Consider the following 144179-nt stretch of genomic DNA (forward strand, 5'->3'; position numbering starts at 1 on the left):
CTCTTATAAGGCTTTGTTCCCCTCAAGGTTTTTTTTCTTAACAGTTTTGACTAGGGCTGGGCGATCGTGATATTGTTATGCGCATAGGGCTGTGCGATATATATCGTGAGATTGTTATGCGCATCTCGTCAGTAAAGCCGGTTCCTTGATTAGTAGTAAATCACCATCACCTGCTTTCAGATGGAGCGGCATTTAGGGCTGAGGAGATAATTAAGTGATTAATTTAGTGATGATTGAGCATTATTGAAGACACCTGATGTTAACAAGCAGAATCACTGAAGAAGAAAATCAGAAATTGTAAGTTACCATTAAGGTGATGGGTGTTTGCTTTAGTTGGGCTCTAGACCATCATATGTTGACTTTAATATTTGCTGTTGTCTGTCTGCTGTTATTGATTTATAACAGTTAAATGAACAAAGTAAAATGTTTTGTGTTATAGTGTGTTGGTTATGTTTTGACATAATCATGCTGTGATCTGAAAAAGGAAACGTATTGAGATAGTTTGGTTTAACTTGTTAGCAGCAGCTTAGTGATTCTTCAGCCTGTATTTTACTTATAATTCAGAATATTTAATAAACATTGTTTTGATCAAAAGACATTCAAATAAATTAATTTAAAACACAGACATCAATAATCAGCCTGTGAATCTCAACAATGGTGACAATAATAAAGCATGTTGCAGTGGCTGCCACCAATCACAACTATTAATGGCTCCCATCATGCATTGCGGTATGAATAAATTATGATCTGAATTGTCTATGTAATTTACTTTTCCTAATTGAATATTCTGCTCATCACCATTGTTGAGATGCATAGACTGAATCTTGACATCTGTGTGTGCCTAAAAGAACGTTATTTTTTTTTAAACAACTTTCAAGAAATCCTTTATATTATATCAAAAATTCTGGGCATTTATGCAGATTCATTAACCAACAACATAAATCGAAGTCAGAAAGAAGGATTTTAATGAGTTCAATGATCAAGTTCAAATGATGATTGTCATAATATAAACAACACCATCAGATCACTTTTTTCTTTGTTCAACTGGTGGTTATAATTCAGAAACAACAGACAAACAAAATCTAAAGTTAATAATATATGGGTCAAGAGTCCAAAGCAGCCATTGATCGTCATAACGGTAACTTACAATTTGTGATTTTCTCCTTCAGTGATTCTGCTTGTTAACATCAGGTGTCTTCAATAATGTTCAATCATCACTAAATTAATCACTTAATTATATCATTAACTTAAACACTCTTGAGTGTGGACTTGATTGGTGGCAGCCACTGCAACATGCTTTATTATTGTCACCATTGTTGAGATTCACAGGCTGATTATTGATGTCTGTGTTTCTAAATAAATTCATTTGAAAGTGTTTTGATCAGACTAATATTTATTAAATATTTTGAATTATAAGAAAAATACTGATAATCATATGCTGTAGAATCACAAAGCTGCTGCTAACAAGTTAATCAAAGTTATCTCAATAAGTTTCATTTATCAGATCACAGCATGATTATGTCAAAATATAACCAACACTTTCAGACCACACTTTTCTTTGTTCATTTGACTGTTATAAATAAATAATAGCAGAAAAAACAAAATTTAAAGTGAATGTATAAGGATCAAGAGCCCAACTAAAGCAAACAATGATCGCCATAACGGTGGCTTAAAATTTGTGATTTTCTCCTTCAGTGATTCTGCTTGTTAACATCAGGTGTCTTCAATAATGCTCAATCATCAGTGACTTGCTGTGTATGTGACGGATGTTAATATTCATGAGTGAATATTCACTGAGAATACATGTATTTCACCAATAATCCTTCCTGTCAATTTTAGTTTATTTACTTTATATTACTGTGTCCAAGAAAAGGCTATAATTTGGTTTTTGACATCATTAGTATTCATTTGGTTAAAGAGTTTTGCGATTTTTCTTTTTTGTTGACGTCGTGACGTCATTGCCGCTCACCTCGTGCTGCGTCCTCAGTCTGCTTTGAGCGCGCTGAGGAGAGGTAAGCAATTAGAGGTGCTCCTCTTATATAGGAGTATAAAAGTTATCCTAAATGTGATTAAGGTTATAATATGCTGTAATATTATTGTTAAGACTGTTATAAGTGTTGTAGGAAGTGTTTTATGAATGGATGGATAGGATTTGATAGTTTTATTACTGAGAACAGCAATTTGAGTATGTGTGTGCGTAAATAGAACGTGGTGATTGAGTATGTGTGTGCGTCAATAGAACGCGGTGAATTTTACTGATTCATTTACTGGTATTTGATTTGTGCAGGTGATTGAATCACAGAGTGAACACATTGTTGCTGTATTTTGTTTAATCCATCCAGGTATGATTTATTTCTGTTAAATTTCCTAATGTATTCATTTTGTATCAGTTTGTTTCTTTACTAATTTGTGATTGACTTAAAAATAGCTGCAGGAGAATGTAATGTATGTTTGGTGTAAATGCTTGTGACAATTAATTTTGCCATTGTATGTAACATGTTTCACACACAGTATTTTTGATGTCATTATCATTGTGATGTGTGCTGAGGAGAGGTGATTGAATCACAGAGTGAACACATTGTTGCTGTATTTTGTTTAATCCATCCAGACTCCTTTGAGCATGCTGAGGAGAGTACCATCTACTTCCTCGATGAAAATAAATTCTCCATGAGCAGCAGTTCCAGTGTCCGGTGTCTTCTCTGAATAAACCAACACAACGCAGATCATAACAGTGGGCAGATTTAGGCCGGTTACATGTAGTAAATGCCGCTCCATCTGAAAGCAGGTGATGGCGATTTACTACTAATCAAGGAACCGGCTTTACTGACGAGATGCGCATAACAATCTCACGATATATATCGCCCAGCCCTAGTTTTGACTGGTCTACAACAATGTTAACTCTGCAGCCTGTCTGACCTGTCTGGCTTGAAATCAGATACAAGGAAATGGATAAGGAAATACTAACCTGCAAAAACACTGCAACTGGTTCCTCTACATTTCATTCCAGTTACACATACTTTAAAATATTCACATAACCTTTCTCTTTGTCTTTTAAAATATATATGTTAACTGATCATTGCATATAGTCTATAAACTAGGGCTGGGCGATATATCGCACGATATTGTTATGCGTATCTCATCAGTAAAGCCGGTTCCTTGATTAGTAGTAAATCGCCATCACCTGCTTTCAGATGGAGCGGCATTTACTACACAGCAAAAACTCCAGTGTTAAAGTAACACTCAAGAGTGTTAAAGTTAATGAGATAATTAAGTGATTAATTTAGTGATGCTTGAGCATTATTGAAGACACCTGATGTTAACAAGCAGAATCACTGAAGGAGAAAATCACAAATTGTAAGCCACCGTTATGGTGATGGGTGTTTGCTTTAGTTGGGCTCTTGACCCTTATACATTCACTTTAAATTATGTTTGTCTGCTGTTATTGAAATAACAGTTAAATGAACAAAGAAAAGTGTGATCTGATAGTGTTGGTTATATTTTGACATAATCATGCTGTGATCTGAAAAATGAAACTTATTGAGATAGTTTGTTTACCTTGTTAGCAGCAGCTTTGTGATTCTACAGTATATGATTTTCAGTATATTTCTTATAACCCATAATATTTAATAAACATTGTTCTGATCGAAATACTTTCAAATAATTTTTTTTTTAGAAACACAGACATAAATAATCAGTCTGTGAATCTCAACAATGGTGCCAATAATAAAGCATGTTGCAGTGGCTGCCACCAATCACAACTCATTAATGGCTCCCATCATGCATTGCGGTATGAATAAATTATGATCTGAATTGCCTAGGTAATTTACTTTTCGTAATTGAATAGTCTGCTCGTCACCATTGTTGAGATGCATATACTGAATTTTGATGTATGTGTGTGCCTAAAAGAAAGATTTTTTTTTTTTTAACAACTTTTAAGAAATCCTTTATATTACATCTAAAATTCTGGATATTTATGCAGAATCACAGTTATTCCGTAATCAACAACATCAATTTAAGGCAGAAATAAGCAAATAAGGAGTTCAGTGATCAAACTCAAATGATGATTGTCATAACCAACACCATCAGATCACTTTATTCTTTGTTCATCTGGCAGTTATAACTCAGATACAAGAGCCTAACAAAATCTAAAATACTCAAAAAAGCTGTGTACAAAGAGCCGTAGTTAACTGACAAGCTGAGCCATATCGCATTAATTATCGCTGGCGATACGTCCGCGATATTGATGCGATATGGCTCAGCTTGTCAGTTAACTACGGCTCTTTGTAGTAAATGCCGCTCCATCTGAAAGCAGGTGATGGTGATTTACTACTAATCAAGGAACCGGCTTTACTGACTAACAATATCGTGCGATATATCGCCCAGCCCTATACTATAAACTATATAGAAAATGATAATAAACATTGAAGACTAACTTCTACATCTACATGCGAGAGATTAAATCAGCTGAAAGACATCAACTCAAAAATATCAAACCCACTCAAATGCTTTCACATTTTTATACCTTATAAACAGAAGCACATTTGGCAGGAAACTTCTATTTGCAGCTCGTATCTGTCATGATGATAAAAAGCCGGAATAAAATCACAAATAACTGTCATGATCTTATTTCCTGAAACCATCCAACTCTTAATGGAATACAGATTCACAAATGCTATTTTAGTGTATTTTATATAACATCATACTTTCATTTTCTTTACTCTTTTATACTATTTTCACTTTTGGCTTATTCTATTAATGCCAGTTGTCTGTCAAGTCTGTCATGTAATACCCCAATATGGCGGGATATGTGTTAAAAAGAATTTGTATTGTGTTTATCATAAATGTTGTTATAATGTATGTTGTTGTAATGTATCACTCTGCACAGTAATAATCAGCAATGGCCATCAGAACACATTCAGAACACGTTCTATATCTCTATCATGGTCAATTGAGTAATGTATATTTTGAAGAATGAAAAACTAAAGTTGACATTGTATAGTTAGAAGGAGAAATTGGACCCATTAGATGATCCTAGTTTCTCTCAAGTTGTTGTTGCTGTTTTTGTTCTTGTTCTCATTCTTAATCTTATTCTTATTCTTATTCTTATTCTTATTCTTATTTTTATTATTCAGTATTTTCCAAATAATATTTTCTTTGTTTGATTGTTTCTTGCCACAGTTACCTTTGGCTGCTCACTGGGGCCATAAAGACAAATTACGTTTGGCATGACTCTCAGTCAGATTTTTTTATTAAACTCCCAGCTAGAAATATTTTGTTCTAAAAACGTTCTGAGAACATTACCATGAAGTTCTAATAATGTTTTCAGCGGGTAGTTTTATTTTGGTTCCCAGAATGTTCTCCTAAAACGTACACAGCAAAAACTCCAGTGATAAAAGTTCATGAGATAATTAAGTAATTAATTGAGCAATGAGTGACCATTATTGAAGACACCTGATGTTAACAAGCAGTATCACTGAAGGAGAAAATCACTCTTGTATAGTATATGTCACCATTATGGTGATCAGTGTTTGCTTTAGTTGGGCTCTTGACCCTTACATTTTATTTTTTTTTACTTTAGATTTAGTTTGGCTGTTGTAACTGAATTATAACTCCCAGATGAACAAAGAGAAAATATGGTCAGATGATGTTGGTTATGTTTTAGGATAATCATCATTTGACCAGATCACAAAACTCTTTTAGAGCCTAACCTCTGGCTTAGATTTATAACGTTGATTACATCATCACAGTGATTCTACAACATAAGAACCATAATTTTCTATATATTCCAAAGGTTTTCTTAAAAGTTGTTTTGAAAAAAATTACAAGTTGTGTAGGCACACACAGACATCAAGAATGAGTGTATGAATCTCAACAATGGTGACAAACTAAATATTTAATTAGGAAAAGGAAATTACTAAGACAATTCAGATCATAATTTATTCATATTAGCAATGCATGATGGGAGCCATAAATGAGTTTTGATTGGTGGCACCCAGAATGCACTGCAACATGCTTTATTATTGTCACCATTGTTGAGATTCACAGACTGAATATTGATGTCTGTGTGTCTAAATAAAAGAATATATAAACAGAACTTTTGAGAAATATTTTTTATTCTTAAGAAAATGTTACAACTTGTATGCTATAATATACCAGACTACTGCAATAAACAAGGCAAACTTAACTCTCTGAACTTTACTCTGCTGTTGTAAATCACTTTGGATAAAAGCGTCTGTTAAAGGTCATAGGGTAAATGAGTTTAGTGTCTCAGGTCAAAACATAACCAACATTACCTGATCATCTTTTAACTTCGTTTATCCATTAGTTATAACTTAGTTACAACAGCCAAACAAAATCTAAAGTTAGTAGTTTAAGGGTCAAGAGCACAACTAAAGCAAACACACATCACCGTAATGGTAACTTAAAATTAGTATTTTTTATTTCAACAACATTCCCATCCTCAATATGTTACAGTTAAAACGTTATATCTTAGTTTACATTTAACCTTATAGAAACATTATTTGGAATGAGAAAACATCCTTAAAACATTCTTTGAACATTACATTCAAATGTTTTCTTTTAAACATTAACCAAACTTGTAGGGAAAGTTAGCCAACGTTCTGAGAATATTCCTTAACAAGCTGTTACATATACCATAGACCTTTCTGTAAAGCTGCACTGAAACAATGTTTCTACTTGAAAAAAGTGAAAAGTAATATACAGTTAAATATGACTTGTTTCATTTTGAATTCAATAATTGAAAACAAACTGATAAAGTTAAACTTAATGATAATTAAAGTCAAACCTGAGTGTGGAAGTCTTGGCGTGTGTGTCACCTGTCCTTCCCCTGAATTCAAAGATAGCAAATGAAAGTTCTCTGTTGGCCTTTATATAGCCACCTGTAAAAGGTGTCTGTGTTCCATGAAATCACATGACATATCAAAAGTGAAAGTATTTGTTCTTTTTTGAGATTGTACCATAGGTTTAATTCACTGATAATTTAATAATATTGTTCATTTGCATTCGGAAATGGATCTCATGCAAAATATTCACATCATTTGGCCCTTACCCTCAATCCAATATTGATTAAACTGGATATTGTGTAGTGCTCAAAACATGAACTGTTATGGAGTTTTGATTCTGAGACTGGTTGATTAATGTTGCAATCACTGTGGCATATCCGCTTAGAGTGAAATAAAGATGCAGAAGCCTTTTCTTAAACATTTTTGCTTCACTATTTGGTCTGACCACTTCCCAAGTGGTCTGAAACTGCTGCATGTCCAGCCAAGACAAATTCTGTCACTATACTGACACCACATGCACCCAGCGACACAGCCATTAACCCATTGTTTTCACTGAGAAAACTTTATAATCAAACCTTCAAATAGTGTAATCAATATTGGATTGAGGGTAAGGGCCAAATTATGTGAATATTTTGCATGAGATCCATTTCCGAATGCAAATGAACAATATTATTAAATTATCAGTGAATTAAACCTATGGTACAATCTCAAAAAAGAACAAATACTTTCACTTTTGATATGTCATGTGATTTCATGGAATACAGACACCTTTTACAGGTGGCTATATAAAGGCCAAAAGAGAACTTTCATTTGCTATCTTTGAATACAGGGGAAGGACAGGTGACACACACGCCAAGACTTCCACACTCAGGTTTGACTTTATTTATCAAAAAGATTAACTTTATCAGTTTGTTTTCAATTATTGAATTCAAGATGAAACAAGTCATATTTAACTGTTTCAGAGCAGATTTACAGAAAGGTCTATGGTATATGTATAGTTTAATAAAAAAAAATCTGTCTGAGAGTCATGCCAAACGTAATTTGTCTTTATGGCCCCAGTGAGCAGCCAAAGGTAACTGTGGCAAGAAACAATCAAACAAAGAAAATATTATTTGGAAAATACTGAAGAATAAGAATAAGAATAAGAATAAGAATAAGAATAAGAATGAGAAGAAGAACAAGACCAAAAACAGCAACAACAACAACTTGAGAGAAACTAGGATCATCTAATGGGTCCAATTTCTCCTTCTAACTATACAATATCAACTTTAGTTTTTCATTCTTCAAAATATACATTACTCAATTGACCATGATAGAGATATGGAACGTGTTCTGAATGTGTTCTGATGGCCATTGCTGATTATTACTGTGCAGAGTGATACATTACAACAACATACATTATAACAACATTTATGATAAACACAATACAAATTCTTTTTAACACATATCCCGCCATATTGGGGTATTACATGACAGACTTGACAGACAACTGGCATTAATAGAATAAGCCAAAAGTGAAAATAGTATAAAAGAGTATAGAAAATGAAAGTATGATGTTATATAAACTACACTAAAATAGCATTTGTGAATCTGTAGTCCATTAAGAGTTGGATGGTTTCAGGAAATAAGATCATGACAGTTATTTGTGAATTTATTCCGGCTTTTTATCATCATGACAGATACGAGCTGCAAATAGAAGTTTCCTGCCAAATGTGCTTCTGTTTATAAGGTATAAAAATGTGAAAGCATTTGAGTGGGTTTGATATTGTTGAGTTGATGTCTTTCAGCTGATTTAATCTCTCGCATGTAGATGTAGAAGTTAGTCTTCAATTTGTATTATCATTTTCTATATACGTTAGTTTATAGACTATATGCAATAATCAGTTAACATATATATTTTAAAAGACAAAGAGAAAGGTTATGTGAATATTTAAAAGTATGTGTAACTGGAATGAAATGTAGAGGAACCAGTTTCAGTGTTTTTGCAGGTTAGTATTTCCTTATCCATTTCCTTGTATCTGATTTCAAGCCAGACAGGTCAGACAGGTTGCAGAGTTAACATTGTTGTAGACCAGCCTTTCTCAAACTTTTTTCAGTCATGGCACCTTTCAAAAGTGCATAAAATCTCAAGGCACCCCAGTGTAAAATATAATTTAAAAACACTGCATAACCCAAATGTAAATGCAAATTATATATATATACACTGTAAAAAATTTACTGTAGAATTTACAGCAACTTACTGGCAATTTTGGTTGCCAGTAAGCCTGTAAATTTTACAAGAGTCCTGTAAAACATCAATTACAATTTAACAGTAAAAATACAGCACTAACAAATTGCTGTAAAATTTACAGCAACTTACTGCAATTGTGGTTGCCAGTAAGCCTGTAAATTTTACAAGAGTACTGTAAATCATAAACTACAATTATACTGTAAAATTATACAGCACACCTGTAAAAGCAGCAAAACAAGAACAGGTGTGAATTTACAGTTCTTTAATGTAATCTTTACAGTATGTTACTGTTATTAATAATGTACTGAATTAAAACCTGAGATAACTCACTCCATTTGAGAAAATTGATTGGTCAATTGCCATTAAATATTTACTAGAAACATCAATTTAACTAAATCCTACTAGTGATCATCATCACACATGAATGAGTTGAAAAACTTAAAAACATCATCAATGCATCAGCAACTACACAGTCACTGCCTTTAAATAAAGCAACATGCAGCATAACATCTGTGTTTTTCTGCTCATCCTGGACTGAAGCACAGGCTCTACTCTTCAGCACAATGGTGACACACAAAACTCAACAGAAACCCTTTAAATCCCAACAGATCATTAAACCACTAGCATATCTCCACTATAGCATTATGTGCAAAAACACATAAAATCACACAAAGCAAATCACAGAATTGTACTTTTTTGTTTAGTAAATATGACTGTGAGATTTTACTGTAAACAACTGACTTAAGCCACAGCTTTAGATGAAATCACCTGAAGAGTGATAATCATAATCAGACTTAATGAGAAATAACTGAGGTTTAGATGTTGATGATGTATTGACAATATTTCATTTGAAGTTACCATGATCGTGATTAGTGCTTTCTTTAGTTGGGCTCTTGACTCTTTATTTCTTTAACATTAGTCTTTCTTTTGCTGCTATAACCATATCTTTAAAAGACAAGCTTGTTATAGCAATAAAAGCAAAGTAAAATATGCAGTGGTGTTGATGGTTGAGAATTGATGCTGGGGTATCAATGTCTAGTGAAAGATATGCTGATGTTGACCAGAGTCTATTCTCAAATTATGAAAAATTGATTGTAATAGTCATATGATGCTACAACATGTCATGAGAGCAGATAATTTGTGTTTTACATATTTACGAATCACAAAACTTCTCAATTTACAGGAACACACATATATCAAGAATCAGCATATGAACCTCAACAATGGTGACAAACAAAATATTCAGAAACAGAAACTCTGAACATCACAAATCAAGCTACTAAAAAGTCATATCAAAAACAACAACAAAAATAAAAGCACATGGTAAAAATAAAAGAAATTAATACATTTCAGCTACATAATTTATGCATGCCGCAATGCATTCTGGGAATTATGTACTATGGTGGTACCTAGGGCTGGGCGATTTAAATCGCGATATTGTTATGCGCATCTCATCAGTAAAGCCGGTTCCTTGATTAGTAGTAAATCGCCATCACCTGCTTTCAGATGGAGCAACATTTACTACAAAGAGCCGTAGTTAACTGACAAGCTGAGCCAAATCGCATCAATATCGCGGACGTATCGCCAGCGATATTTAATGCGATATGGCTCAGCTTGTCAGTTAACTACGGCTCTTTGTACACAGCAAAACCTCTAGTGTTAAATTAACACTCCTGGTAGTGTATGAGTCCACACTCAAGAGTGTTTAAGTTAATGAGATAACTAAGTGATTAATTTATTGATGATTGAGCATTATTGAAGACACCTGATGTTAACAAGTAGAATCGCTGAAGGAGAAAATCGCAAATTGTAAGTTACCGTTATTGTGATGGGTAGTTGCTTTAGTTGGGCTCTGACCCTTTTATGTGTACTTTAGATTTTCTTTGGCGGTTGTATCTGAATTAAAACGACCAGTTGAACAAAGAATAAAAAGTGATCTGATGGTGATGGTTATATTATGACAATCATCATTTGAACTAAATCGCTGAACTCATTAAAATCCTTCTCTCTGCCTTTGATTTATGTTGTTGGTTACAGCATAACTGTGAATCTGAATAAATGGCCAGAATTTTTGTTATAATATTAAAGATTTCTTAAAAGTTGTTTAAAAAATCATTCTTTTAGGCACACACAGATGTCAAAATTCAGTCTATGCATCTCAACAATGGTGAGGAGCAGAATATTCAATTAGGAAAATTAAATTACATAGACAATTCAGATCATAATTTATTCATACCGCAATGCATGATGGGAGCCATTAATGAGTTGTGATTGGTGGCAGCCACTGCAACATGCTTTATTATTGTCACCATTGTTGAGATTCACAGGCTGATTATTGATGTCTGTGTTTTAAATGATTATGTTTGAACGTCTTTTTGATCAGAACAATGTTTATTTAATATTTTGAATATAAGTAAAGTCCTGATAATCATAGGCTGAAGAATCACTAAACTGCTGCTAACAAGTTAAACCAATCTATCTTAATATGTTTCATTTTTCAGATCACAGCATGATTATGTCAAAACATAACCAACACTAAAAGATAACATTTTACTTTGTTCATTTAACTGTTATAAACCAATAACAGCAGACAAACAACAGTAAATATTAAAGTAAACATATAATGGTCTAGAGCCCAACTAAAGCAAACACCCATCACCTTAATGGTAACTTACAATTTGTGATTTTCTCCTTCAGTGATTCTGCTTGTTAACATCAGGTGTCTTCAATAATGATCAATCATCACTAAATGAATCACTTAATTATCTCCTCAGCCCTAAATGCCGCTCCATCTGAAAGCAGGTGATGGTGATTTACTACTAATCAAGGAACCGGCTTTACTGATGAGATGCGCATAACAATATCGCGATTTAAATCGCCCAGCCCTAGTGGTACCCAGCATACATTGCAACATGAAGCTTTTCATTTGAATGTCACCATTGTTGAGATTCATACGCCGATTGTTGATGTCTGTGTGTGAGAAGATAACACAGCATTTTAAAACTTTCTATGCATTATATTTTTAAATCTGTTCAAATTATAATAATGCCGTGGGATGTCATATGTGTATTCTTAACCAATCATTTGAAATGACCCACATGATTGCTTGAGAATAGATTAAAGTGTAAATGAAATGAAGTACAGTCTTATAAGCTCTACTGATGACATCATCAATACAGAGCCATTTACACCAGAGCACTTTTCTCTCTGCTTTTTTGCTCTAACTGTTGTGCCTCACAAACACACAGCAAAAGCAGCCAGAGATAAACCTAATGTTCAAATGTCAAGGGCAAGAGCCCAGCTAAAGCCAACACTGATCACCATCATGGTAACAATAAAAAAAAACATCAACATCTAAACCTCCGTTAATTCTCAAAAAGACCTTCTGATTATGACAGAAATAAAGTCAGTCTGGGTTGCGTTTCCCGAAAGCATCGTTGGCCAACTATGGTCGCAAGTTCCGTCGTTACCAATAGAGTTCAATGGACATTGCGATGAACTTGCGACCTAGTTGGCCAACGATGCTTTCGGGAAACGCACCCCTGGTTAGTAATAAGTGAAGCTGGTAATGCTGTTTGTGGAGTTGTTTAATCCTCCTCTGCTGAGATCTTCACAGATTGAATGTCTTATTTTCTCTTCAGTTGATTTCATCTAAAGCTGTGGCTTAAGTCATTTGTTTACAGTAAAATCTCAGTGTCAAATTTACTAAACAAAAAAGTACAATTCTGTGATTTGCTTTGTGTGATTTGATGTGTTTTTGCACATAATGCTATAGTGGAGATATGCTAGTGTTTTATTGATCTGTTGGGATTTAAAGGGTTTCTGTTGAGTTTTGTGTGTCACCATTGTGCTGAAGAGTAGAGCCTGAGCTTCAGTCCAGGATGAGCAGAGAAACACAGATGTTATGCTGCATGTTGCTTTATTTAAAGGCAGTGACTGTGTAGTTGCTGATGCATTGATGACGTTTTTAAGTTTTTCAACTCATTCATGTGTGATGATGATCACTAGTAGGATTTAGTTAAATTGATGTTTCTAGTAAATATTTAATTGCAATTGACCAATCAATTTTCTCAAATGAAGTGAGTTATCTCAGGTTTTAATTCAGTACATTGTTAATAACAGTAACATACTGTAAAGATTACATTAAAGAACTGTAAATTCACACCTGTTCTTGTTTTGCTGCTTTTACAGGTGTGCTGTATAATTTTACAGTATAATTGTAGTTTATGATTTACAGTACTCTTGTAAAATTTACAGGCTTACTGGCAACCACAATTGCCAGTAAGTTGCTGTAAATTTTACAGCAATTTGTTAGTGCTGTATTTTTACTGTTAAATTGTAGTTGATGTTTTACAGGACTCTTGTAAAATTTACAGGCTTACTGGCAACCAAAATTGCCAGTAAGTTGCTGTAAATTCTACAGTAAATTTTTTACAGTGTATATATATATATATATATATATATATATATATATATATATATATATATATTTATCTAAAATGAATTTACAATTTTATTAATCCGTTCATATGTTTAACCCTTTCACACGTAAATTTAAAATATTCTGGCTGACCCCCCAGCGTGAGTTTTTCAAGGTGACCGTTATTTAGAATGTGTCACTTTATGGTTTCCATGGTGATGCGTCATTGCTTGTCACGTGACACACCGCAGCAACAACAGAGCTGAATGAATGATGATCTGCTTTTATGTCATTTTTCCTTTTTTATTCAAAATATTCACAAATTTGTTAGATATGGCATGAAATATCTGATATTCCGATTGTCAAATATATGCAAGTGGAAGTGTTTTGTTTTTTGAACACCATCATTTTTAATTTATCCACTTCTCCCGAAATACATAAAAGTAAGTGGCAGGTGAACTGGGAGAAGAATAGAGTAAACTTTAAAGTTACTTACACAATGTGTATCTGATATGAATAAAACGAATTATAATGGAAAGGATTATTATTGCCTCTTCCTTTGACATCAGTGTGTATTTTACAAACTCTTAATGTATTGTTTTTTTAGTACTTATATGTCTGAAACCTAAAACAAATATTATGTGGATGAAAACACTGAAAAGTTGTGATATATAACAGCTGAGCGCGCCTGTCTCTGGCTCAGCGCCAGCCAACGCGCGAAAGCACATTTGAATTTAGCAGTTGATCAGGTCATGCATAGATATCATATATAAACGCTAGATGTCTTATGGCGCAGTCACTTCCGGCATCATCGTTCGGCCATCTTGTCACAGTGCTCTGTGCATTAAGGTGAATGATCAGCACGCACACAAATCCTCTTATCTCGCTGAAATCTTGACGGATTTACAAACGGTTTGGTTTCTTACAAACGTTATTAACGTGGCTATAATTCCGAATGCTTGAACATGTATGTTATAATTTTTCATATGTATGCAGTGTATGTATGCAGTGTCATAACTACATCTCTGACGTTTATAACAAACCAAACCGTTTGAAAATCGGTAGAAAAATGAGCAAGTTATGGTTATTTAAAAGTACATGCACCATTGAAGTAGTGAGCGAGTACACTGTGGCAAGATGGCCGCCACGTGCGGACGTCGACCTCCATTGGCCAGCAGTGCGCACGAGACATCTAGCCTTTGATATCTATGACGTCATGCACTGACCGTTCTAATCACACCAGTGCTCCAGGGACCAGCCTAGACTGATCACACCGGTGTGATCGTACGTGCGAAAGGGTTAAAAAGAAGAAGAATGTATTTAAGTAAATTCAAATATATTTATATATGAAATGTCAGATTTTTTTTTTTTTTGCCTTTTATGGCGGCACCCCTGACACAGTCAGGGGGCACCCCAGTGTGCCGCGGCACCCACTTTGAGAAAGGCTGTTGTAGTCAAAACTGTTAAGAAAAAAAACCTTGAGGGGAACAAAGCCTTATAAGAGCACTTGCAGAGTTTCTAATAGCTACGGCACAGCCCATTAAACCCATTCCCAGATTTTCCAGATTCCCAGATCCCAACATTTTGACGTCCCAGATCCGGCCCACATCTGGCATACATGGAAAGATGATCTGGCCCACATGCAGCGTGGAATGACAGCCCTTGGGTGTCTCACTCCTGTTTGCCAGATCTGGGCCACAAGCAGGCCATAGCAATGCCACATGTCAGCCAAGAGCAAAGAAATAAACCACACTGTAAACCCTAACACTCAAAATCATTAATTGGTTTGAGTAGGACAAACTTAAATTAAACTAATTAGGCTAGTTCAGTCCAATTAACTTGTATGAGTATTTAGCACTTTCTTTTTCTTTCAAGTTCACAGAACTGATATATTTTAAGTAAACTGAACTGTTTCATTGTTTTGAGTTTTATGAAATTATTTATTTTAATTTAGACAAACTTAAGTTTAACTGAAACGGCTGGGATGTCTATTTCCCAGCATGCTTTGCTGATGGCACTCGAAAGGGAGAGTAAATGCTAAAATTAAGTGTAATATAATGTGTGTTTTTTTGTGTGTGTGTGTGTGTAAGATAAATGTTAAGTGTGAGATTTAGTAGTGATTAATGTTTTGTCATGCTAATTTAGAAGAATTTCTGTTAATGTTGGCTTTACACTGCACAAAATAAAATCTTTAAAAAAATCGTCAATGACTGTCAGCTACAGCTAACAAACAAAAAACGTAAAGCTAAAGTAAAATATCCTTATTTAAATGAAGTGCAAAAAACTTGTACAGAAATTTTCCTTAAATGTTTTACAGAAAAACACTGTTCTTTTATGGTTATTTGCTGAATTATTACAATCAAACACTTTCACTGTATATAAAAATGTTAACTAAATGCATGATTTGTTGTGACTACATGTCACTGCATCAGCAACTACACAGTTACTGTCAGTTAAATAAAGCAACATGCAGCATATCATCAGTGTTTCTTTGCTCATCCTGGACTGAAGCTCAGGCTCTACTCTTCAACACAATGGTGACCCACGAAACACACCATACAGAAACACTTTAAACCCCATCAGAACATTAAACACTAACATATCTCGCAGGATCTCAGCATCTTCACTTATTACAATCCCGACTTTATTTCTTTCACACTAACATTCTTATTGAGAATTAACAGAGGTTTAGAAGTTGAAGCTTTATTGAAAATAATAAAGTTTGATGTCACCATGATGGAGATCAGTGTTTGCTTTAGTTGGGCTCTTGACCTTTTAGTGATTAACTTAAGTTTTTCTCTGTTTGTTTTAACTGTGTGTCTTTAATGCATATTTGTTATGGTAGGACTTCAAGAGAAACTCAGATCAGATGATGTTGATCATGTAGTGTCCTGCTTCATTGGTACCACCAGAAGTGTTATATCTGATTAAGTTGATAAATATTAGTTGTTGATTTTGTATGATACAACTGCTATAGAAGATCCTGCAGTGATGTGATAGTCAGATTTTATGAAGTCATTATACATAAATGTTTTGACAGGACAGTAGACTCACTCAGACATCAAGAATCAGCGTATGAATCACAACAATGGTGACAATGAAAAAAAAATCTGATCAACTCTGAACAGAAAAACTAACATCAAACAATTAAGGCCAAAGTTCCCACTAAAATAATGTGTACATCATGGACATGATGTCTGACTGATGTCTGAATATGATCAACATTTTGTGGTGACTTTACCCATGTAATATTTACTTTTCTTTCCAGTGAACCAAACTGTGCAACTCTGATTCATCAATCAGCAGCATGAGTAAGAAAAAAAAAAGTTTATAATAAGACTTATGTTGCACTATTTTGATTAATTTGACAGCAGTTCCGTGTTTTTTATTCTAGATCCCAATCAGAGCATTGTGTTATTTGGAAAATCTTCAGCATTCCATTTTGGACATGACAACATTCTTCTAGGAGAAAAACAAAAAGTAGAAATATCCAAGATTGTTCCTTTACAGAGGAAGATATCAGAACATCATGTCTCAGTAATCAACATGATTGACTTACATGAGACTGACTCTGTGTATCATCTCATTGATAAACTAGTGAATGAAAATGAAATCCATGCCTTCATCTTTGTTGTGCGACTGGGCCAGTTAACAGATGCTGACAAGATGTGTCTTGAATGGCTTCAGAGAGTGTTTGGAGACAAAGTTCTTCAGTTTGTGATGATTCTCTGCACCTACGAGAGCGAAGAAGAGTGTGACACCATAAAAGATGATCTGAAGAAAAACCCTGTTCTGGAGAAGCTGCTGGAGAAATGTGGAAGAAGATTTCACTCCTGCAACAAGATGATGAACAACCAATCAGAGATGGGCGAGCTGATAAAGAAAATTAAGCTTCTGTTTAATAAGAATAAACAGCAGCGCTACACTGGAGGGAATAATGGGACACAAAAGAGTAAATGTGAAGATGGTGAGAAAAAATATATTCTTAACTATAAAAAGCTAATCTTTTCATATTTTTATTTTTGTTTTTATTACACTTTGTTCCATGCGGCAAAATCCCCAGTGTTAAATCAACACTGCTCAGAGCACAAATGGTCCCACTCTACAGAGTGTTAAAGTAACGCTGAAGCAGTGTTAAAGTAAAAAAAATAATCAAGTGATTAAAGGGGATGGTTTAGAAGCCCCCAGCAGCCTTTTTTCCCTTGGTTGAACATTATTAAATTTAGAGCTTGTTTAGATATATCAGTCGGATGGCTTAGTGCAGGCTAACTAATTACCCCACTAATAATGCCCAGAATGGTACCAAACTTATACAGATAGGTTCTGTACTCATAAAGCGAGGCATTGGAAAGTTTGTAAGAACATCAGGAGTTCATTTAAATGTGACCCATCATAAAACTAGTCATAAGTCGCACGGGTATATTTGTGGCAATAGCCAACAATACATTGTATGGGTCAAAATTATTGATTTTTATTTTATGCTAAAAATCATTAGGATATTAAGTAAAGATCAAGTTCCATGAAGATATTTTGTACATTTCCTTCCGTAAATATATAAAACATATATTTTTGTGAGTGAATGCAGCACAATTGTGAACATAAATGGACAAATTTAAAGGCACCGATTGTTTTGCACCCTCAGATTCCAGATCTTCAAATTGTATCTCAGCGAATATTCTCCTATCCTAACAAACAATACATCAATGGAAAGCTAATTTATTCAACCTTCAGATTATGTATAAATTTCAGTTTAAAAAAATTGACCCATGTGACTAGTTTTGTGGTCCAGGGTGACAAATTACTAGCCTGACATCGTCGTACTCAGATTCTAGTCAGAATGTGAGTCTGATACTGCTCCATTTGGGCTGTGATTATGGGGTGTGTTTCAACCGAACCAGGAAAGAAAAAGCCTCTGCACTCAATTGGATAGAACTACAACCAATCAGAGCAACGGAGTAAGTGACGTATGTTCTTCATCCATCTATCCTATCGACAAATGCCTTGGTCGCAGATCTCTGTTCCTCTTTTCAAATTAATGCGCTGCCGATTTCTTCTATACAGACGCGATGGCGGAATCTACACATGATGTTTCATAAAGCTCGGGAGAAGCACGTTCAAATGATCAATCCAATCAACTTATCATCAAACTATTACCATGTCTACCCTATCAGCATGACAGGAAGCACATATATATTAGGGCTGGGCGATATATCGCATGACATTGTTAGGCGCATCTCGTCAGTAAAGCCGGTTCCTTGATTAGTAGTAAATCACCTTCACCTGCTTTCAGATGGAGCGGCATTTACTACACAGCAAAAACTCCAGTGTTAAATTAACACTCCTGGGAGTGTATATGAGTCCACACTCAAGAGTGTGAAGTGTTAAAATATGAGTGTTAAATGAACACTCAAGAGTGTTAAAGTTAATGAGATAATTAAGTGATTAATTTAGTGATGATTGAACATTATTGAAGACACCTGATGTTAACAAGCAGAATCACTGAAGGAGAAAATCACAAATTGTAAGCCACCGTTATGGCGATCAGTGTTTGCTTTAGTTGGGCTCTTGATCCTTATACATTCACTTTAAATTAAAGTTTGTCTGCTATTATTGATTTATAACAGTCAAATGAACAAAGAAAAGTGTGATATGATAGTGTTGGTTATGTTTTGACGTAATCATGCTGTGATCTGAAAAATGAAACTTATTGAGATAGTTTGGTTTAACTTGTTAGCAGCATGATTATCAGTACTTTACTTATAATTCAAAATATTTAATAAACATTGTTCTGATCAAAAGACGTTCAGATAAATATATTTAAAACACAGACATCAATAATCAGCCTGTGAATCTCAACAATGGTGACAATAATGAAGCATGTTGCAGTGGCTGCCACCAATCACAACTCATTAATGGCTCCCATCATGCATTGTGGTATGAATAAATTATGATCTGAATTGTCTATGTAATTTACTTTTCCTAATTGAATATTCTGCTCGTCACCATTGTTGAGATGCATAGACTGAATCTTGACATCTGTGTGTGCCTAAAATAATGATTTTTTTTTTAAAAACAACTTTTAAGAAATCCTTTATATTATATAAAAAATTCTGGGCATTTATGCAGATTCACAGTTATGTGCCAGTTCAAGTTCAAATGATGAATGTCATAATATAACCAACACCATCAGATCACTTTTTTTCTTTGTTCAACTGGCAGTTATAACTCAGATACAGCAGCCAAACAAAATCTAAAGTTAATAATATAAGGGTCTAGAGTCCAACTAAAGCAAACAATGATCGCCATAACGGTGGCTTACATTTTGAGATTTTCTCCTTCAGTGATTCTGCTTGTTAACATCAGGTGTCTTCAATAATGTTCAATCATCACTAAATTAATCACTTAATTATCTCATTAACTTCAACACGTGGACTCATATACACTCCCAGGAGTGTTAATTTAACACTGGAGTTGTTGCTGTGTACAAAGAGCCGTAGTTACCTGACAAGCTGAGCCATATCGCATTAATTATCGCTGGCGATACGTCCGCGATATTGATGCGATATGGCTCAGCTTGTCAGTTAACTACGGCTCTTTGTAGTAAATGCCGCTCCATCTGAAAGCAGGTGATGGTGATTTACTACTAATCAAGGAACCGGCTTTACTGATGAGATGCGCATAACAATATCGTGCGATATATCGCCCAGCCCTAGTGTGGACTCATATACACTCCCAGCCCCAGGAGTGTTAATTTAACACCGCTCCATCTGAACGCAGGTGAAGGCGATTTACTACTAATCAAGGAACCGGCTTTACTGACGAGATGCGCATAACAATATCGTGCGATATATCGCCCAGCCCGATTATGTAACTGTTGATCATCTGTCCATCCTCGTATAAAGCCCGCCCTGACAATTTGATTGGTCCGAACAGCTTTGGTTCGGGCATAATTGTTCCACAACGGATCCAGACTGAACTTCCCGACCTAAAATGTTGTGGGCGGGGCTAAGTTCGGCTGGCATCCAGGCTAACAAATAACACTTGCCTGATGGTTTTCAACACTTCGGAAAAAAATAATAATTTGCATTACACTACACTACATTAAATGATGACTGACCCTTAGTGACACCTGATGACAGAGGTGTAAAGTCCAGGTTCAGAAAGTAAAAGTCCTCCTCAGTATTTTGTTCCAATCACCTGGATTTAATAATTCAGACAGGAGAGAGAACTAATTAGTGAAATCAGCTGACTGAGTTCATGAGTGCAATAAACATATGGCAGGACTTTTACTCATGGGCCCCTGGATTTCCCTGAAATCAGCCAGTGATCTCGGAAAACGCAAGCGTTGGATCAGACTTCAAATGAAGACAAACACTCATTTTATAATTGTATTTGCAGCATATTCAGTTGTGTTTTACCATAATAAAATGCTGAAGCACTAGAGCTATAAATAAAGATATAATATATTGAGTGGAGTCAAAACAAATCCCAACCTCATATCACAAACTCTTACTTCACCCCCTGTAATAATGACTTCAAAATACATAAGTAGAATTAGCTGCCATCAAATAGAATAAAAAATCCAAATGGCTGAAGAAACATTTTTGCAAATTCATTGTTTTTCATGTTTCAGGAGATAAAGTTACAAGCAATGCAGGAGGAAGCAAGCACGTCAAACCAACAGAGACAGAAGGAAAACACAAGGTCAGAGCTGAGTTGTTTTATTATTACCTTTATTTAACCAGAAAGAAAACTCATTGAGATTAAAAATCTCTTTTCCAAGAGTGTCCTGGCCAAGACAGGCAGCAGCACAATTAACAAAGTTGCAGACATAAAACAAATACATCAACATTTAACATATAACGTATAACAAATAAACCTGGTAAAAAAAATAGTGAATTACAAGGTCATGAAAGCAGTCCGAATTGTGTGCACATGTTCGCTGTTTAGTATTTGCTGCTTTTTGATATGACATCCTCCAGTTTTTCCAACTGGTTTCATCGCAAAAATGTAATTTTTAAGTCCTGAGGTATTTGTGATTATGATTTTCTCATGTCTGAAAGTCAATGTAGTGGCGATGCGAAAAAAAAAAAAAAAAAAAAAAAAATGAAACAAGCTGTCCAATCCAATCCATTTTTGGATTTTTCAATAAATCATTTGGCAAATTTAATCTAACCGATTTCTATTTTTTTCACTAAGGGCTGTACCGTTATGTGGGTGTAGTTTTAGGGAATTGTTGGTTTCGGACTGCTTTTACCCAATGGACATTGAGGAGTAGTTTAAAGGGATAACACGGGGGAAGGCAACCATTTTGACACAAAGAGCCATCATTTCTCTTGTGAATAACTGTAAAATACAGATAAAGGAATATTCCAGGATCAGTATCGCTTAACCTCCATCGACAGCATTTGTGGCATGATGTTTATTAGCACATAGAAATATTTTTTGTGTTTTTATGAAATTAGTGGCATTATGTTTGACATCTGCTTTAAAATCCTGCATACACTCAGAGGTGTAAAGTCCAGGTTCAGAAAGTAACCCACATAGCAACACTGTTTCGGCCCAGATCCGGCCCACATCTGGCATTTGTGGAATGCGGATCTTGCCCACATGCAGCGTGGAATGATGGCACTTGAGTGGACCGCTCCTGTTTACCAGATCTGGGCCACAAGCAGGCCATAGCAATGCCACGTCAGCCAAGAGCAAAGAAATAAACAAGAACTGGACCTTATCTGAGCCACAAAGTCTGTGTATATTAAATATGGAGTCATCTCAGCCTTAATAAGTTAACAAGCAGAATCACTGAAGGAAAGAAGAGAACAGAAAAAGAGATGAGCAGAAACACAAGAACTACACAGCAAAAACTCCAGTGTTAAATTAACACTCCTGGGAGTGTATATGAGTCCACACTCAAAAGTGTAAAGTGTTAAAATATGAGTGTTAAATTAACACTCAAGAGTGTTAAAGTTAATGAGATAATTAAGTGATTAGTTTAGTGATGATTGAGCATTATTGAAGACACCTGATGTTAACAAGCAGAATCACTGAAGGAGGAAATCACTAATTGTAAGTTACCATTAAGGTGATAGGTGTTTGCTTTAGTTGGACTCTTGACTCTTATATGTTTACTTTAAATTTAGCTTGTCTGCTGTTATTGATTTATAACAGTCAGATGAACAAAGAGACAATGTGATCTGATGGTGTTGGTTATGCTTTGACATAATCATGTTGTGATCCGTAAAACAAAACTTATTGAGATGGTTTACCTTGTTAATTACAGCAGCTCTGTGATTCTACAGCACATGATTTTCAGTATTTTTCATATAATCCAAAAATATTTAATAATCATTGTTCTGATCAAAAGACTTTCAAATGAATTTATTTAGAAACACAGACATCAATAATCAGCCTGTGAATCTCAACAATGGTGACAATAATAAAGCATGTTGCAGTGTCTGCCACCAATCACAACTCATTAATGGCTCCCATCATGCATTGCGGTATGAATAAATTATGATCTGAATTGTCTATGTAATTTACTTTTCCTAATTGAATATTCTGCTCGTCACCATTGTTGAGATGCATAGACTGAATCTTGACGTTTGTGTGTGCCTAAAAGAAAGATTTTTTTTTTTTCAAAACAACTTTTAAACAATCCTTTGTATTATCTAAAATTCTGGATATTTATGCAGATTCACAGTTATGCTGTAATCAACAACATAAATCTAAGTCAGAAATAAGGATCTTAATGAGTTCAGTGATCAAGTTCAAATGATGATTGTCATAATATAACCAACACCATCAGATCACTTTTTTTCTTTGTTCATCGGGCAGTTATAAGATACAACAGCCAAACAAAATTTAAAGTAAATGTATAAGGGTCAAGAGCCCGACTAAAGCAAACACTGATCACCATAATGGTAACTTACAATTAGTGATTTCCTCCTTCAGTGATTCGGCTTGTTAACATCAGGTGTCTTCAATAATGATCAATCATCACTAAACTAATCACTTAATTATCTCATTAACGTTAACACTCTTGAGTGTTAATTTAACACTCATATTTTAACACTTCACACTCTTGAGTGTGGACTCATATACACTCCCAGGAGTGTTAATTTAACACTGGAGTTTTTGCTGTGTACAACTGACTTCAGCCACAGCCTCAGATGAAATCAACTGAAGAGAAAAGAAGACATTAAATCTGTGAAGATCTCAGCAGAGGAGGATTAAACAACTCCACAAACAGCATTGCCAGCTTCACTTATTACTAACCAGATTGACTTTATTTCTGCCATTCTTCTACAGAAGTTACTGGTGAGAATTAACAGAGGATTAGATGTTGATGTTTTATTGGTAAAAAAAACCCAATACCACCATTGTGGAGATCAGTGTTTGCTTTAGTTGGGCTGTTGACCCTTCACTTCTTATGCTAGATTTTCTTTACAACAATAATGTTGTAAAGCAGAAAAATGGAAAGCTGTTAGCTATTTTATTTTAAATTATGACATAGTCATAGTACCCTGGCCTGATGACATCTAAAGTCACTAAAAAGTATTTTATCATCAATGCATTTGAGGATTTTGCATAACCAAACCTGTGAAACTACATCATGGGAAAATGTTTTTTAACACCAATAATTTGTGTAATTATAAAACTGTGTAGTGCCTAAAATATTTTGATCGGCAGTTTTAAGCAAACACACAGACATTGAGAATCAGAATACAAATCTCAACAATCGTGACAATAAACAAAAAGTTTCATGCTGCAATGTTGCTGGGTATATCCATATTACAAAAATCCCAGCATGCACTGCAGTATGGATAATTTTTGTCACCACTGTTGAGGATTGTATAAGTGTTGATGTCTAAGTGCTCATTTATACCGTTGACAATTGTTTAATAAAAAAATGTACTCGGTTACTAACGTAACCTCGGTTCTCTCTAGAGAGGGAACGAGTACTAAGTAATATCTTACGCTACGGGGAAATATCTTTTCCATGAGATATTGAAGCCAAAAAATTATCCTTAATTTTGTAATAATGTAAAATGCGTTGCAGCAGCATGCAGACATAGGCAAGACAACTCGTGTGCCCATTGGCTGCTTTGCGGCAACTGCAGCAGCCTATCGAGAAAGGCCCCGTTTCGCGCACATTGCGTCACGTCCCGCCAAAACTCACATGGCCTGGACCTATAAATATAGCTTGATAGGCTGATTTCACTGGTTTTTCATCGCCGAAGCGAACCAGAGCGTGTTGCATGCACGGCAAGATACGCAGTACTCGTTCCCTCTCTAGAGAGAACCGAGGTTACGTTAGTAACCGAGTACGTTCTCTTATGAGAGGTTATCTCGTACTGCGTAATATCTTACGCTATGGGGAACACAATGTAAAACGCCGTGTGTGCTGAGATCCAATACCAAAGTCCCAGGGGCAAGTACCCAGGGCTCATATAGTACGTGGTGATCGGGGACTCACAGAGAGTCCAGGAAAAAGGGGCTAGAATAGCATATTTCCTATAATGAATAGCATCCTATAGGGAGCCATTATATTGACAGTGTTCCACACAGCCAGGGTGAAAACTCGGCCTGGACTGATGAATATTGTAGGTCTTACCTACTGCCTAGGGCTGGGCGATATATCGCACGATATTGTTATGCGCATCTCATCAGTAAAGCCGGTTCCTTGATTAGTAGTAAATCACCATCACCTGCTTTCAGATGGAGCGGCATTTACTACAAAGAGCCGTAGTTAACTGACAAGCTGAGCCATATCGCATTAATATCGCGGAAGTATCGCCAGCGATAATTAATGCGATATGGCTCAGCTTGTCAGTTAACTACGGCTCTTTGTACACAGCAAAAACTCCAGTGTTAATTTAACACTCCTGGGAGAGTATATGAGTCCACACTCAAGAGTGTTGAAGTTAATGAGATAATTAAGTGATTCATTTAGTGATGATTGAACATTATTGAAGACACCTGATGTTAACAAGCAGAATCACTGAAGGAGAAAATCTCAAATTGTAAGCCACCGTTATGGCGATCAATGTTTGCTTTAGTTGGGCTCTTGACCCTTATGTTATTAACTTTAGATTTTGTTTGGCTGCTGTATCTGAATTATAACTGCCAGATGAACAAAGAAAAAAGTGATCTGATGGTGTTGGTTATATTATAACATTCATCATTTGAACTTGATCACTGAACTCATTAAGACCCTTCTTTCTGACTTCGATTTATGTTGTGGGTTACAGCATAACTGTGAATCTGCATAAATTCCCAGAATTTTTGATATACTATAAAGGATTTCTTAAAAGTTGTTTTTAAAAAAATCATTCTTTTAGGCACACACAGATGTCAAGATTCAGTCTATGCATCTCAACAATGGTGACGAGCAGAATATTCAATTAGGAAAAGTAAATTACTTAGACAATTCAGATCATAATTTATTCATACCGCAATGCATGATGGGAGCCATTAATGAGTTGTGATTGGTGGCAGCCACTGCAACATGCTTTATTATTGTCACCATTTTTGAGATTCACAGGCTGATCATTGATGTCTGTGTTTTAGATTAAGTTATCTGAACGTCTTTTGATCAGAACAATGTTTATTAAATATTTTGAATTATAAGTAAAGTACTGATGATCATAGGCTGAAGAATCACAAAGCTGCTGCTAACAAGTTAAACCAAACTATCTCAATAAGTTTCCTTTTTCAGATCACAGCATGATTATGTCAAAACACAACCAATGCTATTAGATCACAGTTTACTTTGTTCATCTGTCTGTTATAAATCAATAACTGCAGACAAACAACAGTAAAAATTTAATAATTTAACACCGCTCCATCTGAAAGCAGGTGATTTACTACTAATCAAGGGAACCGGCTTTACTGATGAGATGCGCCTAACAATATCGTGCGATATATCGCCCAGCCCTACTACTACCCACAGAGTCACATGATCGGTCGGGGAGCATTACTCCAGCAGTTTAAGTATTCTGTGCCGATAGCATCGGGGCAGACAGTACCTATCTAGACCGAAAGCAGCTTAGCCTGCAGAGCGGGAACCTCTAGGTTATAAAACCTTATAAATGTAGACGGGGAGGCCCAGCCTGCCGCCATACAGATATCTTGTAGGGCAATCCCACTAGACCAAGCCCACGAAGAGGCCATGCCTCTCGTGGAGTGCGCTCTGACACCTAACGGGCACTGCAGGCCCTTAGAAGCGTAACCCAGCGCTATAGTATCAACTATCCATCTGGATAGGCTCTGTTTTGACACGGCTAGTCCCTTAGAACGTCCGTTGAACAAGACAAAGAGCTGCTCTGTCTGTCTGAAGACAGCTGAGCGGGACACATAAGCCCTTAATGCCCTGACCGGGCAAAGGAAGCTTGCGTCCGTTTCCTCGTTAGAGACTGGCAGGGCTGACAGGGAAATAACCTGAGCCCTAAACGGTGTGTTGAGGGATTTAGGAACATACCCGTGCCTCGGTTTGAGTATGACTTTCGAGTCATTAGGCCCAAACTCCATACACGTCGCACTCACTGAGAGCGCCTGTAAGTCCCCCATGCGCTTTATTGAAGCGAGAGCCAGAAGAAACACTGTCTTGAGAAATAAGTGTTTGACATTGATTGAATGTATTGGCTCGAATGGGGCACCTTTCATGGCCTCCAAATCGTGGAAAGGTCCCACATGGGAACTGAGGGAGGTCTGGGAGGATTTAGCCTCTTAGCTCCTCTGAGGAAGCGAATGACCAGATAGTTCTTTCCAAGTGACTAGCCAAGCGTCGGTTTAGTAAACGCTGCTATGGCTGCCATGTAAACCTTGAGCGTGGATGGGGTTCTGCCCTTATCCAGTAGCTCTTGCAGGAAGGAAAGAACCTCCGTCACCCCACAATTTGGAGGTGATATGCCGTGGGCTGTACACCAGCTAGAGAACACAGCCCAGCCAGCACAGCCATGTGGGGCCCAAATGGGTTTGACCTGGGCTATCTAACTGGGACCCAGCAAGTTTTGTCCTCAGTTTCTATGTAGGCCCCACATGGGTTTGCCCAGATGAAATGAACACTGCTTAGTGTGCACACTACAGGCTGTTAAATGTAACACTTAATCCGTGTTGGAGGTAATGAGATAATTAAGTGATTGAATAATGATTGTGCATTACTGATGAACACCTGCTGTTAACAAGCAGAATCACTGAAGGAAAGAGAAACACAAGAACTATTTCCAGCCACAGCCTTGGATGAAATCAACTGAAGATAAAATACATCAAATCTCTCAAGATCTGATTAAACAACTCCACAAACAGCATTACCAGCTTCACTTATTACTAACCAGACTGACTTTATTTCTGTCAGACGTCTACAGAAGTTCTTATTAATAATTAACAGAGGTTAAGATGTTGATTATTTATTTGAAAGTAATAGTTTGGTTTGATGTTACCATTATGGCGATCAGTGCATAGGCGCCGATACCGTGGGTGCTCCGGGGCTCGAGCACCCACGGAAAATACCGAGCACCCACGGAAAATACCGAGCACCCACGTGTGCCAAACTGCCAGTTACATTCATTTAAAATTAAACATTGCAGTTGGTGCTATGTGAAGCGTCTGTCACACTGTGATTGGTTATGTCGCACGTTCCCCCTGAAGAATTAACCGCAATGGTGAGTCAACAAATATATTTTTTACTGTGTGGACTTGTGTGACCGAGTCCTGCACGGGTTCAGATGACCCACAAATTTTGCTCAAACGGGTGCGGGTTGGGTCGGACACGGGGGAAACACGGGTCTAAACACGGGTCTAAACACGGGCTTAAAACAATCACGTGCAAACGTAAAACATATATATGCACATTTTTAGGAACACATCTACAAAAATATGCCTGTATTTCAAGTTAATAAAATAATTTAAAATCCACATCAGTTTATTTGTGGCCACGTGACACACCCTCCCAGGAGTCTCTATACCTACTTTCACTTTTAAAAAGTCATCATAACCGCGCGCGCAATCTGCTTGCAGTCGTCGAGATGGATGCTGAGTAGGTGAAGAAAAGAATAGCTAGTGGAGATGGTAAAGTTGTCGACAAAACTGAAGAAAACAATGTTGTGAAAGGCTTGCTGCATGCATTTTCGGATAGCCGCAAATGTGGAACTTCATCGCTGAGGAAGCACGCAGATAACTGTTACTGTGGTAACAAACCAAGCCGTTCTATCGAACAGTATTTGTCAAATTTAACACTGTTCAGTACGTGTGGTGTGCAGGGCGTGTTTGAACCCAACATTGTCAGATGTAGGCTAGACGAAATTGCGTGGCAGATATAGTATTGTAGCCGCGTCTGTTCGACTGGTAAAATGTTATAAGGCTACTCAGTTTTGTGGTCATTTTAGCCATGTTCTTCATGTACCGGATGAAGTTGTCATTGTGTTAATGGTTGTGTGATAACTTCTGTATGATCTGCCAATAAACAATAACATTTTTGTAAGTGTGTCTATAATGTGATAGTATAAACTGATTTTATTTCGGGTCGGGTCGGGTGCGGATTTAAATTAGTGCTGCTGTCGGTAAACGGGTCGGATGCAGTTTTAAGAACTGCGGGTTTACAAAATCGGACCCGTGCAGGACTCTGTTGTGTGACATTGATTCTTAATTTCCCACGAAGCTGATCGCGGTTACGTGTCAGTTAAACTTTTCATCTCCAATCCTGTCTGTATTTGTGAGAAGTGGCGCTGTCCTGAGTTGAAAGATAGCCTACTTTACGGCTTTATTATCAAGTAAATAGGTGTGCGTGTTCGTATCGGCCGCTGTCCATTTCCTAAGGTTCTGAAATGCAAACATTTTTTGACAACTTTTTTTTTTTTTTTTTTTTTAAAGGGCGTGCGCCCATGAGCACCCACGGAGGAAAACATAAATCGGCGCCTATGGATCAGTGTGTGCTTTAGTCGGGCTCTTGACTTTTTAGCATTAGTTTTTCTCAGGCAGCTGGGTCTGTTTGTTATGGCGAGAACAGCAAGAGAAAATATAATAAGATGATGAAAGCTGATTGATGATAAGAATAGAGTCATCATCATTTAGTGGCTTAACTCACTGATATTATGTGTGAGGTTTATACGGGTAGTATGTTAATTATTTTGTTTTATTGTTGTGATTCTACAGCAAGATATCCAGCACAGTTTAATCAGAACAGTTTAATCAGAACATCAAATGATTTTTAAAACACAATTTACATATTTTTGGCTCCTGTGAGTTTTACTCACACACAGACACAAGAATCAGCATATGAATCTCAACAATGGTGACACGCTTTTCATGCTGCAATGCATTCTGGGAGCCATGGATAAGTTTCGTATGACGCATTCAGAATGCATTGCAGCATGAAGCATGCAACCATTGTTGAGATTCATATGCTGATTCTTGATGTCTGTGTGTGAGTAGAATTTGCTGGAGTCCAACATGTGTAAATGGTGTTTTAAAAAAAAAACATTTGATGTTCTGATTAAACTGTGCTGGATCTCCTGCTGTAGAATCACTACGATAAAATAAAAAGAGTAGCATATCACCACACACCACACACATAATATCAGTGAATTAAGCCACTACATGATGATGATTATATTCTTATCATCAATCAGCTTAGATCATCTGATTGCATTTTTTCTTGCTGTTCTCGCCATAACACACAGACACAGCTGCCTGAGAAAAACTAATGTTAAAAAGTCAAGAGCTCGACTAAAGCACACACTGATCGCCATAATGGTAACATCAAACCAAACTATTACTTTCAAATAAATAATCAACATCTTAACCTCTGTTAATTCTTAATAAGAACTTCTATAGACATCTGACAGAAATAAAGTCAATCTGGTTAGTAATCAGTGAAGCTGGTAATGCTGTTTGTGGAGTTGTTTAATCAGATCTTGAGAGATTTAATGTATTTTATCTTCAGTTGATTTCATCCAAGGCTGTGGCTGGAAGTAGTTATTGTGTTTCTCTTTCCTTCAATGATTCTGCTTGTTAACAGCAGGTGTTCATCAATAATGCACAATCATTATTCAATCACATAATTATCTGTAAAGTGTTACATTAAACAGCCTGTAGTGTGCACACTAAGCAGTGTTCATTTCATCTGGGCAAACCCATGTGGGGCCTACATGGAAACTCTGGACAAAACTTGCTGGGTCCCAGTTAGATAGCACAGGTCAAACCCATTTGGGCCCCACATGGCTGTGCTGGCTGGGAGACCACTTTGAGGAGTAGAGCCGTCTCGTAGAGGGGGCCCTTGCCTGCGTGATCGTGTTCAACACTCCCACTGGGAGGTTAGCGGGTACCCATTGATGGTCCATGCATGTAGGGACCATAGCTCTGGGTGAGGATGCCAGATCGAGCCCTTGGCCTGAGAGAGAAGGTCCTTCCTCACTGGTATTGGCCAAGGGGCAGTGCTTATCAGCTGCATCAGTACTGGGAACCAAGCCTGGTTCTTCCAGAACGGAGCCACCAGTAGCAGTAAGCTTCCGTTTTCCCTGATTCACTCTATCACCTGAGGCAGGAGCGTGACTGGGGGAAAAGCATAGAGCGGGCAGCGGGGCCAGACATGGGCCAGCGCATCCCTGCTCTTGGAGAAAAACTCCGGACAGTGAGCGTTTTCTTGAGACGCAAACAGGTCTATTTCCGCTCTGCCGAAAGTTTTCCACAGCAGTTGGACTGTCTGTGGGTGTAGGGACCATTCTCCTGCCGGGACATTGTTTCTGGACAGTCTGTCTGGTCCCAAATTCAGATGGCCCGGCACGTGCGCTGCTCTGAGCGAGCGGAGATTGTGCTGAGCCCAAACCAGGAGGCGTTCCGTCAGCCTGTAAAGGTTTCGGGATCTGATACCTCCCTGGCAATTTATATAGGACACCACCGACGTGTTGTCCGAACGGACTAAGACATGGTGTCCTTTTATTTGGGGACAAAAACGCCTCAGCGCGTTGTCGACTGCCAACATTTCCAGACAGTTTATGTGTAGGAGCTTTTCCCGTTCCGACCACTGGCCGAAGAACGGTCTGCCCTCGAGCAGCGCTCCCCATCCCGAGGTGAAGGCGTCCGTGGACACCACCTTCACACTTGAGGGAGTCCCCAGGCTTACACCTGACCGGTACCGATCGGTCACTTTCCAAGATTTCAGGGCTGAGACGCATTCCTGAGTGATCTTGAGGCGAAAAAGAACAGAGGCCCACGCTCGCCGAGGTACTCGCGCTTTCAGCCAGAACTGCAGCGGGCGCATGCGAAGCAGACCCAGCTTGAGCACTGATGAAGCTGAGGCCATGAGACCCAGCATTTTCTGAAACCTCCGGGACTATAGTGCCGCGGCGGAAGGATTTCGTCATGCACTGGATGTCTAGTCTGCGCTGCGGCGATAGCCGTGCTGTCATAGACAACGAGTCCAGTTCCAAGCCCAGAAAAGAGATTCTCTGACTGGGAGATAGCGAACTTTTCACCCAATTGACTTTGAGACCTAAATTCTCGAGATGTTCGAGTAATATGGTCCTGTGTTCTATGAGCTCTGATTGTGATCGAGCCAGAATCAGCCAATCGTCCAGGTAGTTCAAAATCTGCATGCCCCGGAGTTTCAGGGGTGCGAGCGCTGCGTCCATGCACATCGTGAATGTACGGGGTGCTAGGGACAAGCCGAACGGCAGGACTGTGTATTGATAAGCCTGGCCCTCGAAGGCGAATCTCAAAAAACGCCTGTGACATGATGCTATTTGTATTTGGAAATACGCGTCCTTCAGATCTATTGACATAAACCAGTCCCCTTGGCGAATTTGCGTGAGGATTTTCCTGGTTGTGAGCATTCTGAACCGGCGTTTTGAAAGCGCTTTGTTCAGCTGTCTTAGATCTAGAATGGGTCTGAGACCCCCGTCTTTTTTCGGTACCAGAAAATATCTGCTGTACAGACCCCTTCGCTCTGAGCTTGAGATAAAGGCTCTATGGCCCCTTTGCTCAATAGTTTCGCTATTTCGGCTCGAAGTAGATGTGCTACTTCGTTTTTCACCGTAGTTTCGGTTCGCGCCGCATAACGGCGGGGACGTAGAGCGAACTGTAGTGAATAGCCTCTTTTTATGATGTTCAGCACCCATTCTGATACCCCGGGAAGCTTTGCCCACGCACTTGCATGAATAGCTAGGGGTTGAATGAAATTCGGGCTCTGGTCGCTACATGGTGGCGGCCGGGGAGCTCTGGTGTGCTGAAACACAAACATCACGCTTGCAGCGTTCAAGGCGGAGGGCGTGTTGAACACAGCTGGCAGCCTGCCCGCGCTCAACTCTCTGACAGCGGGTTGCTGCGAGAGAGCGAGCGGGGGGAACCCCGTAGGTTTTGCTATGTTTATGAGTGAATGTGGGCGCGGGACAGCGGGCACATTTACTGCACTGAAAACACCGTCGGTGTAACCTGACTGCGTGTGTGTTGGTTTCCTTTTTACAGAAACTGTGGGACATGCAGCGTGTAGTGTTTGTGGGCACTGGCATGAGACGATTTTATGTGTGCGGGCCCTGGGGTGTGGGGCCGTCACGGGGCCTTTCTCGATAGGCTGCTGCAGTTGCCGCAGAGCAGCTAATGGGCACGCGAGCTGTCTTGCCTGTCTGCATGTCTGCATGCTGCTGCAACGCAGCAGAGATTTCCCCATAGCATAAGATATTAAGCAGTACGAGAGAACCTCTCGTAAGAGAACTATAATTTTTGTTCTTTTGTCCTTTTCTTCAGCAATGTCCAAGTGTTTATCATGAAATATTATTGCAAACACTTAAAAGAAGCTTGGTTTAGAAAAACTAATGGGTCACATGCCCAACTAAAGCAAATACTGACCACCATAATGGTGGCATAATTTTTTGTGGATCACTAACACATCAATATGAACTCTCAGCAATAAATGATGTAGACTTGTGACAGAAATAAAGTAATAAGTTAGTAATAAGTGAAGCTGGTAATGCTGTTTGTGGAGTTGTTTAATCCTCCTCTGCTAAGATCTTCACAAATTGAATGTCTTCTTTTCTCTTCAATTGTTTTTATCTAAGGCTGTGGCTAAAGTCAGTTGTAGTTCTTGTGTTTCTCTTTCCTCCAGTGATTCTGCTTGTTAACAGCAGGTGTTCATCACTAATGTTCAATCATCACTTAATTAATCACTTAATTATTTCATTAACTTATCGCGGCCCAGAGTTGAGGACCCCTGGTCTAGAACATTTCCGGTGGAGAAGATCTGTAATGTATTGAGGAGCTTGGCCATTTAACCCCTTAAACACGTACCACAATACCTTGAACTTGACACGGTATTCGACCGGCAACCAGTGAAGCGAAGCAAGGCGAAATATGTTCCCTCTTTCGAGTACCAGTAAGAAGCCTGGCGGCAGCGTTTTGTACCATTTGTAGACGGGATAAGGAAGACTTAGCCACCCCAAGGTACAGCGAGTTACAATAATCCAGCCTGGATGAAATAAAGGCATGAATCACTGTCTCCAAATCATTTACTGTTAAAAATGCTTTTAATTTCGCAATAGATCTCAAGTGATAAAAGCTACTCTTCACTACTGAGTTAATTTGTTTGTCAAATTTAAGGCCATTATCAAAAATCACTCCCAAATTTTTGTTATAAGCATGAGAATTCCCACTTAAAGGACCCAGTTGTTTTTTAATCTGTATATTAGCAGATGGTGATCCAAAAACTACCATTTCGGTTTTAGAGTCATTCAATGTTAAAAAAATTAGCTGCCAGCCAGCCTCTTACCTCCTCAAGACAGTTCAACAAAGACTTTATGTCATAATTATCCCCATTTTTCAAAGGGAGATACACCTGTGTATCATCCGCATAAAAGTGATATGGAATATTGTGCTTCTGAAAAATCGAGCCTAAAGGGAGCAAATACAGCAAAAACAACAGCAGGCCGAAAATAGACCCCTGAGGAACACCACAAGAATGCTTATGCTTAAGCATATGCTTTCAGAGTTTCAGGTCAAATGATTGTGAAATAATAATTATGTTTAAACATAACCAATACCATCAGATAACCTTTTCTCTTTGTTCATCTGGCTGTTATAACTCAAGAAACAACAACCAAACAAAATATAAAGTTATTGATTTAGGGTCAAGAGCCCAACTAAAACAAACACGTATCACCATAATGGTGACTTAAAATTATGGTTTACTTCTTTCAGTGATTCTGCTTGTTAACATCAGGTGTCTTCAATGTTGGCAATAAAAAAAAAAAAGAGTTCTTAATTCATCTTTGACGTCTGTCTGTCATTTAGATATTTTTGTTTAAAAAAATTGTTGTAAATTTTACTCATTTTAAATGGTTAACTTTTAAGGAATTAATTTGATTAATTATTACTCAATTCTAATTTGTTCAATTTAATTAATAATATTGCTTGTAATCTGTTGTCACAATTTTATTGAGTAAATATAGCGTATTCATTTTTACAGTGTTGTTTATGAGTAGCTTCTGTGATGGACAAAGTGAGATTAAACGAGTCAATAATTTGAAGAAATTCCTTAACCAAAGGATGAGAGGGACAAACACACATGTATATTAAAATCGCCTAAAATTAATAATTTGTCAAAATATGGTACCATAGAACATAACAAATATTATAATATATTATAATAGGGAGGTTGATAAATAAAGGCACAGAGAAGGGTATTCTATGTACTTATCTTAAGTACTTGAACTTCAAAACTGCTAAAATTATCCACTGGTAATTAGTTCGTCTCGAGTTTGGGTTCGGGTCCGAGTCTTTCGTTCTTCCTGTCAGTGCCATAGAGCAGTGGTTCCCAAACCTGTCCTGAAGGACCCCCAACACTGCATGTTTTCTTTGTCTCCCTAATCAAACACACCTGATTCAACTCATCAGCTCATTAACCCATGTGATAATGAGCTGATGAGTTGAAACTGGTGTGTTTGATTAGGGAGACAAAGAAAACGTGCAGTGTTGGGGGTCCTTCAGGACAGGTTTGGGAACCACTGCCATAGAGGCTACACTGTTAGACCTTACCAGGTTTTTTTACAGTAAAATACTGGCAACACTGTTAATATACTGTTAATTGTACAGTTCTTTACTGTAATCTACAGTATGTTACTGTAAAAATGTACTAAATTAAAACTTAAGTTAACTAATTTCACTTGCAGAAACCAACTGCCTTAAATTGACCAACTTTCATTTAAATGTATTAACTAAAATGTATAATGCATAAATAATGTGAGCAAAGAATTACTGTGAACTTCTTTCATTTGAGACCACTAAAAAACTATTGCACATAAAAGATTTCCACTGGACCAGCAACTACACAGTCACTGTCTGTTAAATAAAGCAACATGCAGCAACTCATCAATATTTCTAGATCTTCTCCTGGACTGAAGCACAGGCTCTACTCTTCAGCACAATGGTGACACAAAAAATAATTTGTACAGTAAACTACTGGCAACAGTTTATTACTGTTAAAATACATTTTGTGGGTGTGTCTTTTTATATTACACTGTTAACCCTTTCAACCCCACAGGAAAATCCACACTACAAAGAGTAAAAGTATTTTAAAATTTAAAGTAAATATATAAGGGTCAAGAGCCCAACTAAAGCAAACAATGATCGCCATAACGGTGGCTTACAATTTGTGATTTTCTCCTTCAGTGATTCTGCTTGTTACCATCAGGTGTCTTCAATAATGATCAATCATCACTAAATTAATCACTTAATTATCTCATTAACTTCAACACTCTTGAGTGTTCATATACACTCCTAGGAGTGTTAATTTAACACTGGAGTTTTTGCTGTGTACAAAGAGCCGTAGTTAACTGACAAGCTGAGCCATATCGCATTAATTATCGCTGGCGATACGTCCGCGATATTGATGCGATATGGCTCAGCTTGTCAGTTAACTACGGCTCTTTGTAGTAAATGCCGCTCCATCTGAAAGCAGGTGATGGCGATTTACTACTAATCAAGGAACCGGCTTTACTGATGAGATGCGCATAACAATATCGTGCGATATATCGCCCAGCCCTAGTCCACACTCAGAGTGTTATAAGTAACAATGAAGCAGTGTTAAATTTAATGAGATAATTAAGTGATTAATTGAGTGATGATTGAGCATTATTGAAGACACCTGATGTTAACAAGCAGAATCACTGAAGGAGAAAACCCGTAACTGGTTTGTTACCATTATGGTGATCAGTGATTGCTTTAGTTGGGCTGTTGACCCTCAAATCATTAACTTTAGATTTTGTTTGGCTGCTGTACCTGAATTATAACAGCCAGATAAACAAAGAGAAAAAGGTTTAATTATACTTAATTATATCAGCAATGTCCTACTACATAACAAAAGTTATAAATAGCAGAAGTTTTATAACAAAAGTCTGTTAGCTGGGTCTAGCTTTGTAGAGCGAAAGCACTGGCAGTACATACATTTTCATTGTAATTAATTTGTAAAAATACTGATTCCTCTTCTTTCTTTTTTTTCTCTGAAGACAGAAGAATCTCTGCAGACAGAAGAACTCTCAAAGAGAGAGGAATCTCTGAAGACAGAAGAATCTCTGAAGACAAAGGAATCTCTGAAGACAGAAGAATCTCTGAAGGCAGAAGAACCTCCAAAGACAAAGGCATATTTGAAGTCAGAAGAACTCTCAAAGACAGAGGAATCTCTGAAGACAGAAGAACCTCCAAAGACAGAGGAATCTCTGAAGACAGAAGAATCTCCAAAGACAAAGGAATCTCTGAAGACAGAAGAATCTCTGAACACAGAAGAACTTTCAAACACAAAGGAATCTTTGAAGACAGAAGAATCTCTGAAGACAGAAGAACTTTCAAACACAAATGAATATTTGAAGACAGAAGAATATCTGAAGGCAGAAGAACCTCCAAAGACAAATGAATATTTGAAGTCAGAAGAACTCTCAAAGACAGAGGAATATCTGAAGACAGAAGAACCTCCAAAGACAGAGGAATCTCTGAAGACAGAAGAATCTCCAATGACAAAGGAATCTCTGAAGACAGAAGAACTTTCACACACAAAGGAATTTTTGAAGATAGAAGAATCTCTGAAGACAGAAGAACTCTCAAAGACAGAGGAATCTCTGAAGACAGAAGAATCTCCAAAGACAAAGGAATCTCTGAAGACAGAAGAATCTCTGAAGACAGAAGAACTTTCAAAGACAGAGGAATCTCTGAAGACAGAAAAACCTCCAAAGACAGAAGAACTTTCAAAGACAGAGGAATCTCTGAAGACAGAAGAACTTTCAAAGACAGAGGAATCTCTGAAGACAGAAAAACCTCCAAAGACAGAAGAACTTTCAAAGACAGAGGAATCTCTGAAGACAGAAGAACCTCCAAAGACAGATGAATATCTGAAGACAGAAAAATCTCTGAAGACAGAAGAACTTTCAAAAACAGAGGGATCTCTGAAGACAGGAGAACCTCCAAAGACAGAGAAATCTCTGAAGACAGAAGAATCTCTGAAGACAGAAGAACTCTCAAAGACAGAGGAATATCTGAAGACAGAAGAACCTCCAAAGACAGAGGAATCGCTGAAAACAGAAGAACTTTCAAAGTCAAAGGAATCTCTGAAGACTGACGAAACTCTGAAGACAGAAGAACCTCAAAAGACAAAGGAATCTCTGAAGACAGAAGAATATCTAAAGACAGAAGAACCTCCAAAGACAAAGGAATCTCTGAAGACAGAAGAATATCTGAAGACAGAAGAACCTCCAAAGACAAAGGAATCTCTGAAGACAAAAGAACTTTCAAAGACAGAGGAATCTCTGAAAACAGAAGAATCTCTTAAGACAGAAGAATCTCTGAAGACAGAGGAATCTCTGAAGACAGAGGAATCTCTGAAGACAGAAGAATTTTCAAAGACAGAGGAATCTCTGAAGACAAAAGAATTTTCAAAGACAGAGGGATTTCTGAAGACAGATGAATCTCTGAAGACAGGCGAACTTCCAACGACAGAGGAATCTTTGAAGACAGAAAAACCTCCAAAGACAGAAGAACTTTCAAAGACAGAGGAATCTCTGAAGACAGAAGAACCTCCAAAGACAGATGAATATCTGAAGACAGAAAAATCTCTGAAGACAGAAGAACTTTCAAAAACAGAGGGATCTCTGAAGACAGGAGAACCTCCAAAGACAGAGGAATCTCTGAAGACAGAAGAATCTCTGAAGACAGAAGAACTCTCAAAGACAGAGGAATATCTGAAGACAGAAGAACCTCCAAAGACAGAGGAATCGCTGAAAACAGAAGAACTTTCAAAGTCAAAGGAATCTCTGAAGACTGACGAAACTCTGAAGACAGAAGAACCTCAAAAGACAAAGGAATCTCTGAAGACAGAAGAATATCTAAAGACAGAAGAACCTCCAAAGACAAAGGAATCTCTGAAGACAGAAGAATATCTGAAGACAGAAGAACCTCCAAAGACAAAGGAATCTCTGAAGACAAAAGAACTTTCAAAGACAGAGGAATCTCTGAAAACAGAAGAATCTCTGAAAACAGAAGAATCTCTGAAGACAGAGGAATCTCTGAAGACAGAGGGATCTCTGAAGACAGGAGAACCTCCAAAGACAGAGAAATCTCTGAAGACAGAAGAATCTCTGAAGACAGAAGAACTCTCAAAGACAGAGGAATATCTGAAGACAGAAGAACCTCCAAAGACAGAGGAATCGCTGAAAACAGAAGAACTTTCAAAGTCAAAGGAATCTCTGAAGACTGACGAAACTCTGAAGACAGAAGAACCTCAAAAGACAAAGGAATCTCTGAAGACAGAAGAATATCTAAAGACAGAAGAACCTCCAAAGACAAAGGAATCTCTGAAGACAGAAGAATATCTGAAGACAGAAGAACCTCCAAAGACAAAGGAATCTCTGAAGACAAAAGAACTTTCAAAGACAGAGGAATCTCTGAAAACAGAAGAATCTCTTAAGACAGAAGAATCTCTGAAGACAGAGGAATCTCTGAAGACAGAGGAATCTCTGAAGACAGAAGAATTTTCAAAGACAGAGGAATCTCTGAAGACAAAAGAATTTTCAAAGACAGAGGGATTTCTGAAGACAGATGAATCTCTGAAGACAGGCGAACTTCCAACGACAGAGGAATCTTTGAAGACAGAAAAACCTCCAAAGACAGAAGAACTTTCAAAGACAGAGGAATCTCTGAAGACAGAAGAACCTCCAAAGACAGATGAATATCTGAAGACAGAAAAATCTCTGAAGACAGAAGAACTTTCAAAAACAGAGGGATCTCTGAAGACAGGAGAACCTCCAAAGACAGAGGAATCTCTGAAGACAGAAGAATCTCTGAAGACAGAAGAACTCTCAAAGACAGAGGAATATCTGAAGACAGAAGAACCTCCAAAGACAGAGGAATCGCTGAAAACAGAAGAACTTTCAAAGTCAAAGGAATCTCTGAAGACTGACGAAACTCTGAAGACAGAAGAACCTCAAAAGACAAAGGAATCTCTGAAGACAGAAGAATATCTAAAGACAGAAGAACCTCCAAAGACAAAGGAATCTCTGAAGACAGAAGAATATCTGAAGACAGAAGAACCTCCAAAGACAAAGGAATCTCTGAAGACAAAAGAACTTTCAAAGACAGAGGAATCTCTGAAAACAGAAGAATCTCTGAAAACAGAAGAATCTCTGAAGACAGAGGAATCTCTGAAGACAGAGGAATCTCTGAAGACAGAAGAATTTTCAAAGACAGAGGAATCTCTGAAGACAAAAGAATTTTCAAAGACAGAGGGATTCCTGAAGACAGATGAATCTCTGAAGACAGGCGAACTTCCAACGACAGAGGAATCTTTGCAGAATTCCTTAATGCAAGGTAAAAACAATATTTTACATAATTTAAGTATACACCCTGAGAGCAGACCAACATCGAATCAACATTGAAACAATAACAAATCAATCTTGCTTTATGTACAACAGGATCTTAAATATATAGAATAAATCTTACTTTATTTCTATGCTATGAATCATTTCGCTTTGACATCTTTTAAGCAGAAACTATGCAGAGCTGAAATTAACATTAGCCTGGTTCTACCAGACTCTCGTACATTTCATTTGTACAGAGAGTCTGGCCTCTCTCCATTGAGAAACGTTTACTTCCTTGTAGGCGGGTTCTCTGTTAAAGTTCAAAACTATTGGATCTGCCCAGAGTCACTCAGGATCTGCCATAGCCAATCGCTAACGTGTGGTCGTAACGTAATGTCATGCGCCGAAATCGGCCGGAAACAACAAGTCCGAATGATCAGAGGATTATGTTTAGAATAAGATGTCTGTCTTTTATAAAGTTTATAAAGCGACGAGAATACTTTTTGTGCGCAAAAACAAACAAAAATAACGACTTTATTCCACTATTCATTTCCTTCTCTCTGTGCCTCGAGTCTTTTCACGTAGTTTGATAGAGCAGCGCGTCTGTGTTGTACGTCACACTATTGGCCGACGCCAGTCATGTGTGTGATCACATCAACGTCATCGTTCTCAGCCACTCCCTCTGTTCGCTGATTGGTCCTACAAAAAATTGATTTCTGGAAACCTAAGAATATACAGCAGTCCCAGACGTAGTACTGAAGGAAAATTAAATTAAGCGGAAGTGCGTAGGAGGGCGCAGCCAGGCTAAATTAACATGGCACTGAACCACAAATTCATTAACTCCAAAATCATTGATTTAACAACTCAGAAACAAACAGCATTGCCTTGTTTCATTATTACCTTTAACCAGTTTAATTTTATTTCTGTGAGACAAGTACAAAACTTCTTACTGAGAATTAACAGAAGTTTAGATGTTGATGTTTTATTGTTTCATTATTTTACAGCGCAATTTTTTTACAGTGGCAAGATCAGATATTACAGTGCATATTTACAGATATGTCCAGAAATACTATGGAATTACTTTTGTGCCAATAATAATGAATGTAACTTTTCAAGAAACTAATGAAAATATCAATTAAAACTGAATAAAATATCTTTGAAACTGAAAAAGAATAAATCGCAGGCACATTTTTTGACTTCATTTTTAAAACACTGCATGTTTTGCTAACTATTTCTCATATTTGTATCGCTGATCTGAACTTACAAATGCACTTCCAGAGTTTTCATTTACGCTTCTTAAGTTTTCGTTTAAGCTTCTAAAGTTTCGTTCGCCGTTCTGACACATTTCTCTCGTGGGGGCGGGGCTAGTAGCAGTGTGTTCTCATTGGCTACTGAGTTTTTGATTGACAGCTTCTTCACCTGAAAGTGAAGACGTAAGTGGTGTGTTTATGTGTGGATGTGAGCGTCTGTAATCGCAGCTTTCTATTTCATTTTTGTGATATTAAGTTATGTTTGTTTTTTTATTTAAAAAAAAATGTTTGTCGACAGAAGCTTTTAGGAGCACAAGAGATCTATTCAGTCTATTCATGTGTAATTGTACATTAAAGTACTGTATATAATACTTAAAATATTGTATAGTGTCCAATGTTTTCGGAGAATATTTGTTTATTCCTGATGATTCTTTTGCATGTTAGGCTCTGATTAGGTTCAGCTGTTACAATTTAAAGAAAATACTAGCAAACGTGTGTGATATATTCAGCCGTCAAGAAAGTTTCACTTCAACCAGGTAATCAAGGTTGGCAACTATGGCCATCATACTACTCATTGTTAGCATGATATACATTTACACCATCAAAATTAATGATCACTTAAATAAGAGGAATTTAAACAATATGAAAATTACAGTCGTGGCCTGCTGTCAGATACAGACCTCAAAGGGCTTTTCATTACATATGTCACACAAAGAATGTTCTTGTTGCCATTTTTTATTTTACATTTATAATTGTATTTAGTTATTTCATTTAATTAATACTATCTTCTAACATTTAAAATTGTAAATATATTTTAACAATCATCAACCGTTTCAATTGTGAATGTAATTGAAATTTCAAATGTAATTGAAAATATGAATTAAAATAAATTTACATTATTTATTGTCACTAAAGCATATACACAAGTATCAGAGTGAAGGTCTTGGATGCAATTATGTTGTGACAGGAAAGACCAGAATCCACAAAACATTATTTGCATAATATATGCACAGTATTCTCATGATATACATTACTATACAAAATGCACAATTACAAATACAGAATACACTGAAAAAAATGTGGAGTGACATTTACTTAAAAAAAGCTAGGCAACTTTTTCCACACAGAAAGTGCTTGTAATCTTTACTCGGGCTATTTCAATTAGTAATTAATTGTAAAAGTAATTAAATTGAACACATTATAATTGAGTAATAATTAATCAAATTAATTCCTTAAAGTTAACCATTTAAAATGAGTACAATTTACAAAATATATTTTATTGCCAACATTGAAGACACCTGGTGTTAACAAGCAGAATCACCAGAGGTGTCAAAAGTATTCACATTCATTACTCAGGTAGAAGTATAGATACTAGGGTTTAAAAAGACTTCTGTAGAAGTTGAAGTATCAACTCAAGCTTTTTATTCAAGTAAAAGTATAAAAGTACTTGTTTCAAAACTACTTAAAGTATAAAAGTAATGTAAGGAAAAAAATGCAATTAATGCTCTCTCTCTCTCTCTCTCTCTCTCAATATTTGATGCGATTTGCCCCGATTTCTCCCTTGCTTACCGCATCTAGGTTTCCTTCAGAGGAGTTTTGGCGCTTCGCACAACCAAATGTGACTACAGCCTCTCACAAGTTAGAAATACACCACAACGCCAATCAGTTTAGCGCTGTGTATTCAGGAGGCGGGACTCAGATCTAAACCGTTTGTGCAATTGGCCCATTTTTTTTTTAACGACGACAAGCCGGAATGAAAACAAGCCGAAATTAAATAGGAGTAATGAGGCTATTTTTAAAATGTAAGGAGGAGAAAGTACAGATAATTGCGTGAAAATGTAAGGAGTAGAAGTAAAAAGTCGTCTGAAAAATAATTACTCCAGTAAAGTATAGATACCCAAAATTTCTACTTAAGTAAGGTAACGAAGTATTTGTACTTCGTTACTTGACACCTCTGAGAATCACTGAAGGAGAAAACCATAATTAAAGTCACCATTGTGGAGATCAGTGTGTGTTTTAGTTGGGCTCTTGACCCTTAAATTATTAACTTTAAGATTTGTTTGGCTGTTGTACCTGAGTTATAACAGCCAGATGAACAAATAGAAAAGGTGATTTGATGGTGTTGTGTTTTAACATAATCATTATTTCACAAGAATTAGACCTGAATCACTGAACTCATATAGAGTTCAATTTAGTTAGATTAACTATATTAATTATAGCAGCACTGGCCTTGTACGGCAGAATATTTGTAACTTTTACAATGTAAACAAAAATAATTTCCAAAAAGTTTCTCTTATACAAAAAAAGAGACACACAGACATCAATAATCAGCCTGTGAATCTCAACAATGGTGACATTTATAAAGCATGTTGCAGTGCATTCTGGGTTCCACCAATCAAAACTCATTCATGGCTCCTGTCATGCATTGCTGCATGAATAAATAATGAGCTTATGATCAGAGGTGATCTGTTTGTCACCATTGCTGAGATTCATACGCAAAATCTTGATGTGTGTGTGTGTGTGCCTTAAAAAAGTGTATATATATATATATGTATTTTATTATTGATTTGATCATTTGGATTGCATTGAACAGGCTAAAAATATTATGCTGCTATAATTAATATAGTTCATAGGGGTGGGCGATTAGGGTTGCAAAGGGGTGGAAAATTTCCGGAAAGTTTCCGGTAAATTTCCATGGGAAGTTAAGCTGGGGAATTTTGGAAATATTCATTACCACGGCAACCGCTTGCGCGTCCACTCTGAAAGTAACTGTACACATAAGAGACGGATAGATACGTTATTTAAGGTTATTTCTATTCGTTTAAATATTGATATATGAACTTGTTGTCAAGTAAGCCCCGTTGCGAGCATGTGCGTCTCTCTAAACTTTCAGTGTGCTGCACTGCTCTAGTTGACTTCTGCGCCTTCCCCCTGGAAATATCACGTTAATTTTGAAAACGTAAGGATCCTCTTGGTCTTTCTTCATGTTTCTTTGACAAATATCAGTGTCTCAGTCTCACGCACGCTGCACGTGAGTTAACCACGCCTACTTATTTACATGTTGCGGTATACACGGAATAAAAAAATCTGTCAGGTTGACATTTTCTTCTGCGGTAACGATATATACCGTCATACCACCCAGCCCTACTTATGTGGTAAATAAAGTTATGCTAGCTTATTTAGCATCTAACTTATCAGCTTGCTATCTACTAGATGAATACATTTGTATGTGATATTTGCAATTTAAACATTGAATAAATATATTTCCCCATAATATCATCAAAACTTACTTCACTTTGTTTAGTCCACAGGCTCAAATGTGTGCCTTCAATAGTCTTGTGCTTTGGGCTTCTGTACATGTGATGGAGGCATGCACAGTGCCAGTAGGGGGTGTGGTCTCAATAGCCATGCAGTAAGCAGTGTGCTATGTGCATGTGATTGAGGAATGGCATGGATATTCAAGTGTATTTGAATGGCATCTGTTTGTTTTAGTCAAGATTATGCTAAAATATACTTTCCTCAACTATATTTAAGTTCCCTATAAGAGCCAACCTTCAACTTTGAAAATTCCCAGTTTATTCCCGTTTATTCCCATAAATTCCTGTTAATTCCCTTAAATTCCCATTAATTCCCATGGAAAGTTTCCATCTTTGAAAATTCCCAGAATTTTGCAACCTTATGGGCGATACTGCAAATTTCGGTATCGATCCGATACCAAGTAAATACAGGGCCAGTATCGCCGATATCGATACCGATACCAATACTTTTTCATTTTAAAAGCATGCACTTGAACTTGTATGCACTTTCCTGTGCGAGAGCAGTGTGTCATGATGTGACAGTGTGTGTCATGTGTGTCATGATATGAGGTGAATGCATCATTAATATGCTAAATCTGAACGTTTTCATGACTACTAAATATTTTGTGATTTGTGCTCTCAACTCGCCTGCAATTATTATTAGTCAGTGACTTTTACAAAACTACCCTAATTATAGTAAAAGTACTATTGTACACTAGCCTACTGTTCAAAAGTTTGGGGTCTGTAAGATTTTTAATTCTCTTCTGCATTTATTTGATCAAAAATACAGTAAAAACTGTAATATTACAATTTAACATAGGCTATCTGTTTTCTATGTCATAGTAAACTGTAATTTATTCAAGTGATCAAAGCTGAATTTCCGGCATCATTACTCCAGTTATGATGATAATTCATTTTAATATGCTGATTTGCTGCTCAGGAAACATTTCTTATTATTATCATCAACGTTGAAAACAGTTTCATATTTTTTTGTGGAAATCATGATACATTTTATGCAGAATTATTTGATGAACAAAGTTGAAAGAACAGCATATATGAAGTAGATTTTTAACAGTGAAAAACCCTTGACTGTCACTTTTGATCAATTTAATGCATCGATCCTTGTTGAATAAAAATATTAATTTCATTAAAAAAATCTTACTGACGTCAACATTTTGAACCGTTATATACACTTTTGCTTTGTTTATTGCAAAATAACTCCCGATTGTTTCTCTGTCATCTAAGCATTGTAAGCAAGGCTTCGTTTCCCAAACGCACTGGGCCTGTGAGCTCAGCGAAGCACCAGCATCCAACGCTCTCTGTGATTGATTGGTTTCGTCTTGTATCCAGATAGGAGAAAAAGTTCTATCATACACAATTATCTGCTAACATTCGCTTATTTTTCCACTTAGAAGCTTATTTTACGCACTGAATTGCGTGCTAAATTAATAAAAATTACTGGTAAAAAAAACACACATTTGGATCAATATTTTTATGTGAGGATCAATCCTTTTCGATACACGTCAGTATCGATACTTCAGTATCGATACTTCAGGATCGATCCGCCCACCTCTAATAGTTCACCTAACTCAAAAATTGGACTCTATATGAGTTCAGTGATTCAGGTCAAATGATTGTGAAATAATGATTATGTTAAAACACAACCAACACCATCAGATCATCTTTTCTATTTGTTCATCTGGATGTTATAACTCATGTACAGCAGCCAAACAAAACTTAAAGTTATTAATTTAAGGGTCAAGAGCCCAACTAAAGCACACACTGATCTCCACAATGGTGACTTTAATTATTGTTTTCTTCTTCAGTGATTCTGCTTGTTAACACCAGGTGTCTTCAATGTTGGCAATAAAATATATTTTGTAAATTGTACTCATTTTAAATGGTTAACTTTTAAGGAATTAATTTGATTAATTATTACTCAATTATAATTTGTTCAATTTAATTACTTTTACAATTAATTACTAATTGAAATAGCCCGAGTAAAGATTACAAGCACTTTCTGTGTGGAAAAAGTTGCCTAGCTTTTTTTAAGTAAATGTCACTCCACATTTTTTTCAGTGTACATACTTAAAATTCATATACATTTTAAATGATGCAATGATTCTTTGAACAGTTTCTGTTGCAATACAAGTAACAAAGCAGTGACTGGATACAAGTAGTACAAGGATAGTCCACCCAAAACATGAGAATTCTCTCAACATTTACTCTCCTTCATGCCATCCCAGATGTATATGACTTTCTTCCTCACATAAACAGACAAAGATTTTTAAGGAAATAATCCATCTCTGTGAGTCCATAATACAAGTGAATTGTAACCCATGTACGTAAGACAGTTGGTCGGAAGTGATTTTTAACAGTTAAAACAGTTTACATTATTAGTATTTCTTTTATCTAGCCTATTGTTTGACTTCAGAAGGCATTGATTCATCCACTGAGGTCTCATGGATTACCGTCACGCTCACTGTGTGTGGTTTTTAAAGCGTCTTTAGGACTCGCAGAGATGGATTACTTTCCTTACAATCTTAATTTGTTTTATCTGTAGAAAGAAAGTAAAATGCATCTGGGACAGCATGAGGCTGAGTAAAATAAGAGAGAATTTTATTTTTGGGTGAACTATCCCCTTAACATTCATATGTAATCCAAGATCAGCATAGACTAATAAGAATAAAGTGCAACCTCTTGTGTACTTGTGTACTTGTGTACTTGTGAACTGTGTTTGTTTTAATCTAGAGGACATTTAAATATTTGCTAGTTTATATTAAAATAAAATAAATCAGGTGTCTGAAGATCAAGATCCCATTCATTCAAAAGGTGATGTGTTTGAACAAACTAAGATTATTGTCTGATAGGGACAGTGGATCTCTGGTACTATCACTCCATCCTCTGTGTCAGCATCAGAATTTTATTTATGGAAAAGTTGCCCCACTCCCTGGAAAATGAGAGAGGAAATGTATTATAATCTAACAACACAAACTGCTTAGAACTCCCAGTAACAAGTTGCAGACTTCAAATATTTATTCAAAACAAATTATATAAATGTTTTAAGGGATTTTACAGTACTAAACATTTACCTCGGAGTCATGCAGTATTTATCATCTGTAATACGGTTGTGTAGCCAGTAGATGGCTGTATAGCCCTATACAGTCATGGTCAAAATTGATGGCACCCCTGATAAATATGATAAAAAATGGCTGTAAAAAATAAATCTGCATTGTTTATCCTTTTGATCTTGACTAGGAACATGAAATTGTCCAGCTATGACTTCTTGTTTCACAGGAGTTTAAATATGAGGAAACACAAAGGCCAAATTCCCTTAATCATCCATCACAATGTGTAAAACCAAAGAATATAGTTCTGATGTGCAGCAAAAGATTGTTGAGTATCACAAAAATAGAAAGTGGCTGTAAGAAAATATCTAAAGAATTTAAAATCCCCATTTTGACCATCAGGGCAATAATTAAGAAGTTATAATCAACTAAAGATGTTACGAATCTGCCAGGAAGAGGACGTGTGTCTATATTATCTTAATGCATGGTGAGGAGGAAAGTTTGAGTGGCCAAAGACTCTTCAAGGATCACAGATGGAGAATTGCAGAGATTAGTTGAGTCTTGGGGGTCAGAAAGCCTAAAAAAAAAAATCAAACAACCCCTACATCACCACATGTTGTTTGGGAGGGTTTCAAGAAAAATCTCCAGCATATTCAGTGGTCAGACATGACTGGATCTTCAAAGGGGGCCGGATTCTGTGGTCAGATAAAAAAAAAAAAAAAAGGGCTTTTTGGCAGCAAACCCAGCAGATGTGTTTGGTGCAAACAGGGATGAAGAGTACACAGTAAATTCCCCAATGTTAAATTAACACTGCTTAGAGCACATATGGTCCCACTCTACATGGTGTTAAAGTAACACTGAAGCAGTGTTAAAGTTAATGAGACAATTAAGTGATCAATTGAGTGATGATTGAGCATTAGTGATGAACACCTGTTGTTGTTAACAAGCAGAATCACTGAAGGAGAAAATCTCAAATTGTAAGCCACCGTTATGGTGATGGGTGTTTGCTTTAGTTGGGCTCTTGACCCTTAAATTATTAACTTTAATTTTTGTTTGGCTGCTGTATCTGACTTACAACTGCCAGATGAACAAAGAAAAAAAAGTGATCTGATGGTGTTGGTTATGTTATGACAATCATTATTTGAACTTTTTGTTTTTGACTTATGTTGTTGATTATAGCATAACTGTGATTCTGCATAAATATCCAGAACTTTAGATAATAATATAAAGTATTTCTACTTCTTTCTACTCTATTTCTTTTATTTCTTTTTTTCTATTTTTTTTTTATCTTTCTTTTAGGCACACACAGACATAAAGATTCAGTCTATGCATCTCAACAATGGTGACAATTGGGAAAAGGAAATTACATAGACAATTCAGATCATAATTTATTCATACCGCAATGCATGATGGGAGCCATTAATGAGTTGTGATTGGTGGCAGTCACTGCAACATGCTTTATTATTGTCACCATTGTTGAGATTCACAGGCTGATTATTGATGTCTGTGTTTCTAAATAAATACATGTGAAAGTGTTTTGATCAGAACAATGTTTATTAAACATATTGGATTATAAGAAAATTGCTGATAATCATATGCTGTAGAATCACAGAGCTGCTGCTAACAAGTTAAACCAAACTATGCCAATAAGTTTCATTTTTCAGATCACTGCATGATTATGTCAAAACATAACCAACACTATCAGATCACACTTTTTCTTTGTTCATTTGACTGTTATAAATCAATAACAGCAGACAAACAACAGTAAATATTAAAGTAAACATATGATGGTCTAGAGCCCAACTAAAGCAAACACTCATCACCTTAATTTTTTATCATATATATCAGGGGTGCCATCAATTTTGACCATGACTGTATATAAACATATATCCATTTGGACATATATTTATTATTAAAGACTATTAAAGATTAAAAAAAAAAATCTCAGAAATGTTCATTTGAAGTGCAATTTTTTGCATTATTATTAGTCAAATATGGACACAGAAAAATAATTTTGTTTCTCATACTAGGTACATATAATAGCTTTATCAGTCATCTTTATCACACAAAAGTAATCAGAATAAATATTGCGACCAGGGCGACTCTTCAAAATAATTGAGTGTTTACATATTATGAACAGAGACGTGGTCTGTGGTCAAGTCGTGTCTCTCCCCAGCAGGCACAGGATATAGACTACAACGTCGGTCAGACGTTGGATTTTGGTTGAAAATGAAAATCGGGTTGACGTCTAAACCCAACGTTTGTTTAACGTCAAGCTCCAACATTGGGCAATCGTTGAATTTTGGTTGGAATAAACCAGACAAAAAGGTGAAATGCATGGCCGTACACTTATTACCAGCTTCACTTAAAACTAACCAGATTTACTTTATTTAATTTTCGTTTTAATGAAATCATATTTTGTATTTTAAAGTCACCATGATGGTGGTTAGCATTTGCTTTAGTTGTGCTCTTGACCCTTGTCTCTTTAAAATGAAAATATCTCTGGCTGCTATAATTGAGTGTTTATAAAGCACAATTGTTGTAGCAAAAAAAGCCATGAGATCAGGTGGTGTTGGCTGATTACGATGATGATATCATCATGTAATTGCCTGAATCCCTGATCTTATTCAGTGTCTAATGCCGTGATTATATAGGACTTGAGGTTTTATTCATAATAGAAGTAATTTGATTCTACAGCATATCAAGCAATGTTGTAAATGAAATATTTGGTTATTAAAAACTATTTAGTGCACAAAAACCTTTCATCTACGGCAGTACTTAGATGCACACAGACATCAAGAAACAGCATATGAATCTCAACAATGGTGACAATCAAACAAAATGTCCAGATAATCAGATCAACTCTGAGCATAAAACAAGCTACAAAAAATCCAGCTGCATAATTTATTAATGCCGCAATGCATGCTGGGAGATAAGGGTGAGTTTTGATTGGTGGTACCCAGCATGCACTGCAGCATAAAGCATTTAATTGATTGTCACCATTGTTGAGAGTCATACACTGATTCTTGATGGCTAAGTAATAATGTAGAGAAAAAGTTTAATGCACTAAATGTTTTTAAAATCCTCTATATTATTTGATAAACAACATTGCTCTCATGCTGTAAAATTAAACGGCTTTGATTATAAAACATTAAAAGTAAACAGTCCTTTATAATCAAAACATTAGACACTGAATAAGATCAGGAATTCATCAATATCACCTGATTTCAATTTCTCTAAACTTTTTTGCCACAACAATTGTGCTTTAAAAACACACAATTATAGCAGTCAGAGAAAATGTTATACTAAGAAGTCAAGGGTCAAGAGTCCAACTAAAGCAAACGCTAAACACCATCATGGTGACTTTAAAATACAACTTGATTTCATTCAAATGAACATTAAATAAAGTCAGTCTGGTTAGTAATAAGTGAAGCTGGTAATGCTGTTTGTGGAGTTGTTTACTCCTCCTCTGCTGAGATCTTCACAGATTTAATGTGCTACCATGCATGTCACATTTTTTTGCGGTGCTTATTCCAACCAAAATTCAACATCTGTCTGACGCTGGAGCTTGACGCCAAACAAACGTTGGGTTTAGACGTCAACCTGACTTTCATTTTCAACCAAAATATGACGTCTGACTGACGTTGGATTAGTTGGAGTCCAACGTCTTCCTGACGTCACATTGACGTACTGTGCCTGCTGGGTCCTCTTTCAAAAACTCTGCATTGCAAATTAACCTCCTGAGACCTGAGAGTTTGCCTGGTGTGCATTTTATAATTGTTCTTGCTATTTGGGATAAGTAGGACCTAATAAGTATAATAACTAAAATTTGTTTTTGTACAGGAAGTAGTTTTTGCAGAAAATTATGTCCTCATGTGAGGACAGTGGGTCTATGATTTACCATATGATGTCCTCATATGAGGACATAGTACTAGCAATCAAAAAACAAACTTAAATGGTTGTAATTCAAGAATGCTTTGGAATATAGACATATGGTTGGTCTCATTTTTAAGAAGACATTTGCCAGATTATTGTAGAAGTGAAATAAATTATGAAAGTGAAACAGAAAAAAAGTTATATAAGTTTGAGTTCATGAAAATATAGAATGTAAAAATATAATTATTTATATTTTATATAAAATATATATATTATAAAATATATTTTACTCTAAAACTGCTAGAAAATTAAAGTCAAACATCTAAACAAGTTGTGTTCCAAATTTTAGGTTGATATCTCAAAAAATGAGCTTTCAGTAAGATTTTATTTGGGCGCAGTACCAAACTTTTTCACTAGATGGACAGCCAGCTTCCTTACTGACCATATAAGGGCGTCTCCATTTTCATATGTTTTGAGTGATCTGAACCATGTCTTTCCATAATTTCATACAATTTATGAAGTATACATCCTATTCAGAAATAGTATTGGTGTTTTGGCAGTATTTGATTTGATTTCAACCTCTAATAAACATAAAAAGAGCACATATGTGCGTTATAGCTCGCTGCCGCAGAATCCATAATATTTTTCTTTATATTCTAAACATTTTCAGACCTTTTTTTCTCATAACATTTAATCGGTGTTATCTTTTGAACTCTTGGCATGAAAACAAACTGAGGTTTCTACCAATCTTTCATGATTTTTCATGTTTATTTCTATTTCAAAACAAAGGCCTAAACACGCCTAATGCATATGAAATATTATTGTTGCAAATTGATAAATTACTGCTTTTCTGTAATTTATTAAAAAAAAACAGCCTCCAAATATGAAAACTAAAGATTGTAAGCTTTCAAATGATATATAGTTTGTCAATATTGCTCTAGGTTTTTACTAAGATATTATTGTTCTAAATATATATGGGCAATATATACCTGTGGGACGGTGACAGTTAAGGGGATAACGTAATATAGTCCCAATGTCCTCAAACGAGTGCTTCACATTTACTGATGTCCTAGAGTGCTACTATTACTAAAATATGTCAAATTTTAATCCCCATATGATGATAGAGACAGTATTGTACATAAATACATTTGTTTCATTCATATAATTTGAATAGATTTTTTACCTGGGTCATTTTTCTTTCGGGAACTGGTGTCGAAGATTTAGGGTTAGGGTTAGGGTCATTTTCTTCTCACTGACATTGGTGTAATGTTGTGATATCACCACAAGATGGTGTGGGCAGTGTCCCTAAATGTGTCCAACATGTCTAAGATTTACAAATTTGACTATCATTGTGTCAAGAGGCAAAAATGTAATGTCCTCATATGAGGTCGCAGGGACTCAGGAGTTAATCAGCAGTTGAGAAATTCAGGTTTAAATAACTTTATTGGCATGGTAAAAAAAAAGGCTTTATATTGCCAAAATTGAATCAGGCAGTGATGGACAGCGCTCTGGTCCTATGGCATCGGTCATTGACTGATACAGTACTTTTTGTACTGTAGGCTAACAGTACAGATACTGTACAGCACTGTAGCCCAATGTTATTTGTGGTGGCTTAGGGGAAATACTAGCCCCGCCCCCACGAGAGAAATGTGTCAGAACGGCGAACGAAACTTTAGAAGCTTAAACGAAAACTTCAGAAGCGTAAATGAAAACTCTGGAAGCGCATTTGTAAGTTCAGATCAGCGAAAGAAATATGAGAAATAGTTAGCAAAACATGCAGTGTATTAAAAACGAAGTCAAAAAATTTGCCAGCGATTTATTCTTTTTCAGTTTCAAAGATATTTTATTCAGTTTCAATTTATACACTGCTCAAAAAAATAAAGGGAACACTTTTTAATCAGAGAATAGCATCAAGTCAGTTAAACTCCTGGGATATTGATCTGGTCAGTTAAGTAACAGAGGGGGTTGGTAATCAGTTTCAGCTGCTTTAGTGTTAATGAAATTAACAGCGGGTGCACTAGATGGGCAACAGTGAGACAACCCCCAAAACAGGAATGGTTTTACAGTTGGAGGCCAGTGACATTTTTTCCCTACACAGCAAAAACTCCAGTGTTAAATTAACACTCCTGGGAGTACATATGAGACCACACTTGTAGAGTGTAAAGTGTTAAAATATGAGTGTTAAATTAACACTCAAGAGTGTTAAAGTTAATGAGATAATTAAGTGATTAATTTAGTGATGATTGATCATTATTGAAGACACCTGATGTTAACAAGCAGAATCACTGAAGGAGAAAATCACAAATTGTAAGCCACCATTATGGCGATGATTGTTTGCTTTAGTTGGGCTCTTGACCATTATATTATTAACTTTAGATTTTGTTTGGTTGTTGTATCTGAGTTCTAACTGCCAGATGAACAAAGAAAAAAAGTGATCTGATGGTGTTGGTTATATATTGACAATCATCATTTGAACTTGATCACTGAACTCATATTTCTGACTTAGATTTATGTTGTTGGTTACAGCATAACTGTGATTCTGCATAAATATCCAGAATTTTAGATATAATACAAAGGACTTCTTAAAAGTTGTTTTGAAAAAAAAAAGAATCTTTCTTTTAGGCACACAAAGACAACAAAATTCAGTCTATGCATCTCAACAATGGTGACGAGCAGAATATTCAATTAGGAAAAGTAAATTACATAGACAATTCAGATCATAATTTATTCATACCGCAATGCATGATGGGAGCCATTAATAAGTTGTGATTGGTGGCAGCCACTGCAACATGCTTTATTATTGTCACCATTGTTGAGATTCACAGGCTGATCATTGATGTCTGTGTTTCTAAATAAATTAATTAATTTGAAAGTCTTTTGATCAGAACAATTGATTACATGGATTACATGAAAAATACTGAAAATCATATGCTGTAGAATCACAGAGCTGCTGTAATTAACAAATCCAAACTATCTCAATAAGTTTAGTTTTTCAGATCACAACATGATTGTCAAAACATAACCAACACCATCAGATCACATTTTTTCTTTGTTCATCTGACTGTTATAAATCAATAACAGCAGACAAGCAAAATTTAAAGTAAACATGTAAAGGTCAAGAGCCCAACTAAAGCAAACAATATTCACCATAACGGTGGCTTACAATTTGAGATTTTCTCCTTCAGTGATTCTGCTTGTTAACATCAGGTGTCTTCAATAATGATCAATCATCACTAAATTAATCACTTAATTATCTCATTAACTTTAACACTCTTGAGTGTTAATTTAACACTCATATTTTAACACTTTACACTCTACAAGTGTGGTCTCATATGAACTCCCAGGAGTGTTAATTTAACACTGGAGTTTTTGGTGTGTACTCATCTTTTTGGACTGTTTTTCACCAGTTTTGCATTTGGCTAGGGTCAGTGTCACTACTGGTAGCATGAGGCGATACCTGGACCCTACAGAGGTTGCGCAGGCAGTCCAGCTCCTTCAGGATGGCTCATCAATACGTGCCATTGCCAGAAGGTTTGCTGTGTCTCCCAGCACAGTCTCAAGAGCATGGAGGAGATTCCAGGAAGACAGACAGCTACTCTAGGAGAGCTGGACAGGGCCGTAGAAGGTCCTTAACCCATCAGCAGGACCGGTATCTGCTCCTTTGTGCGAGGATGAACATGATGAGCACTGCCAGAGCCCTACAAAATGACCTCCAGCAGGCCACTGGTGTGAATGTCTCTGACCAAACAATCAGAAACAGACTTCATGAGGGTGGCCTGAGGGCCCGACGTCCTCTAGTGGGCCCTGTGCTCACTGCCCAGCACCAGGGAGCTCGATTGGCATTTCCCATTGAACACCAGAATTGGCAGGTCCGCCACTGGTGCCCTGTGGTTTTCACAAATGAGAGCAGGTTCACCCTGAGCACGTGACAGACAGGAAAGGGTCTGGAGAAGCCGTGGAGAATGTTATGCTGCCTGTAACATCGTTCAGCATGACCGGTTTGGTGGTGGGTCAGTGATGGTCTGGGGAGGCATATCCATGGAGGGACGCACAGACCTCTGCAGGCTAGACAATGGCACCCTGACTGCCATTAGGTATCGGGATGAAATCCTTGGATCCATTGTCAGACCCTATGCTGGTGCAGTGGGTCCTGGGTTCCTCCTGGTGTACAACAATGCCCGGCCTTATGTGGCGAGAGCATGCAGGCAGTTCCTGGAGGATGAAGGAATGATACCATTGAAGGGCCACCACGCTCACCTGACCTACATCCAATAGAACACCTCTGGGACATTGTGTTTCGGTCCATCTGACATCACCTGGTTGCACCTCAGACTGTCCAGGAGCTCAGTGATGCGCTGGTCCAGATCTGGGAGGAAATACCCCAGGACACCATCCGTCGTCTCATTAGGAGCATGCCCCGACGTTGTCAGGCATGCATACAAGCACGTGGGGGCCATACAAACTACTGAGTACCATTTTGAGTTGCTGCAATGAAATTTCAGCAAAATTGACAAGCCTGCTGCATCATTTTTTCACTTAGATTTCCAGGGTGTCTTTGAATTCAATCCTCTGTCCCAGATAGCAACATTGTTTCGGCCCGGATCCGGCCCACATCTGGCACTTGTGGAATGCGGATCTGGCCCACATGCGGCGTGGAATGACGGCACTTGGGCGGACCGCTCCTGTTTGCCAGATCTGGGCCACAAGCAGGCCATAGCAATGCCACATGTCAGCCAAGAGCAAAAAAATAAACCAGAACTGGACCTTATCTGAGCCACAAAATCTGTGTATATTAAATATGGAGTCATTTCAGCCTGTTAACAAGCAGAATCACTGAAGGAAAGAAGACAATAAAGAGATGAGCAGAAACAAAATAACTACAACTGACTTCAGACACAGCCTCAGATGAAATCAACTGAAGAGAAAAGAAGACATTAAATCTGTGAAGATCTCAGCAGAGGAGGATTAAACAACTCCACAAACAGCATTACCAGCTTCACTATTACTAACCAGACTGACTTTATTTCTGTCAGACGTCTGAAGTTTGTATTGAGAATTAACAGAGTTTTAACTGTAATGTGTTTCTTTTTTAAGTCACCATAACAGTGATTCATGTTTCCTTTAGTTGGGCTCTTAACTCTTAGTATATCTTATGTCTTTTTTTGGCTGCTGTGACAGTGTGTTTGTCAAACACATTTGCAGCAGCAAAGAACGCTAAAGTGAAACGAGATCAGGTGATGATGGTTACCTGTTGATGGTTTTAGTAATCATCATGAAATAACCTTTAATCACTGATGTTTTTTGGACTCTAACAATTGTGTTGATCCATTAATATTTTCACATCACAAACCCTGTGTTACTGTAGCATGAGATCTAGCAATATTATAACAATCAGTTAGAAGACTTTATCAAACATGAGTACGAAAAAGTCAGTTTAATATGACACACACAGACATCAACAATCAGCGTATAAATCACAACAATGGTGACAATCAAATGTACTTTGCTGCAATGCATGCTGGGTACCAGCATAGTACAAAACTCCCAGCATGCATTGCAACATGAATAAATTATGCATCTGAATTGTCCTATAATTTTGTTTGATTCTAAATATTTGCTTTTATTTTTCGCTGTTGTTTTTGTTATGAATTATTAGCTTTTCAGTGATGTTCTGAATTAATCTGTTTATCTAAATATTTGTGATTGTCACCATTGTTGTGATTTATACGCTGATTGTTGATGTCTGTGTGTGTCATATTAAACCGACTATTTCGTGCTTGATAAAGTCTTCTAACTTATTGTTATTATATTGCTGGATCTCATGCGGCAGTAACACAGGGTTTGTGATGTAACAATATTACTGGATCAACACAATTGTTAGATTACAAAGACATCAGTGAAACAGGTTAATTCATGATGACTATAAAATCATCACCAGGTAAACATCATCACCTGATCTCATTTTACTTTAGCTTTCTTTGCTGCTGCAAATGTGTTTGACAAACACACTGTCATAGCAGCCAAAAAGATAATAGGTATAATAAGAGTTAAGAGCTCAACTAATGGAAACATAAATCACTGTTATGGTGACTTAAAAAAGAAACACATTAGAGTTAAACCTCTGTTAATTCTCAATAAAAACTTCTGTAGACGTCTGACAGAAATAAAGTCAGTCTGGTTAGTAATAAGTGAAGCTGGTAATGCTGTTTGTGGAGTTGTTTAATTCTCCTCTGCTGAGATCTTCACAGATTTAATGTCTTCTGTTCTCTTCAGTTGATTTCATCTAAGGCTGTGGCTGAAGTCAGTTGTAGTTCTTGTTTCTGCTCGTCTCTTTTTCTGTTCTCTTCTTTCCTTCAGTGATTCTGCTTGTTAACAGGCTTATTAAGGCTGAGATGACTCCATATTTAATATACACAGACTTTGTGGCTCAGATAAGGTCCAGTTCTGGTTTATTTCTTTGCTCGTGGCTGACATGTGGCATTGCTATGGCCTGCTTGTGACCCAGATCTGGCAAACAGGAGCGGTCCGCCCAAGTGCCGTCATTCCACGCCGCATGTGGGCCAGATCCGCATTCCACAAGTGCCAGATGTGGGCCGGATCCGGGCCGAAACAATGTTGCTATCTGGGGTAGGTTGATCATTTTCATTTCCATCAAACGATGTGGCATCCTTTCGTTCATAACACATTACCCAGTCCATATTAGTATAGATATCCAGCATGATATTTTTCCCCATTGAGATCTGATGCGTTTTCAAAGTGTTCCTTTAATTTTTTTGAGCAGTGTATTTTCATTAGTTTCTTGAAAAGTTACGTTCATTATTATTGGCACAAAAGTATTTCCATATAATACAAGCGCCCAGGTTATACGCTTAAGTTTTCACTTAGTATTATAATGCACAGCCAGCACAAAAGTACAAAAATACTTATAGTTAGTAGAATGTCTAAAGTGGACCATCAAAATAAAGTGTTACCCAGATTTACCTTATTAACACAGTTACAGCAGCCAGAGAAAAGTTAATGTTGAAAAGCCAGGTCAAGTGACCAAATACAGCAAACACTGATCACAATAATGGTGACTTTAAACTAAATATTTTCTATAAGACATAATGCAAATGGACAGAAATAAAGTCAAACTGGTTTGTAATAATTGAAGATGGCATTGATTTTTTTTTGGATTTGTTTAATCAACTGGTTTGGAGGTTTTTTTTTTTTTTTTGTCATGTTGATTTTAGCCCTTCAGGCCTCTGATTGAAAGAAGTCAATAGGACTGATTTTACTTTATTACCCACTTTGTGGAAAATTGTCTCTTCACCACACAATACATCACAGACAATATACAAATATAAATAAGACATACAACTCTATTTTAATATATATATGTATATACTATAAAATCCCTGGTGTTAAATGTAACACCGCACAGTGTTTATATGGGAACCACCCGCAAGGTGTTAAAAGTAACACTGAAGCAGTGTTAGAGTTAATGAGATAATTAAGTCAGTGGTTCTCAATCTCTCCTGCAGGGACCCCCTGACAGGCCATGTTTCTGTTTTAACCCTGAAATGGCACACCTGATTCAATTAATTAAAGGCTTAATGTGTAGTTGACTAATTGATTAACCCTCTGGGGACTAAGCCCTTTTTGGTCCGTTTTCTCTATTTTTACATTTGGGCTTATAATATAACCCATATGTAATGGAGATGGAACACCATGTGTTTGGTATCTATGGATTCAGAAGACCCTAAGCTAACATAAGAATGCATGTAATGTGTTTATAAAGCAAGTATGAGTAAAAAATTACAATATACTAGAGAATTTCAAAAACGAAAAGTTTATTTTAGTCATTTATTACTGAAAATCACACCTCACAACAACAGTGAACAGTTTTTGAACAAAATATATATTTTTCAAACCCTTTGCTTGACATAAATTTGTAATTGTTCAATCAAAAGTGTAAAGAACAACGGGTAACACTTTACTTGAAGGGATGTGCATAAGACTGACATGACACCTTCATAATCATGACATGGCAGATGTCATAAATATGAAGGAGCTCTTATGCATGTTTATGGCAAATGTCATTAAGTGTCATTCGCTCAATTATGACATTTTTAATGCAAATATGACATTGTTTGAGATGTCTTTGTTATGACAACTTGACATAAACCAATACATCATAACCTGTCAGTGTCTTTGTCATGACAACTTGACATTACCAAGACAACATAAATTGTCATAAATATGTCATAAACATGACATAGCAGATGAATTATCAAACTTAAGAAACCACTTAGCTTTATGGGTTAACATTTCATTAAACTGTTAGGTGGTTGGTTTTGACATTGGCTGTCATGAGGCCATTATAACTGTGTCATGAATGTTTTTCTTGACCTCAACTACAGTGCACTCTCAGAAAATAAAGTACATAATTGTACCTTTAGGGGTACAATGGCTTGTCACTGGGGCTGTACCCTCAAGGGTACAAAATTGTACCCTTGGCATAGGGTACATATTTGTACCCTTGTGATTTGTACCTTAAGAGACCAGTCTTGTACCTGTGGTGACATTTTTGTACCTTTATTTAACAGTACAAAAATGGACCCTTCAAAAATGGTACAAAATTGGCTTTGACAGGGTACAATCGTTGACTATAATGAGATATATATTACACACGCAGGAGTAAAATAAAAATGTATTAAATACTTTTCATTTTCACATTCTCCAACATTTCATTTTAAACTTAATGTCTAGCTGTGACATACAAATTATTATCATCTGAGTAAGTGTCATTTGGCTGAAAGTCCATTTCATGTCCTTTCATCTCGACGCCGGTTACTTCTATGCCTGCTTCTGATATTTTCTGAAGGACCTCCTCGGTTGAAAGCCCTGTAAGAACTAGGGCTGGGCGATTTAAATCGCGATATTGTTATGCGCATCTCGTCAGTAAAGCCGGTTCCTTGATTAGTAGTAAATCACCATCACCTGCTTTCAGATGGAGCGGCATTTACTACAAAGAGCCGTAGTTAACTGACAAGCTGAGCCAAATCACATCAATATCGCGGACGTATCGCCAGCGATTTTTAATGCGATATGGCTCAGCTTGTCAGTTAACTACGGCTCTTTGTACACAACAAAACCTCCAGTGTTAAATTAACACCCCTGGGAGTGTATGAGTCCACACTCAAGAGTGTTTAAGTTAATGAGATAACTAAGTGATTAATTTAGTGATGATTGAGCATTATTGAAGACACCTGATGTTAACAAGTAGAATCGCTGAAGGAGAAAATCGCAAATTGTACGTTACCATTATTGTGATGGGTAGTTGCTTTAGTTGGGCTCTGAGCCTTTCATGTGTTCGCTACTTTAGATTTTGTTTGACGGTTGTATCTGAGTTAAAACTGCCAGTTGAACAAAGAATAAAAAGTGATCTGTGTTGGATATATTATCACAATCATTATTTGAACTTGATCACTGAGCTCATTAAGATCCTTTTTTCTGAATTCGATTTATGTTGTTGGTTACAGCATAACTGTGAATCTAAATAAATGGCCAGAATTTTTTATATAATATAAAGGATTTCTTAAAAGTTTTTTTTTTTTAAATTGTTCTTTTAGGCACACACAGATGTCAAGATTCAGTCTATGCATCTCAACAATGGTGAGGAGCAGAATATTCAATGAGGAAAAGTAAATTACATAGACAATTCAGATCATAATTTATTCATACCGCAATGCATGATGGGAGCCATTAATGAGTTGTGATTGGTGGCAGCCACTGCAACATGCTTTATTATTGTCACCATTGTTGAGATTCACAGGCTGATTATTGATGTTTGTGTTTTAAATAAATATGTCTGAACATCTTTTTGATCAGATCAATGTTTATTAAATATTTTGAATTATAAGTAAAGTACTGATAATCATAGGCTGAAGAATCACTAAACTGCTGCTAACAAGTTAAACCAAACTATCTTAATATGTGTCATTTTTCAGATCACAGTATGATTATGTCAAAACATAACCAACACTATAAGATAACATTTTACTTTGTTCATTTAACTGTTATAAATCAATAACAGCAGACAAACAGCAGTAACTATTAAAGGAAACAGATAATGGTCTAGAGCCCAACTAAAGCAAACACCCATCACCTTAATGGTAACTTACAATTTGTGATTTTCTCCTTCAGTGATTCTGCTTGTTAACATCAGGTGTCTTCAATAATGCTCAATCATCACTAAATTAATCACTTAATTATCTCCTCAGCCCTAAATGCCGCTTCATCTGAAAGCAGGTGATGGTGATTTACTACTAATCAAGGAACCGGCTTTACTGACGAGCTGCGCATATCAATATCGCGATTTAAATCGCCCAGCCCTAGTAAGAACCATGAGTAACCATGACTTCTTCTCCACCGATGGCCAAAAGAAAGAAAGGCCACCAACTGGACGTTCTTTTAAATTGAGATTCAAGCAGCCAATCAGGGCTGGCTCTACATACACTCTCAGAAAATAAAGTACATAATTGTACCTTTAGGGGTACAATGGCTTGTCACTGGGGCTGTACTCTCAAGGGTACAATATTGTACCTTAACCTTTAAAAGAAACGGTACATATATGTAACTTTTAATGCTTTTTTGATCCTCAAAAAGTTACATATATATACCTTGAGGTCCAACAGCAAACACTCCAGTGTTAATTGAACTCTCCTATATGACTCCAGACTCAAATATACTGAAGAGTGTTAAAGTTAATGATATAATTAAGTGATTCATTGAGTGATGATTGAGCATTATTGAAGACACCTGATGTTAACAAGCAGAATCACTGAAGGAGAAAATATATATTTTAAGACACCGTTATGGTGATCAGTGTTTGCTTTAGTTGGGCGCTTGACCCTTAAATCATTAACTTTAGATTTTGTTTGGCTGTTGTATCTGAGTTATAACTGCCAGATGAACAAAGAGAAAAGTTGATCAGGTGGTGTTAATTATGTTTTGACATAATCATATTTTGACCTGAATTACTGAACTCATTTAAAGTCTAATCTTAGACTTAATTCTTTATTATGGCATAACTGTGATTATACAGCAAAAGACTTTCAGCATTTTCAATATAATCTAAATATTCGTAAAAGTTGTTCTGATCAAAAGACTTTGAAAAGTCCTTTATGTAGACACACTGACATCAATAATCAGCCTGTGAATCTCAACAATGGTGACAATAATAAAGCATGTTGCAGTGGCTGCCACCAATCACAACTCATTCATGGCTCCCATCATGCATGAATGAATAAATTATGATCTGAATTGTCTATGTTATTTCCTTTCCCTAATTGAATATTCTTTTTGTCACCATTGTTGAGATTCATAGACTGAATCTTGATGTCTGTGTGTGCCTAAAAGAAAGATTTGTTTTATCAGAACAACTTTTCAGAAATCCTTTAGATTATTTCAAAACTTCTGGATTGTATGCTATAGTATCACAGTGATGCTGTGATCAACAATAAACATTTAAGTCTGAGATTAGACTTTTAATGAGTTCAGTGATTCAGGCAATTTATGATTATGTCAAAACATAAACAACACCACCTGATCAACTTTTCTCTTTGTTCATCAAAGAGTTATAACTCAGATACAACAGCCAAGCAAAATCTAATGGTAACAGTTTAAGGGTCAAGAGCCCAACTCAAACAAACACTGATCACCATAATGGTGTCTTAAAAAATTATATTTTCTCCTTCAGTGATTCTGCTTGTTAACATCAGGTGTCTTCAATAATGGTCAATCATCACTCAATTAATCACTTAATTAGATCATTAACTTTAACAATCTTGATTGTTAATTTAACATTCATATTTTAACACTTTAACACTCTTGAGTGTGGAGCCAAATAAACTCCCAGGAGAGTTCATTTAACACTGGAGTTTTTGCTGTGTTTAATATGTATCAGTATTTAATATCAGTAAATTGACTTACACATTTTTTATTTCCTTTATTTCAAGGCTACTCAAATATAGTGATAAGTTAAAATATACCTTAAATGATTAAGGTATCATTAAAACCTTAAAAAAACCTTTAAAAAAATTAAAAAATAAAATAAAAAATTACTTAGCAGAGGCTGTCTTTTGATATTGTACCTTAACCTTTAAAAGAAACGGTATATATTTGTACCTTTTAATGCTTGGGGACATATGTGTACCTTTTTGACCATCAAAAAGGTACATGTACCTTGGGGGACAGAAATGGACTCCTGCTGTACCCCTATTTCTGACAGTGTGGTACAAATTTAATTTGTCATTAAAATGTTATAATGGCTTCATGACAGCCAATGTCAAAACCAGCCACATGACAGTTTAATGAAATGTTAACCCCTAAAGCCTAAGTGGTTTCTTAAGTTTGATAATTAATCTGCTACGTCATGTTTATGACATATTTATGACAGGTTGTGTTGTCTTAGTAATGTCAAGTTGCCATAACAAAGAAATCTCACACAATGTCATATTTGCATTAAAAATGTCATAATTGAGCGAATGACACTTAACATGCATGTTGACATAAACATGCATAAAACCTCCTTCATATTCATGACATGTGTCATGTCATGATTATGACGGTGTCATGTCAGTCTTATGAACACCCCTTCAAGTAAAGTGTTACCGAACAATGAAATAATGAACTTTATATACAAACAGTCCCAGGCGTTTTGTCAGCTTCGGATTTCTCCTCGTCACTTTCCAGTAATTGTTCCAGAGCTTCTTCTGAGGTAAATCTTTTACTGCTTGCCATCATAAAAGTGCTAAAACAATAAAATAATAATGCTATAATTGCTAATATGCTATATATATATATATATATATATATATATATATATATACATATATATATATATATATATATATATTAGGGATGGGCGATATATCGCACGATATTGTTATGCGCATCTCGTCAGTAAAGCCGGTTCCCTTGATTAGTAGTAAATCGCCATCACCTGCTTTCAGATGGAGCGGTGTTAAATTAACACTCCTGGGGCTGGGAGTGTATATGAGTCCACACTCAAGAGTGTTAAAGTTAATGAGATAATTAAGTGATTAAGTAAGTGACTATTGAGCATTATTGAAAATACCTGATGTTAACAAGCAGAATCACTGAAGGAGAAAATCTCAAATTGTAAGTTACCATTAAGGTGATGGGTGTTTGCTTTAGTTGGGCTCTAGACCATTATATGTTTACTTTAATTTTTACTGTTGTTTGTCTGCTGTTATTGATTTATAACAGTTAAATGAACAAAGTAAAATGTGATCTGATAGTGTAGGTTATGTTTTGACATAATCATGCTGTGATCTGAAAAAGGAAACTTATTGAGATAGTTTAATTTAACTTGTTAGCAGCAATTTTGTGATTCTTCAGCATATGATTATCAGTACTTTACTTATAATTCGAAATATTTAATAAGCATTGTTCTGATCAATAGATATTCAAATTACTTAATTTAAAACACAGACATTAATAATCAGCCTGTGAATCTCAACAATGGTGACAATAATAAAGCATGTTGCAGTGGCTGCCACCAATCACAACTCATTAATGGCTCCCATCATGCATTGCGGTATGAATAAAAAATGATCTGAATTGTCTATGTAATTTACTTTTCCTAATTGAATATTCTGCTCCTCACCATTGTTGAGATGCATAGACTGAATCTTGACGTCTGTGTGTGCCTAAAAGAATGATTTTTTTTAAAAAAACAACTTTTAAGAAATCCTTTATATTATATCAAAAATTCTGGGCATTTATGCAGATTCACAGTTATGCTTTAACCAACAACATAAATCGAAGTCAGAAAGAAGGATCTTAATAAGTTTAGTGATCAAGTTCAAATGATGAATGTTATAATATAACCAACATCATCAGACAACTCTTTTCTTTGTTCAACTGGCAGTTACAATTCAGATACAACATCCAAACAAAATCTAAAGTAAACATATAATGGTCAAGAGCCCAACTAAAGCAAACACCCATCACCACAATGGTAACTTACAATTTGTGATTTTCTCCTTCAGTGATTCTGCTTGTTAACATCAGGTGTCTTCAATAATGTTCAATCATCACTAAATTAATCACTTATTTATCTCATTAACTTAAACACTCTTGAGTGTGGACTCATACACTCCCAGGAGTGTTAATTTAACACGGGAGTTTTTGCTGTGTACAAAGAGCCGTAGTTAACTGACAAGCTGAGCCATATCGCATTAATTATTGCTGCCGATACGTCCGCGATATTAATGCGATATGGCTCAGCTTGTCAGTTAACTACGGCTCTTTGTAGTAAATGCCGCTCCATCTGAAAGCAGGTGATGGTGATTTACTACTAATCAAGGAACCGGCTTTACTGATGAGATGCGCATAACAATATCGTGCGATATATCGCCCATCCCTAATAAATTCAAAGCTTATGTACTGGATGTGATCAGGGAATCAGACATATACTGGTATTGACCCTTGACTTTGTAACATTTTCTCTCTTGCTGCTGTAACTGTGGTTATAAACCACATTTATTATAGCATGAAAATACGGAGTTTGGTCAGTTGTTTTAGACTGTTGAGATCATGCTTTTATCACTCTAGAAACAGCTGATCTCATCCTGTGTATAAGATTTGTATTCATGTGCATTTTGATTAAACTGTGAATAAAAAAAAAAAATCATACATTGCATAAAAATAAAGTTGAACTCCTACATATCGCAAACACACACAGAGATCAACAATCAGCACATCTCACAATGGTGAGAATCAAAAGTTTCATGTCGCAATGCATGCTGGGTTCAAGGATTTATTTATTTATTATTATTATTGCCACCATTGTTTAGATTCATGTGCTGATTTTTTATATATGTTTCTACAAGACATTGTAGTTCTGTTTTTTGTTGTGCTTTTTTTTTTTTTTTTTTACTTGTCATTGTAAATAATTATTGCAGTTTGAAGCTTCACAGTGTTGGCAGTGTAACACTTTTGATACAGGATTCAACTTGACGTGAGATTGGAGATCTATAACTCTTAGTTAACTATTAGTGAATTATATGATGATTTAGTCATCATCAGTACAATCAACAACATTTACAATCTGTATGTAAAAGCTTGACTTGCAAAAACACAGCTCATGCAGCCAAAGAGAAGCTAATGGCGCTTTTCCACTGCATGGTACGGTACGGCTCGGCTCGGCTCGGTACGGCACGCTTTGGCGCTTTTCCACTGCATGGTATGGTACGGCTCGGTTCGGTACGGCTCACTTATGGTGCATTTCCACTGCATGGTACGGTACGGTACGGCTCGCTTCGGCTCGCTTTAAATGGTACCACCTCTGTTGAGGTTCCAAGCGTACCGTACCGATACTAAAATGTGACGTGAAAACACTGAAGATCACTGATTGGTCAGACAGAATCATCTCTACCAGCGTCATTGTATTTACGACACAAGACACTTAAACCCGCTAGATTTAAATAGCCAGTAGACAACAGCCAACGCTGTAGCACCTGTTTTAAAAGTATTTGCTTCAAAAAAAAGAGTATAAACTTCAAAAAAAAAAAGAGAAAATGGCTGAATCGTGGTCAGTGGACGAGGTGCAGACGTTCCTCTCGTTGGTTGCCGAGGAGTGGATGGGGAAACACGGAATGAAAAATCCGCATTTAATATGATGTCATGATAGTAGAGACGGCAACTATAACGATCAGACTTTGAAGCGTTACTAACTGCAGTGGAAAAGCAACCGAGCTAAAGCGAGTCGTACCACGCAGTGGAAAAGCGAAGCGAGCTGAACCGTTCCGCGCCGAGTCAAACCGTACCATGCAGTGGAAAAGCGCCATAATGTTAAGCACTTAAGGGCCAGGAGACCAACTAAAACAAACTCTGATCTCCACAATGGTGACTTCAAACCAAACATTTTCAATTAAACATCGCAATAACAACTTCTGTAGATGTACGACAGAAATAAAGTCATACTGCAGTACGTGTAGTAATGTGTAATGGCAACAACACTGTTGCCCGTAGTTTACTGTAAAATGTACTTTTAGTGGGTAACTGTTGTGCTGAAGAGTAGAGCCTGTGCTTCAGTCCAGGAGAAGAACTGTAAATATCGGTCATATTCTGCATGTTGTTTTATTTAACAGGTGGTGCTTGTGTAGTTGAAAAAAGTTCACAAAAATAATTTGCTCAAATTATTAGTGCATTATAACTTTTTGTAACTAAAGCTTTAAAATGCAGTTGGTCAATTTAAGGGATTCTGTTTCTGCAAATGAAATTAGTTGAGTCGAGTTTTAATTTAGTGTATGTTTTCTTTACAGCAACATACTGTGCAATTAACAGTAAATTATTGGCAACAGTGTTGCCAATATTTTACTGTAAAAAAGCCTGGCAAAGTCTAACAGTGTATTTAAGCCTTGTAAAGCTTTTACAAAGGAGATTTAAAGGCTCAATTATGTTATAAACAAAAAAGGAAACAAACACAACACAGTAGCCGCGTTTCCACTGTCGGGCCTGGGCCGGGCCAGGGCTTTAAACGGGCCGTGCCGGGCTAATAGCCTCGGGCCAATACACTGTAAAAAATGAATCATGAGTCTTGTAATTTTCATTAAAAAAATTGAGGTGATCATTAAAAATATTATGTATATTTTATTAAGAAAATTGTGGTTAGGGTTTTATTGAAAATATTGAGAAAATTTCACTAATAACACCAAGAGATACATTTTCCTATTTTTTTTAAGGAAACATACACAATTTTAAGGCTTGAATTGAGGAACTGATAAACCTCATAAAATTAAGGAAAAGGGGCTACCTATTTATTTTAAGAGAATTAGCTCATTTATGCGGTTTTATTTAGAGACGCCATTGTTTGTTCCCAGCATGCTTTGCACATGGCTGGAAATGGAGAGTAAATCTTGAAATTAAGTGTTATTTCATGTGTTTTTGAGTAAAGGGAAACATCTGTTAATGTTTAATGTTCATGTTTGACATTTGAAAGAGTTTCTATTATGTTAAAGTTTTGATCGTTACCATTGTGCAGAAGAGTAGGGCTTATGGTTAGGTTGTGAATAACTGCATTTATTTAATATTATAAAACATATTGTTATATACATGTAGCAATAACTCTGCTAATGATAGTGCAGTAACAAGTTTGATTCTGTGCTGTTCTAGCAGTATGCGGTCTTTTTATAAAACAATATATCTCAAAGTTAAATATAAACAGGTCATATCCATTCACTTAACTTCACACAATTTTGAGAATAAAAAATACTTCAAATAAAAAAGCACATTTTCACTAAAAAATTGTGTGTCATAGACTAAATAAATTAGGGCATTTTACATGATTTATTCAGGTAGATTCCATGAATGAAATCAAGCTTTAACTACTCAAAAATATTATGTGTAATATTGTTACCATAATTTTTTTAAGTAAATAGCAGTAACATTTTTTACAGTGTAGCACCGGGCATGCGTTTCCACTGTCGGGCCAGAAGCTCCACAGCGCTTCACTAAAACACGCCCGTAACACGCCTCTCTGGGACAACGTCACACTAACCCATCATTTCACCAACAAATGGAAGTTTTATAAGAAAACTAATCAGAAATCACTGGAAACAGCGTTGAAAACAAACACGATAAAAGTGGCCGTTTGCTAGCTTTTTTTGTTTGTTTGTTTAGCAGCTACTTGAATATTTAAAACCCAAGCATCGATGTTTTACCACAGGTTTACAATAAAAAGTGATACATTGATCATAATGAATTAATTTATGTAAAAATTGCACATTAGTCACTCAGAAATAAATTACCGTTAGTTCTATTTCACAAAAGAAAGAGGACACACTTACTTTTTCAGTCGCGTTACAGGACATATTTACATCACATTTAGAAAAAATGATAATTTCTACAAATATATTATGCCATACGACCTGAGGAGCTTTAGCACTCTCTCGACTCCCATACAGATATTTTCAGTCAGAGAAACAGAGGAAGCTCCCGAAAAAAAAGTTACTTTATTTTTTGATAGTCCGGTTTAAAGAGACGAGACGTAGGCTATGACAGATAAAATAAAAACATGACTGTGATAGCCTTTAAGATTGGTCTGATTTTTTTCAAGCGTTCGCTATGTTGTTTTTTTTTGCTATGCGTATCTTCAAGCGTTTACTATGTTTACTATGGTAACGGCTAACGCGCATAGTCTTTTGCATCACAAACAGAAGGCATTCAAACATGAACGCGATTTAAATTATTTTATTTTTATTTTTAAGTCTTAAATGCTGACATAATCATCCGGCGCTGCCGTCTCCCAACGGTAAACTCCTCCTCTGTTGGTAACCACTCCTCTAGCCCGAGCTGGCCCGCTTTGGCACAAGGTATTCGACGGGCCAGAAATCCTGGCCGTTGGCCCCGAGTAAGCCCCGATCAAGCCCCGGAAGTGACAGTGGAAACGCGACTGGCCCTGGCACGCACTAGCACGGCCCGGCCCTGGCCCGACAGTGGAAACGCGGCTAGTGATACAGAACATATAAATATTTCACAGTGTAAAAAAATAAAACTGTAGATTTGATATAAAATGAGAAATAAACTTCTGCAATATCATAAAAGTAGAAAAGGAACCAAATACACAGCAAAATCCCAAAAAAAAAAATCCAAAAAAAAAAAATTTATATGGCTCAGTGTTTATATAATCCAAGGAACACTTGGTAATTTATTTCAAACTCATCGGGGATATCAGCCGATTCACGATATCACTTTGTTTGACAGACATAGATAGAGAGTCGCCCTTGAAAAGTGGTGGGTGTGGTTTAAGTAATCACTGCTGTAAGGTCAGTTGTGTAGTGTTTACTCTAGAACATAAGTTTCCCAATCTGACTGTTTTGTAATTTTTGCAAATTCATTGTTTCTCATGTTTCAGGAGATAAAGTTACAAGCAATGCAGGAGGAAGCAAGCACGTCAAACCAACAGAGACAGAAGGAAAACACAAGGTCAGAGCTGAGTTGTGTGCACATTTTCACTGTTTAGTCTTTGCTGCTTCTTGATATGACATCCTCCAGTTTTTCCAACTGATTGTTTTGCAAAGCTGATTGAATGTTTAAGTCATGAGCTATTTGTGATTATGTTTTGCTCATGTCTGAAAGCTGATGTAGTGGCGATGCAAAGAAAAGAAAAAAATATAAAACAATTTAACCAAGCTTTCACAATTATTAAAATATGATATAGTGATCTTAATAATCTAACTTTTTGTAAGCTAATAATAACCTAATTCGAGAAAATTTAAGTATGAGGCAAGTAGTACACAGCATAAATTGCCATGACAACCCACACTGCAGCCCGACAGATCGACGACACACGATACTTGTCCGGGTTTTTTCCCGGTGAAAGCTCTCACTGATCTTCATGGTCTCCCAGGAGCAAAGAAATAAACCAGAACTGGACCTTATCGTAGCCAAAAAATCTGTGTATATTAAATATGGAGTAATCTCAGCCACAGCCTCAGATGAAATCAACTGAAGAGAAAAGAAGACATTCAATCTGTGAAGATCTCAGCAGAGGAGGATTAAACAACTCCACAAACAGCATTACCAGCTTCACTTATTACTAACCAGGCTGACTTTATTTCTGTCAGACGTCTACAGAAGTTTTTATTGAGAATTAACAGAGGTTTAACTCTAATGTGTTCCATTTGAAGTCACCATAACAGTGATTAGTGTTTCCATTAGTTGGGCTCTTAAAGGGATACTCCTCTTTTTTCAGAAATATGCTCATTTTACAACTCCCCCAGAGTTAAACAGTTGAATTTTACCGTTTTAGAATCCATTCAGCCGAATTCCGGATCTGACGGTACCACTTTTAGCATAGCTTAGCATAGATCATTGATTCTGACGAGTCCAGTAGCATTTCTTTCAAAATGACCAAAGAGTTTCAATATTTTTCCTATTTAAAACTTGACTCTTCTGTAGTTAAACCGTGTACTAAGATCGACGGAAAATGAAAAGTTGCGATTTTCTAAGCCTATATGGCTAGGAACTACTCTCATTCCGGCGTAATAATCAAGGAACTGTGCGGCTGTACCATGAGTCCAGCAGGCGTAATGATATGACGCAGTGCCTGAAAAAAGTCCCCGGCTCGGTAACTTCTTCCATCGTGACCGGAACTAAGTTTGTCTAACCTATTAGATCTATTTTCAGGCGCTGCGTCATATCATTACGCCTGCTGCACTCATGGTGCAGCCGCACAGTTCTTTGATTATTACGCCGGAATGAGAGTAGTTCCTAGCCATATAGGCTTAGAAAATCGCAACTTTTCATTTTCTGTCGATCTTAGTACACGGTTTAACTACAGAAGAGTCAAGTTTTAAATAGGAAAAATATTGAAACTCTTTGGTCATTTTGAGAGAAATGCTACTGGACTCATCAGAATCAATGATCTATGCTAAGCTATGCTAAAAGTGGTACCGTCAGACCCGGAGTTCGGCTGAATGGATTCTAAAACGGTAAAACTCAACTGTTTAACTCTGGGGGAGTTGTAAAATGAGCATATTTCCGAAAAAAGTGGAGTATCCCTTTAACTCTTCTTTTATGCTTTGTCTTTTTTGGCTGCTATGACAGTGTGTTTGTCAAACTCATTTACAGTGACAAAGAAAGCTATATCATTTTATTGATTTATAATCATCAGGAAACAATTATGTTGTTCTACTAATATATTCACATCACAAAACCTGTGTTACTGTAGCATGAGATCCAGAAATATTATAACAAGAAGTTAGAAGACTTTATCAAACATGAAAACGAAAATTCAGTTTATGATGACACACACAGACATCAACAATCAGCGTATGAATCTCAAAAATGTTGACAATCAAAAGTACCTTGCTGCAATGCATGCATTGGGTACCAGCATATACAAAACTCCCAGCATGCATGGCAACATAAATAAATTATGCATCTGAATTGTCCTGTAATTTTTTTTTATTCTAAATATCTGCTTTTATTTTTTGCTGTTGTTATTGTCATGAATTAGTAGCTTTTCAGTGATGTTCTGAATTGATCTGTTTATTTAAATATTTGTGATTGTCACCATTGTTGAGATTCATACGCTGATTGTTGATATCTGTGTGTGTCAACATATGCCATTGCTTTTTTCTTACATGTTTTTTTTTTAAAGATTTAAACTGATTGTTATATTGTTTGATCTCATGCTGCAATAGCACAGGGTTTGTGATGTGAATATATTAGTGGAACAACATAATTGTTAGATTATAAAAAAAACTAAGTGAATCAGTTTATTTCATGATGATTATAAATCCATCCACAGGAAACCATCATCACCTGATCTCATTTCACTTTAGCTTTTTTGCTGCTGCAAATGTGTTTGACAAACACACTGTCATAGCGGCCAAAAAAGACAAAATATATAATAAGAGTTAACCCTTTAGGCGCCAGAGGTTTTTTCCTAAAACTTTAGATTTTGACATCTTAATTTCAAAAGGCTATATCTTAAAAGTGATAGACTTTCTGTAAAGTAGAGAAATATTAAGGATGACCTAAAATTTATGTAGGGATTTTTCCATCTAATTTGCATATTATGACGTCATATGATGGCAGCCATCTTTGATTATAGAATTTTCATGAAAAGTCACGTTTAAATGATAAAATGCAGCACTTATTTCCCCCCAAATGTCCCTCACCTTCTGTATGCTATATTGCATAATACTGAATGTTCAGGTAAATAATAAGTAGTAAACAAACTGTGTAAATCATTCTAATAAATGGCAGAAACAAACCAAATGCATGTAGCGGTAGGCTGGCCTTTTGCTGTAGAGATTTTCCATTTACTACATACAGTAGGCACTCTGATTCCATGTATGGGGCACATATATATTATTCATATGACACACAAACACAAGTAGACAAGACCTGTTTAGTTCAAAAGCTCACTCGGCAAGGCACAGATCATGAGTGAGATGACGAGACAAGACGAGAGACAGACGAGACAAGACGAGAGACAATGTTAGGTTTTTTTTGTTGTTGTGTGTGTGTTTTTTGGTGATGGTTTTTTTTTTTTTTTTTTTTGAGCTGACAAAGACACATATCACAAGGACATGAACACACAAAAAAGAACACATATTGTACACTACTAAATGGTCAGGGAAATAGATAGTAAATCAACAGTGTAAATCATTCCTAATAAATGACAAAAAAAATAATTTATGTAGCAGGCCTTTTGCTGTACAGATAATGACTCCCTATCCATCCAGGTGAAATTTCTTGTAGTGTTTCATGGTGTGGTACCTCTCATTGCAAGGGACAACACAAAGACCCACCCCACACTGCCTACACATGTATTTTGTCTGACAGCGGCCTTTAGGGCGGGTCCGATCAGAACAAACTACAAAATCTGGGTAACCATCAGCCTGGCAGATAAAGTGGTGCTCAGTGAGTCTCTGTGGCAAGTCTCCCAGTGAGGACAACTTTCGGCCTTTGTTGCTCTCTTTCCTGGAGAAGCCTTCCAGTAAAGCAGTGATGACATCCTGTACGAAGACTTTCAGGGGCTTGTGAGGAGCAGCAGTGCAGCGGCAGTAAATGATGTGGGCATTCACCATGCTTACACTGAGAATTGCATTGAAAATCCTGTTGTACCATTTCCTTGACCTATGGGGAAAGAGGTAGGTCTTCATTCTCTGGTCTGCTGTGTCGACACCCCCCATGAACGAATTGTAGTCATCAACACAAACAGGCCTATTTATCTCCCTATAGCCACTATCAGTGTGTTTGGTCCTGATGTGCTTTCTGACACATGTGTTGGAATGCAGTGTAGAGAACATTGTGAGGTGCTTTGTATCATGCCACGCACAAGCTAGCATTTTCCCCTTCCCAGGGGCGGATCTAGAAAAATATTTATGGGGTGGCGAGAGGGGGGCAGGAATTTTTGAAGGGTGGCAACATATGGCAGACGTATACTGAATTTAATCACAGTTAAATTGGCCATAACTTGTAATTCATTGCTGCCAATAGGTATGGGTATCGTTAAGGTTTTAACGGTAGGCCTATTACTACTCTTACCGATACTCAGTGGCGCAACCACCTGTTGAACCACCATGAATTCCCTGTTGAGTGTACCTCTGTCCCCTCTAGGGGGGTTCGGGGGCATGCTCCCCCGTAAGAAAATTTTGTGCTTTTTAATGTTGAATTCATCAATCTGGTGCACTTTGAGAGTTCAAAATTAAAAGCTCCAACCCATATTCAGTGTGCAAATTAAACAAAGAAAAATTCAAACCTTTTTTTAGTAACAGTAACAGTCTAGATTACACTACTAGCCTACATAATAATAGTTATAATATTAATCCCATGATAGTAATCGCCATATATTGCAAAACAAATGCACTGAAAAATAAAGGAAACTTTCATAATTAGTTTTGTACTAATTTCTATACTTCACATTAAAGATGTGATTGGGCAAGCCCAGTGTCAATCAATAAAAGAACCAATGGGCCGCTGATCTACGTGTTTAATTAATAATGTCAAAAAAACCTAACGCTGACTTTTTTTTTGGCCAATGCATAACAACGGCACAAACCCAGCGTCGCCAATTAAGCAAAACAAAACAAAACGAATGGGCCACAGATGTACGAGTTTTATGGGCCTTTAAAAAAAAAAAACGTCTATTAGATGTATCGGCCCAAAAAGCACGCGACCCACCGGGAATCTAGCCTACATGCGTGGACGTCACACTTTAAATCCTACCTGTTGCCTTTGACCACCCACTTATTTAGAACACAATTAATATTGCTTTATATTTTGAAATGTAAAATAAATATATATAGCAAAAGAAAAAGCAATGCTTTAACAAAACAAATAAAACATGCATGTTATGCAGAAGGGTGCAGGGTTTTCTGTTTTATATTCAGAAGACATAGGACACCAAAAACAAAGTACAAACATATGGTCAAACAAAAAAAGTATACAATTAAACAAATATACAAATTATATACCCAGTGCTTTAATTTCAGTAATGTCTACTGACATTACTGTTCAGGAGTAATATGGGCTAAAAAGACATCTAATAAAGTCAGATTTAAAATAGCACTGCATTCATAGATAGATTAAAGTTATAAAAGCCAAAATTATTCATTCAAGAGCTGCGACTGATTTTCTCTTTGCCTTTTGTTGTTTGATTCACATTAATGGAGCAATCGTCCGCAGGTTTATTAGACTGCTGCCTCTTTAAGACCAAATGCAGATCTAATCATTATTACGCATCATATTTTCTCCCAACTATTAACGCCCATTTAAGACATAAACTGTATTTAAGTGAATAAACTGTTTAAGTGAATCTCCAAGACAGCCATTTTGACATATTTGATCGTTTAGATGTGCACACGAAGCCCAAAATATACGTTACTTCTCGTTGCGCTGTGTTTTGGAGCGCGCGCCGCATTTGGAACAGCGTCTATTGCGTCAATTTTGGTACTTTTAATAGCCTTTTATTATCAAACGCGTCCCGCAGTTTGGCAACAGTATAGACTACATTTTACAACAATCACCGATCATGCAAATTGTGATGTTATGTTTGGGTTTTAGGGAGATGACAGCGCACCGCTGTGAAGGGAAGGAAGTTGCGCTAGACAGAATGCAGCTATACCACAAATATATTATTTTTTATAATCATTGGAAGCCAAAATCTAAATCTAAAATAAAATTTGTTTAATATCACAGAAAGTGTAACCATTTAAATGTTTAGTTCTGTCCTCAATAACAAATATAAAATCAGACAGATCACAAATGCACACACCAGTTAGGCTATGTTTAGACTAATCCTATTGTATTTGTTATTTCCCCAGTTGTAACCTGGTTTCATTGCTGTGATATCTGAGAGGAAATGAAATTAATAGGACTGCTTAGCTAATCAAATGATCGATCTCCTAACTGACACGGTGTGTTGTAACGTAACGGCGACCATCAGTAAACACAAACAATATTTTATATATTTTTATTATTATTATCTTACAAATCACGAGGGAGCGATTTGACCGCTGATTTTGGCTAACGTAATAGACTCGCTGTTTTTGCTGATGCTGAATCGTCTTTAGCATACAATACATTCAATACAAAAGTAACTTTAAGTTAAACGTGTGTTTAAACTACACCTGGGGAAACTCACTTCACCTTCAGAGGCTCTGGTGCAGCTCAGTCTCTCCAGTCGGGTTGCAGGGCCACCGCACCGCAGCAGACTCGCTGTGTGTGAGCCAGACTGAGCGAACGCCGCTCTGCACGTTTGAATCAGGGACGTTAAGTATTTTCTACTCAAGTGATGATGCGTTTAGGGGCGCCCAGGAAACAAAGGTTTTTACCGTAAATGCCGTCTTATTTTCAGCCGGCCTGGCTGACATCAATGGGGTGGCAGCTGGGGTGGCAAGACCTTTACTAGGGGTGGCAGCTGCCACCCCGTGCCACCCCAGTAGATCCGCCCCTGCCCCTTCCTCATGAAGACTGGGTCATCTCCCTTGCTCAACGGTAACTGTTCACGGGTGAGGCCCTTTGGCATCCTCTTACTCTTACTGCTGACAGTCCTACACAAATCCCAAATCATTGCTTGCCAGCTCATCTGCTATGGCTGGCGAGGTGTCATAACTGTCCATGTACACCTCATGCCCTTTCTCTATGTACCATCAGCTCACAGACAATAAGGTGTGTAGCACCAAAATCACTTGTATTAGGCCTACTTTGTCCAGTGGACTTTGTACATGGACCACTGTACTGCCGTGCAAAGGCAAAAGACCGTAACTTCGTTTTTGGTTGAAAATTTGTTATTTATATTTTTGGCACATTCAAGTCCTCCTTTATCATGTGGATGAGTATCTTGAATCAATTCCGTTGTTTTTCCGAGAAAATAATGAATTGCCTTAACAGTAACTTCCAAAAGCCCATGAGAAACAAAGGCAGAACACCGTAACATCAGTTACCGCTCTTTGGCTTTGTTTTGGAACGCTCAAATTGAGTTACGGTGCTCTGCCTTTGTTTAGCCACGTGTCAATATGAAGTTACTGTGCCGGTGTTCTATCACATATTGCTACCTATCAGATTGTACGGTGTTCTGCCTTTGTTTTAATGTCCACTAAAATTTAAATTATGGTGTAGCCTGTGCACTTTGTACAGCTGCCATCAGTCCCTCTAACTTCTGATGTCCTCAGAGCTTTGTCCTGCACAAATGCGGTCAGAATATTTAGTATGGTCTGAAACCACTCCATCGACAAACGTGCGATATCGATCGCGAAGGATTATGCAGAGTTGACAGAAAAATGTTACACATGCTGTAGCAGATGAATACAACCAAGAACTAAAGCCCCGCCTCACCCAGTTCGGGTACTGGACCTGGTTGAAACACTCATGCATCTAGCTGGAAGAGTGCCAAAACTTCAGCACCGCCCTAAACACGGTCAAGCCAACGCTGGACTAATATATCTATGGAGGTATTTTGTCATGTCAAATGTATTAATAATGCCATCAGAATGCAACCAAAGCCCAGGATAGCAATAAGTAGATGGCTATAAATAATTGTAAATCATACAAAATAAATGCCATGATCACTAGATTTTATACAGGTGTTACTATAATGATTTTGTTAATGGTGATCAGCAACCAAATATTGATAATGTGGAAGTTACTGCCTTTTGCCTTGGGATGACTTCTCACTTTTTGCTGACAATACAAAGGAAGAGTACAGTAACTTTAAAATAGGGGTCAAAAGTCAAGTTTGAGCTCAAGATTTTTTTATGTATATAATTTTCATTACTAAAACATCTATTTGCCAGATTTCCAGTGTCCTACTTATAATTAATTTGGCGGGACAACTAAAAATCTTTAAAGTAATTTTTCTCAGTTCCACACTCTAGCGACTTAAGGTCTTTTGCCTTTGTAGGGCAGTGTAGCACATAGCCTGACTTGGCTTCACTCAGAACAAATACTTTGTAGCCATGTTTGTCTGGTTCGTTTGGGTTGTACATTTTTAGGGTTGATTCCCCTTTGAACGCAATAGTCATTTCATCCAGTGACAGCTGCTTAGATGGACCATACACTGCTGAAAACCGGGGGATGACCAAATTGATGATTGGGTGGATTGTGAACAGCCTGTCATACCCTGGCTGACCCCTGTCAAAACACTCCTCATTATTGGTGAAGTGAAGGAAAGACAAAATAATCTCAAATCTATTCCTGGACATCACCTTGCCAAATCCAGGTGTTGCTGGTGGCCAATATTCACCACAATAATCCTCCAACTCTGACTTCTCTACCAGACTCACACTCAAATGCAGAGAAAATAAGGCTTTCATTTCACTGACAGTCAGACCATTGATGAAATCTGGAATGTGGTTGATGGGATGCTAAAAACTGATGGACATAGCGATTTGTCTCATTTACAAGTAAATTCCAAAAATCATCAGAGAGAAAGAGTGATAGAAAATCTAGGGGCGAATTGGCACTGGAGAGTTCTCTATCCTCCAAATATCCAATTGGCTGATCAAAGGGCGTGATCCAACTTTGGTATTCCTCCTCATTGGCCAAGTACTCAAAGCCAGCATTCCCATCAGCTTGCGATAGACTTAGACTATGCATAATAGCCACTCTGACCCGTGTCACACCGCCTCTGCTCCTGCTACAAGCAGCACGGTCAGATCCGCCTCGCGTGCGCACCGAGTGGAGATAATTGCACAGAAGACAAAGAAGCTATAAGGCTTGCGTGGTAAAAAGCTCCCGCCTCATTCCCCACACCACTAACACGCCTGCTAACTTCGCGATGAACACTCCGACCCCGGGAAACATTGTTCCCACCACTGACATTGGGCAAAGGATTCACCGTTTGTGCTTGGTGTAGGGCTAAACTTTCACTTTCAGAATCACTGTCATCTTCTGAAGGCAGATATTCCCCTTCAGAATCAGGGTCCGCGAATAGAAGACCCAACACTTCATTTCGGGTAAGCTTTTTTGATTCCATTAGATCAGCGGTTCCCAAACTTTTTTTCCGGCGCACCCCCTACTATGTCCCAACCGGGTTGGCGCACCCCCAATCCCCACTTCAAAAAAATAACGCAACAAAGCTTTGTTTTATCGCCATATAAAGACTCATGTTTAATCATGCGCAAATAACCAGAACACGCATGACAATAACAACATCAACAAAGTTTCAATATAATGCAACAAAGCTATGCACAAGCTTCCACTTTTAAGAGGACCAGTGACAGACAGAGGCTCAGTAACAGAAAGCACGGTTATTTTCAGCCGCGTAATTTAGTTTTATTTAAAAACGAAATATTTTGTAACATTACACGTGACATGTTTTAAGGTCACTTTTGATCACTTTAATGCATCTTACTGAAAAAAAATTCTGACTATAACCAACACATTTTTGAACGGCAGTGTACATTCAGTTGGTCATTATTGCAATATAAACACTATCAGACTGATCAACAAGGTATATCTTCATTTACCAGTCGAAGAAGGAGCAACTTTCTGCTATTATGTTTACTCCGTGCACTGTCAAGGGCTTCATCATATTTGTCGTGGTACCGGTCTTTGCAGCAATTATTTTACCGCACATAGCCTGCATCGAGCCTGGAGAAATGTAGCCACACTTTTGATCGACTTTTCCACATCTTTATGGTATTGTGTGTGTGTGTGCTCGCGTCTCATATGAGTATGTGCGCGGAGAGTTTGTGTGTGTGCTCGGGTCACATTGAGAATGTGTATGTGCGCGAGTTTGTGTGTGTGTGCTCGCGTTTCATATAAGTATGTGCGTGGAGAGTTCCACGCGTCTCATGTGTGTGGAGTTTGCTTGTAGGCCTATGTGCGTGAGCGACTTTAGGTGTGTCGTTGTGCATTTCATATGTATTTGTTTTATCAAAAACGAATAAATTATAGTTTTTTTTATTTAAAAACAAGGAAAAGGAATTTACAAAGGAAATATTTACTGTTCATGTTTTTTTATTGTGTGGAAAAATCCCACTTAAAAAAACAGACCGCCATTACATTTTTCCTCTCGCTCACCCCCTGGTGGTAGCTCGCGTACCCCTGGGGGTGCGCACACCACACTTTGGGAATCCCTGCATTAGATAATGATAATAATAATCTAATGCGAATACTCACTGACGTTGACTATATTGCTCTGATAAAATGGCTCACTCGCACACTAACTCTGCTTTTGTTCGCACTGATTCAATGCACTCTAGCTCGAAGATTATGTTTTTTTGAGTCGGGGATGAGGTATGACATATCTGCCATCTAGCCATCTATCAAAAACAGCTGTTTTATTCAGTGCTTAGAGGGTTAAGAGCCCTCTAATGGAACTAATGGAAACACTAATCACTGTTATGGTGACTTCAAATGAAACACAGAGTTAAACCAGAGTTGTATAGTCCAGGGGTCAGAAAGTATATGTCCTGCCATATGTTTATTCCACCCATGAACTCAGTCAGCTGATTTCACTACTTAGTTCTCTCTCCTGTCTGAATTAGCAAATTCAGGTGATTAGAACAAAATACTGAGGAGGACTTTTACTTTCTGAACCTGGACTTTACACCTCTGAAGAGAACAGAAAAAGAGACGAGCAGAAACACAAGAACTACAACTGACTTCAGCCACAGCCTTAGATGAAATCAACTGAAGAGAAAAGAAGACATTAAATCTGTGAAGATCTCAGGCCCCCCCGACCCAGAATCAGGTCGTCTACGAGTCATTTATCACCGGGTTCTCCACAAACTTGAGGTGCGATAAGGGGGAGAGGATGGCCTTCCTATTTAAAACTTGACTCTTCTGTACACTCTCAGAAAATAAAGTACATAATTGTACCTTTAGGGGTACAATGGCTTGTCACTGGGGCTGTACCCTCAAGGGTACGATATTGTACCCTTGGCATAGGGTACATATTTGTACCCTTGTGATTTATACCTTAAGAGACCAATCTTGTACCTGTGGTGACAATTTTGTAAGTAAATTTCTGAGTAAGTGTCATTTGCCTGAAAGTCCATTTAATCTCCTTTCATCTCGACGTTGGTTACTTCTATGCCTGCTTCTGATATTTTCTGAAGGACCTCCTCGGTTGAAAGCCCTGTAAGAACCATGAGTAACCATGACTTCTTCTCCACCGATGGCCAAAAGAAAGAAAGACCGCAAACTGGACGTTCTTTTAAATTGAGATTCAAGCAGCCAATCAGGGCTGGCTCTACATACACTGTCAGAAAATAAAGTACATAATTGTACATTTAGGGGTACAATGGCTTGTCACTGGGGCTGTACCCTCAAGGGAACAATATTGTACCTTAACCTTTAAAAGAAACGGTACACTCTCAGAAAATAAAGTACATAATTGTACCTTTAGGGGTACAATGGCTTGTCACTGGGGCTGTACCCTCAAGGGTACAATATTTGTACCCTTGTGATTTGTACCTTAAGAGACCAGTCTTGTACCTGTGGTGACAATTTTGTACCTTTATTTAAGAGTACAAAAATGGACCCTTCAAAAATGGTACAAAATTGGCTTTGACAGGGTACAATCGTTGACTATAATGATATATATATATATATATATATATATATATATATATATATATATATATATATATATATATATACACTCACCTAAAGGATTATTAGGAACACCATACTAATACTGTGTTTGACCCCCTTTCGCCTTCAGAACTGCCTTAATTCTATGTGGCATTGATTCAACAAGGTGCTGAAAGCATTCTTTAGAAATGTTGGCCCATATTGATAGGATAGCATCTTGCAGTTGATGGAGATTTGTGGGATGCACATCCAGGGCAAGAAGCTCCCGTTCCACCACATCCCAAAGATGCTCTATTGGGTTGAGATCTGGTGACTGTGGGGGCCATTTTAGTACAGTGAACTCATTGTCATGTTCAAGAAACCAATTTGAAATGATTTGAGCTTTGTGACATGGTGCATTATCCTGCTGGAAGTAGCCATCAGAGAATGGGTACATGGTGGTCATAAAGGGATGGACATGGTCAGAAACAATGCTCAGGTAGGCCGTGGCATTTAAACGATGCCCAATTGGCACTAAGGGGCCTAAAGTGTGCCAAGAAAACATCCCCCACACCATTACACCATCACCACCAGCCTGCACAGTGCACAGCAAAAACTCCAGTGTTCAATTAACACTCCTGGGAGTAGGGCTGGGCGATATATCGCACAATTTTGTTATGCGCATCTCGTCAGTAAAGCCGGTTCCTTGATTAGTAGTAAATCGCCATCACCTGCTTTCAGATGGAGCAGTGTTAAATTAACACTCCTGGGGCTGGGAGTGTATATGAGTCCACACTCAAGAGTGTAAAGTGTTAAAATATGAGTGTTAAATTAACACTCAAGAGTGTTAAAGTTAATGAGATAATTAAGTGATTAATTTAGTGACGATTGATCATTATTGAAGACACCCGATGTTAACAAGCAGAATCACTGAAGGAGAAAAACACAAATTGTAAGCCACCGTTATGGCGATCAGTGTTTGCATTAGTTGGACTCTTGACCCTTATACATTCACTTTAAATTTTACTGTTGTTTGTCTGCTGTTATTGATGTATAACAGTTAAATGAACAAAGTAAAGTGTGATCTGATAGTGTTGGTTATTTTTTGACATAATCATGCTGTGGTCTGAAAAATGAAACTTATTGATATAGTTTGATTTAACTTGTTAGCAGCAGTTTTGAGATTCTACAGCATATGATTATCAGTACTTTGCTTATAATCTAAAATATTTAATAATATTGTTCTGATCAAAACACTTTCAAATTAATTTATTTAGAAACACAGACATCAATAATCAGCCTGTGAATCTCAACAATGGTGACAGTAATAAAGCATGTTGCAGTGGCTGCCACCAATCACAACTCATTAATGGCTCCCATCATGCATTGCGGTATGAATAAATTATGATCTGAATTGTCTATGTAATTTACTTTTCCTAATTGAATATTCTGCTCGTCACCATTGTTGAGATGCATAGACTGAATCTTGACGTCTGTGTGTTCCTAAAAGTATGATTTTTTTTTTTAAATACTTTTAAGAAATCCTTTATATTATATCTAAAATTCTGGACATTTATGCAGATTCACAGTTATGCTGTAACCAACAACATAAATCTAAGTCAGAAGAAGGATCTTAATGAGTTCCAGGGTTATTATAGTTTTGCATTTTTCATTAGTTTTTATTTTTATTTCGTTTTGACTTTTTGTTTACAAATTCAGTTTAGTTTTAATTAGTTTTTAAAGTGGGTTTGCTAGTTTAGTTTAGTTTTTATTTTATGAAAATGCTTAGTTTTAGTTTAGTTTTTATTAGGTTTAGTGTTAGTTTTAGTCTTTTTTTGTAATTTGGGTTATTTGTAGGGGCAAGATTTAAAAAAGTCAGAAAAAGTATTGTGTAATAATTAGGGTTGCAAAATTCTGGGAATTTTCAAAGATGGAAACTTTCCATGGGAATTAATGGGAATTTAAGGGAATTAACAGGAATTTATGGGAATAAACGGGAATAAACTGGGAATTTTCAAAGTTGAAGGTTGGCTCTTATAGGGAACTTAAATATAGTTGAGGAAAGTATATTTTAGCATAATCTTGACTAAAACAAACAGATGCCATTCAAATACACTTGAATATCCATGCCATTCCTCAATCACATGCACATAGCACACTGCTTACTGCATGGCTATTGAGACCACACCCCCTACTGGCACTGTGCATGCCTCCATCACATGTACAGAAGCCCAAAGCACAAGACTATTGAAGGCACACATTTGAGCCTGTGGACTAAACAAAGTGAAGTAAGTTTTGATGATATTATGGGGAAATATATTTATTCAATGTTTAAATTGCAAATATCACATACAAATGTATTCATCTAGTAGATAGCAAGCTGATAAGTTAGATGCTAAATAAGCTAGCATAACTTTATTTACCACATAAGTAGGGCTGGGTGGTATGACGGTATATATCGTTACCGCAGAAGAAAATGTCAACCTGACAGATTTTTTTATTCCGTGTATACCGCAACATGTAAATAAGTAGGCGTGGTTAACTCACGTGCAGCGTGCGTGAGACTGAGACACTGATATTTGTCAAAGAAACATGAAGAAAGACCAAGAGGATCCTTACGTTTTCAAAATTAACGTGATATTTTCAGGGGGAAGGCGCAGAAGTCAACTAGAGCAGTGCAGCACACTGAAAGTTTAGAGAGACGCACATGCTCGCAACGGGGCTTACTTGACAACAAGTTCATATATCAATATTTAAACGAATAGAAATAACCTTAAATAACGTATCTATCCGTCTCTTATGTGTACAGTTACTTTCAGAGTGGACGCGCAAGCGGTTGCCGTGGTAATGAATATTTCCAAAATTCCCCAGCTTAACTTCCCATGGAAATTTACCGGAAACTTTCCGGAAATTTACCGGAAATTTTCCACCCCTTTGCAACCCTAGTAATAATAAAAACATAATACAATTTTAGAAAAAAATTCACACCCCATTGAAATTCCTTTACCTCTTACAAAATCCACACGCCGTACCAAAAATCTACACATCTTCTATACAGAATTCACACCCTATACAAATACCACAGCTGTACAATTTTCACACCCTATACTAAATTTACCCTATGGGGAGAGTGGGGTGATTTGTGCCAGGGGGGAAGTAGTTCCACCCCTTGTTTCTGGAAAACCATAGAAGAAATTGGTCATGTGACCACATAATTTTGAAAAGCAATCACTTTTACTCATCCTCCAAAGAAGAGAGACACATGGCATGAGAGTTAAGCACATTTTAGAGCAAAAAAATGTTTTTTCCCTTTCAAAGTAAAATTTCTATGATTAAGGTTTTTTGATTGTAGTTTCTGAACAATTATAGACAAGTTTGAAAACATTTCACACATGTTTTAGTGCTTTAGTAGGCTACACAATGAGTCTATACAGTTAGCATGATGTTAGCTCTTAACTGCTGGATCATGCTAGTTTTTCAAACTTGTGGGTCCGGGGTGATTTGTGCCAAAGGGCCTGGGTTAAGTTGTGCCAGATCCAGACCACCTAGACCTATATTCTCACAGGGGATAATCTTGAGAAGTGAGGAGATGGGCATGCCTCATCATTGTTTTACTTGGGCCTGCCTGCTATTTGTTTAATTTAGCTAACACTGATTTCAGTTTTGAGTTTGCACTATGTTATTAAAGAGAAGTTTTATTCCGTTTTAAAGTGGCCTATGTCACAATAGTATGTTTAGAAATTAGCCTAGGCACTTTATTCTTATATTTTACATAATTGACAGACAGCGCTATGTCAACAGGCATCTATTGCCAAAGCCTTTTTGCCAAAGCCTCTGAAATGAGTCACAAATATCATATATTGTGTTGCTATGGTGCTCTAAATGGTTGCTAGGGCGTAGCTTGATAGCTTCACAATGATCCTGAGAGACTGATTGGTCGTCTGAGTAAAATGAGCCCGCCCCCTTGTCTCTATGACACTGTGATCCAGAGTAATGTTCAATACAAAATCCCTATGCAATTGACCATAGTAGGAAAACGCATGCTATGGTATTCCAGGGTGACAATATCTAAATAAACCTTAAATGAGTAATTTTGTATTGAATTTGTCTTGCTTTCATATAGCATTACGGTTCATAACATTAAAATGTTCTGTTTTACTTCAGAAATCACTGGCACAATTTACCCCAATGTATTCCCCTAAAGCAGGGTTTCTCAAACTCGGTCCTGGAGGGCCACTGTCCTGCACAGTTTAGCTCCAACCCTGATCAAACACACCTAGCTGTGAGTTTCTAGTGATCCTGAAGACATTGATTAGCTTGCTCAGGTGTGTTTGATCAGGGTTGGAGCTAAACTGTGCAGGGCAGTGGCCCTCCAGGACCGAGTTTGAGAAACCCTGCCCTAAAGGCACAACTTCCCCCGCACCAGGGGCAAGTTGTGCCATGAGACCACTTTTTTTCATTATTTAATATTTGAATCAAAGCTTATATAGTGTTTTGACATCGACAACCACAACCAAAAAGTGCATTTTACCTCAAACTTGCGACTAGTTAACTTTCTAAAAAAGGCGCAATCGCTTCTCGGGTCAACATTAACACACTGACAAAATTATATTCAGAATTTAAAATATTTTGATACCACTTTTTAATGTGTGATTGTAAGGTGTTCACGAGATAGAGATACTAACCTTTAGCAAACTTGCTTTCAACATCGAACGAACACTCGTTCTCATGGAGACGCGGTGTGCTCGGAGGGAGGGGAGGGGCTGTGTGTGTGTGTGTGTGTGTGTGTGTGTGTGTGTGCGCGCGCGCGCGCATGTGAGAGACGCATGAGTGACAAAGACGGAGGGAGAGCAGGGAAAGGAAATACAGCTGAACGAATACGCTGCGTGTTTTAAATAGCGTTAAAAAATTAAAGACCTTGACAAAGACGAAAACTAAGGACATTTAGTCTATAATTTTATTTTATTTTAGTTAGTTTTGCCAAACACACATTACAGTTTTAGTTAGTTATCGTTTTTTTGTAATGCCTCGTTTTTATTTTTATTTCAGTTAACGATAACGAAGCAATCGCTTCTCGGGTCAACATTAACACACTGACAAAATTATATTCAGAATTTAAAATATTTTACCAACACCACCAGATCACGTTATTCTTTGGTCATCTGTCAGTTATAACTCAGATACAGCAGCCAAACAAAATCTAAAGTAAACATATAAGGGTCAAGAACCCAACTAAAGCAAACAATGATCGCCATAATGGTGGCTTACAATTTGTGATTTTCTCCTTCAGTGATTCTGCTTGTTAACATCAGGTGTCTTCAATAATGCTCAATCATCACTCAATTAATCACTTAATTATCTCATTAACTTTAACACTCTTGAGTGTTAATTTAACACTCATATTTTAACACTTTACACTCTTGAGTGTGGACTCATATACACTCTCAGGAGTGTTAATTTAACACTGAAGTTTTTGCTGTGTGGTAACAAGGAATGATGGATCCATGTTCTCATTCTGTTTACGCCAAATTCTGACTCTACCATCTGAATGTCTCAACAGAAATCGAGACTCATCAGACCAGGCAACATTTTTCCAGTCTTCAACTGTCCTTTGGTGAGCTCGTGCAAATTGTAGCCTCTTTTTCCTATTTGTAGTGGAGATGAGTGGTACCCGGTGGGGTCTTCTTCTGTTGTAGCCCATCCGCCTCAAGGTTGTGCGTGTTGTGGCTTCACAGAGTTGTATAGTCCAGGGGTCAGAAAGTAGAAGTCCTGCCATATGTTTATTCCACCCATGAACTCAGACAGCTGATTTCTATCTCCTGGCTGAAAAACTGCTAATTAGCAAATCCAGGTGATTGGAACAAAATTCTGAGCAGGACTTTTACTTTCTGAACCTGGACTTTACACCTCTGAAAAGAACAGAAAAAGATACGAGCAGAAACACAAGAACTACAACTTACTTCAGAGACAGCCTTAGATGAAATCAACTGAAGAGAAAAGAAGATGTTAAATCTGTGAAGATCTCAGCAGAGGATTAAACAACTCCACAAACAGCATTACCAGCTTCACTTATTACTAACCAGACTGACTTTATTTCTGTTAGAACTCCTTATTGAGATGTTTAATTTGAAGTTACCATAACAGTGATTAGCGTTTCCATTAGTTGGGCTCTTAACTCTTATGTTAACAATTATGTTATTTGTCTTTTTTGGCTGCTGTGACAGTGTGTTTGTCAAACACATTTGCAGCAGCAAAGAAAGCAAAATTGAATCAGAGCAGGTGATGTTGAAATCATAATGCCTGATTCACTGATGTAATTTGTAAAATAAAATTGTGTTGTTCAATTAATATATTTATATCATAAACCCTGTGTTACTGCAGCATGAGATCAAGCAGAATTACACCTATCAATTGAAATATTTTAACAAACATGAGAATTTTTTTTTTTTACCTATCATGTGACACACACTTATCAACAATCAGCGTATGTGTCTCAACAATGGTGACAATCAAAAATATTCAGATAAACTGATCAATTCTGAACATTACAAAAAAGCTACTAAATGTCACTAAAAAAACAACAGCAAAAAATAAAAGCAAATATTTAGAATTAAACTAAATAATAGGACAACTCAGCTGCATAATTTATTTATGTTGCAATGCATGCTGGGAGTTTTGTACTATGCTGGTACCCAGCATGCATTGCAGCAAGGTACTTTTGATTGTCACCATTGTTGAGATTAATACGCTGATTGTTGATGTTTGTCATAGTAGATTAAAGTTTAGTGCTCAAGTTTATAAAATTATTCTAACTGATACCTATAGTACTGCTGTTTCTAATGCTTCAGTAATACAGGGTTTGTGTTTTGAAAAAAAATATGGATGTGTAAATAATATATTTCTGGATCTCATTCTGCAATAACTCAGGGTTTGTAATATAAAAAATTAATGGAACACAATTGTTAGATTTGAAAAGCATCAAAGCAGGATACTTTGTGATGATTATAAAACGATCAACAGGTAACCATCATCACCTGATATAATTTCACTTTAGGTTTTTTTGCTGCTGCAAGTGTGTTTAACAAACACACTGTCACAACTGCCAGAAAACACAGAAGATATAATCAGAGTTAAGAACCCAACTAATGGAAGCACTAATCACTGTTATGGTGACTTCAAATGAAACACATTAGAGTTAAACCTCTGTTAATTCCCAATAAACCTTTTGTAGACGTCTGACAGAAATAAAGTCAGTCTGGTTAGTAATAAGTGAAGCTGGTAATGCTGTTTGTGGAGTTGTTTAATCCTCCTCTGCTGAGATCTTCACAGATTTAATGTCTTCTTTTCTCTTCAGTTGATTTCATCTAAGGCTGTGTCTGAAGTCAGTTGTAGTTCTTGTGTTTCTGCTCGTCTCTTTTTCTGTTCTCTTCTTTCCTTCAGTGATTCTGCTTGTTAACAGGCTTATTAAGGCTGAAATGACTCCATATTTAATATACACAGATTTTGTGGCTCAGATAAGGTCCAGTTCTGGTTTATTTCTTTACTCTTGGCTGACATGTAGTCAGAGGTGTAAAGTCCAGGTTCAGAAAGTAAAAGTCCTACTCAGTATTTTGTTCCAATCACCTGGATTTGCTAATTCAGACAGGAGAGAGAACTAATTAGTGAAATCAGCTGACTGAGTTCATGGGTGGAATAAACTATGGCAGGACTTCTACTTTCTGACCCCTGGACTATACAACTCTGTGGCTTCACAAATGCTTTGCTGCATACCTCGGTTGTAACGAGTGGTTATTTCAGTCAAAGTTGCTCTTCTATCAGCTTGAATCAGTCAGCCCATTCTCCTCTGACCTCTAGCATCAACAAGGCATTTTCGCCCACAGGACTGCCGCATACTGGATGTTTTTCCCTTTTCACACCATTCTTTGTAAACCCTAGAAATGGTTATGCGTGAAAATCCCAGTTACTGAGCAGATTGTGAAATACTCAGACCGGCCCGTCTGGCGCCAACAACCATGCCACGCTCAAAGTTGCTTAAATCACCTTTCTTTCCCATTCTGACATTCAGTTTGGAGTTCAGGAGATTGTCTTGACCAGGACCACACCCCTAAATGCATTGAAGCAACTGCCATGTGATTGATTGATTAAGTCAAGTCAAGTCAAGACAAGTATATTTGTATAGCGCTTTTCACAATACAGATTGTATCAAAGCAGCTTCACAGTATTAAATTAAAATAATACAACAAGGTTTGTTTCTAGTGGAATTTATTGATTGATAAAATCAGATTAAATATCCCCAGAATATCCCCAACTGAGCAAGCCAAAGGCAACAGTGGCAAGGAACCGAAAAACTCCATCAAATGACCTAATGGTGTCCTAAAACTCCATCAGGTGACCCAATGGAGAAAAAAAAAAACCTTGGGAGAACCCAGGCTCCGTCGGGGGCCAGTTCTCCTCTGGCGTTTATTAACTAGAGGCCGGATTGTAATTTGAACTGTAAGATTAAAAATATTATATGAATGCCTGGCTGAAGAGATGCGACTTTAATCTAGTTTTAAATTGGGAGAGCGAGTCTGAGCAACGAACACTATCAGGAAGGCTATTCCAGAGTTTTGGAGCTAAATGTGAAAATGCTCTCCCTCCTTTGGTGCATCTGGATATCCTAGGTATGACCAAAAGCCTTGAATTAAGTGATCTTAAAGAGAGCGATGGATTATAGGGCGATAGAAGATCCGTTAAATAGACTGGAGCTAAGCTGTTTAGGGCTTTATAAGTCAGTAGCAATACCTTGTAATTAATACGGAACTTTATAGGTAACCAATGCAGTGATGATGAAATCGGTGTTATATGATCATATTTTCTTGATCTAGTAAGAACTCTAGCGGCGGCATTCTGGACTAACTGTAGCTTGTTTATTGAGGATGCAGGACAACCGGCTAATAAAGCATTACAGTAATCTAGTCTCGAGGTCATGAATGCATGAACTAACTTTTCTGCATCAGAAACTGATAGCATATTACGTAGCTTAGCAATGTTTCTAAAGTGGAAAAAGGCGGTTTTTGTAACATATAAAATATGATTTTCGAAAGACAGGTTGCAATCGAGTATAACACCCAGGTCTTTTACTGTAGAGGATAAAGTAACAGGACATCCTACTATATTAAAGTTGTATTGCGAGAGGTTTTGCGGGTGGATTAGATCATTTCATTAATGAGAAATTGAACAGGTGTTCCTAATAATCCTTTAGATGAGTGTATATATATATAATGTGAGGAAAATAAGTATTTGAACACCCTGCTATTTTGCAAGTTCTCCCACTTAGAAATCATGGAGGGGTCTGAAATTGTCATCATAGGTGCATGTCCACTGTGAGAGACATAATCTAAAAAAAAAAAATCCAGAAATCACAATGTATGATTTTTTAACTATTTATTTATATGATACAGCTGCAAATAAGTATTTGAACACCTGAGAAAATCAATGTTAATATTTGGTACAGTAGCCTTTGTTTGCAATTACAGAGGTCAAACGTTTCCTGTAGTTTTTCACCAGGTTTGCACACACTGCAGGAGGGATTATGGCCCACTCCTCCAGGTTTCTGGGCTGTCGCTGAGAAACACGGAGTTTGAGCTGCCTCCAAAGATTCTCTTTTGGGTTTAGGTCTGGAGACTGGCTAGGCCACGCCAGAACCTTGATATGCTTCTTACAGAGCCACTCCTTGGTTATCCTGGCTGAGTGCTTCGGGTCATTGTCATGTTGGAAGACCCAGCCTCGACCCATCTTCAATGCTCTAACTGAGGGAAGGAGGTTGTTCCCCAAAATCTCGCAATACATGGCCCCGGTCATCCTCTCCTTAATACAGTGCAGTCGCCCTGTCCCATGTGCAGAAAAACACCCCCAAAGCATGATGCTACCACCCCCATGCTTCACAGTAGGGATGGTGTTCTTGGGATGGTACTCATCATTCTTCTTCCTCCAAACACGTTTAGTGGAATTATGACCAAAAAGTTCTATTTTGGTCTCATCTGACCACATGACTTTCTCCCATGACTCCTCTGGATCATCCAAATGGTCATTGGCAAACTTAAGACGGGCCTTGACATGTGCTGGTTTAAGCAGGAGAACCTTCCGTGCCATGCATGATTTCAAACCATGACGTCTTAGTGTATTACCAACAGTAACCTTGGAAACGGTGGTCCCAGCTCTTTTCAGGTCATTGACCAGCTCCTCCCGTGTAGTTCTGGGCTGATTTCTCACCTTTCTTAGGATCATTGAGACCCCACGAGGTGAGATCTTGCATGGAGCCCCAGTCCGAGGGAGATTGACAGTCATGTTTAGCTTCTTCCATTTTCTAATGATTGCTCCAACAGTGGACCTTTTTTCACCAAGCTGCTTGGCAATTTCCCCTTGGCCCTTTCCAGCCTTGTGGAGGTGTACAATTTTGTCTCTAGTGTCTTTGGACAGCTCTTCGGTCTTGGCCATGTAGTAGTTGGATTCTTACTGATTGTATGGGGTGGACAGGTGTCTTTATGCAGCTAACGACCACAAACAGGTGCATCTAATTTAGGATAATAAATGGAGTGGAGGTGGACATTTTAATGGCAGACTAACAGGTCTTTGAGGGTCAGAATTCTAGCTGATAGACAGGTGTTCAAATACTTATTTGCAGCTGTATCATACAAATAAATAGTTAAAAAAACATATATTGTGATTTCTGGAATTTTTTTTTTTTTTAGATTATGTCTCTCACAGTGGACATGCACCTACGATGACAATTTCAGACCCCTCCATGATTTCCAAGTGGGAGAACTTGCAAAATAGCAGGGTGTTCAAATACTTATTTTCCTCACTGTATATATATATATATATATATATATATATATATATATATATATATATTACACACACGCTGAATTAAAATCAGAATTTATTAAATTCTTTTCATTTTCACATTTTCCAATATGGCATTTTAAACTCAATGTCTAACTATGACATATCAATTATTATCATCTGAGTAAGTGTCATTTGCCTGAAAGTCCATTTCATCTTCTTTCATCTCGTCGTCGGTTACTTCTATGCCTGCTTCTGATATTTTCTGAAGGACCTCCTCGGTTGAAAGCCCTGTAAGAACCATGAGTAACCGTGCTATGAGTTCTTCTCCACCGATGGCCAAAAGAAAGAAAGACCGCAAACTGGATGTTCTTTTAAATTGAGATTCAAGCAGCCAATCAGGGCTGGCTCTACATACACTCTCAGAAAATAAAGTACATAATTGTACCTTTAGGGGTACAACAGCTTGTCACTGGGGCTGTACCCTCAAGGGTACAATATTGTACCTTAACCTTTAAAAGAAACGGTACATATATGTACCTTTTAATGCTTTTTGACCCTCAAAAAGGTACATATATGTACCTTGAGGTACAATAGCAAAAACTCCAGTGTTGATTGAACCCTCCTGGGAGTTTATATGACTCCAGACTCAAGAGTGTTAAAGTGTTAAAATATGAGTGTTAAATTAACACTCAAGAGTGTTTAAGTTAATGAGATAATTAAGTGATTAATTTACTGATGATTGACCATTATTGAAGACACCTGATGTTAACAAGCAGAATCACTGAAGGAGAAAATATCATTTTTTAAGACACCGTTATGGTGATCAGTGTTTGCTTTAGTTGGGCTCTTGACCCTTAAATCATTAACTTTATATTTTGTTTGGCCGTTGTATCGGAGTTATACCTGCCAGATGAACAAAGAGAAAAGTTGATCAGGTGGTGTTGGTTATGTTTATGTTTTGACATATCGTCATTTATTATTTAAAAAATAAATCCATTTTGCCGATTTTGAGATTTTTCGACGGATAGAATGTCCAGGTTCATTTCCGTATACAGTATGCTTCACATGTCTAAATGACCAATGAAAAGTTGTGAAATCATGTCATCTGATTTTCACGTATATCCATTTGCTGTCAAAGCTGTCAATCACGCCGCGTATCTCCGGCCCTGTGGAGGCATCTCGCCGATCTAAGCGTCTCTGTAAGCTCAGCATTGGATAGCCGAATAACTCTGTGAGGTAAAGTATCAGCAAACGTTTGTTTTTGACAACTGTTCAAGTTTATTATATATTCGCAATATATTCACAACTGTTATTTACCGGTAAATGGTCTCTAGACTAAGTAATTGTCACTGTTTATTGTGGAGATGTTCACGCACGGGTCTGTTAACTTAAGCAATACTTTTAAGGTAGTCTAATATTTTTCTGACTAATAAATTGCTGACACATTAAAGGGTAGATTTAAATAAAGAATAACGAATTTAAAAACGAAAAAATGAAATTTAAATAAAGAAAAAATGAAATTTAAATAAAGAAAAATGACATTTAAATAAAGAAAAAAAGAAAATTAGATAAAGAAAAACCCGAAATTTAAATAAAGAAAAACGAAATTAAGTTAAATTAAAAACGAGATTAATTTAGATTGATAACGGATAAAAAGGCTAATAGCCTACATGTTGGGTCCGTGTACTTTACGCCCACGTCCGTTTTTTTTTTTTTTTTGCGCAAAAGTATAACGTAGTGTCAATAAAATCATTAATTTCAGTATTTATCATGTTATAAATGAAAATGTAAGTATTGCATCTCAAACCCATTGGTATAATCTATCATTTACAGCAATAAACACACATGGCCTATTTTTGTCATTTTTATGCTATGACTACTTTGTCGTTTTCGTTAACTCATAATTCGATTCTGCGACTTTAGCCGGGGTTTCACAGGCGGGGTCACATATGTCCCCAAGCATTAAAAGGTACATATATATATATATATATATATATATATATATATATATATATATTTATATATATATATATATACCAGGGGTCCTCAACTCTGGACCGCAAAATCCACTTTCCTGCTGAGTTTAGCTCCAACCCTAATCAAACACACCTGAACAAGATAATCAAGGTATTCATGATTACTTCAACATTCCCAGTGTTAAATCAACACTGCTAAAAATACATATTGTCCCAATCTAAAGAGTGTTAAAATTGTTAAAGTTAATGAGATAATTAAGTGATTAATTAAGGGATGCTTGAGTATTAGTGATGAACACCTGCTGTTAACAAGCAGAATCACTGAAGGAAAGAGAAACACAAGAACTACAACTGACTTCAGCCACAGCCTTAGATGAAATCAACTGAAGAGAAAAGAAGACATTAAATCTGTGAAGATCTCAGCAGAGGAGGATTAAACAACTCCACAAACAGCATTGCCAGCTTCACTTATTACTAACCAGATTGAGTTTATTTCTGCCATTCTTCTACAGAAGTTATTGGTGAGAATTAACAGAGGTTTAGATGTTGATGTTTTATTGGTAAAAAAACAAAACAATACCACCATTGTGGAGATCAGTGTTTGCTTTAGTTGGGCTGTTGACCCTTCACTTCCTATGCTAGATTTCCTTTACAACAATAGTAGTTAAGTATAGTAATAGTAATAATAGTTAAATTATGACATAATCATAGTACCCTGGCCTGATGACAACTAAAGTCACTAAAAAGTGTCTTATCATCAATGCATTTGAGGATTTTGCATAACCAAACCTGTGAAACAACATCATGGGAAAAAGATGTTTAATACTATTGCAAACACTTAACAGGAGCTTGGTGTAGAAAAACAAATGGGTCACATGCCCAACTAAAGCAAACACTGACCACCATAATGGTGGCATAATTTTTTTTGATCACTAACACATCAATATCAACACTAAATTCTGTAGACTTGTGACAGAAATAAAGTAATAAGTTAGTAATAAGTGAAGCTGGTAATGCTGTTTGTGGAGTTGTTTAATCCTCCTCTGCTGAGATCTTCACAGATTTAATGTTTTCTTTTCTCTTCAGTTGATTTCATCTAAGGCTGTGGCTGAAGTCAGTTGTAGTTCTTGTGTTTCTCTTTCCTTCAGTGATTCTGCTTGTTAACAGCAGGTGTTCATCACTAATGTTCAATGCTGTACCTGAGTTATAACAGCCAGATGCACAAAGAGAAAGTGTGATCTGATGGTGTTGGTTGTGTTTTAACAAAATTATTATTTGACCTGAAACACTGAACTCATTGAGAGCCTAATTTCTTAGTTAGGTTTACTTTTTTATTATAAATCACTATCCTTATACTACATAACAAGTTTAACATTTTCAAAGAAATCCAAATGATTTCTTCTTAACCCTCTGGGCTTCTTCGTAAATGGGTTACGTAAATGGGGGGGGAGGGTGTCTTATTTGCACTCTTGATGTTTTAGAGTGTCTTAGAGTTTGTGATGTGAAAATATTAATGGAGCAATAATTGTTAAATTTGAAAAGCATCAATGGAGCAGAAAACTTCATGATGATTATAAAACCATCAACACCCGATCTCATTTCACTTTAGCTTTCTTTTCTGCTACAAATGTGTTTAACAAACACACTGTCACAGCAGCCAAAATATACAAAAGATTTCATCAGAGTTAAGAACCCAACTAATATAAACACTAATCACTGATATGGTGACTTCAAATGAAACACAGAGTTAAACCTCTGTTAATTCTCAATGAAACTTCTGTAGACGTCTGACAGAAATAAAGTCAGTCTGGTTAGTAATAAGTGAAGCTGGTAATGCTGTTTGTGGAGTTGTTTAATCCTCTTCTGCTGAGATCTTCACAGATTTAATGTCTTCTTTTCTCTTCAGCTGATTTCATCTAAGGCTGTGGCTGAAGTCAGTTGTAGTTCTTGTGTTTCTGCTCGTCTCTTTTTCTGTTCTCTTCTTTCCTTCAGTGATTCTGTTTGTTAACTTATTAAGGCTGAGATGACTCCACATTTAATATACACAGATTCTGTGGCTCAGATAAGGTCCAGTTCTGGTTTATTTCTTTACTCTTGGCTGACATGTAGTCAGAGGTGTAAAGTCCAGGTTCAGAAAGTAAAAGTCCTCCTCAGTATTTTGTTCCAATCACCTGGATTTGCTAATTCAGACAGGAGAGAGAACTAATTAGTGAAATCAGCTGTCTGAGTTCATGGATGGAATAAACTATGGCAGGACTTCTACTTTCTGACCCCTGGACTATACAACTCTGGTTCTGATACAAAAACAACAAAAAATTCAAAAAAAATCTTTCATGTTAGCAAACCATGTAGGCATAACGATCTGATTTATCAAAACGATTTACACCTGGTCACATAAATGTGTTTTTGCAAAACAGATACAAATCTGATCTTCAATTCCCAGAGTGCATTTCTCCGAAAGCAACAGATATAAGCTGCATTTTATTTATCATCAGCTAAAACTTCTAAATCAAAGACAGCAATAAGAGAAAGCGATAACAGCCCTGGTAAGATCATTTAATTTCTTTACTTTCAATGATGGTAATTGTGCGTTAAGCGTCTGCAACTTGCTTTCACTTTGATTTGCGATAGTTTGCAAGGTGGCTTCATGAATAGATGCTCAGCTTCTCATCTGCGGTAATGCGTGTTCCAATAGCATCGTCATATCTGGCTATAACCTATAACACGCTCTCACACGTTTATTTTTTTAGCACTTTTGGGAAGAGTCAAATTTATATATTTGGTTTCAACAACCAGATGCATTTACACTTGTCCAGTTTCATCTGGAATGCGGGCCAAACCCCCTCCTGAAGTGGTTTGATTGAGCATTAACTACAATTCAGTTGTGAGCAAATAAGAAACAGGCTCAGTCCAAAAAGTGTGGAAAAAATATTGTTCCTTAATAAAAAAAACTTTGAGAGTTCCCTATCCCACAAACCACCTGGCCATAGTTACACAAGCACACCCAACAATTTTCCCAACACATCCTTTCTCCAAGCACTCTCTCCCCAATACCCAATAACACAATACACAAATTCATCCATCTTTATTTGTAAAAAGAATGATATCCCATTCTTAGTATACGTGTGTGTGTGTGTGTGTGTGTGTGTGTGTGTGTGTGTGTGTGTGTGTGTGTGTGTGCATTACATTTATTTCACTCTAAAAAATGCTATGTTGGCTTTAAATGTTTTATGTCAACAGTTGGCTTTAATTAACTTTTTTATGTCAACAGGTCCCACGTAAGGTTGCCTTGGATTTATGTAACATTATTTATTTCAATTAACTTAAGTTAATTACATAAGGTTAGTCCAATGCCGTTTACATGTACATGTACAAATATAAATTTTAGGATAATTGAACTTTAATTAACTTAATTGTTTTGGACCTAATTACGTGGGACTCGTTGACATAAAAAAGTTAATCAAAGCCAACATAGCATTTTTTAGAGTGTGTCCACTATCTAGCTGGGATAATTTAGATGCAGCCTTGGCACTTCACCAGGTGAGGTCGCTGTCACTGAAGCTTTGAGTAATGAACCCATTTTCAAAACAATTCTTCTAAGTGGTTCAGGTTCAGGTTATGGGAGCAATGAATGAGTTTTGATTGGTGGCACCCAGAATGCACTGCAACATGCTTTATAATTGCCACCATTGTTGAGATTCACAGGCTGATTCTTGATGTCTGTCTTTAAAATAGACTTAATTTGTATGAGATGATTTTTTAGAAATTATTTGAATTACATTGTACATGTAAAATTATGCTGTTCAAGAACAGTACTGCTATAACCAATAAAGTAAATCTAGCTCAGAAGTTAGACTCTACATGAGTTCCGTGATTCAGGTCAAATTGTTGACATACTACTCAAATTTGTGATTTTCTTCTTCAGTGATTCAGCTTGTTAATATCAGGTGTCTTCAATAATGCTCAATCATCACTCAATTAATCACTTAATTATCTCATTAACTTTAACACTGCTTCAGTGTTACTTATATCACTCTGAGTGTGGACTCGTATAAACACTAAGCAGTGTTAATTTAACACTGGGGATTTTGCTTTGCAATGTGCTTTGGTTAGTTTAGTTACACTCAAAGTATATTGACTCTCTGGCACGATTCCTATAAGCCGGCCTACAATGTACGTCGAGAGTGACTAAAAAGAAAACAATAATACAGATTCACAGTTAATTAAAGCTGCAAGCAGCATTTATCGGGGTTCAAGCATTTAAGGCCTTTAAGCACATAAGCATTTAAGACATTAAGTTTTATTTAGAAAGCTTTTAACCACTGAAATAATAGATGGAAAAGTCCATTTACAGCCAAAACAGGCAATTTACCATAGGAAATATATGGTTTTCAAAGCTTTTTAACAGTTATAGCGCCACCTATCGTCCGATCTTCATGAAATTGTACATGCTTGTACAGAATATTATGGCACATATGTTCACCAATTTTTGTGAAGTTCTGAATTTTCGTTTCGGATTTATAGGCTTTTGAGTGCATTGTGCAACGCCCATTTTCTTTATGACCCAATATACCAGAGTTGTATAGTCCAGGGGTCAGAAAGTAGAAGTCCTGCCATATGTTTATTCCACCCATGAACTCAGTCAGCTGATTTCTATCTCCTGGCTGAAAAACTGCTAATTAGCAAATCCAGGTGATTGGAACAAAATTCTGAGCAGGACTTTTACTTTCTGAACCTGGACTTTACACCTCTGAAAAGAACAGAAAAAGAGACGAGCAGAAACACAAGAACTACAACTGACTTCAGCCACAGCCTTAGATGAAATCAACTGAAGAGAAAAGAAGACATTAAATCTGTGAAGATCTCAGCAGAGGATTAAACAACTCCACAAACAGCATTACCAGCTTCACTTATTACTAACCGACTGACTTTATTTCTGTTAGAACTCCTCATTGAGATGTTTAATTTGAAGTTACCATAACAGTGATTAGCGTTTCCATTAGTTGGGCTCTTAACTCTTATTATGTTTATTGTCTTTTTTGGCTGCTGTGACAGTGTGTTTGTCAAACACATTTGCAGCAGCAAAGAAAGCTAAATTTAATCAAGGCAGGTGATGATTGTAACCTGTTGATGGTTTTGTTATCATGATGCTATTGCTTGAATCACTGATGAAATTTATATGATAAAATTGTTTTGTACAAATAATATATTAATATCATAAACCCTGTGTTACTGCAGCATGAGATCAAGCAGAATTATACCTATCAGGTGAAATATTTTAACAAACTTTTTTTTTACCTATTATGTGACACACTTATCAACAATCAGCGTATGTGTCTCAACAATGGTGACAATCAAAAATATTCAGGTAACTGATCAATTCTGAACATTACAAAAAAGCTACTAAATGTCACTAAAAAAACAACAGCAAATAATAAAAGCAAATATTTAAAATTAAACAAAATAATAGGACAATTCAGCTGCATAATTTATTCATGTTGCAATGCATGCTGGGGGTTTTGTACTATGCTGGTACCCAGCATGCATTGCAGCAAGGTACTTTTGATTGTCACCATTGTTGAGATTAATACGCTGATTATTGATGTTTGTCATAGTAGATTAACGTTTAATGCTCAAGTTTATAAAATTCTTCTAACTGATTCTTATAGTACTACTGTATCTCATGCTTTACTAATACAGGGTTTGTGCTTTGAAAAAAATATGGATGTGTAAATAATATAATATTTTTCGATCTCATTCTACAGTAACACAGGGTTTGTAATGTGTAAATATTAATGGAACACAATTGTTAGATTCGAAAAGCGTCAGTAGAGCAGGATACTTCATGATGATTATTAAACCATCTTCAGGTAATCATCATCACCTGATCTCAGTTCACTTTAGCTTTCTTTGCTGCTGCAAATGTGTTTAACAAACACACTGTCACAACTTGCCAGAATAGGCAAAGATATAATCAGAGTTAAGAACCCAACTAATGGAAACACTAATCACTGTTATGGTGACCTCAAATGAAACACGTTAGAGTTAAACCTCTGTTAATTCTCAATAAAAACTTTTGTAGACATCTGACAGAAATAAAGTCAGTCTGGTTAGTAATAAGTGAAGCTGGTAATGCTGTTTGTGGAGTTGTTTAATCCTCCTCTGCTGAGATCTTCACAGATTTAATGTCTTCTTTTCTCTTCAGTTGATTTCATCTGAGGCTGTGTCTGAAGTCAGTTGTAGTTCTTGTGTTTCTGCTCGTCTCTTTTTCTGTTCTCTTCTTTCCTTCAGTGATTCTGCTTGTTAACAGGCTTATTAAGGCTGAGATGAATCCATATTTAATATACACAGATTTTGTGGCTCAGATAAGGTCCAGTTCTGGTTTATTTCTTTACTCTTGGCTGACATGTAGTCAGAGGTGTAAAGTCCAGGTTCAGAAAGTAAAAGTCCTCTTCAGTATTTTGTTCCAATCACCTGGATTTGCTAATTCAGACAGGAGAGAGAACTAATTAGTGAAATCAGCTGACTGAGTTCATGGGTGGAATAAACTATGGCAGGACTTCTACTTTCTGACCCCTGGACTATACAACTCTGCAATATACCCATGCGAAAAATGCTAAAGTTCAACTTTTTTTTGATAATTATTTATCTAGAGAGTCCATAGAATTGTCCTAGACTGGTCTGGTTCCGATCGGACGAAAAACCAGGGACTAGTTCGCAAAAGTAGGTATTTAACATATTCATGAATATTTAATGAACTGTTTGATTGACAGCAATGGTTCTTCAGGCAAAGTTGTTCAGCATGAGCAGATCTATCAAATGATATGCATTTTGTGACAATAAGTGTAACACCACGTGATTACAGAGCCATTAAACTCGTTAGCGCCAACTAGTGGCCGATTTCTTTCAAAATTCTTACAGACCTCTAGGGCCATGAGTCGAACATGCCCATCGAGTTTCGTTCCAATCGACCTCCGTTAACCTTGTCTTATAGGTGCTCAAACTTCATAGGCCGATGGCGGCCATGTTTTTTTAGATACACCAATGTCCTCATAGATATACATGGCACCTTGGACCAAGACACTGCATACCAATTTTCAAGTCAATCGGACTAACGGTCAGGTGGTAATAGCCTGTTTTATATTTTTGTCATGTTATAGCGCCACCATGTGGCCAATCGCTGCGGTTTTTTTACTGTGACCTCAGATTGACCTCTTACACATGTGTACCTAGTTTGGTGAAGATACCTCATTTACTTCTGGAGTTATAACCATTTTAGTAAAATAGGCTCCGCCTCCTTCGAACGTTTTGGCGCCCCTTAGTGACCGTGAATCGAAATTTCAACTTTTTTTCGATAATTATTGATAGTCAGACTCCAGAGAACATTTCTGCACTGGTTTGGTTCCGATCGGGCAAAAAACCTAGGACTAGTTCGCAAAAGTAGGTTTTGGACAAAATCCAAAATGGCGGAAAATTTGCATACCGGACATGAAATCCTTGAGGCCTTTTTTGTTCGGCTTGAGCCAAGGATTCCAATGATATAAGACACTTGAGTCTGTGACAAAGGGTTGGTGAGATTTAAGCAAAAATATGTCATTTTTTTGGTTTTTGCACTGTAGCGCCACCTATTGGCCAATCTGGCTCATATTCTCTGAACCTCTCCTCGATTTTTGTACTACCATCTGGCAAAGTTTCAAGTCTCCAGCTCTTACGGTTTGGGCTGTACGATGCGTTTTAGGGGAAAATAATAATAACAAGCAGCATTTATCGGGGTTCAAGCAGTTAAGGCCTTTAAGGACTTTAAGCACAAAAGCATCAAAAGTTATAAAGTTTTATTTAGCAAGCATGTAACCACTGACATCATAGATGGAAAAGACCATGTTCTAGCATGATTTACCATGATATACCACATTCTAGCATGATTTACCATAGTTTATCATGATTTACCATGGTTTACCATGATTTACCCTGTTGTAGCATAGTTTACCATGAATTTATCTTAGTTTACCTTGATTTACCATGTTCTAGGATGATTTACCATGATATACCATTCTAGCATAATTTACCATAGTTCATCATGATTTACCCTGTTCTAGCATAGTTTACCATGAATTTATCTTAGTTTACCTAGATTTACCATGTTCTAGCATGATTTACCATGATATACCACATTCTTGCATGATTTACCATTGTTTATCATGATTTACCATGGTTTACCCTGTTCTAGCATAGTTTACCATGAATTTATCTTAGTTTACCTTGATTTACCATGTTCTAGCATGATTTACCATGATATACCACATTCTAGCATGATTTACCATAGTTTATCATGATTTACCATGGTTTACCATGATTTACCCTGTTCTAGCATAGTTTATCATAAATGTATCTTAGTTTACATTGATTTAGCACATTCTAGCATGATTTACCATGATATACCACATTCTAGCATGATTTACCATAGTTTATCATGATTTACCATGATTTACCCTGTTCTAGCAAGATTTACCATAATATACCACGTTCTAGAATGATTTACCAGGATTCTAGCATGATTTACCTTAATACACCACATTCTAGTATTATTTACTATGATTTACCATGTTTTTAGCATGATTTACCATGATTTACCACATTACTAGCAATTATGTAAAGTGTCAGTGCAAATGAAGTGATAAACACTGCAAAAATATGATTGTATTATAATAGTTATTGTTATATAAGTGATTTTTTAGTGTGTGTCCAAGTATGAATGCAAAAGCACATGTGAAAATACTTCATTAATAAGTTGAATGGCCAGCAGAGGGCAGTAGAAGACCACTTATTGGCTCACTTTCACTTAAAACCTCATGATTTTCACCAGTTTTCTTCACTAAAGCAAACCAGTTTTTCCATGTTAACTCAATAATGCATGCTTACACACACACACACACACACACACACACACACACACACACACACACACACACACACACACACACACACACACACACACACACACACACACACACACACACACACACACACACACACACACACACACACACACACACACACACACACACACACAGACACACACACACAGACACACACACACAAAGACAAATGTTGTTGTTGTTTTTTCAATGCTATTGGGATATGTCATTATGAAAATATATTTGAATGGTCTATAAACATTTCACAAAGTCTTTGTAAGCTATTAATCAGATGATTCAGAATTTATTCAGAAACCTAAGACTACACACACACATTATGTTGTAGATACAGACGTTTGAAATATATGATGTGATCAAACTGTCTAATACTAATACTTTAACAGATGGATTTTGACTAAATGTAATTGTAAATGTTAAAATAGTGATTTTATAAAGTCTAAATATAAATTATAGAACAATATGACAAAATGACTATTTTAAACAGCAGGGGGCAGTAAAATACCACTTATTGTCTTATTATGCCATTATATTCATATCATTTTCACCTTTTTAACTGTTATAAAGGCACATTTTGTCGGATTTGTCTGAACATTTTTATGCACGTTCAGAGTGATATTTCATGTTCTGACTTGTTTGTAAGAAGGTCTAAGCATTCATTAAATAGATATAGGCTTTCAGGGACACTTGGTAAAGGCCACATTTTGAAGTGAACCTATTATAGCTATCCAAATGAAGTAGTTCAACTTTTTCTGACAATTATTGATCTAGTGAGTCCAGAGAATTGTATTGCACTAATTTTGAACATTATGATATGAAAATTATATGATCAGAGATGGAAAATACCATTTACAGCCAATACAGGCAATGTACCATAGGAAATATATGGTTTTAAAGCCTTTTAACTGTTTTAGCGCCACCTATGGTCCGATCTCCATAAAATTTTGGATGCTTGTTAAAGATGTTATGTCACATATGCTCACCAATTTTTGTGAAGTTCTGAGTTTTCATTTAGGATTTATAGGCTTTTTAGTGTATTTTGCCACGCCCATTTTATAAATGACCCTATTACAGCCATCCAAATGCAAAAGTTCAACTTTTTTTTGATAGTTTTTGATCTAGAGAGTCCAGAGAATTGTCCTAGACTGGTCTGGTTCCGATCGGGCGAAAAACCTAGGACTAGTTCGCAAAAGTAGGTTTTTAACATGTTTGCAAATATTTAATAAACGGTTTGATTGACAGCAATGGTTCTTGAGGCAAAGTTGTTCAGGATGAGGAGATCTATCAAATTATATGCATATTGTGTGGATATTTGTAACACCACGTGATTACAGAGCCGTAAAACTCGTTAGCGCCAACTAGTGGCCGATTTCTTTCAAAATTCTTACAGACCTCTAGGGCCTTGAGTCGAACATGCCCATCGAGTTTCGTTCCGTTCGGCCTCCGTTAACCTTGTCTAATAGGTGCTCAAACTTCATTGGCCAATGGCGGCCATGTTTTTTGAGATACGCCAATGTCCTCATACACATACATGGCACCTTGGACCAAGACACTACATACCAATTTTCAAGTCAATCGGACTAATGGTCAGGTGGTTATAGCCTGTTTTATGTTTTTTTCATGTTATAGCGCCACCATGTGGACAATCGCCGCGGTTTTTTATTGTGACCTCAGATTGACCTCTTACACATGTGTACCAAGTTTGGTGAAGATACCTCATTTACTTCTGGAGTTATAGCCATTTTAGTAAAATAGGCCCCTCCCACAACATACGTTTTGGCGCCCCTTAGCGTTCGTTAATCGAAATTTCAACTTTTTTTCGATAGTTTTTGATATTCAGACTCAAGAGAACATTTCTGCACTGGTTTGGTTCCGATCGGGCGAAAAACCTAGGACTAGTTCGCAAAAGTAGGTTTTTGACAAAATTCAAAATGGCGGAAAATCTATCATGGCGGAAATGAAATCGGAGATATACGTTTTGTTCGTCAGGCGTCCAGCTTTCCAATGATATAAGACACTTGAGTCTATGTCATACGGTCTAGTAGTTATGAGCAGTTTTGCGCTTTTGGTTGCTATAGCGCCACCTATGGGCCAATCGGGGTCATACTTTTATAGGTTCTCCCCAAATTGAGGACTACCATTTGGCCAAGTTTCAAGGTTCCAGCTCTTACGGTTTGGTCTGCACGATGCGTTTAAGGGGAAAATAATAATAATAATTAAAGCTGCAAGCAGCATTTATCGGGGTTCAAGCAGGTAAGGCCTTTAAGGACTTTAAGCACAAAAGCATCAAAAGTTGTTAAGTTTTACACCACGTTATTACAGAGCCATAAAACTCATTAGCGCCCACTAGTGGCTGATTTCTTTCAAAACTCTTACAGACCTCTAGGGCCATGAGTCGAACATGCCCATCGAGTTTCGTTCCGATTGGCCTCCGTTAATCTTGTCTAATAGGTGCTCAAATTTCATTGGTCGATGGCGGCCATGTTTTTCGAGATACGCCAACGTCCTCATAGACATACATGGCACCTTGGACCAAGACACTGCATACCAATTTTCAAGTCAATTGGACTAACGGTCAGGTGGTTATAGCCTGTTTTATGTTTGGAACATGTTTTGTTCCTCGCGGAGTACCTCTGGAATGCTTCTGCGGAGGTTTATTGTTTTATCCGCAGCAATAAAGTTTGTCGGCGTCCAAATGGATCGCGCTCTGGATTACTAACAGGAATTATTCTCGTCATGTATACACTTAACTTGATGAAAAGCGGGATTGACGCACTGCAAGCAGAGAGATGATTTCTGGCTGCCTCCGCAAAAATTGTCTTCGGCGGACAGCCCGCTGTCTTTGGAACGATTTTGGTACTTTTGCGGCAGACAAACACAAATGTGTTTCTCTTTCTGGATCTTTTCTTTGAAAACAAAACCAAAGGTTAAAAAAAAAAAAAGAACAAATGTGAAGCGAGCAATTCTATCCATTTTGACGCCTTTTCATTCATAGCGGTTACCAAGCAACACGATTACGCACCAGCTGCAACTTGATGACACAAGCATACTGCGGTTCGGATACAAATAATATGTGAACAAAAGTCCATCGGGGGCAGGGGGGGAGCAATCGAACTCGGGTTAGGAACAGGCAATCGAACCAAGTGTGAAAGCGCCCTTAGTCTAGTTTTAGTCAATGAAAATTGTATTTTAGTCTCTTTTTAGAAATGCAATTCTATTTAACCCAGTCAATATAGTGTATCACTATGGAAAAATAGCGAAAATAGTGAACAGAAAAGTAACACTCGTCTCATTCGTGGAGGTTGAAAAACAAGTTCTTTCTGACATCCAAGCTTTACTGTATTAATTTAAATGCAAAAGAAAAGGCATGAGAGTCAGTTGTTTTTGTCAATTTTAAGTTTTAATTTAAAATATTTGTCATTTTAATATAACTATATGGCTAAATATTTTACCACTTGCTAATAAATCTAGATAGAAGTAGTGCATTGAATACATTGTTTAAATTGTGCTTAAATGTGAATTACGACCATTAAAGAGTATGTGTGTACAAAGAGAATCGTAATGGTGACAAAACTTTTTTTAAATAAAAGTATTTGATAACTTCTGGATTTGAAATAAAAATAGTGAGTATGTGTTTGTGGTTCAGCCGTGGATCAGTTACGCACTGCAAACGCAGCATATGTGAAAGCACTATAGCGAGTGCTGCTCCTGCACCGCATATGCACTGCACACGGAGTATGGGCCCTATCTTGCACCCAGCGCAATTGACTTTGTACACCGACGCATGTATCATTCCTATTTTGCACCCGCGCACAGCGGACTTTTCCCTCCACAGACGCACGTCGGTTAACTAAGAAATACACTTGCGCTCCCAGGGGCGGTTCAGCACAAAGAGGCGGCGTGTTCCGGCGCAAACGTTCCCTCATGTTATTTTGCACGTTTAGAAAACAATTCCGCCACTAACTGAAAAAATCTAGTTTAAAGTCAGTGGCGCGTTGCACATGTTATTCTTATGCTATTTTAAGGGCGCATGCTTGGCCATAATCAATGTAGCGTGTGCACAACGCGCATACACTTTGATTCTCTCACACAGAAGCAGCCGTTTTCATTTTTGCAAATCATACATTACGATAGATAGATAGATAGATAGATAGATAGATAGATAGATAGATAATTATAAAAGCATACTTCTAGTTTACTCATTTACCCAAATTATCATACGCCTGTTTAACCGAAGTTAATTTGGGTGTGTTTCTCCATCCCCAATGTCACTTCTCGGTGTTTTACGGCCCTGACGAGAACGTCGGTCTCCTCGGCTGTGAACCGCTCCTGGCGCGCGTCTGGCAAATCCAACGTTATAATAGGAATCCGCTATAGAATAAGCGTGTCTGCTCTTAAAGGGAATGTGAGATGACGCTCTGATTGGTTTATTTCACGTTACGCCCAAACCACACCTATGAATAATGAAGCTACTTCAGACCAACCCATTTTAGATTTGCGTTGAGCGCAAGAGTCATTTATCCCGCCGGTATAATAGCAACAGCGCCCAAGACCCGGCCACAAAGTTACTTGCGTTTCGCGCTTGATACTTGCGTTTCAGATCGTTAAAATCGGGCCCTATGTGTGAAACGGGCGTCAGACTTAACTTTGTTTGTTGTCGTTTACGTTAACTCACCGCAGCTGCATCTTCTAAATAATGCCGCTAGTGGGGCTTGAGGAAGTGACGTCGTCTGCGCAGTGCGCCCTGATGCAGCCCCTGAAGTGAGACACGGGAAACAGAAATACTGCAAAATAATAATAATAATAATAATAATAATGTGACTAAACAAGACGAAATAGCGTCATAACATTTCATCTCGTTTTGGTCAACGAAAATGAAGAGACATTTTAACATAGTTTTTATTTTGTAAACCACATTTAGTCTCGTTTTTATTCGTCAACAAAATTGCATTATACATTTAATTATAGTTATTGTCACATGACCAGCATTTACGTTGCGTCTCGTTTTCGTCACGTGGTTCGTTGACGACAATATTTAGTTATAATTTTTGTTGACGAAAGAAATACTAGTAATCCGATATCGGATCTGACTCAAAAGACAATGTGATTCATCATTCCTTCCAATTAACCACCTTATCTTTGTATAGTAAAATAGTATGTTCAACAACATGAATAACGACGTAGCTGACCAGAGTTCGTGAATCAAATGATTCAGTTTAAAGAGTTGTTCAGACTTCTCTCGATCAGTTCAAGTCTCTCCATTTCAGATGTAAAAAAAAAAAAATTTATTTCACAAATTAAAAGTCCTGTGAGTCCGAAAAACAAAAGAAAATTGTAATTATCCTACCAGTTGATGGTTTCAAATTATGGTTCAAAGTGGAAACCGGTCCATGGGCACTGGTCAGCTAGCCATTTGTGCATATTTAATTGTATTCAATAGGCAGGCGATTCACCTCCACAGGATTATTTATGGCACAAAACAGGATACACTTGCCGATCACGTTCACATAGGAAAAAAAACAGAGAACAAGAAAACGCAGCCTTGGAAAACACAAGGCAAACGTACAATAATTCATTTCTGATTCAACATTTCAGTAACAAATCATATACATGCGCAGTTCAAATGACACATTAATCGAACTTTTCGACAGTTATTTAACACAGACACTCATTAATCACTCAATGGGTCTCATTCATGAAACATTCGTAAATATACGAGTAAATATGTGAGTGATTTAAAGTGGTAAAGGCGACATTCCCGAAAATTCTTCTCCTGATTCAGAAATACTTCGTAAACGTCAGATGTGATAGTGAAATGTGTGTGTGTGTGTTAATGAATTCCAATCAGTTGTAAATGGGACGCGTGTGCACGCTCATTCTCTAAATTACCATAAATCCCACCCATTAAAACCGACTGAAAACTATAGGCTATATGGGCATCATATTATGACACCAAACGAAGGATTTCAACTTGTCTTCTCAAAAACGAATTAAGAAGAGAAATTTCTCAGATGCAGAAATTGAAGTTTATTATCAGAAGTTCATTCAAAACGCCACATTTTGTTTTCAAGCGTACACAGTGGCGTATCAGGCCTAAAAAAAAGGAAGCTTGGCAGCATAGATGCAGTTAATGGAGTTTCATCTGTTAATCGAACAGTCCCAGAAGTGAAAAGAAAATGGTTTGACATGAAGCTTGACTGCATTATTTGTGACTTGCGGACTTGTAAAAGAATAAACAGCTTGAATAAAAAAATAAAATTAAAAAAACTTGCGGACTTTTGTTCCGTTTGCAGATGGCTCTCGTAATTACTGGCTGTCGTAATAAAAGTAAAAAGAAAAACCGTATGTAATTACTATATATAATATTTGGTAACACTTTACAATACGGGTGCACTAATAACCATTAATTCATGCTTAACTAATGCACAGATAATCATGTGTTAATGTATGACTCATGAAGAACTAAACCATTAATTAATGATTACTGCATCATGAAGATTCTAAATGATTAATATAAAGTAATATATGAATTGTTATTAATTAAATGTGTCATAATGTATTAATTCATTAATAACTTATTTTATTAACTAAAAGTCTAAATCAATGCGTTAATTACCACAATTGGTCAAGGCAATGTACTTCAACTTCCAGTTGTCTACTTTAATTAGCCTAATCATTAACTAATGATTTGCAAATGTATCATTATGTTATGACTTTACTTGTTGAGGCACATGACTATTAACTAATTGTTAAGTAATATGCCATTTTGGTTTGGACATCCACACTAAGCCATGGATTTCAATTTCCAACCATGTACAACCAAGATTTCACTGAGTCCGATGAACTTTGTTGTTCATGGCACAGGACTATGTCAGGTTAACATACACTGAGCACATGCGGTTGAGCTCTGCTATTTCATAACACTGTCTAGACTGGACAAAGACAATAGAACGTCCATTATAGTCAGTGATACTACACTGGATGCGTCGAGACACTACACGACAAAACCCAGTCAGTAAACCGATGCCACACTCTATTACTGACGTACTCTGAGCTCTTGTGCTAGTTCTGTTATGAAGGACAAATGGACTTGTGATGGTCTGTCATGTCCAGGTGTAGACAGCTGGTCTCGTCCAGTTTAAACACAGTTTAACAGTTTCAGGAGTTCAGATTCTGGTGTGCTGATATTTGTGTGTAGCCCAACTTACCCATCCTTCACACACATTCACCAACATTACATTCACTGCATGTGCAAACTGTCAAAACCCATAAATGGCATATTACTTATCAATTAGTTAATAGTCATGTGCCTCAACAAGTAAAGTCATAACATAATGATGCATTTGCAAATCATTAGTTAATGATTAATTAAAGCAGACAACTGGAAGTTGAAGTACATTGCTTTGACCAACTGTGGTAATTAACGCATTCATTTACACTTTTAGTTAATAAAATAAGTTATTAATTAATTAATACATAGACATTTAATTAATAACAATTCATATATTACTTAATCTATTAATCATTTAGAATCTTTATTAGTTGCTGATGCAGTAATCATTAATTAATGGTTTAGTTCTACATGAGTCATACATTAACACATGGTTATCTGTGCATTAGTTAAATATGAATTAATGCAGATTAGTGCACCCGTATTGTAAAGTGTTACCTAATATTTTTTCAAAATGCTGTGTAAATATGTACCCGATTAAGGTGAATTAAAATGCAGCCTTATTAATGAGCAAAACGTTCGGATGTTAAGCGCACTATTTACGCGTGGCTGGGAGCAGGTGTAGATTTCTTTCGTACCAACTAACGTTTGGAAAATACGAACATTTTAATGAATCCGAAAATTTACGTCAGAACCACTTTACACACGATTTACACAAAAATTCGTTCTGCTCGTGTTTCATGAATAAGACCCATTGTCTCAACTCATGACACAATGCTCATTGTTATACGTGATAGCTTTAGCCTACGGCTAATTAGTTCAAGCTCGCGCTGTGCGGCCTACACTCAGCTCATATCAAATCATTTCTGAAATTGACATATCTTTCATAAGATAACATATGATAAAAAAATGTCACTCACCAAAACGAGATTGCATCACATATTCAATTAAAAAAAGACTATTCAATAAAGATTACCGCTCTGGGATCCACTAAATCTTTACTCCGATTTCCACTTCACCTCTCTCTGACGACAACACTCCAGGCTGAAGCATCCAAAGTTTACAAGTGCACACAATCACAGTTCTCGATAGATTATGATTATCATTTAGTGCAAGGAGTTTCTGGAGAAATGCTCCGTGTCTCATTTGATCTGTTCTCATCTGATTCTCTGTTTATGCTGACAGTGGCAGCGCCTGCGCGACCTGTGGGCGGGCCTTATGAATATGCCGCTTCTGTTGGCTCTCAGAGGTGTCAGTCACAGCAGCACAATCAGTGATTGGATGAATCGTGTGTTATTGCCCAGTGGTGTAATCGAGTGCATCAAGTAAAGGAAAAAAAAAGAACTGATTGAAAAATATAATTTGTCCAGAACAGAGCGACACGACTCAATTTAAACTGTTATAGAAGAGATAATATACTAAGAATGCACTGGTCTCTCAAGGATTGTCTCTCTGCTTTATTTTATAAGAAATATCTCTGTGTCTAAAGTTCCTAATGTCCTGTACTCTCAACTTTTGTATAATAGTACTAGGCATAATTTTTACACCAGGCATGAATAAAAGGGATGTTTTTTTTTTTTTTCCTGTTTCGTAAACCACTGGAAAAGAACGGACTGTAATGTATAGAGGAATGAAAATATGGAATCATTTAGCCTACCATTGATATCACCCATTTTTACAAGAAAAATTTGTTTAAAAAAAAATATTTAAAGGAACATTTTTACAAGAAAAATTAGTTTTAAAAAAATATTTAAAGGAACATTTAATGGCACAATATATAGTAAATTGTTGATTTCGATATTTGGAATGAATTTTGGGTTAGTGTGTTTCATTGACTTGACTTTTTATTGTTGTTGATTAAATGTAGTTTTGTATTTTTTACTTGTTGGGACCCCAGGAAGAGTAGACACTGCCTAGGTAGTGGCTAATGGGGATCCAAATAAACTAATAAACTTATATCATTGATGGAAAATACCATTTACAGCCAATACAGGCAATTTACTTAGGAACGTTTTTTTGACAGTTATAGCACCACCACGTCTTGCCTGATCTCCACCACTTTTATTAGGTGTCCTTGAAAGGTGCCCATACATGTCAAGTCAAGTCAAGTCAAGTTTATTTGTATAGCGCTTCTCACAATACAGATTGCATCAAAGCAGCTTCACAGCATCAAATCAAAACAATACAACAAAGCTTGTTTCAAGAGGAATTCACTGATTGATAAAACCAAATCAAACATCCCCAAAATATCCCCAACTGAGCAAGCCAAAGGCAACAGTGGCAAGGAACCGAAAAACTCCATCAAGTGACCTAATGGTATCCTAAAACTCCATCAGGTGACCTAATGGAGAAAAAAACCTTGGGAGAACCCAGGCTCAGTCGGGGGCCAGTTCTCCTCTGGCATTTATGAGCTAGAGGCCGGATTGTAGTTTGAACTGTGGGATTATATGAATGCCTGGCCAAAGAGATGCGACTTTAATCTAGTTTTAAACTGGGAGAGCGAGTCTGAGCAACGAACAGTATCAGGAAGACTATTCCAGAGTTTTGGAATGTCTGTCAAATTTGTTGTAAATATAATTTTTTTTATTGAAGTTTAGACACTTCTATTTATGAGAGCATAAAAATGATCCATGGGTGATAATGATTGGATTTTTTTTTTAGTTTTTTTTGTTCCTATCATAATTTTGACATTTTGGCATTATTGTTTAGCTATTTACCAATGTTTTCAAATTTCCTTAGTTTTTTTGTTGTTGTCTCGATCGGACTAACGGCTTTGAAGATAACCACAATTTTTTAAAGCTCTAAATGACACTTACAAAAACCATAAGGCGAAACCTGGCATGTTTGGTATTGTTGGAATCGGCAAGGATTCAGGAGTCTTAGGAGGTCACTCCTGTGAAAAAACACTTTCTTGAAACTTCTAAGGCTCCTTCAAGGCATTGTGCCAATGACGTATACTGAGTTTTGAGATACACCAATGTTCTCATAGACTATCATGGCACCCTGGACAAAGACACTGCGTGCCAATTTTCAGTAGACTAACGGTTGGGTGCGCTTATAGCTATTTTCATGATTTTTTTCACTGTTATAGCACCACCATGTGGCCAATTGTCACGATTTTTTTCATGTCAACTCAGATTGAGCTTATGAACATGTGTCCCAAGTTTAGCGAAAATATCTCTTTCCGCTCACAAGTTATAACCATTTTATAGCGCCACCAAGTGGCCAATTGTCATGATTTTTTTTCACGTGACCTCAGAATGAGCTCATGAACATGTGTCCCAAGTTTTGCGAAAATATCTCTTTCCGTTCACAAGTTATAACCGTTTTATAGTGCCACCTAGTGGCCAATGGTTGCGATTTTTTTTCAAGTGATCTCAGACTGAGCTCAGGAAGACGTATCCCAAGTTTAGCAAAAAAATCTCTTTCCGTTCACAATTTATAACCGTTTTAGTAAAAGTGGCCCTGGTGCCATCAAATATTTTGGTTCCCCTTATCGATTGTTAATTGAAATTTTGAATTTTTTGGATGATTATTGATTGTCAGACTCCAGAGAATATTCTTGCAGTGGTTTGGTTCTGATCGGACACAAAACCTAGAAGAAGTTCGCAAAAATAGGTTTTTCAAAAAAATGCAATTTACTCGAAATTGGCGCCTGAAGGGCGAGCAAATCCGAGGCATGCACCTGGTCCGCCTCGAGCCAAGGAATCCAACGATATAAGACACTTGAGCCTACGCCTCACGGTTGATGAGTTATGAGCCGTTTCGTACTTTTGACCGCTGTAGCGCCCCCGTCAGGCCGATCGGGGCGGGCCTTGGTGACGCTGTAGGCGGTGTGAGTACTATCAGCCCCCAAAGTTTCAAGTCTCTACGACTTACGGTTTGGTCTGCCCGATCAGTTTTATGTCTGAATGTTGCATCATGGGAAAATTAACAATAACAATAGGGTTTCAGCACTTCGTGCTTGAACCCCTAATAAGTGGCTAAAAAAGGGCCACAAAAAGGCCTCTAAAAAAAAAACTATAGGGTCTAGGCACTTGCCGCTTGCGCTGCTGCGTTCCAAAAACTTTATCAAGCCTTTTAACGTGTGCCTCGGAGAGGAAAAAGTATGTTTTTTGCCCTTTTAGCTCATTTATCATGGAAATGTGGTGAATTTTTGTTTTACCTTTTAAACTGTGACACCTCCACTGATGGCCCGATCTCCATAAAAGTTTGCACGCTTCTTTAGAATAATATGGCGCATGTGCTCAGCTAATTTGGTGAAGTGCTGCTCTTTTCCCCCCCATTTTTCAGTCATTTAAATGTCATTTTGCATAGGATAATACAGAGGCCTTCTCACCTTTATGACAGTTAAAGCGCCCCACCAATGGCCCGACGTCCGTGAAAGTTTCCAAGCTTCTTTAGGATCACGTGACGCATGCGCATGCCCGATTTTGTGAGGTTGTATGCAAATCAGACAGCAAGATGGCCGCTTTCAGCCATTTCATGGGATTTGCCATAGAAATGCATCATTTTGACACCCTTTTAACAGTTATAGCGCCACCAAGTGGCCAGTCGCCACGTCCTTTTTCACGCGACCACAGAATGAGCTCGTACATACGCGTGCTGAGTTTGGTGCAAAAATCTCGTTCCGTTCACGAGTTATAGCCAATTAAGCAAAATGGGCTCCTCCCACTTCAAACGTTTTGGCGGCCCTTAGGGACCGTGAGCCCAAATTTTCACTTTTTTTTGATAATTATTGACATTCGGACTCCAGAGAATCTTGCTGCACTGGTTTGGTTCCGGTCGGGCCAAAAACCTAGGACTAGTTCGCGAAAGTAGGTTTTGTGAAAAACCCCAAATACCCGAAAATTTTCCCAGGGTGACGAGCAAATCCGAGGCATGCACCTGGTCCGCCTCGAGCCAAGGAATCCAACGATATAAGACACTTGAGCCTACGCCTCACGGTTGATGAGTTATGAGCCGTTTCGTACTTTTGACCGCTGTAGCGCCCCCGTCAGGCCGATCGGGGCGGGCCTTGGTGACGCTGTAGGCGGTGTGAGTACTATCAGCCCCCAAAGTTTCAAGTCTCTACGACTTACGGTTTGGTCTGCCCGATCAGTTTTATGTCTGAATGTTGCATCATGGGAAAATTAACAATAACAATAGGGTTTCAGCACTTCGTGCTTGAACCCCTAATAAGTGGCTAAAAAAGGGCCACAAAAAGGCCTCTAAAAAAAAAACTATAGGGTCTAGGCACTTGCCGCTTGCGCTGCTGCGTTCCAAAAACTTTATCAAGCCTTTTAACGTGTGCCTCGGAGAGGAAAAAGTATGTTTTTTGCCCTTTTAGCTCATTTATCATGGAAATGTGGTGAATTTTTGTTTTACCTTTTAAACTGTGACACCTCCACTGATGGCCCGATCTCCATAAAAGTTTGCACGCTTCTTTAGAATAATATGGCGCATGTGCTCAGCTAATTTGGTGAAGTGCTGCTCTTTTCCCCCCCATTTTTCAGTCATTTAAATGTCATTTTGCATAGGATAATACAGAGGCCTTCTCACCTTTATGACAGTTAAAGCGCCCCACCAATGGCCCGACGTCCGTGAAAGTTTCCAAGCTTCTTTAGGATCACGTGACGCATGCGCATGCCCGATTTTGTGAGGTTGTATGCAAATCAGACAGCAAGATGGCCGCTTTCAGCCATTTCATGGGATTTGCCATAGAAATGCATCATTTTGACACCCTTTTAACAGTTATAGCGCCACCAAGTGGCCAGTCGCCACGTCCTTTTTCACGCGACCACAGAATGAGCTCGTACATACGCGTGCTGAGTTTGGTGCAAAAATCTCGTTCCGTTCACGAGTTATAGCCAATTAAGCAAAATGGGCTCCTCCCACTTCAAACGTTTTGGCGGCCCTTAGGGACCGTGAGCCCAAATTTTCACTTTTTTTTGATAATTATTGACATTCGGACTCCAGAGAATCTTGCTGCACTGGTTTGGTTCCGGTCGGGCCAAAAACCTAGGACTAGTTCGCGAAAGTAGGTTTTGTGAAAAACCCCAAATACCCGAAAATTTTCCCAGGGTGACGAGCAAATCCGAGGCATGCACCTGGTCCGCCTCGAGCCAAGGAATCCAACGATATAAGACACTTGAGCCTACGCCTCACGGTTGATGAGTTATGAGCCGTTTCGTACTTTTGACCGCTGTAGCGCCCCCGTCAGGCCGATCGGGGCGGGCCTTGGTGACGCTGTAGGCGGTGTGAGTACTATCAGCCCCCAAAGTTTCAAGTCTCTACGACTTACGGTTTGGTCTGCCCGATCAGTTTTATGTCTGAATGTTGCATCATGGGAAAATTAACAATAACAATAGGGTTTCAGCACTTCGTGCTTGAACCCCTAATAAGTGGCTAAAAAAGGGCCACAAAAAGGCCTCTAAAAAAAAAACTATAGGGTCTAGGCACTTGCCGCTTGCGCTGCTGCGTTCCAAAAACTTTATCAAGCCTTTTAACGTGTGCCTCGGAGAGGAAAAAGTATGTTTTTTGCCCTTTTAGCTCATTTATCATGGAAATGTGGTGAATTTTTGTTTTACCTTTTAAACTGTGACACCTCCACTGATGGCCCGATCTCCATAAAAGTTTGCACGCTTCTTTAGAATAATATGGCGCATGTGCTCAGCTAATTTGGTGAAGTGCTGCTCTTTTCCCCCCCATTTTTCAGTCATTTAAATGTCATTTTGCATAGGATAATACAGAGGCCTTCTCACCTTTATGACAGTTAAAGCGCCCCACCAATGGCCCGACGTCCGTGAAAGTTTCCAAGCTTCTTTAGGATCACGTGACGCATGCGCATGCCCGATTTTGTGAGGTTGTATGCAAATCAGACAGCAAGATGGCCGCTTTCAGCCATTTCATGGGATTTGCCATAGAAATGCATCATTTTGACACCCTTTTAACAGTTATAGCGCCACCAAGTGGCCAGTCGCCACGTCCTTTTTCACGCGACCACAGAATGAGCTCGTACATACGCGTGCTGAGTTTGGTGCAAAAATCTCGTTCCGTTCACGAGTTATAGCCAATTAAGCAAAATGGGCTCCTCCCACTTCAAACGTTTTGGCGGCCCTTAGGGACCGTGAGCCCAAATTTTCACTTTTTTTTGATAATTATTGACATTCGGACTCCAGAGAATCTTGCTGCACTGGTTTGGTTCCGGTCGGGCCAAAAACCTAGGACTAGTTCGCGAAAGTAGGTTTTGTGAAAAACCCCAAATACCCGAAAATTTTCCCAGGGTGACGAGCAAATCCGAGGCATGCACCTGGTCCGCCTCGAGCCAAGGAATCCAACGATATAAGACACTTGAGCCTACGCCTCACGGTTGATGAGTTATGAGCCGTTTCGTACTTTTGACCGCTGTAGCGCCCCCGTCAGGCCGATCGGGGCGGGCCTTGGTGACGCTGTAGGCGGTGTGAGTACTATCAGCCCCCAAAGTTTCAAGTCTCTACGACTTACGGTTTGGTCTGCCCGATCAGTTTTATGTCTGAATGTTGCATCATGGGAAAATTAACAATAACAATAGGGTTTCAGCACTTCGTGCTTGAACCCCTAATAAGTGGCTAAAAAAGGGCCACAAAAAGGCCTCTAAAAAAAAAACTATAGGGTCTAGGCACTTGCCGCTTGCGCTGCTGCGTTCCAAAAACTTTATCAAGCCTTTTAACGTGTGCCTCGGAGAGGAAAAAGTATGTTTTTTGCCCTTTTAGCTCATTTATCATGGAAATGTGGTGAATTTTTGTTTTACCTTTTAAACTGTGACACCTCCACTGATGGCCCGATCTCCATAAAAGTTTGCACGCTTCTTTAGAATAATATGGCGCATGTGCTCAGCTAATTTGGTGAAGTGCTGCTCTTTTCCCCCCCATTTTTCAGTCATTTAAATGTCATTTTGCATAGGATAATACAGAGGCCTTCTCACCTTTATGACAGTTAAAGCGCCCCACCAATGGCCCGACGTCCGTGAAAGTTTCCAAGCTTCTTTAGGATCACGTGACGCATGCGCATGCCCGATTTTGTGAGGTTGTATGCAAATCAGACAGCAAGATGGCCGCTTTCAGCCATTTCATGGGATTTGCCATAGAAATGCATCATTTTGACACCCTTTTAACAGTTATAGCGCCACCAAGTGGCCAGTCGCCACGTCCTTTTTCACGCGACCACAGAATGAGCTCGTACATACGCGTGCTGAGTTTGGTGCAAAAATCTCGTTCCGTTCACGAGTTATAGCCAATTAAGCAAAATGGGCTCCTCCCACTTCAAACGTTTTGGCGGCCCTTAGGGACCGTGAGCCCAAATTTTCACTTTTTTTTGATAATTATTGACATTCGGACTCCAGAGAATCTTGCTGCACTGGTTTGGTTCCGGTCGGGCCAAAAACCTAGGACTAGTTCGCGAAAGTAGGTTTTGTGAAAAACCCCAAATACCCGAAAATTTTCCCAGGGTGACGAGCAAATCCGAGGCATGCACCTGGTCCGCCTCGAGCCAAGGAATCCAACGATATAAGACACTTGAGCCTACGCCTCACGGTTGATGAGTTATGAGCCGTTTCGTACTTTTGACCGCTGTAGCGCCCCCGTCAGGCCGATCGGGGCGGGCCTTGGTGACGCTGTAGGCGGTGTGAGTACTATCAGCCCCCAAAGTTTCAAGTCTCTACGACTTACGGTTTGGTCTGCCCGATCAGTTTTATGTCTGAATGTTGCATCATGGGAAAATTAACAATAACAATAGGGTTTCAGCACTTCGTGCTTGAACCCCTAATAAGTGGCTAAAAAAGGGCCACAAAAAGGCCTCTAAAAAAAAAACTATAGGGTCTAGGCACTTGCCGCTTGCGCTGCTGCGTTCCAAAAACTTTATCAAGCCTTTTAACGTGTGCCTCGGAGAGGAAAAAGTATGTTTTTTGCCCTTTTAGCTCATTTATCATGGAAATGTGGTGAATTTTTTTTTTACCTTTTAAACTGTGACACCTCCACTGATGGCCCGATCTCCATAAAAGTTTGCACGCTTCTTTAGAATAATATGGCGCATGTGCTCAGCTAATTTGGTGAAGTGCTGCTCTTTTCCCCCCCATTTTTCAGTCATTTAAATGTCATTTTGCATAGGATAATACAGAGGCCTTCTCACCTTTATGACAGTTAAAGCGCCCCACCAATGGCCCGACGTCCGTGAAAGTTTCCAAGCTTCTTTAGGATCACGTGACGCATGCGCATGCCCGATTTTGTGAGGTTGTATGCAAATCAGACAGCAAGATGGCCGCTTTCAGCCATTTCATGGGATTTGCCATAGAAATGCATCATTTTGACACCCTTTTAACAGTTATAGCGCCACCAAGTGGCCAGTCGCCACGTCCTTTTTCACGCGACCACAGAATGAGCTCGTACATACGCGTGCTGAGTTTGGTGCAAAAATCTCGTTCCGTTCACGAGTTATAGCCAATTAAGCAAAATGGGCTCCTCCCACTTCAAACGTTTTGGCGGCCCTTAGGGACCGTGAGCCCAAATTTTCACTTTTTTTTGATAATTATTGACATTCGGACTCCAGAGAATCTTGCTGCACTGGTTTGGTTCCGGTCGGGCCAAAAACCTAGGACTAGTTCGCGAAAGTAGGTTTTGTGAAAAACCCCAAATACCCGAAAATTTTCCCAGGGTGACGAGCAAATCCGAGGCATGCACCTGGTCCGCCTCGAGCCAAGGAATCCAACGATATAAGACACTTGAGCCTACGCCTCACGGTTGATGAGTTATGAGCCGTTTCGTACTTTTGACCGCTGTAGCGCCCCCGTCAGGCCGATCGGGGCGGGCCTTGGTGACGCTGTAGGCGGTGTGAGTACTATCAGCCCCCAAAGTTTCAAGTCTCTACGACTTACGGTTTGGTCTGCCCGATCAGTTTTATGTCTGAATGTTGCATCATGGGAAAATTAACAATAACAATAGGGTTTCAGCACTTCGTGCTTGAACCCCTAATAAGTGGCTAAAAAAGGGCCACAAAAAGGCCTCTAAAAAAAAAACTATAGGGTCTAGGCACTTGCCGCTTGCGCTGCTGCGTTCCAAAAACTTTATCAAGCCTTTTAACGTGTGCCTCGGAGAGGAAAAAGTATGTTTTTTGCCCTTTTAGCTCATTTATCATGGAAATGTGGTGAATTTTTGTTTTACCTTTTAAACTGTGACACCTCCACTGATGGCCCGATCTCCATAAAAGTTTGCACGCTTCTTTAGAATAATATGGCGCATGTGCTCAGCTAATTTGGTGAAGTGCTGCTCTTTTCCCCCCCATTTTTCAGTCATTTAAATGTCATTTTGCATAGGATAATACAGAGGCCTTCTCACCTTTATGACAGTTAAAGCGCCCCACCAATGGCCCGACGTCCGTGAAAGTTTCCAAGCTTCTTTAGGATCACGTGACGCATGCGCATGCCCGATTTTGTGAGGTTGTATGCAAATCAGACAGCAAGATGGCCGCTTTCAGCCATTTCATGGGATTTGCCATAGAAATGCATCATTTTGACACCCTTTTAACAGTTATAGCGCCACCAAGTGGCCAGTCGCCACGTCCTTTTTCACGCGACCACAGAATGAGCTCGTACATACGCGTGCTGAGTTTGGTGCAAAAATCTCGTTCCGTTCACGAGTTATAGCCAATTAAGCAAAATGGGCTCCTCCCACTTCAAACGTTTTGGCGGCCCTTAGGGACCGTGAGCCCAAATTTTCACTTTTTTTTGATAATTATTGACATTCGGACTCCAGAGAATCTTGCTGCACTGGTTTGGTTCCGGTCGGGCCAAAAACCTAGGACTAGTTCGCGAAAGTAGGTTTTGTGAAAAACCCCAAATACCCGAAAATTTTCCCAGGGTGACGAGCAAATCCGAGGCATGCACCTGGTCCGCCTCGAGCCAAGGAATCCAACGATATAAGACACTTGAGCCTACGCCTCACGGTTGATGAGTTATGAGCCGTTTCGTACTTTTGACCGCTGTAGCGCCCCCGTCAGGCCGATCGGGGCGGGCCTTGGTGACGCTGTAGGCGGTGTGAGTACTATCAGCCCCCAAAGTTTCAAGTCTCTACGACTTACGGTTTGGTCTGCCCGATCAGTTTTATGTCTGAATGTTGCATCATGGGAAAATTAACAATAACAATAGGGTTTCAGCACTTCGTGCTTGAACCCCTAATAAGTGGCTAAAAAAGGGCCACAAAAAGGCCTCTAAAAAAAAAACTATAGGGTCTAGGCACTTGCCGCTTGCGCTGCTGCGTTCCAAAAACTTTATCAAGCCTTTTAACGTGTGCCTCGGAGAGGAAAAAGTATGTTTTTTGCCCTTTTAGCTCATTTATCATGGAAATGTGGTGAATTTTTTTTTTACCTTTTAAACTGTGACACCTCCACTGATGGCCCGATCTCCATAAAAGTTTGCACGCTTCTTTAGAATAATATGGCGCATGTGCTCAGCTAATTTGGTGAAGTGCTGCTCTTTTCCCCCCCATTTTTCAGTCATTTAAATGTCATTTTGCATAGGATAATACAGAGGCCTTCTCACCTTTATGACAGTTAAAGCGCCCCACCAATGGCCCGACGTCCGTGAAAGTTTCCAAGCTTCTTTAGGATCACGTGACGCATGCGCATGCCCGATTTTGTGAGGTTGTATGCAAATCAGACAGCAAGATGGCCGCTTTCAGCCATTTCATGGGATTTGCCATAGAAATGCATCATTTTGACACCCTTTTAACAGTTATAGCGCCACCAAGTGGCCAGTCGCCACGTCCTTTTTCACGCGACCACAGAATGAGCTCGTACATACGCGTGCTGAGTTTGGTGCAAAAATCTCGTTCCGTTCACGAGTTATAGCCAATTAAGCAAAATGGGCTCCTCCCACTTCAAACGTTTTGGCGGCCCTTAGGGACCGTGAGCCCAAATTTTCACTTTTTTTTGATAATTATTGACATTCGGACTCCAGAGAATCTTGCTGCACTGGTTTGGTTCCGGTCGGGCCAAAAACCTAGGACTAGTTCGCGAAAGTAGGTTTTGTGAAAAACCCCAAATACCCGAAAATTTTCCCAGGGTGACGAGCAAATCCGAGGCATGCACCTGGTCCGCCTCGAGCCAAGGAATCCAACGATATAAGACACTTGAGCCTACGCCTCACGGTTGATGAGTTATGAGCCGTTTCGTACTTTTGACCGCTGTAGCGCCCCCGTCAGGCCGATCGGGGCGGGCCTTGGTGACGCTGTAGGCGGTGTGAGTACTATCAGCCCCCAAAGTTTCAAGTCTCTACGACTTACGGTTTGGTCTGCCCGATCAGTTTTATGTCTGAATGTTGCATCATGGGAAAATTAACAATAACAATAGGGTTTCAGCACTTCGTGCTTGAACCCCTAATAAGTGGCTAAAAAAGGGCCACAAAAAGGCCTCTAAAAAAAAAACTATAGGGTCTAGGCACTTGCCGCTTGCGCTGCTGCGTTCCAAAAACTTTATCAAGCCTTTTAACGTGTGCCTCGGAGAGGAAAAAGTATGTTTTTTGCCCTTTTAGCTCATTTATCATGGAAATGTGGTGAATTTTTGTTTTACCTTTTAAACTGTGACACCTCCACTGATGGCCCGATCTCCATAAAAGTTTGCACGCTTCTTTAGAATAATATGGCGCATGTGCTCAGCTAATTTGGTGAAGTGCTGCTCTTTTCCCCCCCATTTTTCAGTCATTTAAATGTCATTTTGCATAGGATAATACAGAGGCCTTCTCACCTTTATGACAGTTAAAGCGCCCCACCAATGGCCCGACGTCCGTGAAAGTTTCCAAGCTTCTTTAGGATCACGTGACGCATGCGCATGCCCGATTTTGTGAGGTTGTATGCAAATCAGACAGCAAGATGGCCGCTTTCAGCCATTTCATGGGATTTGCCATAGAAATGCATCATTTTGACACCCTTTTAACAGTTATAGCGCCACCAAGTGGCCAGTCGCCACGTCCTTTTTCACGCGACCACAGAATGAGCTCGTACATACGCGTGCTGAGTTTGGTGCAAAAATCTCGTTCCGTTCACGAGTTATAGCCAATTAAGCAAAATGGGCTCCTCCCACTTCAAACGTTTTGGCGGCCCTTAGGGACCGTGAGCCCAAATTTTCACTTTTTTTTGATAATTATTGACATTCGGACTCCAGAGAATCTTGCTGCACTGGTTTGGTTCCGGTCGGGCCAAAAACCTAGGACTAGTTCGCGAAAGTAGGTTTTGTGAAAAACCCCAAATACCCGAAAATTTTCCCAGGGTGACGAGCAAATCCGAGGCATGCACCTGGTCCGCCTCGAGCCAAGGAATCCAACGATATAAGACACTTGAGCCTACGCCTCACGGTTGATGAGTTATGAGCCGTTTCGTACTTTTGACCGCTGTAGCGCCCCCGTCAGGCCGATCGGGGCGGGCCTTGGTGACGCTGTAGGCGGTGTGAGTACTATCAGCCCCCAAAGTTTCAAGTCTCTACGACTTACGGTTTGGTCTGCCCGATCAGTTTTATGTCTGAATGTTGCATCATGGGAAAATTAACAATAACAATAGGGTTTCAGCACTTCGTGCTTGAACCCCTAATAAGTGGCTAAAAAAGGGCCACAAAAAGGCCTCTAAAAAAAAAACTATAGGGTCTAGGCACTTGCCGCTTGCGCTGCTGCGTTCCAAAAACTTTATCAAGCCTTTTAACGTGTGCCTCGGAGAGGAAAAAGTATGTTTTTTGCCCTTTTAGCTCATTTATCATGGAAATGTGGTGAATTTTTTTTTTACCTTTTAAACTGTGACACCTCCACTGATGGCCCGATCTCCATAAAAGTTTGCACGCTTCTTTAGAATAATATGGCGCATGTGCTCAGCTAATTTGGTGAAGTGCTGCTCTTTTCCCCCCCATTTTTCAGTCATTTAAATGTCATTTTGCATAGGATAATACAGAGGCCTTCTCACCTTTATGACAGTTAAAGCGCCCCACCAATGGCCCGACGTCCGTGAAAGTTTCCAAGCTTCTTTAGGATCACGTGACGCATGCGCATGCCCGATTTTGTGAGGTTGTATGCAAATCAGACAGCAAGATGGCCGCTTTCAGCCATTTCATGGGATTTGCCATAGAAATGCATCATTTTGACACCCTTTTAACAGTTATAGCGCCACCAAGTGGCCAGTCGCCACGTCCTTTTTCACGCGACCACAGAATGAGCTCGTACATACGCGTGCTGAGTTTGGTGCAAAAATCTCGTTCCGTTCACGAGTTATAGCCAATTAAGCAAAATGGGCTCCTCCCACTTCAAACGTTTTGGCGGCCCTTAGGGACCGTGAGCCCAAATTTTCACTTTTTTTTGATAATTATTGACATTCGGACTCCAGAGAATCTTGCTGCACTGGTTTGGTTCCGGTCGGGCCAAAAACCTAGGACTAGTTCGCGAAAGTAGGTTTTGTGAAAAACCCCAAATACCCGAAAATTTTCCCAGGGTGACGAGCAAATCCGAGGCATGCACCTGGTCCGCCTCGAGCCAAGGAATCCAACGATATAAGACACTTGAGCCTACGCCTCACGGTTGATGAGTTATGAGCCGTTTCGTACTTTTGACCGCTGTAGCGCCCCCGTCAGGCCGATCGGGGCGGGCCTTGGTGACGCTGTAGGCGGTGTGAGTACTATCAGCCCCCAAAGTTTCAAGTCTCTACGACTTACGGTTTGGTCTGCCCGATCAGTTTTATGTCTGAATGTTGCATCATGGGAAAATTAACAATAACAATAGGGTTTCAGCACTTCGTGCTTGAACCCCTAATAAGTGGCTAAAAAAGGGCCACAAAAAGGCCTCTAAAAAAAAAACTATAGGGTCTAGGCACTTGCCGCTTGCGCTGCTGCGTTCCAAAAACTTTATCAAGCCTTTTAACGTGTGCCTCGGAGAGGAAAAAGTATGTTTTTTGCCCTTTTAGCTCATTTATCATGGAAATGTGGTGAATTTTTGTTTTACCTTTTAAACTGTGACACCTCCACTGATGGCCCGATCTCCATAAAAGTTTGCACGCTTCTTTAGAATAATATGGCGCATGTGCTCAGCTAATTTGGTGAAGTGCTGCTCTTTTCCCCCCCATTTTTCAGTCATTTAAATGTCATTTTGCATAGGATAATACAGAGGCCTTCTCACCTTTATGACAGTTAAAGCGCCCCACCAATGGCCCGACGTCCGTGAAAGTTTCCAAGCTTCTTTAGGATCACGTGACGCATGCGCATGCCCGATTTTGTGAGGTTGTATGCAAATCAGACAGCAAGATGGCCGCTTTCAGCCATTTCATGGGATTTGCCATAGAAATGCATCATTTTGACACCCTTTTAACAGTTATAGCGCCACCAAGTGGCCAGTCGCCACGTCCTTTTTCACGCGACCACAGAATGAGCTCGTACATACGCGTGCTGAGTTTGGTGCAAAAATCTCGTTCCGTTCACGAGTTATAGCCAATTAAGCAAAATGGGCTCCTCCCACTTCAAACGTTTTGGCGGCCCTTAGGGACCGTGAGCCCAAATTTTCACTTTTTTTTGATAATTATTGACATTCGGACTCCAGAGAATCTTGCTGCACTGGTTTGGTTCCGGTCGGGCCAAAAACCTAGGACTAGTTCGCGAAAGTAGGTTTTGTGAAAAACCCCAAATACCCGAAAATTTTCCCAGGGTGACGAGCAAATCCGAGGCATGCACCTGGTCCGCCTCGAGCCAAGGAATCCAACGATATAAGACACTTGAGCCTACGCCTCACGGTTGATGAGTTATGAGCCGTTTCGTACTTTTGACCGCTGTAGCGCCCCCGTCAGGCCGATCGGGGCGGGCCTTGGTGACGCTGTAGGCGGTGTGAGTACTATCAGCCCCCAAAGTTTCAAGTCTCTACGACTTACGGTTTGGTCTGCCCGATCAGTTTTATGTCTGAATGTTGCATCATGGGAAAATTAACAATAACAATAGGGTTTCAGCACTTCGTGCTTGAACCCCTAATAAGTGGCTAAAAAAGGGCCACAAAAAGGCCTCTAAAAAAAAAACTATAGGGTCTAGGCACTTGCCGCTTGCGCTGCTGCGTTCCAAAAACTTTATCAAGCCTTTTAACGTGTGCCTCGGAGAGGAAAAAGTATGTTTTTTGCCCTTTTAGCTCATTTATCATGGAAATGTGGTGAATTTTTTTTTTACCTTTTAAACTGTGACACCTCCACTGATGGCCCGATCTCCATAAAAGTTTGCACGCTTCTTTAGAATAATATGGCGCATGTGCTCAGCTAATTTGGTGAAGTGCTGCTCTTTTCCCCCCCATTTTTCAGTCATTTAAATGTCATTTTGCATAGGATAATACAGAGGCCTTCTCACCTTTATGACAGTTAAAGCGCCCCACCAATGGCCCGACGTCCGTGAAAGTTTCCAAGCTTCTTTAGGATCACGTGACGCATGCGCATGCCCGATTTTGTGAGGTTGTATGCAAATCAGACAGCAAGATGGCCGCTTTCAGCCATTTCATGGGATTTGCCATAGAAATGCATCATTTTGACACCCTTTTAACAGTTATAGCGCCACCAAGTGGCCAGTCGCCACGTCCTTTTTCACGCGACCACAGAATGAGCTCGTACATACGCGTGCTGAGTTTGGTGCAAAAATCTCGTTCCGTTCACGAGTTATAGCCAATTAAGCAAAATGGGCTCCTCCCACTTCAAACGTTTTGGCGGCCCTTAGGGACCGTGAGCCCAAATTTTCACTTTTTTTTGATAATTATTGACATTCGGACTCCAGAGAATCTTGCTGCACTGGTTTGGTTCCGGTCGGGCCAAAAACCTAGGACTAGTTCGCGAAAGTAGGTTTTGTGAAAAACCCCAAATACCCGAAAATTTTCCCAGGGTGACGAGCAAATCCGAGGCATGCACCTGGTCCGCCTCGAGCCAAGGAATCCAACGATATAAGACACTTGAGCCTACGCCTCACGGTTGATGAGTTATGAGCCGTTTCGTACTTTTGACCGCTGTAGCGCCCCCGTCAGGCCGATCGGGGCGGGCCTTGGTGACGCTGTAGGCGGTGTGAGTACTATCAGCCCCCAAAGTTTCAAGTCTCTACGACTTACGGTTTGGTCTGCCCGATCAGTTTTATGTCTGAATGTTGCATCATGGGAAAATTAACAATAACAATAGGGTTTCAGCACTTCGTGCTTGAACCCCTAATAATAATTAAAGCTGCAAGCAGCATTTATCGGGGTTCAAGCAGTTAAGGCCTTTAAGACCTTTAAGCACAAAAGCATCAAAAGTTATTAAGTTTTATTTAGCAAGCATTTAACCACTGACATATATGACTCCAACGTCACAGTCAGTGTTATGCTGGGATTCACTCATTTTTCAGCGGTCTTTTGCAAACAGGAGATTTACACATGAAGGAGAAAACAATGGTGTTTGAGGCTCACGGTATGTCAGTTCCATGTCCAGAACTCTTATCATTCAACTATGCCAAGATAAATACAGTTTTCAATTGTATGGCACCTTTAAAATAGATGATTAGTAATGTAATGCTTACTTGCAGTCTGAAATGGCTTTAACAAAAGAAGAAAAATATTCTTAGATTTCTGTTCATTCTAATCATGTACAAATAAAGTAGCACAGTAAGATTACATTTATTTGAATGCATTAGTGAGTGTGTGATTGTGCTGTGTGTGCAGCTTATCAATACTAAAAGTGAAGGTGTAGTTGATATCTTTGGTGATAATATCTGTAATCATAAAAAACAAAAACAATTAAGAAATAAAGAATTAAAATTACAAATAATATTCTATTAAGATATGAGTTACAATAACATGATTTGTAATAGTAATAATATCAATAATATATGCACAATACACACAGTTTAGACTATCAGGTCTGTGTTTTACAAAAACATTAGTATTGCAGCCAATGTGAGTCTGTGGGATTTATAAACAGACAAAATATGATTTGAAATGTTATTTTAATGATTTTATTAAGTTTAAACAATATTTCAAATGGGAAAAAAAATGAAAAATAATATTTTAGTGGGTAGAATGAACCAATGAGTGTTCTTCTTCTGGTGGTTAAAATGTAAATGAAAACAATAATACTTAAACAATAATACTTAATACACTAACCATGCTTGAACACACACATGCACACATTTTGTTGTAGATGTAGATATTTAAAATAAAAGATAGGTAACAAAATGATAATTGCAAATCTCCTCTGTATAACACCATTTTCAGATTTCAAATTAATCACTGAGAGGCAGAATTGTTCAAACTGAGAGCTCAGTACAAATGAAGTGATAAACTTTGACAAAACATGATTGTGTTATAATAGGTGATTTTCATGCAAGTAATTTTATATAGTCCAAAACTTAATGCAAAAGCACAGATGAAAATATTTTATTAAGTAGAATGTCCTGCAGAGGGCAGTAGAAGACCACTAATTGACTCACTTTCATTTGAAAGACTTTTTTATCCACCAGTAAAACAAAGCAGTTTCTCCATGTTCTTTCCATTAAGCATGCTTACACACACAGACACACACACAGACACAAACACATCCACACACACAAAGACAAATGTTTTCAATGTTTTTAGGATGTGATATTGTGAAAATATCTTCATCTCCTCATCCTGAACAACTTTGACTCAAGAATTACTAATGTCAATCAAACCGTTCATAATCATAATAAAAAAAAATATATATATATATATACAAATATCATAATAAAATAAAAAAACATCATAAAAAAAGATTGCTTCTTAAAGCATTTGTTTATTTACCAATACTGAAAGCGAATTAAAAGATCATGCGTAATCCTGCTGCTCCCTCTAGTGGACAACAGTGGAATTACAGTCTCCATCTTACAGTTGAAGTGTTTGAATGAATGAATGGGAATTTGGTTTTTCACTTATATCTCGGGAACCAGAAGGCGAAAAATTTTGAAACTCAGAGCATAGATAGTGCTTGAGGAGTCCTGTTGAATGAGACCATCGCAGTGTTTTTGGGCGATTGGGCCCGGGAGTTATGAGGCATATTATTTTGGGGCTTTTATCTCTGGAATGCCCAGGGCAAATTACACCACATTTGAATCGATGCTAGCCAAGGACGCGCCCTTTCCAACGAGCTCTCACACAAGGTTCGGGGTGGTCTGGGTCGGGAGTTACGGGCGTTCAAAGTCGGGGTCCCGCGGACTAACGATCCGCGGGGGGGGGCGCTCCCGAGGCCCGCGACCATACGTTTCGATCAAGAGCCCGGAGACGTCCTTACCATCAAAATTTGAGCGCGCAGCGACTTTCCGTTTTCGAGTTATGAGTGAATTTGTACTGGGGGGGCGTGGCCTAAATGGCGGCCTCCGTTTTTACTTTCGTTTCTGGATTCCATTCATTAATGTGACACAATTGTCAATAGTAATACTTCAATAGATGAGTTTTGACAAAATGTGATTGTAAATGTTAAAATAATGATTTTATAAAGTCTAAATATGAATTATATAGCAATATTAGGGAGTAGTATGATGAAATGACAGCAGGGGGCAGTACAATACCACTTATTGGCTTAATATGCCATGTTATATATTTTTTTACATTTTTAACTGTTATAGAGGCAAATTTTGTCCGATCTGTCTGAAATTTTTCATACTTCTTAAGAGTCACATGTTCTGACTTGTTTTTATTAAAGAGATATAGGCTTTTGGAGACACTTGGTCAAGGCTACATATTGAAGTGACACTATTATAGCCATCCAAATGAAGAAGTTATACTTTTTCTGATAATTATTGATCTAGAGAGTCCAGAGAATTGCACTGCACTGGTTTTGAACATTATTATATGAACATTATATGATTATATGAAAATACCATTTACAGCCAATACGGGCAATTTACCATATAATATATGATTTTAAAGCGTTTTAACAGTTATAGCGCCACCTATTGTCCGATCTCCATGAAATGTTGCATGCTTGTTAAGGATGTTATGTCACATATGCTCACCAATTTTTGTGAAGTTCTGAGTTTTTATTTAGGATTTATAGACTTTTTAGTGTATTTTGCCACGCCCATTTTATAAATGACCCTATTACAGCCATTCAAATGCAAAAGTTCAACATTTTTTCGATAATTATTGATCTAGAGAGTCCAAAGAATTGTCCTAGACTGGTTTGGTTCCGATCGGGCGAAAAACCAGGGACTAGTTCGCAAAAGTAGGTTTTTAACATGTTCGCGAATATTTAATGAACGGTTTGATTGACAGCAATGGTTCTAGAGGCAAAGTTGTTCAGCATAAGCAGATCTATCAAATGATATGCATTTTGTGATGATAAGTGTAACACCACGTGATTACAGAGCCATAAAACTCATTAGCGCCAACTAGTGGCCGATTTCTTTCAAAATTCTTACAGACCTCTAGGGCCATGAGCCGAACATGCCCATTGAGTTTCGTTCCGATCGGCCTCCGTTAACCTTGTCTAATAGGTGCTCAAACTTCATTGGCCGATGGCGGCCATGTTTTTTGAGATACGCCAATGTCCTCATACACATACATGGCACCTTGGACCAAGACACTGCATACCAATTTTCAAGTCAATCGGACTAACGGTCAGGTGGTTATAGCCTGTTTTATGTTTTTTTCATTTTATAGCGCCACCATGAGGCCAATCGTCGCGATTTTTTTACTGTGACCCCAGATTGAACTCATACACATGTGTACCAAGTTTGGTGAAGATACCTCATTTACATCGGGAGTTATAGCCATTTTAGTAAAATAGGCCCCTCCCACAACGTACGTTTTGGCGCCCCTTAGCGACCGTGAATCGAAATTTCCACTTTTTTTCGATAATTATTGATATTCAGACTCCAGAGAACATTTCTGCACTGGTTTGGTTCCAATCGGGTAAAAAACCAGGGACTAGTTCGCAAAAGTAGGTTTTTGACAAAATTCAAAATGGCGGAAAATCTATCATGGCGGAAATGAAATCGGAGATATACGTTTTGTTCGTCAGGCATCCAACTTTCCAATGATATAAGACACTTGAGTCTACGACATACGGTCTAGGAGTTATGAACAGTTTCGCGCTTTTGGTTGCTATAGCGCCACCTATGGGCCAATCGGGGTCATAATCTCTGAACCTTTCCTCGATTTTTGTACTACCATCTGTCAAAGTTTCAAAGTTCCAGCTCTTACGGTTTGGGCTGCACGATGCGTTTTACGGCGGAATAATAATAATAATAATAATTAAAGCTGCAAGCAGCATTTATCGGGGTTCAAGCAGTTAAGGCCTTTAAGGCCTTTAAGCACAAAAGCATCAAAAGTTATTAGTTTTATTAAGCAAGCATGTAACCACTGACATAATAGATGAAAAAGACAATTTACAGCCAATACAGGCAATGTACCATAGGAAATATATGGTTTTAAAGCTTTTTAACAGTTATAGCGACACCTATGGTCCGATCTCCATAAAATTGTTTACTGTGACCTCAAATTGAACCCATACACATGTGTACTGAGTTTGGTGAAGATATCTCATTTACTTCTTGAGTTATAGCCATTTTAGTAAAATAGGCTCCTCCCACAACAATTTACCACATTCTAGTATTATTTACTATGATTCTAGCATGATTTGCCATATTCTAGCAGGATTTACCATGATATACTACATTCTAGTATGATTTACCATACATTCTAGTATGATTTACCATTGTTTACTGTGATTCTAGCATGGTTCACCATAGTTTATCATGATTTATCATAGTTTACCATGATTTACCCTGTTCTAGCAACGTTTACCATGATTTACCATGTTCTAGCATGATGTACCATGATATACCATGTTCTAGAATGATGTACCAGGATTATAGTATGATTTACCTTGATACACCACATTCTAGTATTATTTACTATGATTTACCATGTTTTTAGCGTGATTTACCATGATTTACCACATTGTTAGCAATTATGTGAAGTTAGGTTTCTGAATAAATTCTGAATAATCTGATTAATAGTTTACAAAGACTTTGTGAAGTGTTTATAGACCATTCAAATATATTTTCATAATGACATATCCCAATAGCATTGAAAAAACAACATTTGTGTGTGTGTGTGTGTGTGTGTGTGTGTGTGATCTGTCTGAAAATGTTCATGCATGTTTAGAGTGATATTTCACATGTTCTGACTTGTTTTTAAGAAGGTCTGAGCATCTTAAAAGATATAAGCTTTCGGGGACACTTGGTCAAGGCCACGTATTGAAGTGACCCTATTATAGTCATCCAAATGAAGTAGTTCAACTTTTTCTGATAATTATTGATCTAGAGAGTCCAGAGAATTGTACTGCACTAGTTTTGAACATTATGATATGAAAATTATTTGATCATAGATGAAACAGACCATTTGCAGCCAATACAGGCAATTTACCATAGGAAATATATGGTTTTAAAGCTTTTTAACAATTATAGCGCCAACTATGGTCCGATCTCCATAAAATTTGGCATGCTTGTTAAAGATGTTATGGCACATATTCCCACCAATTTTTGTGAAGTTCTGAGTTTTCATTTATGATTTATAGGCTTTTTAGTGCATTTTGCCACACCCATTTTCTTTATGACCCTATTATAGCCATGCGCAAAATGCAAAAGTTCAACTTTTTTTTGATAATTATTGATCTAGAGAGTCCATAGAATTGTCCTAGACTGGTCTGGTTCCGATCGGGCGAAAAACCTAGGACTAGTTCGCAAAAGTAGGTTTTTAACATATTCGCGAATAATTAATGAACGGTTTGATTGACAGCAATGGTTCTTGAGGCAAAGTTGTTCAGCATGAGCAGATCTATTAAATGATATGCATTTTGTGACAATAAGTGTAACACCACGTGATTACAGAGCCATAAAACTCGTTAGCGCCAACTAGTGGCCGATTTCTTTCAAAATTCTTACAGACCTCTAGGGCCATGAGTCGAACATGCCCACCGAGTTTCGTTCCGATCGGCCTCCGTTAACCTTGTCTAATAGGTGCTCAAACTTCATTGGCCGATGGCGGCCATGTTTTTTGAGATACACCAATGTCCTCATAGACATACATGGGGCCTTGGACCAAGACACTGCATGCCAATTTTCAAGTCAATCGGACTAACGGTCAGGTGGTTATAGCCTGTTTTATGTTTTTTTCATGTTATAGCGCCACCATGTGGCCAATCGCCACGATTTTTTTACTGTGACCTCAGATTGACCTCTTACATATACGTACCAAGTTTGGTGAAGATACCTCATTCATTTCTGGAGTTATAGCTGTTTTAGTACAATAGGCTCCTCCCACAACATACATTTTGGCGCCCCTTAGCGACCGTGAATCGAAATTTCGACTTTTTTTCGATAATTATTGATATTCAGACTCCAGAGAACATTTCTGCACTGGTTTGGTTCCGATCGGACGAAAAACCTAGGACTAGTTCGCAAAAGTAGGTTTATAACAAAATTCAAAATGGCGGAAAAATTTGCATACCGGAAATGAAATCGGAGATATACGTTTTGTTCTTCAAGTGTCCAGCTTTCCAATGATATAAGACACTTGAGTCTACGACATACGGTCTAGGAGTTATGAACAGTTTCGCGCTTTTGGTTGCTATAGCGCCACCTATGGGCCAATCGGGGTCATACTCTCTGAACCTCTCCTCGATTTTTGTACTACCATCTGGCAAAGTTTCAAGGTTCCAGCTCATACGGTTTGGGCTGCACGATGCGTTTTAGCGGAGAAGAAAAATAATAATAAAAATCAGTACAATTACAATAGGGTTTCAGCACTTCGTGCTTGAACCCCTAATTAAAGCTGCAAGCAGCATTTATCGGGGTTCAAGCAGTTAAGGCCTTTAAGCACACAAGCATCAAAAGACATTAAGTTTTATTTAGCAGGCATTTAACAATTGACATAATAGACGGAAAAGACCATTTACAGCCAATACAGGCAGTTTACCATGGGAAATATATGGTTTTAAAGCTTTTTAACAGTTATAGCGCCACCTTTGGTCCGATCTCCATAAAATTTGGCATGCTTGTTAATGATGTTATGTCACATATGCTCACCAATTTTTGTGAAGTTCTGAGTTTTCATTTATGATTTATAGGCATTTTAGTGTATTTTGCCAAGCCCCTTTTGTAAATTACCCTGTTACAGCCAGGCAAATGCAAAAGTTCAACTTTTTTTCGATAATTATTTATCTAGAGAGTCCAGAGAATTGTCCTAGACTGGTCTGGTTCCGATCGGGCGAAAAACCAGGGACTAGTTCGCAAAAGTAGGTTTTTAACATATTCATGAATATTTAATGAACTGTTTGATTGACAGCAATGGTTCTAGAGGCAAAGTCGTTCAGCATGAGCAGATCTATCATATGATATGCATTTTGTGACGATAAGTGTAACACCACGTGATTACAGAGCCATAAAACTCGTTAGCGCCAACTAGTGGCCGATTTCTTTCAAAGTTCTTACAGACCTCTAGGGGCTTGAGCCGAACAGGCCCACTGAGTTTCGTTCTGATCGGCCTCCGTTAACCTTGTCTAATAGGTGCTCAAACTTCATTGGCCGATAGCGGCCATGTTTTTTGAGATACACCAATGTCCTCATAGACATACATGGCACCTTGGACCAAGACACTGCATACCAATTTTCAAGTCAATCGGACTAACGGTCAGGTGGTTACAGCCTGTTTTATGTTTTTTTCATATTATAGCGCCACCATGAGGCCAATCACCGCGATTTTTTTACTGTGACCTCAACTTGAGCTCTTACATATGTGTACCGAGTTTGGTGAAAATATCTCATTTCGTTCACGAGTTATAGCCATTTTTGTATAATTAGCTCCGCCTCCTGCGAACGTTTTGATACCCTTTAGCAACCGTGGATCGAAATTTTACATTTTTTTCGATAATTATTGATATTCAGACTCCTGTGAATATTTCTGCACTGGTTTGGTTCCGATCGGGCGAAAAACCAGGGACTAGTTCGCAAAAGTAGGTTTTGGACAAAATCCAAAATGGCGGGAAAATTTGCATACCGGAAATGAAATCCTTGAGGCCTTTTTTGTTCGGCTTGACCCAAGGATTCCAAAGATATAAGACACTTGAGTCTGTGACAAAGGGTTGATGAGATTTAAGCAAAAATATGCAATTTTTTTGTTTTTTGCACTGTAGCGCCACCTATTGGCCAATCTAGCTCATATTCTCTGAACCTCTCCTCGATTTTTGTACTACCTTCTGGCCAAGTTTCAAGTCTCTAGCACTTACGGTTTAGGCTGCACGATGCGTTTTACGGCAGAATAATAATAATAATAATAATTAAAGCTGCAAGCAGCATTTATCGGGGTTCAAGCATTTAAGGCCTTTAAGCACATAAGCATTTAAGACATTAAAATTTATTTAGAAATCTTTTAACCACTGAAATAATAGATGGAAAAGTCAATTTACAGCCAATACAGGCATTTTGCCATAGGAAATACATGGTTTTAAAGCTTTTTAACAGTTATAGCGCCACCTATCATCCGATGTCCATAACATTGTTCATGCTTGTTAATGATGTTATTGTACATATGCTCACCAATTTTTGTGAAGTTCTGAGTTTTCATTTAGGATTTATAGGCTTTTTAGTGTATTTTGCCACGCCCATTTTCTAAATGACCCTGTTACAGCCACCCAAATGTAAAAGTTCAACTTTTTTTTGATAATTATTGATCTAGAGAGTCCAGAGAATTGTCCTAGACTGGTTTGGTTCTGATCGGGCGAAAAACCTAGGACTAGTTCGCAAAAGTAGGTTTTTAACATATTCATGAATATTTAATGAACTGTTTGATTGACAGCAATAGTTCTTGAGGCAAAGTTGTTCAAGATGAGGAGGTCTATCAAATGATATGCATTTTGTGACAATAAGTGTAACACCACGTGATTACAGAGGGCGTAAACCTCGTTAGCGCCAACTAGTGGCCGATTTCTTTCAAAATTCTTACAGACCTCTAGGGCCATGAGTCGAATATGCCCATCGAGTTTCGTTCCGATCGGCCTCCGTTAACCTTGTCTAATAGGTGCTCAAACTTCATTGGCCGATGGCGGCCATGTTTTTCAAGATACGCCAATGTCCTCATACACATACATGGCACCTTGGACCAAGACACTGCATACCAATTTTCAAGTCAATCGGACTAACGGTCAGGTGGTTATAGCCTGTTTTATGTTTTTGTCATGTTATAGCGCCACCATGTGGCCAATCACCGCGATTTTTTTACTGTGACCTCAGATTGACCTCTTACACATGTGTACCGAGTTTGGTGAAGATACCTGATTTACTTCTGGAGTTATAGCCATTTTAGTAAAATAGGCTCCGCCTTCTTCGAACGTTTTGGCGCCCCTTAGTGACCGTGAATCGAAATTTCAACTTTTTTTCAATAATTATTGATATTCAGACTCCAGACAACATTTCTGCACTGGTTTGGTTCCGATCGGGCGAAAAACCTAGGACTAGTTCGCAAAAGTAGGTTTTGGACAAAATCCAAAATGGCGGAAAAATTTGCATACCGGAAATGAAATCCTTGAGGCCAATTTTGTTCGGCTTGACCCAAGGATTCCAATGATATAAGACACTTGAGTCTGTGACAAACGGTTAATGACATTTAAGCAAAAATGTGCAATTTTTTTGTTTTTTGCGCTGTAGCGCCACCTATTGGCCAATCTGGGTCATATTCTCTGAACCTCTCCTCGATTTTTGTACTACCTTCTGGCCAAGTTTCAAGTCTCTAGCACTTACGGTTTGGGCTGCACGATGCGTTTTAGCGGAGAAGAAAAATAATAATAATAAAAATCCTTACAATTACAATAGGGTTTCAGCATTTCATGCTTGAACCCCTAATAATAATAATAAAAATCAGTACAATTACAATAGGGTTTCAGCACTTCGTGCTTGAACCCCTAAAAATCAGCACAATTACAATAGGGTTTCAGCACTTCGTGCTTGAACCCCTAATAAAAATCAGCACAATTACAATAGGGTTTCAGCACTTCGTGCTTGAACCCCTAAAAATCAGTACAATTACAATAGGGTTTCAGCACTTCGTGCTTGAACCCCTAATAAGAAGAGACGTTTTGGACAGTTATAGCGCCACCTATTGTCCGATCTTCACGAAACTTGGCATGCTTCTTCACCATGTTCTGACACATATGCTCATCGATTTTTGTGAAGTTTGGGGTTTTCCCTTAGGTTGTATAGGCTTTTGAGTGTTTTTATGTCCCACCCCTTTCCTAAATGACCCTGTTACAGCCAGGCCAATGCAAAAGTTCAACTTTTTTTCAATAATTATTGATCTAGAGAGTCCAGAGAATTGTCCTAGACTGGTCTGGTTCCGATTGGGTCAAAAACCAGGGACTAGTTGGCCAAAGTAGGTTTTGGACAAATTTGCCCATAACAATTTTTTTTTTTGCTCGTAGGGGAATTTGGAGATAGCCATTTTGTCCGTCTGGAGCCAGGGATCACAGTGATGCTAAAATTGAGATTCTAGGACAAACTGTCTAGGAGTTATGAGCAATTTAGTAAATGTGGTCATTATAGCTCCACCTATGGGCCAATCTGGGCCATACTTTGATAGGTTCTCCCCAAATTGAGGACTACCATCTGGCAAAGTTTCAAGGTTCCAGGTCTTACGGTTTGGGCTGCACGATGCGTTTTAGCGGAGAAGAAAAATAATAATAAAAATCAGTACAATTACAATAGGGTTTCAGCACTTCGTGCTTGAACCCCTAATAAGAAGAGACGTTTTGGACAGTTATAGCGCCACCTATTGTCCGATCTTCACGAAACTTGGCATGCTTCTTCACCATGTTCTGACACATATGCTCATCGATTTTTGTGAAGTTTGGGGTTTTCCCTTAGGTTGTATAGGCTTTTGAGTGTTTTTATGTCCCACCCCTTTCCTAAATGACCCTGTTACAGCCAGGCCAATGCAAAAGTTCAACTTTTTTTCAATAATTATTGATCTAGAGAGTCCAGAGAATTGTCCTAGACTGGTCTGGTTCCGATTGGGTCAAAAACCAGGGACTAGTTGGCCAAAGTAGGTTTTGGACAAATTTGCCCATAACAATTTTTTTTTTTGCTCGTAGGGGAATTTGGAGATAGCCATTTTGTCCGTCTGGAGCCAGGGATCACAGTGATGCTAAAATTGAGATTCTAGGACAAACTGTCTAGGAGTTATGAGCAATTTAGTAAATGTGGTCATTATAGCTCCACCTATGGGCCAATCTGGGCCATACTTTGATAGGTTCTCCCCAAATTGAGGACTACCATCTGGCAAAGTTTCAAGGTTCCAGGTCTTACGGTTTGGGCTGCACGGTGCGTTTTAGCGGAGAAGAAAAATAATAATAAAAATCAGTACAATTACAATAGGGTTTCAGCACTTCGTGCTTGAACCCCTAATTAAAGCTGCAAGCAGCATTTATCGGGGTTCAAGCATTTAAGGCCTTTAAGCACATAAGCATTTAAGACATTAAGTTTTATTTAGAAAGCTTTTAAACACTGAAATAATAGATGGAAAAGTCCATTTACAGCCAATACAGGCAATTTACCATAGGAAATATATAGTTTTCAAACCTTTTTAACAGTTATAGCGCCAGCTATGGTCCGATCAACATGAAATTTGGCATGCTTGTTTAGAATATTATGGCACATATGCTCACCAATTTTCGTGAAGTTCTGAGTTTTCGTTTAGAATTTATAAGCTTTTGAGTACATTTTGCCACACCCATTTTCATTATGACCCAATTATAGCCATACGAAAAATTCAAAAGTTCAACTTTTTTTCGATAATTATTGATCAGGAGAGTCCAGAGAATTTTCCTAGACTGGTCTGGTTCCGATCGGGCGAAAAACCAGGGACTAGTTCGCAAAAGTAGGTTTTTAACATATTCATGAATAATTAATGAACAGTTTGATTGACAGCAATGGTTCTTGAGGCAAAGTTGTTCAGGATGAGGAGATCTATCAAATGATATGCATATTGTGTGGATATTTGTAACACCACGTGATTACAGAGCCGTAAAACTCGTTAGCGCCAACTAGTGGCCGATTTCTTTCAAAATTCTTACAGACCTCTAGGGGCTTGAGCCGAACATGCCCACTGAGTTTCGTTCTGATTGGCCTCCGTTAACCTTGTCTAATAGGTGCTCAAACTTCATTGGCCGATGGCGGCCATGTTTTTTGAGATACACCAATGTCCTCATAGACATACATGGGGCCTTGGACCAAGACACTGCATACCAATTTTCAAGTCAATCGGACTAATGGTCAGGTGGTTATAGCCTGTTTTATCTTTTTTTCATGTTATAGCGCCACCATGTGGCCAATCGCCGCGATTTTTTTACTGTTACCTCAGATTGACCTCTTACATATACGTACCGAGTTTGGTGAAGATACCTCATTTACTTCTGGAGTTATAGCTGTTTTAGTACAATAGGCTCCTCCCACAACATACATTTTGGCGCCCCTTAGCGACCGTGAATCGAAATTTCTACTTTTTTTCGATAATTATTGATATTCAGTCTCCAGAGAACATTTCTGCACTGGTTTGGTTCCGATCGGACGAAAAACCTAGGACTAGTTCGCAAAAGTAGGTTTTTAACAAAATTCAAAATGGCGGAAAAATTTGCATACCGGAAATGAAATCGGAGATATACGTTTTGTTCTTCAAGTATCCAGCTTTCCAATGATATAAGACACTTGAGTCTACGATATACGGTCTAGGAGTTATGAACAGTTTCGCGCTTTTGGTTGCTATAGCGCCACCTATGGGCCAATCGGGGTCATACTCTCTGAACCTCTCCTCGATTTTTGTACTACCATCTGGCAAAGTTTCAAGGTTCCAGCTCTTACGGTTTGGGCTGCACGATGCGTTTTAGCGGAGAAGAAAAATAATAATAAAAATCAGTACAATTACAATAGGGTTTCAGCACTTCGTGCTTGAACCCCTAATTAAAGCTGCAAGCAGCATTTATAGGGGTTCAAGCAGTTAAGGCCTTTAAGGCCTTGAAGCACATAAGCATCAAAAGACATTACGTTTTATTTAGCAAACATTTAACAACTGCCGTAATAGATGAAAAAGTCAATTTACAGCCAATACAGGCAGTTTACCATAGGAAATATATGGTTTTAAAGCGTTTTTACAGTTATAGCACCTTTTGCCTGAGTCTTCTTATAGTCTTGCCTGATCTCCACCACTTTTATTAGTAGTACTCAAAGTGTGCATATATATATGTGTCAAATTTGTTGTAAATATGTCATTTTGATTAGGAGTTTAGACAATTATATTCAGTGGCGTAACTAGCCAACACTGGGCCCTTAAGTAGGATTATCAAGGCGGGCCCCTTGATGACGCAATGTCCGCGAGTAGTCTACCATGAATAGGACAGGATATGATCATACACAGCATATAAGAGATGAGATGATTAATAAAATCAGGAGGAGCCTACGCTCACCAAAAAAAAAACCCAAAAAAACCCACTGGTGACAGCGCACCATAACACATTGTTAGGCCTAGGTCCAAATACATAAAAAAGATGCTCTCTTACATTATAGCGGGATTTTCCGGGCTTTCCTATGTGCAACTGCAAAGTTGTCGATTAGATCAGGATTGTGCGCACAGGCATTCTCAATTGACCCTTCGCAGGGAGTTTGATTGACAGGCGATCTGACTAATCATAATCCGCCATTTTGTCCCACAAAGCAGTCAGGAGAGTTAGTAGATTAACATTGGAGGATTTAAATTTGAAAACCAAAGTGTGCTGACGTCTTAGCACTTTAAAACAACATTCCTTTTATGTTCATTCATGTTTATTTTAATGCTATAAATTAACTAGAAGGAAGAGATGATCGGTTCACGAGCAGCTTTAACTGAGCCTCCCCATACACAAAAGAAATAAATGTAAATATATTTTAAAGTGTCAAAAATATATGTGGCATATATTCCAAATACATTGACGTTGTCCACTTATATTTATCATTTTGAAATATATTCTGAAATATAACAAAAATATATGATGTTAAGTGTGAAATATATTTACATTTATAACATGTAATGTAAAATATATGACAAAATATATGGTCATAAAATGTTTAGCTTGCTAAAGAAGGGTCGAAAATGTATTTTGATCATAGTAATTCCTCTACCTTTTCCCCAATACACAACAGTAGGCTACCATATTTCACTACTGTATTATGACACACAGCTATAATAAATACTGTACTTACTTTTAAATGACTGCAATGTAAAATGACAGATAGTTGCTTTCCTAGGACTATTAGGCCATATTAGGTGGCACGTACCTAAAACTAACTGCAATTATTAGATTTATTGTTGTTTTATTGACATCTTTCCTGAAGTCATTTAAATATTGAAAATATGCACAATATTTATGATGCAAGTATAACAATGATACTCCAACAGTGAAGTGCACTTAAACAATAGATAGAACTCAGTGTCTAACACTGCATGCACACACTATTAAATATCTGTATTCAATTCTGTAAAAATAGGTAAAAAAAACCCTCTGCATTCTGTGTGTTGTTTCCTACATAAAATTGTCATTTTAGGCCAATAAAGTCAGTAAAGGGGCAGCTGTGGCCTACTGGTTAGGGCTTTGGGCTTATAATCGAAGGGTTGCCGGTTTGATCACCGACCAGTAGGAATAATGTGGGTGGGTGAAGTTGAGCACTGCTCTCCCATGCCCACATCCATGGCTGAAGTGGTCTATCTAAAAAATAAATTGAAAATGTGTTGTTTGTTTGTGAAAATGTTGACTTTTAAAATTTCTAAATATATTTACATATATTTAACTAAAATATATTTATTGGGCCAATTTCAAATATTTGCATATATTCCAAAAATATATTCAGAAAATATATTTCAAATACATTTCTTTTGTGTATGGGTCGAGTCTACAGCGATCTGTCAGACACATTAAAGAGTCACAAAACGGTTTTTATTGTTTAAATGTCTCTAAAAAATGACTACATTTGAAAGGTGAGACTTTTGGTGCTTTTCCATTACCAGTACCAGCTCAACTCGACTCGACTCGGCTCGCTTTTCGCTCCGTTTTCCATTGCAGATAGTACCTCCACAATAGTACCTGATCGTCATAGTGACGCCGCAGGAAACTGCCGTGACTTAATCTTCTAAGCGAGATACATCCGCTGCCACACACACAGGACAATGGAGGAAATCGAGTGTATGCTGTTTTTGGATGTTTTTGTTTTTGCTGTTTTTTATTCAGGATACTCCGTCTGGCGTGTGCAATGATGACGCAGTGAATAGTGATGATTATCTCGGACCAATCAGCAGTCTGCCGTGTTTTCACGTCACATTTTAGTATCGTCTCAACTCGCTTAGAACCTCGCCGGAGGTGGTACGAAAAAAAGTACCTGGAAGCAGGTACAGGTACAACTTTTACACAGTGGAAAACCAAACAAAGTCGAGTCGAGTCGAGGCGAGCTGGTACTGTGTAGTGGAAAAGCGCCATTTGTTTCATATCAAAAGTACTTGTCTGACAGCGCGCAGTCTCCTCTCTGATCCGCATGTATTTCCATGTATTTTTCACTGCGTGAGAACTTGGTGTGGTGTGAGAGTGGCGTCGCTTGTCAGACATAGCAACAGTAACTAAAGTGGGCGGGTCTTTGCGAATGGTCATTGACAGTATGGACGGGGATTCGTCAGTCCCAATTCAAAACAAATTTTACCACAACCCATCATTGTTCGTTTCAAACATGTGAGAGCATCAAAATGATCCATGGGTGAAATTGGTTGGATTTAATTAATTTTTTTGTCAGTTCCTATCATAATTTTAACATTTTGGCATTATTGTTTAGCTATTTACCTATGTTTTCAAATTTCCTTTGTTTTTTTGTTGTTGTCTCGATCGGACTAACGGCTTT

General features: G+C 37.9%; 1 protein-coding gene across 1 annotated transcript; it reads left to right on the forward strand.

Annotated features, from left to right (window-relative positions):
- Positions 1-7615: 7615 nt before the first annotated feature.
- On the forward strand, positions 7616-94372 carry LOC311285737 (uncharacterized protein; the record flags this gene model as incomplete). The annotated part of the gene is made up of 8 exons (XM_084435770.1): positions 7616-7674; positions 16722-16764; positions 16848-17420; positions 21087-21157; positions 36946-40291; positions 70700-70770; positions 87884-87937; positions 94292-94372. Exons 2-8 carry the CDS (start codon positions 16761-16763, stop codon positions 94370-94372), a joined length of 4200 nt encoding a protein of 1399 aa, XP_084291896.1. The 5' UTR covers positions 7616-7674; positions 16722-16760.
- Positions 94373-144179: the final 49807 nt, after the last annotated feature.

This window comes from Rutilus rutilus, assembly GCF_951802725.1.
Source record: "Rutilus rutilus genome assembly, contig: SCAFFOLD_47, whole genome shotgun sequence".
Lineage (NCBI taxonomy): Eukaryota > Metazoa > Chordata > Actinopteri > Cypriniformes > Leuciscidae > Rutilus > Rutilus rutilus.